At 39.7% G+C, this 144,179-nt stretch overlaps 8 protein-coding genes and 1 long non-coding RNA gene across 13 annotated transcripts in view; 5 read left to right on the top strand and 4 right to left on the bottom strand.

Moving 5' to 3' along the window:
- ssbp2a (single stranded DNA binding protein 2a) overlaps window positions 1-45,072 on the bottom strand; it is a 54,771-nt gene extending 9,699 nt beyond the window's left edge. Inside the window, exons 1-4 of one of the 2 annotated variants that reach the window (XM_044197740.1) lie at window positions 44,923-45,072; window positions 22,385-22,457; window positions 18,525-18,586; window positions 18,094-18,178 (exon numbers count right to left, since the gene is read on the bottom strand). In XM_044197740.1, the coding sequence (XP_044053675.1) occupies window positions 18,094-18,178; window positions 18,525-18,586; window positions 22,385-22,457; window positions 44,923-44,978 (276 nt within the window). In that variant the 5' untranslated portion in view covers window positions 44,979-45,072. Of the gene's footprint in view, window positions 1-18,093; window positions 18,179-18,524; window positions 18,587-22,384; window positions 22,458-23,122; window positions 23,209-44,922 lie in introns of those variants that run through there. The other variant, XM_044197739.1, reaches the window with a different exon arrangement.
- A 16,103-nt stretch (window positions 45,073-61,175) lies between these two features.
- Window positions 61,176-62,220, bottom strand: LOC122876878. The gene is made up of 2 exons (XR_006378145.1): window positions 62,082-62,220; window positions 61,176-61,550 (listed from the first exon to the last, which is right to left on the bottom strand). It is a non-coding gene; the product is annotated as an uncharacterized LOC122876878 (long non-coding RNA).
- LOC122876875 (arrestin domain-containing protein 3-like) lies at window positions 62,201-67,487 on the top strand. 2 transcript variants are annotated; one of them, XM_044197744.1, is made up of 7 exons: window positions 62,201-62,390; window positions 62,490-62,643; window positions 62,728-62,797; window positions 63,185-63,332; window positions 63,872-63,974; window positions 64,081-64,346; window positions 64,552-67,487. In XM_044197744.1, exons 1-7 carry the CDS (start codon window positions 62,376-62,378, stop codon window positions 64,648-64,650), a joined length of 855 nt encoding a protein of 284 aa, XP_044053679.1. In that variant the 5' UTR covers window positions 62,201-62,375; the 3' UTR covers window positions 64,651-67,487. The 2 variants fall into 2 exon arrangements, with proteins under 2 accessions (XP_044053679.1, XP_044053678.1); XM_044197743.1 differs by having other exon boundaries at window positions 62,201-62,643.
- Window positions 67,488-68,068: 581 nt separating this feature from the next.
- Window positions 68,069-71,917, top strand: LOC122876874 (arrestin domain-containing protein 3-like). Of its 2 annotated transcripts, XM_044197741.1 has the most exons (6): window positions 68,069-68,399; window positions 68,878-68,938; window positions 69,208-69,358; window positions 69,470-69,566; window positions 70,664-70,920; window positions 71,021-71,917. In XM_044197741.1, exons 1-6 carry the CDS (start codon window positions 68,144-68,146, stop codon window positions 71,276-71,278), a joined length of 1,080 nt encoding a protein of 359 aa, XP_044053676.1. In that variant the 5' UTR covers window positions 68,069-68,143; the 3' UTR covers window positions 71,279-71,917. The 2 variants fall into 2 exon arrangements, with proteins under 2 accessions (XP_044053676.1, XP_044053677.1); XM_044197742.1 differs by lacking the exon at window positions 68,069-68,399 and having other exon boundaries at window positions 68,890-68,938; window positions 69,174-69,358.
- A 5,817-nt stretch (window positions 71,918-77,734) lies between these two features.
- LOC122876371 (arrestin domain-containing protein 3-like) lies at window positions 77,735-83,389 on the top strand. Its single transcript, XM_044196627.1, has 6 exons — window positions 77,735-78,075; window positions 78,183-78,243; window positions 78,324-78,471; window positions 78,583-78,679; window positions 80,252-80,508; window positions 81,259-83,389. The coding sequence occupies exons 1-6, from the start codon at window positions 77,817-77,819 to the stop codon at window positions 81,508-81,510; spliced, it is 1,074 nt and encodes a 357-aa protein (XP_044052562.1). The 5' UTR covers window positions 77,735-77,816; the 3' UTR covers window positions 81,511-83,389.
- On the top strand, window positions 82,783-87,627 carry LOC122876372 (arrestin domain-containing protein 3-like). The gene is made up of 7 exons (XM_044196628.1): window positions 82,783-82,914; window positions 83,602-84,065; window positions 84,202-84,262; window positions 84,368-84,539; window positions 84,714-84,801; window positions 84,888-85,144; window positions 85,842-87,627. The coding sequence occupies exons 2-7, from the start codon at window positions 83,804-83,806 to the stop codon at window positions 85,968-85,970; spliced, it is 969 nt and encodes a 322-aa protein (XP_044052563.1). The 5' UTR covers window positions 82,783-82,914; window positions 83,602-83,803; the 3' UTR covers window positions 85,971-87,627.
- Window positions 87,628-89,334: 1,707 nt separating this feature from the next.
- LOC122876203 (piggyBac transposable element-derived protein 4-like) lies at window positions 89,335-91,356 on the bottom strand. Its single transcript, XM_044196233.1, has one exon. It carries the CDS (start codon window positions 91,354-91,356, stop codon window positions 89,335-89,337), a length of 2,022 nt encoding a protein of 673 aa, XP_044052168.1.
- An 18,332-nt stretch (window positions 91,357-109,688) lies between these two features.
- On the bottom strand, window positions 109,689-114,108 carry tmem167a (transmembrane protein 167A). Its single transcript, XM_044196397.1, has 4 exons — window positions 113,987-114,108; window positions 112,374-112,483; window positions 110,591-110,625; window positions 109,689-110,477 (listed from the first exon to the last, which is right to left on the bottom strand). Exons 1-4 carry the CDS (start codon window positions 114,071-114,073, stop codon window positions 110,407-110,409), a joined length of 303 nt encoding a protein of 100 aa, XP_044052332.1. The 5' UTR covers window positions 114,074-114,108; the 3' UTR covers window positions 109,689-110,406.
- Window positions 114,109-114,111: 3 nt separating this feature from the next.
- LOC122876286 (DNA repair protein XRCC4-like) lies at window positions 114,112-137,478 on the top strand. 2 transcript variants are annotated; one of them, XM_044196395.1, is made up of 7 exons: window positions 114,112-114,235; window positions 118,574-118,715; window positions 119,495-119,697; window positions 128,082-128,248; window positions 128,813-128,977; window positions 130,819-130,907; window positions 134,048-137,478. In XM_044196395.1, the coding sequence occupies exons 1-7, from the start codon at window positions 114,194-114,196 to the stop codon at window positions 134,185-134,187; spliced, it is 948 nt and encodes a 315-aa protein (XP_044052330.1). In that variant the 5' UTR covers window positions 114,112-114,193; the 3' UTR covers window positions 134,188-137,478. The 2 variants fall into 2 exon arrangements, with proteins under 2 accessions (XP_044052330.1, XP_044052331.1); XM_044196396.1 differs by lacking the exon at window positions 134,048-137,478 and adding an exon at window positions 132,651-134,039.
- Window positions 137,479-144,179: the final 6,701 nt, after the last annotated feature.

The raw sequence follows: 144,179 nt of genomic DNA, 5'->3' as shown, positions 1-144,179 counted from the left end.
TATTCTGCTGCAAACAGAGCCTGTATTTGTCTCAGCAGATGAATGTACAGATGGACACAGATGGATATTGTATCTCCGTGGTTCAGTGGCGAGAGACTGGATTTGGTTTGTTTGTGTGTACAACATCATGCACAGCATCAAGTGTGTGTTGGGATTTCGTGAGTTCCCCCACCCCCCTTTCTTTCCCTCTTCCTTCTCGCACCCTGGTTTACCCAGAATGCCTTTACTCCCTGGCAGCCTGGAGGTCTGCTGAGTTTGCCTTCATGCACAGAGAGAGAGAGAGGGAGGGCAAGAGGAGAAAAGAGGACAAAGCAGAGATTATGAGTGTGCATGTGTGTGTGTGTGGCAGTGAGTGTTTGTTTGTGTGGGAAAAGTAAAACTGGGGGAGGAAAAAAAACATCTACCTGACCTGCTGACAATGCAGCATTTTCCAAAAACAGCAAAAAATAAAAAATAAAAAAATAAAAAAATTACAACCTGCCAGGATATATCCCTGGCCCAAAACCAGCAACCCCCCCATCTACAGAAAACAAAAACAACACTGGCAACAACACTAACTCCACTGGTACTGACAGTCTCTCTTGATTATGACAAATCAGATTGACTCAAATGACATTAGAAAATCAGAATGAATCACACTGAGAAGGATTCACAAAGCCTCTTTAGAAGAGAGGTTGTGAATCTCTTTTCTAGTTTGTTCTTCAGACAGCACTATGCTGGAGGAGTCTCGTGGTTTGCATAGTGATGCTTGTGTAAAATTTGTGCTGCGGCATGTATAGTACTAGTCTGAGATCTGATTTGCCATTATTTAAAGGAATAGTTAGAAATTTTGTGAAATAAGATTATTTGCTGTCTTGCCAAGAGTTAGATGAGAATATTGAGACTACTCACATGTCTGTAAGTTTAATATGAAGCTACCGCCAGCAGTCAGTTAGCTTAGCACAAAGAGACGGGAAACAGAGGGAAACAGCTAGCCTGGCTCTTTCCAAAAGTAACAAAATCTGCCTATCAGCAACTCTAAAACTCACTATTTCACACATTATGTCTGGTTTGTTTAATCCATGCAAAAAATTAAGTGTAAGAATGACACCTTACGGTTTTACAGGCGTTTATTTGCCAGATTATTTCTTGGCCCGGCACAATAACTTCTTGGAATCTCAAAACTTAGAGGTGAGGGTAGGCAAATTTAGTTACTTTATGGGCAGAGCCTGGTTAGCTGTTTCAGCGTTCTCATCGAGCTCCCGGCAAGAAAGACAATAAGCATATTTTCCAAAATGTCAAACTATTCCTTTAAGTCTGCATTTTTTCAATTATCAACAGTCAATTTTGGCATTAACATTCATAGTAGCTATCTGTATATAATAGAAGTAATACTGTATGTAATGCTAATATCTAAAAGGTAAAATGTAATGGTAGAAATCTGATTTTTAGGGTGCATTTTAACATCTGAGAACAAAGAATGGCTAACTCTGGCCCATTTAGCTTTTTTTCTGTTAATCAACAGGCATTGTCTGCAAAATAAACAAATAAATGGAATGAAAATTAAAGCATGTTATAAGGCTAGTATAAGTGCAACAATACTCCATTGGATTATAAAAAATTAGAGCTAGAGCAATAAATCTGCCAGGCTAATATATCGCCCGACATTAGCTCATTGCAGATATATCAGTATCTGCATGTTGGTCGATAAGTAATTATAAACAAGAAATTGCAGTGCAAAAATGCCAAAAATCACTTTGTCATTTAGAAACATTATTGCAGTTACATAGTTTGTCCACCAGAGAGAACCGGCTAATTTATTCTTCAACTGTTTAGTCCAGTGCGGTAACTACACATCGAGATCACAATTCTATAAAAAACTAAATTCAGGGATTCTGAAAAACGTTTGTCCATGTTATATGTTTATGTAAAAATTTACTACCAGCCCATATATTATTATCTGATTTTTTACATCTAAAATATAATATTGGTATCGCCCCAAAAAATGCAGAATCAGTTGGGATATGACCAAAATCGCTGTACAAGCTGAACTACACACTAAAACATAGGGCCTGAAAGCAGAGTTACAGTGCTCAAGCACTGAAAAAAAGACTCTATTAAGTCAGTTCACTTGGACTGAGGGGTATGATAACAATATCAGCGCTCATTCAAAGTGTCCGTGGTAAACAGTCAATAAAGCTTAAGGGTTTGTAGACTCATAAGACCTGGTATCTGTACAGACTGGGAAGAGTGATAGAGAATTATTTGAGCAACATTTAATATTCATTCCATTGGTAACGACTTAGTATTACTCAGATAACAGTCAATAAAAGTAAATTAAACATGCTGATGTGCTAAGACCTTTACTGTATATACTGCCCCATTCAAAAACTATGCAGTTGCTCATGGCTGTTGATAATTGTGCTGACAGTGAGATTGCAGGGCTTCACCTGATGTAATGTGACCACATCAATATGGTGCAATTAGCTCAAATTAACTACAACAGCGTAGTGACCAGGAAGTTAATGTTTACTATTGGCTGTCGTTCTTACACTACTGTAAATTACTCTGAATTAGACTCAATGAATTCCTGTGAGCCAGTTCTGTTTGAAAACTGATTCACAGCCAAGCTCAACATATTCCAGCACTTAACCTTTGTAAACATCAAAAGCACACAGATTGTTACACATTGTTAATGAGTCCATAATTTACACTTCTCACACATCAGTGTTTACGCTTTGCTGATGATGCCGAGAGAGAGGAACAATGACATATTGAGCTGATTGTATCATAATATACTTTAATGTGTGGAATGTAACTGTCAACAATGAGTCTTTGTACATTTCTGACAGAGCTTAAACACAGTACCACTGATAATATTCATTGCGCTTGACCTAATGGAGTTGATTGTTGATTCAATTTGTGAATGAATTGCAAGACCCATTTTAAGACCCAGATTATCTCACAAATGATTCACAAATCCTCAACTGGTAAATGAAACTTTAAGTTGTTGTTATACTGTATTACTTTTAATAAAATAAAGTCATTTTAAAGAAGGTTAAGGAACAAGACCTCTCTTTTGCATCCCATCCAAGCCCCTACCAAATTATCCAACCGCTCTCTTTATACCAGCTCAAATCTCTTCTGCTTGTCTGTTTCAGAGTTTTGCTCCCTCTCCCTTCTCTGTCTCTGCTGTCTGTCCTTTTGTTTTTACAGAGATTCCAGAGAGACTTGATTCAGTCTTAAGAATCTGAAACAAGACTGTCTGTCCACTCAGCAACCCCCATTACATTAAGCCTTTTGATTTCATGAGTCATCAAATTGTTCAATGATTTGCTCTTTGTGGCTTGTTGTATACTATGATCCCTACATTCGCAGGTACTGGCGTTGTAACCAAAAGGTGTTTGTGATGAAACCCGAGGCAGTGGAACAAATGTCTTCAGATGAACACCTGCATCTCCTGGCAAACTCATTTGTTGCATAAATTATTCAAACCACCACCCTCCAGGAGATTGCTACAGTATACCAGACATACACAACAAGACATACAGTACAGTGCACTACAACATCACTGCACGTGCACTAAAGTACAATGCCCTCCACAGAGACAAAATGTCCAAAAAGAGGGTAAAATGAGATCAGTGCCTGTAAAAAGCATGTGCACAAATAGATTCTGATGTTCAGGATAAAAAAAATGGTCAAGACAAGCAACTCTTTTTTCCATGTAGACTGCACAGTCATGGTTTTGTGTATGTTGTGTGTTTTCTGACAAAGATAACATACACCAACAAAAAACATACAAAGAAAGCCAAAATTTGTGATAAATGTATCATATGTCAACATCAAAAGGACTTTGCTTGAGTGTGAGGTCAAGTTGTCCAAGCACAGTTTCAGATGTGTGTGAGGACTAAAACAAAGAGTAGGAAGACCTCAGCCACCTCTCTGCCATCACAGTGCTACACACATTGCGGCAATGTGTACCATTTTGCCATTTGAAATGATGCACTTCACTTATATACGACCACATTGCTTTATTTTTATCAAACATCCTTTCCCTTCCTTCCATTCCAGGACTGTGCAATGAGTGCTGAAACGTTGAATCATTATGGACAAAACAAAAAAAACATGTAGATTTCAGATTGAAAACATTTTGTGTAAAGTGATCAACATGCGGTGCTTTCCTGTAGAAAATACAAAAACTGTTGATGGAACTGTAGACACTGAAATGTAGTGCAATTACACTACAGTTTACTACTTTCCAAGCTAATCAGACTTTCTCCGTACTACATTCACAGTACACTAATCCCATCAGACTAAAGGGCTCAGTAATACTTAATGAGATAACTCTTTCATCCCTATATGTTTACCGATTATGTTCCTCGCTAATGTGTGTGCGTAATGCATGCATACTTTGTGTGTGTGTGTGTTTGAGTGTATGTGTGAAGGTGGGGTGTCATTTTCATTCAATACTTCAGAGACTGAGAGACACTCAGATTCGTGAGTGGAATCTCAAAAGGCTGTCTGTGTCTGTCTTCTCTCTCTCTCTCACTGTCTCATCCAGCACCGACCGTTGTCTGCTTTCTCCACCTCTCTATCTCTCACAGGCACACTTTGCTTCTCACACAAATCTGCGCTGTCTAATTTTTTTTTGTATTCATATACCACCCCATGACAATACATTTCTATCACACATCTGAAAGTAGACTTAAAGGACAGGTGGTGGTATTCTATATTTTTCTTATTGTCATTAAATCCCAGTGTTGCCAGTGTAGCCAAAGCCTCCTCCTTGTAGTTTATTTTGAATCACTCCTACATACACTGTCCTACTGCAGTAAATAATCAAATGTGTATTTATATAGATATAGATATTATATAGGTATTTATATAATAGTCCCCAACAAATGCACAATGTACTCCTGTTTGAGTAGCATTTGTGGAAACTATGGCTGTTTGATAATTCCGTAGCCTTTTTAAAAAATGAAACAAGTGATGATACAATTGTGAACAATTTCAAAGATTTATGTCTTTAGTACATATGGGCTTTAGTACATATGGAAAGAATGGGCTTGGGATTGAGAACCATAAACAGGATAGCAAAGTCTAAAAGTATTGGGAGACAGAATAATGCATTGGTTTTGGTTATTTAATGGGATTTGCTAAGAAAAATATACAGTAGCCTAACACCACCCTAATCCTTTAAACTACTTCTCTGTCAGATTATTTAATAGAGCTGCAACTAATGATTATTTTCATTGCTGTTAATTGTCTATATTTTCTCTATTAAGCGATTCATTGTTTGCTCTATAAAATGTCAAAAAATAGTAAAAAATGCTTGTCACAATTTCCTAAAGCCTAAGGTGATGCCTTAAAATGGCTTGTTTTGTAGAAATCAACAGTCTAAAACCAAGATAAAACAAATTTATTTAGTTTAATATGATATAAAACACAGAGAAGCTGGAGCCAGAGAATGTTTGGCATTTTTGCTTTAAAGAATGACTTAAACAATTAATCCATTATCTAAAAGGTTGCTGATTACTTTTCTGTCGATAAACTAATCAATTAATTGTTTCAATTCACATTTTTAACACTAAGTTAATGGTGGAAATATTACTAGTGACTAGGGTGACGATATTTTCTTGGGGAATTCGATTACAGTGAAAAATGACAGGGAGAAAGCAGTGAGAGTGTAAGAAGTCAGAAAAGTCCCTCATTCTGTAGCTTTTGGGTGGGGGTGGGGGGTTACCACTGTGTCTCAAGGCCACATGCAGCACAACAGGATCTACAAATGACACACCACACAGGAAGGAACTCCGTCCCTCCTCCCTCTTTCCCGCTCCCTCCATCCTCTCAAATGCCATTAGTCCACTTCCTGAATAAGGGAGGGGGGGAAATGGAAAGAAGAGATGCTACCAGCCTGCATGACACACAACCACATACACACACACACACACACACACACACACACACACACACACACACACACACACACAGTCACAAACTGAACACATTCACATATGCACATTAAATTGTGAGAGCGGAAGCACAATAAGAAGATTGATTTCTGCATTAGTGTAAATGCACAGAATATAACTGTCAGTCACTGTCAAAAGCATAACTACTGTAGAGTATATCTATATCTATAACTAAGAGTTTTAACTAAGAAAACACAGTCAGGCAGCACAGAAGTAAGAAAGACAGAGGGAGAGTGTGAAAGTGTGTTTAGCAGCGTAGAGATGAGAATGCGGGTGCTCTGCTTTTAACCATGTATTATTCACAGTCTCCCATGGCGACCAGAGACAGATCAACACGCTTCACTGTCCGATCCCGAGCCAAACTCACTTTTCAATTCCAAGGCAGATAGGCTTAAAATCACCCTCTGGCATTCAGAGCTCCCTTTCTTAACCAAAACATGCCATATGTCACAACAGTAAAACACAGAAGCGAGTGGAAACAATTGTTCTATCTGTGCACTTCACCCCAGATCTCTGCTGTTTAGCAACAATATCTGGCTGAGTTCAATCTGCCAAGAGAAAAAAAAACAATTATGTGTTTGAGTGTGTTATGTTAACATGAAGCAAATCCAGGTTGCTTTGGCTGATATTCCAATTTCATACAACCTGGGTCTTCTTTTTGTAGTTTTGACATCATCATCATCATCATCATTTCTTTTGGTCATTTTAACATTGTACTCATCAAGTTAAATGATACATTTGGTGAAAATGTGTGTCTTATTGTCAACAAATCCCATGTAAAACCCCAAATCAAGAATTAATTGATCCTTCTAACAAGTATTGTCTGTATAGCAGCTAAACCTAAACTTAAGGGAAATATTTTATTTCTACCGATAGTTCTTCTTATGAAACTGCTAATTTCTGGAAAGAGACATTGCTATTGAGCTTTAAAATGTATTTTTTGCCGCTTTGAGCACCACAAGCCGACTGCTATATAGTTCCATTATATTCGAGAAAGACAGACATCTCTACGACCGATATCTGCAAAACTCTGCAACTCACACCAAAACAATCTAGATGGATAAATAGCACTACAGGTAAGAGGAAAAATATGCATTTTTGATTTTGGGATGAACTGTCCCTTCACAGCATACCATGTGTACAAACATTCCTTCTTCTGGCTTTATGTGGTATATTTATTTATATTTATTGGTATATTATTATTGGCATATTTTATTATAGGATCTTCAATTGCTCATGCATGAATCCATAAAAACAGTCCATATGTTTCTCCATAAAGCCATTATTTTCACCACTTCCTCACAATTCCATTTACCTCACGTGACGGTCAAAAACAGTCTTGTCCGTCTAGCAACACCTGACACCTCATTAAAATTTCCTACCTAGTATATTGACCACAACCTGTGTACAAATTGATGAACTACATTACATGGACCTTTTTTTTTTTAGGAAAGTCTGTGTAGCCTGATATACCTTATGCATCTGTACCATAGACCTCTAGAACATGGACATTTGGACACTAGAGCGTTAAAAATGTATACGCCCCGGTGGCTCACCTGGTGGAATGTGAGCACCATGTGCGGGGCTGGGTCATTTGCTGCGTGTCGTCCCCTCTCTCTCTCTCTCTCCCATATTTCCTGTCTCTCTACAGCTGTTCGATCAAATCAAGGCAAAAGCCCCCAAACAATCTTTAAAAAAAAAAAGTTTATACATTCACGGCTGAAAATAGTCCCCAACAAATGCATTATTTACCCCTGTTTGAGTAATGTTTGCTAAAAACTAAATTGCCCAGTTGTTTAAGGTAATCACTGAGCTTTAAAAAAAAAAAAGTAAGTAGAAATTCGTGAGCCATGTTTAAAGGTTTGTCTTTAGTAGGAACCAGTGGTCTGTATTGAGAGATGGATTAACACATTATTGGTTTTTGTCTTTTCATTTGTTGGGACTCCACAGATGAATTCATTTGTGTGATTTTAACTGAACTTTTGTTAGGAGAGCATTTGAACTCAGCATTCCAAAATCCCGAAAGCATTGAATGCAGCATTCCAGCCACTATTGGTGTCAACAGTGAACAGTGTACTTGGCTAAGCACAGGACTGTGTTACTGTGTGCATGTATATGTATTGATTTGGTTCATTGAATTTTATTGTTGTGATGTGTTTTCACTGTTAATTTGGTAGCTATATGCTAAGTTGATGTTAGTGTTCACACAGACACATGGTCTTGCATGCAACTAACTATTCTCATTCTGTCCTGGCACACTCTTTGTTCTGTAGTTTAGTGCATTTAGAGTTAGTCTTCATATTGTGTGTTTTTGCTTTTATTATCTTTTAATAAATGCTTGCGTATAATTATGCTGGTTTCTTTAATGTTGCACAAGAGTGAACAATTTGCCAGCCTCTTCTATGTTGAACTCCAAATCCTTTAACCTACTAGCTATTGGTGGTAATTTTGGTTATAGTTATTAATTTAATTATTAATCTGAGTTCCAAATTAGATAGTTTAGTATATTATATGACAATCAATTGATTGGCTATCATTTCTTTTCTTTAAGAAGAGTGGTGGCCCCAAGGACTTTATTAATTAGTTATTATTTATGATTATATTTGATAATTTTGATAGCCAAATTTAATTGATTGATCCTACACAATTTGGTGCCCCTTTAACCATTGTAAATCCCAACACATTGCATTTGCTGTCAATAAGAAAAATATAGAAAAATGCCTGCCTTATCTTTTAATTGCCAAAAAGAGGTAAGATGGAGCAAAAAACGCAAGTTATCAGACAATCCCACATCTCAGACATTACTATGGTGTTATTAGAACCAATAGAAATGATGGCCAAAACAATGAGAATAGAGCCAAGATGTAATAAACCTGGATTTTCCTTTAATAAAGAGTTGGATAGAAATGGAGGAGGGACCTCTTCCTATTTCAACCTGCACAACATCTTTGCTTCTCAATGTTCACCCTCTCCGTCTTTCTACATCTTTTAAGTCTTTATCACCTTTAGCAGCACATTATCCTGCACAACAGAATTCCCACCAGAACCCAGGCACTCTCTAGTGTAATATTACAGGTGATTACCAGGTAAAATGGCAGCACAACGCTAATCTACTTGGTCTCCCTGGGTCATTACAGGTAGGGTGATATCAGCTGCACAGGGGGTGACAGTGAAGGGGCGGGGGCGGGGGCACTGGCTGTGTTTCCTTTATCACTGATGTCATTATCGACCCCTGTAAACATCTCTAAAGCTGTGAGGAGCTATATAATATGTGAGGTGGAGCTGCGGGCTGATACACTGTCAGATACACATACAGAGCTGAAAATGATAGTCACTTTGGTGCTGGGGAGCCACACTTCTCCCACCACTATCTCACTTGGTTCAACGACACTGGGGCAGATAAGGAAGATGGACTGAACACAGAGGAGAGGAAAGGGTAGAGAGATACAGAGGAAGATTTAAAAGCCACGGCTTGAGATGAAGAGGAGGCTATGTCATGGTCTTTTCTATTTGTCAGATCGATGCAAACACAGAATATTGATCACCTGACATCCACAGATTTTGTGACCTTTAACACTGAATCTATCCAGTTCTTTCAAAATATATCATAGTGCAATTGCAGAGACTGAAAAGTGGATTGGAATTAGAAAACTGGCAGAATTGTTGATACAAAGACTCATCAATCAGAGGAAGAACTAGTGAGAAGTCACTTTCTGTGTCTCATCTTGCAGTCCTTACAGTGCTAGAAGGCCAGACATAAGAGGAGCATGAGATAAGGATATGGGTGTCTACAACTGCAAAAAACCCCCACTGGAGTTAGTTGGGGTCAAAGAGATAACGCGCCGGTCTGATCATGTCAGCATTCTAGCTTTGCCCTCCTGCTCTCCCTCCGTAGTCCTGCCGCAACTTCTACAGCTCAATCTCTGGATAATTCACTATAATCCCTTTCACACACACAACCTGTAAGGTTGTTGCTGTGTAAACTTTTGCAGCACTTCTATAGCTTTTCTCCCAAATGGGCCAAGGAAGACTGGATGTTAAACTACGCAGTGTCCAATGTGCAAAACATTTGCTCACTTTGACTGATTCTTGACTGACATCTTTCATCCCAGTCTTTTGTGATTAAAGATTTTAGAAAATATCAACTTAGATTCCAGTGAGAATTAAACAGAAACATTCTTGAAGCTTGCTGGGTAAAGCTGCATGCGTGAAAGCTCAGATAGCACTGTATCACCTCTCCTTAGACTGCTGCAGACACACAACATATACTCCTGACTAAGCCCCTTATTTTCATAATCAATAATAATAACTGCAGTCAAACTTGAAACTACTCTTCCATATTCCACAGCTCTGTTAGAGCCTGTTCTCATTCTTACACCTTCTTGTTTTCCGCAGCCCTCAGTTAACCTTTCCCCCTCCACTCTGTGCCATGCCCTCGTCTTTGCCCCTGCCCGCTGCAGGGCAGCAAGGCGTGCATATGTCAACATCATATTAACACTCCACCTCGGCATGTCCAAACACGCATGTGACATGACTCAGCGTAACAGTGGAAAACACACTCCTCTGAGACTGGAGGGCTACGCGCAACAGGCCAGCGAAAGAGGAAGGAAGATGATAAGAGACATAAAGAGGAATGCAGAAGGAAAGAGAACAGGGACAGAGATAGGCAGAGGATATAAAAAAAAGAGGAAAAAAAATGCTGACGTGAAAGAGAGAGGATGAAGCGCAGTGTAGAGAGTGAGGGGGGATAAGCAGGGGAGGGAGAAATGGCAGAAACAGAGCAAGTGATTGTAATGTTTTCCTAAAAAACTGCAGAGAAGTAGCGTATAAGCAGCCCAGCATACAGTTAAGTGTTCAACATTGAAATGCCCCTTGTCTTTTTCAAACTGTTGGGAGATCGTGGCAACCATTTCCATCTCGGCTGAACCCTATGGATATTCCCGTTCTTTTTCTCCCTTCTCTCCCTCTACACTCCCTCTTCATTGCCATGGCAATGATGTTACAGTGAGTCACCTCCACATCTCCCTCCTCCTCAACACCACCAAGAAGGAACATGGGAGCATGTGAGAGAGAGACAGAAGAGGAGAAAGGGCTCTGTTTCCCTGGAAACAGACTGGGGGTCTCCCCAACCCCCATTGGTTGTCAACTGGTTGGAATCAGCTTGTTACCCACAATGCTTGGAGCCAACAGAGTCACTGTTTCTAGGTTGTCTCTGTCTTCTCTGTTTTGCTCAAGCTCTTCATATGCATGCGCACACAAACAAACACACAGGTGGTGGTCAAAATTCAAGTTTGCATTTCATGCCACTGAATTAAGCCGTTTATTCTCAGGTTTGTTTAATCCATAATCAGATAATAAAACATCAGTCCACAACAGGATCTTACCTTGTTTGTAAATAGTGCAGTCAGGAATGACTGGATTTGAAGCTGCTTTTCTGAACAAATGTGATGCAGTTTGCAGCCCTTTTTTGTATTATTTCCTGATAAATTACTAATGTTCAAATTAGTAATGTTCAAAAATTGCAAGCCCACAGGGAAAAAATTGAGATAGTTTAAAGAACTAACTAATAATCAGTTCATAATTTGTTCCAGTAAGAGGGTAAAAGAGAGCGAAATTATCTTCAAACGGTTTAATGCAGCTGGTGGAAATTGAAACAATCTGCAACAAAGGCTCGGAAAAACAAGTTATAGATGGTTCAGCTTAGAATGAAGGTTGGAAAAGTTTTGCTGAGATTTGAACTGGTGGAGCTTGTTGGGAGGCAGCTCTGCCTGAGAAGACGACTTCAGGGTAAAGAAAGTCTTACAGTGTTAAAATTGGAACTGAATTATTGAATTATGTAGATAAAAGCAGTGAATTTTCAAGCATTCTTTCAATTTGATAATTTCTTGTGAAACAGTTTGAAGACAGAAAACATGTTCATTAGACCCATTAGATTATTAGAGTATTAGAGATTATTATAAGTATAACATAATCTTGTGTCCACAATGGACATTTTTGGCCTGTTGGTGGCACAACAGAAAAGCACCTGCGGTGTCAAAAATGAAGAGGGTTTATCCTCTGGGGTGCATGAATGTGCTCAGTGAATTTCATGGTGATCGGACCATTATGTTTGGATATTTCCTGGGTACCAGTGGACATTTTAACCAGAAAAGGTTGACTCATATTGCCATCCTTGCAGTACTAGAGAGAAATTAAACATCAATGATTAATAATTCCTACATTACAGCATTTTCTATTGCAACTTTCTGGAAAGTACTGTATGTTACTGAGTTATTGGTTGCAGAACATTAGTATTTACAAAAAAGTAAATCAGGGGTAAGACCCATTTTATGAGTGAAGCAAAGCTTGTACCAAGAAGACCACAGAAACCAGAAAACATGTCCATGGTCAAGTGTGTGTATGAGTGTCCTTCTGTTTAGTGTAGCAGCACACATCCATACTGTACAGTACATGTTTCTCATTGCAGACAGTAGCTGTTTTCAGTTAAACCACAGGGTCACTGCACCTTCCTGTCCTTCAGCCATACACAGACAGCGCAGCACACTATGTATGTGCTTGTTTTTGCAGAGATATCAAACACAGAATGCATCAGGATGTAAATGAACAAAGCAGCCCTGTGTGTTATTACATATTTACAAATGTGTGTATCCTTTAGCTGTACAATAAAGACAGTGTGTGTCTGTTAAATTGAGCGGTGTGAATACATTTTCATGCATGAGTGAGAGAGTATGAATGTAAGATCTAGCAGCGTGAGTTGGAGCATTTTTATCAAAGGGGGCTGCTCTTGGCACTGCCTCTTGATCTCTTCTTCCTCTCTAACTGCCGTGTGCCTGCTATCTCCCACAGTGATGCCACACAATGACACCAGGCTCTCCTTGCTTTAAATACTTGTAACACTGCTGCCTATCTACTGCACATTTTGTGTCTACTGCTCGCTCTGTAGTTCATCCATGTGTCACCCTCTTTGTTCATTTCAAGTCATTTAGCTTTCTACAGGCAGCCAGCAGGGTGCAATGACACCAGCTTTTATTGCACTTTTACCAATTTACAAATTTTTACCAAGTAGCAACATCTTAAAACAGTGGTTCCCAACCTGGGAGTGGGCCCTCCAAGGTCTCCCTAGATAACTCTTAGGGCTCATGAGAGCATTAAAGGGAAAAGAGAGAAAGATATATACTACCGCAACACAACACAACTTTGCTCTAATTCTTTTGCTTTTTTCTTGTTAAATTTTGGACACTTACACCTTTTTATCCCTCCAAAAATACAACAACCTGAGAAGGAAAAATCACTCTTTGCTTGAACTGCTCACAACTTACAGTATGTCTACACAATCGACATAACGTGAAGCATCACAAGTATAGCTGATACGATTTGTTGACCAATCGATTAGTAGATTGACAGACAATTAATCAATAAATATTCTGATAATCGATTATTCACTTTCCACAGCAAAAATGGCCAACATTCCAAAGGTTCAGCTTCTCAGTTGAGGGGGTTTGCTGCTTTTCTTTGTCAAATGTCATGTCGACTGTCAGACACTACTGTGGCCGGGAGAGCTTAATGCATTGCTTAACTTAAGAAAACACATTCATGGTCATTGCTTTTAACTTTTTCTGACATTTTATGAATCTAACAATTAATTAAAAAATAATTGTCAGATTAATCAATAATGAAAATACTTGTTAGTTGCAGCCCTAATTAATCATTTCCTTTTAAGGGGTCACCAGCCAAAAATGTTGGGAACCACAGTTAAAATATGGTTTAAAATGGCCTAATATATACTGATATAAAAACCTGTCTCTTGGCTCTAGAAAGTGCTAAAATGAGCATTAAAAACTTGATTTTCATTGGACTAAATCAAATTGCCTGATCCCACTGGCATATTTTAATTTGTTAGGAAAAAATAAATTTAAAAAAAAATCAGCATAAAGTGAAATAATTTTCCAAAGTGGATATTCTTTTTTTGCATTATGTGTCAGCACATTTCTATGTCACCCTGTGAGGCTGCATGCCCGGCTGATTCCGCATGTGTGGCCTGGTTCCCTAATACTTGTCTACTTGTCTTATGCTTGACTGAATAGCATCTTTTGGGCTTTCCTCTGTGAGAATCCATCACAAATTCACACGTTGATGTCCAGTGTGATAAAGGTAATCGTATATGTTCAGAGCATTACAAAAGACTTTCACAACCACCTACAAATGTCAGTTCACAGCATATTTTCATTCACAATAATCACTTTTTATACAAAAGACATGAGTCATCCAGGAGGATGCTTCAGTTAATAAGCACATTCTTATCTACAGGCTGCACAGCACAACCAGAACAACTGTCGGCCACTGATAATCTCCTGAAATCAGGAGTGAGATATCTTTCTTAGTGGAGGTCTTTTTTTTTTTTCATCAGTTCTCCCAAACTCCCCAAATTTTTCTAACTCGTCAGCCCTTCTACCACCAGTCTGCTTCTCTAACCTCTAGACTGTCTCTTCCACAGCTTGCAAGAATAATCCCATTGAGGAAAATCTGAACATGTATAGTGTAACATATATAATTATTCTGCAAACTCAAACTGCCACACACAAATACATAATCACGCACCAATGCACTTAACACAATTTATATGGAGATGTTTGTATTTCTAATAAATAGGCCATTTTTCAGTACAGCAAACATTTTGAAGGGTCTAAATGTTATATAGTACTAGAAGAAATGTTGCTAATATGCTCAATATTGTTTACCCAAGTCTTACAAGCAATCTCATGCTGGCTTGGTTCTTTCTTGTTCCATTTAATTTGCCCATATTTGATTAAAGATCACAGAAATTAGTTGGGACAAAATCAAAATGGGACAGTAGAGAAACCATTCTATTGTTCCTGCAGAAATCAGTTCAAAACATATGATAACTATCCTATTTCTCTCAATTTATTAATGATCATGAGACATTGCAATATAGCTGTATTATAAATGCATTCATGTTAGTGCATATGCTGTATGAAGATGTTACAGCTATGTGACAGCTGTCTCTTTTCAACTTTCAAACCCACAACACTATCAGGAAAAGCCTGAAATGATCCACATGGATTGATGTCTTATTCTTCAAAGGCGGAAAAGCAACAGCAGAAGACTTTTGTCTCTAATAAGTCCATTTCCGGGCCAAGCAAAAGAATTTAAAAATAACTTGTTTTTATGGCCCCTCGCAAATGGAGACCGCTCATTTAGTATCAAGAACACAATTTACAAAGCACTTAACAGAACTGTAAACGGCATTTCTGATGCCTGAAAAGCCTTGTCTGAGGATAGAAATCAATAACGTTGCATCTCTCTTCACTTCGTTCATCAGTCTTTTGTTTCTTTCCCTTTAAACATTAGATTACTGGATTAATGTCCTAGAAGACCATCCTCACACACATTAAAATCTGGTGATATGATCGACATATACTGTACACAACCACATGCAAAACAGACATTGTTAAGACAGATTTACTCAAAGCCAATTGTATCTATAGTAGGTAGTTCAAACTGGGATAATTGTGAAAATCAAGTCAAAATCCTTGTCACAATCCCATCAATTATCAAAGGATAGGGACCCAAAGATGATGCGAATGAGCTCCTACATCTCCCCAGCATTAATTAGGACTTCACTCAGTAATTAGCTATCTGGAAATAATTACCATCAAAATGTCTGATTAAAATCTCCATCAGTCTCAAAGTCAGGAGACTGAAAGAGAGACACCAGCATCAAATTAAGGCGTTCTACTTTTTCCAAACCTGGCCACCGCAGTCCCCTCATTTTGTTTTAATTGAGCGACAGATATGTGGGTAGTACCTCTGATTGGATCTAAGAAGCAGCGCAGCATTGGTACAGTTGATTGAAAGTGACCTTGGTCTAATTACAATTGGTCTAATTATAATTCTCTGATTACATCCCTGCAGGAAATGTAAGAATAAGATGTTGCTGGTGGCCTCTGCTAATGACGTTAAGATAGATTTTGAATGATTCCTGAATTGAATTGATTCTGATCAGAAAAGAAGAAACAACAAGATACTGTTGTCATCTTGAGAAAAATTTGATTCAATTACTGTAAATGTGTTTGTGTTTAATAAATTAATAAAAAAAGAAAAGAAGTGTCTGTCTGTTTGTCCCTCTTTTTGACTCATTCTGTCTGTTTCCTTGTTCCCCTGTTTTTTTCCACCTCTCCCCTCTCTCCTTTTTGTCTCCCAGGGCTGAGGTCATGCTGCCCTCCAGCTCCCTTCCTCTGAGCCAGGATGACATCATCACATAGCTGCCTCGTCCTTGGGAGTGCCTATTCATCACCCTGATCATCATCGCCAGCATCAGCAGCATCACCTGTGTATGCACACACATATATACACAAGCACATACACCTACTGCAAGAAGATAAAAGAGAAGAGAGCCCCCACCAGTTCTGCAGGATTGCAAGCCTGAAGGAAAGAGGGAGAGGACCACAGAGAGGGGGATAAAGAGAGAAGAGGAGGGACGATTCTGCTGGGGTAGGCAAAAACACCTGACCTGTGCACTTCCAACAATACATCTCAATAAACCACAGTACAGACAAATCTGATGAGTCAGACTTCTGCCTACAGAGGGAAAACAACAACATAAAAAGCAGGAGAGAGAAGACCCCTCCACACTCCCCCCTCCTCCACCTCGCAACTTCCCGCGAGGAGAGACGCACTTCCTCTCTCTTAGTCACCAGCTAATCTAAAACTTCAAGAGCTATGGCACTGCTCACTGTATTCCGGTTACTGGATGGTGCATGACTAAATCAACCCATGCCTTGATGTGCGGGAATTACAGCAGTGAAGTGGAGCCACGCTGAGAAAACACAGCAATAAACAATGTTTCCACCACACGGGCCACTGTCTGCCTGCCCAGTCTGCTCTTCAGCGTAATGTGCTCACATTACTTTAGGCGGATATGTGTGTGTGCAGCATTTTCGAACTGCTATGCTCTGGTAGAATACAAGTAGCAGGTACAACAAACCTTAAGCAGTATATTCTCTAGACTTCTTTATCACACACTTTCAACGTCACAACAAGCATTCAATTAAATGGCACTTCAGATCATAGATTCATAATGAGATAAAACCATTTTACAAGGCTGTAAAGACGAGTTGCAGCCATATGATAACCCAACAGTGTTAAGATATTGTGCTGGGATTAGATGAAGGTTGGTGAATCCCCAGTCTCAACTTTATGGCCTAACCAGTTCTTTTGATGTCAGCTCTAAATCCTCAGCCTCAGTTTTTTTGCGCCTGTAGATGTATTATGGTAATCAAAAACAGGCAGCAGCAAGCCACTCGTAGACATTGCCATCATCCGTATAGCTCTTTGCATGATCTAGAAACCCGTAATATTTCAAAATGTGTAATGTAAAAAAAATAAAACAAGCAATTAGGAAATAGGAAATGGAGACACTGAAGTTAGGTGTTATCTGCATTGCTTTGATGAGAACTGGTCTTGGATTGTCATTTTTGCATTTTAACACCAGTTTGAACACATCTCCTCATCAATATTAATACTACGGAAACCCAAAGTGTTCAATATTAAATAAATAAAAAACCGTTATGAAATACATTTTTGTATTAATATATAGAGACAAAATATATAACCATGGAATTGTGAAATACTCAATTTTTTATAAACTCAGCATAAAAGACTATGATATGGTATAGCATCCTACTTCTTTTCACAACTACAATTTACTGAAAGTAATGTTTTATTTCATTTTAGCAGCAGCTTCTATTTCTGAATGTACGCTTCCAAAGTCTGTTTTTTTTCATAATGCCATTTTTCCCAAATACCATCCTATTTCATACAGCTACAAATTATCAAAGTCTTCATCTGTCAATCAAGACAAACAGGGCAGAGTCAGTTATGTAACTGCTTATTCAGACTGTATTGGGATTATTCACAATTTCATGGTTATATATTTTGTCAATTTGTCAAATGTTTATTCAAATAACTATTTATTTATTTACTTATTTATTTGTTTATTTACTTATATTTTACAATTTGGGTTTCCATATAATACGGCATTTCCCAGCATAGAGTCCTGCGCTAATCGGAGAGTGCCACTGAGCCAGATAGAGCAAGGAAAGCTACATCAGTGCAGACTCACGTAGTCATGGAAGGCCTTGGCCTCACTGGAGTGTTCACATGTGTCTCTTCTCTCTGGAGCCGCACAGTACAGGTCCCAGAAAACACTACAACACAGAGAGGCAGTCAGAGAGACCAATGGTGACAAAAGAGAAACATTAAAGCTTGACAGATAAAAATAATGGTCCATTTTAGAGGCAGGGTAATCCAGCATCGAGGCAATAAGTATGATTCTGTTATCATCATTGGAATAGATGACTTAAGGTGAGTGTTACAATTCGCAAACAGCAACCTGAGGAAGATCTTTTGGGGATAATTAATGAGATGAAGATAAATGAAAACAGGAGAAGGAGGTAGAATGATCATTTTATTGAATTTTGTCAATGATGGAATGAAGAAAAAACAGCATGAAGAGGAAACGTAACTTGAATCATCAGACACAAAAACACTCACCACCACCATGAGTGGAGGAACCCCGGAGGCTCTCCTAATGTGATGTTCTTCTCCCATCGGATCTGGACAGATGGAGAAAGAGAGTGAGGGAGACTGAGAGAAGCATATTAAGTATAAAAACATGTCCAACATCTGAATTATCTGCTTTACAAGGTTGGAAAAGGGTGCAAGGGAATTCTTATAACACATGCCATTATGTAATTATATTATGATTCTCGTGCCATGGATTCATAAGTGGATAAGTGAATATATGTGTGCCTAAAAGCCTGTCTATTCACAAGTACGTGAAAGAGTGTGTGTGCAAATGTGTGTGTGTGTGTTTACTGAGTCAGGGGATGTGATGATTATTTGTCCTTCTGCATCCAGTGTTTCATTCACTCTTTGCTTCTTTCTGGCTTTCCTTAGAACTGCATTCCATCCTGTAATCCTTCTTTCCTATGTTTTTTCTTTACAGTGTTTCTTCCTTTCTTTTCTTTATTTTTTCTTCCTCCATTCCCTCATTCCTTCCTTCCATTCTTCCTAATAGACAGAATCAAGGCTGGGGTATGCGCCAAATTAACCAGTTTGTACGGCGTGTTGTCCAACCACGTCTGAAGGCAAAAGTGTTTCTAGTAGTTCTGAATGGCCACACTCTACAGCCGGACAAGAGCAGGCCGTAATTGAGAGCGACGAGATGAGATAATCATTCAAATGGGCATAACAGGGGTGCCCTGGGAGCTCACCTGGTAGAATGCACACCACATGTACAACACTGAGTCCTTACAGCAGCGGCCTTTGCTGCAAGTCATTCTCTCTCTCTCTTCCATATTTCATGGCTCTCTTCAGCTGTTCTTATCAAATGGAGGCAAAAAGCCCCCCCTAAAAAAAATGGGCACAACAGTGCAATCATTTCTTAAAGGGTTTCATGGTGTTGTACTTCTTTTTGTACATACGAAAACTGACAGAACTAATTGTGTGGAGAATAAAAAAGTCTGAGTTGCTGAGTTGATCCTGGATGCTATCAGAGTTTAGGGTAACATTAGCTGCTCTGTCTTGCTATAATGGATTTGGTTTAAACCCCAGCAACCCCAACCAAACTCTTTATTTGAGATATTGGTTCTCATACAAAAAATTTTTTCGCATAGGGACACAAAAAATGACCAATAAAGCATAAATCTAACCTCTGTCTTGCTCTTGTACTGTATGTAAGCTAAGCAGCTAAACAGGGAATCGAGAACAAACTGACCACCTCGTGAAGCTAACCTTAGCTTAGTGAGCTAACTAGACATCGCTGATATAATCTGCTAGTGTTAGTTGTCATTTCAGCCAGCAAAATGAATTAATTGCTGGCTAGAAATGAGAGGCTACTTTTGTCTTCCAGACACACACAGCAAACAAAAAAGTCAGGAACCATTGTCACTACCACAGTTAAATAAGTAAGCCATGGTTCCAAAATAAGGTCGGGATAAGGAAGAAATCTGGTTACTGACCTGCTTCATGTATACGCAGATTTACAATCACCAGGTTACTACAGTGCATGTAAATGCACTCTCCGATTAACCGTGTAATCAGGTTACTCAGAGAAACCTGCTTACTTAAGTGCATGTTAAAGCACTGATTGTCTGACATCAAGTACCCACTGCGTCAAAAATGACTATGAATTTCGAGTTGTAAATCTGCCACCGTTATTGTAAACTGCGTAAACTAAATGTGCTGTGTGAGAGAACAGAAAGATTGACAGATGTAGCAACAGTTACTAAGGGGGGCGGGGCTTAGCAAATAGTCACTTCCAACTTTGAGTTCAAACAAAAGATTGGGGGGGGGCATTTCAGACAACGTCTGAGAAACACTTCAGTTGAAGCATTTTGACGCCTTAACACCTCAGTCAAGGTTCGTGACTAACATGAGTGCTGACATCACCCACAGTAGGTACAATTTATGTTACCACACAGTGTCAACTGATGTGCAGATACATACAAAGACACAGACACACACACACGCATCTAACAGTCTGAGCAGCAGCTGTCGGCAGCAGTAAGGCTTCTCCTATGAGACTATGACGCTATTGTTTAGTCTGCCTCTCCTCTCTATAAACAGACTTAGATCACTCTTTCTCTCTGACTTTTCAAGTGATCTCATGATAATTTTTTTTAATTTCCTTCACTGAAATGTTTCATATGGGTAAAAGAGTAGTGTGAACAAGAGCTAAAATAACAGGAAGAGCTGAATCGCTGCACTTTCAATCAGACCGTCCTGACCTCAGCTGCAGATCAGACACAGTGACTTTTAGAAGGAATGCCTGGCTTTGAAGTTTTTTTGAGGTGGGGGGGGGTGTCAGGAACTGCCTCTCTGTGTTTATTCCACATGCTTTCAGTCGAAGTTAGCAATTCTAGTAAAAGACATCGGTTAACTTGAAACATTATAGGCAGCCAGAAATTTCAATATACACCATGACAAAGAAGGATTTACTCCCTCATAATTGCTCAAATGGTACAAAAGATGCAGAATGGGCATGACATCCCTCATTTCTCACATTTAATTGGCTGTATCTCAGTCCAAACATGACTGCAGAGAGTTCAAGTCAGGGAACTTTTTAGCATGTTCTTTTATTCCCCCTTCATCTGGAAAGCTCAGAAGAAAACAGCACTGACTGTGCCCGCATATCCTGTCTTCTTGTGGTCTGCACTCCCGGGAGGTTCATTCATTTACCTTCACCATGCTACAGTGAGATCCCTTTAGCATGATTACTGGCAGATGTAGGCTGTGTGCTGTGTACCTTTAGAATTTAGTTTGAGAGGGTTGCATGGTTTCTTGTTGCCTGTTCTTCTGAGATGTCTGTCTGTGATTTGATATTTACGTTAAGGTATTCGGGTCTGATTCGTGACTCATCTTTCGGGGCTCTTGTATCTTGAGCCTGAGGATACACAGATGTGGATGATAAAAAGTGGATAACAAGCCTTTAAATCCATATTTTACTCCACCCCACTATTCCAGCATAAGCTACATTATGGCGTAATGTTTACCCAGTGTGTGTGCGCGTGCTCATGCATGCACGCCAATGTGTATTGTATACAAATGGCTGTGTTTATACTTGTTGCATGCTTAGCTAATGCGTTCTCACACTTGAATATGACACCGCCTATCCTTTTAATCTCCCACATCTGCGGAAGAGAGAGCAAGTGATATGGCAGAGAGGAAAGGGTGTCAGAGAGACAGAGAGGTGTGTGTATGCACATGTGCACGAACACACACTAAGTCAGAGTGATGAGAATTGGTGCCAGCTGATGATGTAACCTTTTCCATCCCCCTCTCTTTGTTCTCCTCTTCCTCTGGCCGATGTACAACAAGCCTCCAGTCACTGTCTTCTACATTGTAATTTACCGTCATTTACAGTGAAGCACCAGAATCAACTGACCTCATTTTCACCCCGTCACCTTTTTACCTCTGCAGAATCAAAGTGAGGACAAGCTTGCTTCTCAGGAAGAGTAGTGGAGAGATAGATCAAGAAGAGAGCGGAAAGATGAGAGACAGTAGGGGACTCAGAGAGGACATGAATGAGATTGAAAGAGATGGACTGAGACGGAGCTGCTGAGCAGATCAAAGAACGATGCCAGTTGAAGACGTCAGTTCCAGGCTGAGTGTTGTAACTATCCCTGTGCTCCAGCTCCAGTCCCACTAAATGCAACACTAATGTTAAAAAGCCCGTCTGCTGCTACCGACCTGTTGGCTCAGCACTGTAAGGCCTGCCTAATTCAATTAGCTGCTACACTTACTGGACACATTGTACGAGAGTCAGACCACCCTTCAGAGTGGACATGTGAAGTACTTGGGCTGCACTCTCTGACACACAAACAAACACACACAGCATGTTTGTGACTTACCTCTGAGAGAAAGGTCTGTGCTGACTTCTGTGCTCCTACATGCAGCAGGTACTCGTACACATACAGAGCTAACCTGCACATAAAAATAAAGAACACAGTGGGAGGAAATGGGTCAGTTTGTTCATCAAGATCCAAACAGTCACCAATAGATGTTAGGTGAGTAAAAAACAGGTTAAAAAAATATGAGAAAATGGGACATTATAGAGAGTGGAGGCAGATGTACAGTAAGAGAGAGACAGTTAAGAGTGAGAAAAATTTAAAGTCTTGGTTTTACAAGCAGACAAAAATTCAAGCAAAAATTAAGCATCTGAAATCCCCCAAAGAGTCACCTTACGTATCCCCAAGTCTGAACTTTTTTGAGTTTCAAGTCTTTCTCATTAATGTTTCCCGACCATCTCTGTCGAACTTTGGGGCCAGAAAACAACTGCTTTGGGACACAAGACAATTATACTTCCTACTCCATATTTAAGAAAAATCCATATTTAAGAGGGAGTTTCTCGCAGGATCACCTAAAAATAAAGATGAAGGAGCCTACGCATGGGTAGGAATTGCCAAGCAGCTCCAAGATGCAATGTGCAGGGACGTGTGAGGGCGTCACAGTCCGTTACAAATCTCATGAGAAACAGAAAGACACACACCAGCTTAGGAGCACTAATCATCTCCCGAACGCAAAACAGGCAGGGCAACCTTTTAAGACATTTGAAATTCACGCAACATTATGCTAAATCTAAAACCCACCTGTTTGAAGAACAAACAGCATAGTGATAAGAGTAGGCTTGGTGGGACCGCACTGTAATGCACCTCCCCATCGTGCCTCAGGCTCTCCACAGTCTTCCTTCCATGGCTTTGATCACAGTAAGAATTAATTACAGGCTTGATTTGTTAATCAATTCTCCTCCCAGTGTGTCTGTGCTGGTACTAACAGCAACTTAGAGAGGGGGTGTGGGGGTGGGGGTGGGTCTATAAATACATGATAAACATTGATTCACAGGTGATCAATAGCAGATCACACTGACTCCTAACGGCTCCCTGTAGATATGGACCGGGAGTCCATGGACACATATTCAGTGTACATGAATAATGAGAGGTTTGTCATGAATTTGACAAAGAGGCCAATGAGCAGGTACATTTGTGCTAGATCCTCACATTTCAACTAAAATCAATATCAACCAGGTTAGGGGCTGTTTGGTGTGATTTGTGAGGTGCTCGACAAACAAATTCTTTGAAGTGTTTGCATATTCCCGTGATGTACTGTACATAAGTAAGCAAACCTTTATTTGTATAGCACACACACATAAAAAGTGCTTCACACACACACCAAAAATATAAATGAATAATTAAAATAAAGATATATTACAATACAAAACACAGCACAAAACCAAACTGAAACAACCCAAAACATAAGACAGGGATGGAGATCTATAAAAAGGCTTGCCTATAGAGATGTGTTTTTAGAAGCCGCTTAAAGCAGTCCAAAGATTCAGCAAATCTGATAGTTTGTGGAAGATTATTCCAGAGGGTTGGGGTTAAAACAGCAAAGGTGCGATCACCTTTTGTTTTGAGATTGGAGCGAGGGATGGATAAAAGTCCGAGATTTGAGGATCTGCGTGGTCGAGAAGTGGAATGAGGAGATCAGATCAGAAATGTAACCGGGGGCAAGGTCATGCAGAGCCTTATATGTAATCAACAGGATCTTGTAGTTTATTCTGAATTTTACAGGAAGCCAATGGAGGGATGCAAGAACAGGGGTACTGTGGGACCGACGGCTAGTTCTAGTTAGTAGCCTGGCAGCTGCATTTTGAACAAACTGTAAATGATTTAGAGCAGCTTGACTGAGGCACATGTAGAGGGAATTACAATAATCGAGACGGGAGAAAATGAGAGTGTTGATTAATTTATTTAGCCATATTAGAAAATAGTTAGAAGTTGCTGTACAATTTGTGTAAAATTTTGATATATATGGTTTCAACCTACAGTTATTTTTTATTACTGACTAATCTGCCAATTATTTTCTCAATTAATCAATTTATCATTGTCGATAAAATGTCAGAAAACAAATATAGTGGTGGCATAGTGATATTGCATTTGTCAGACCAACAGTCAAGACCCAAGACCCAAAGATACAAAGATTACTATTATATATGCCAAAGAAAAGAATCACATTTGAGAATGTTTGGCATTTATACATGAAAAATGAAAAACATGATTAGTTGATTATCAAAATAGTTGCAGATTCATTTCTGTTAATCGACTAATTGATTGATTGACTAATCGTTTCATCTATACATCTAGATACAATATACAGTAGATGCAGAAAACTTAAATTGAAGCATGACACAGCAAAGCTTTGACCTGGAGCTTGGTGCGTCTGCGTATGTTTGTGTGTACACGTGTATGATTGTGTATTGTCAGGTGTGAAGGATGGTCACATCGGGACAGCAGCTGTCCTAGAACCCCCACCGAAAGGTGCTACCAGCCTGCAGTAGCTGATCCAGACTCCTCTTATATCGAGGTAAAAATAAACTCCCCAGACAGCCCTGTCTGCCTGTCTGAAGATGATGGACTGCACACCTTTCTGCTCTGCACACAGGTACTCTGCCCCCTCCTTCATTTCCATCACTCTCACTCTCCTCAGTCTCCGCTCTTCCTCCTCTCTCTCCTTTTCTGTCTTGGTGGCGCTGCTTTCTTTTGTGCACTCTTTTTGGTAAGAGGCCATGTTTGTTTAATGATGAAAAGTATGAAGGGAAGCAGCAGCAGATCCTCTTCCTCTCTATCCTTCCCTCTCTCTGTTCCCCCCATGGCCTGGCAGTAATGTTTAACCAAAGAGATAGAGACAGAACGTTTCACAGGGACAAGGTTAACGGAACAGTGAGAGGCTTGACAAAACTCTTGACACCTCGACAACTGAACATGAATAAAAGATGCACCCATTTTTTTTTAAGGCACTGCACAACTCTGAACATTTCTAGGAACAAACTCGTTTGGTTGCTCTGTTCTGCATTGTTTTCCTGTCAACCTGTCTAAATCTGTCACTCTACTCTGTGAACCCTAACATCAGCTACAGCAGCAGCAGTATAGATCTATATATTAATCTTGAAAGATCTCATGTATCTGCAATGAATACAGTCACAGCGACGATGACAAGTCTGATGGACTGCATGAATGAATGCACTGTGTAAATTAAGAAGTGAAAGCTTGTTCTTAGTATGCATTGGCCTGTATCCAGTCAGCTATCTATTTCCACACAAAAACATAGCCTCAATCAGTAGCTGTCTGTGAGTCAGACTGAAAGGTTTGACCTGTGATTGATTTCACAGGAGCTGTAAAATGTGACCTTTGGCCCTGATATAGAGAAAGGGTCGAGGAAAGGGAGGAAACACAGGAAAGGTGGAAGGATGAGAGGGCAGCAGTGGGCAGAAAGGTGATTCAATGAAAGAATGAGGTATCAGAGGTAAGCAGGCTAATGCAAGTTTTGGAGTAAATGTGAAAGGAAAGGAAAAACAAAGGAGGTCCTAACAACGGTTTAAATGCACTGACACTTGCAAAAATACACATAAATCAGACTTAAACCACTCCTCTCTCTCTCCCTCCTATCTCTTCTTTATTTAACATGCACCAACAGAAGGCAGAGTTGAAACAGGACTGATAAGCAGACAGCAAAGCAGCAGAAGGCACTTTGTTAGCATCCAATATCTATTGAACTTAAACTCAAAACTACTAATTTCCTCAAAGACGAGTGATAGGCTTTGAAAACACAAAACCCTCTCATGCCGCTCTGTCATTGTTCAGTTACCACTTGTTCAGTTGAGCCTCCCGCTGATAAAAAAACAAAAAAACAAAAGCACCCAACTATGTGGAACTCAACTGACTGACAGAGTCAAAATACTGAGCGGAGATAAGGTTTGAGGATTAGAGGACTGGGGACTGTTCAAGGTTAAGAATCCTCTAAATTTCACACAATAAAGTGAAAGCATTACAAAGTCTCTCTTGTCATTAAATAAACTGTCACTTTAAATAATCTCTGCATTAGGATTTGAGGTAAAAGTGCTTAAACTGAGGAATCCACTGCATTTATAATAGTTTTTGACTCCATATTAGTCCCTTCACATTAAAGCTCTTTTGATGTTTGGACATACACCACAAAATTGAAGACATTTTTTATTTCCTACCTGTCTACCCTGGTAATTTGTGTTGTAAATAAGAACCACTTTACATTAATCACAACTGCAACCAGGATGATTGAAGAGATCAGGTGCCTCCCACTTTGCTTCCTCTTCCTATGTGCTAAACTGTGTGTGGGTGTACAAATGCACATGTGTGTGTTTCATGTGAGGTAGTGGTGGTGAGTGGGTACAAGTAGAGAAGGTGGGGCAAAGGGGGGGGGACTGTAAGACCCACACCTGACCCTTTCTCCTTCAAATTCAAGTGGTTTTGTCTTCTGTGAGTCACATTTAATTAAATTCATATTTGCAAGCGACCCCCATCCTGACTGCTCCTGTAAATCTGCACAAGACCAGAGAGCTGGCGAGCTTGAACAGTCAGAGACAGAGCTTAGCTTAATGAAGGCAGCAGGCAGAAACAGTGACCAGCTTCTGTGTTGCCTTGTTACTGAGCCGTACAGAGAGGAGAGCAGGGAGATGAAAGTAGCTTGGAACTCAACCACAACCTCGTCTTAAGGCAAAGACATGAACCAATTTTCCAAGATCAGCATTTAGGAGAGACCAGTAGATCACTGCTAATCAATTTACTGCCATGGCAGTCTAGCAGACCTTCAAGTCACAACAGACAATGGCTTCAGTGATTGGATTTGCCTGTTATAGATTAGCTCCAGAGTATTTCACCCTTGTTAAAGATGAAATGGAAAAGTGATTATACTTCTGATCTGAATCGGCATGTTAATTGACATATTCACAGGACTTGCTATTATGCTGACATAGCCTATTAACACATATTTGACCAGGAAAATTGAATTAAATGTTAAGTATTTGAAGAGAAAAGTAATAAAATCCTAAATAAATTATTGCCTGTAAACATGCTATCCCCATCAGTGATGCACAAGTCACCTCTTCAGTAAATGTATAAAAATGACATTAAACCAACAATACAATACCTCCCACAGTATGTTAGTTGTATATAGCATTTCCTTATACTGCATTATTGGTAAAGCTGTCTGGTGCAAGTCACATTTTTTCTTTTATAGCTGCACATATTTTTCTGTTAAAGCTGCAGCTGGAGATATTTTTTCTGTAAAAATACACTGTCTCATCTGCCACAAAGTAGAAATAAAATTCTGGTGTTGGGTGTGGGCAGTGGAAGGAAATCGTCTCTACCCACAGGAAGTGATGAATACAAACTGTCTCCTAAGCAGCAGTTAGAGATGGTCAGAAAAAGATGTACAAGAGCACGCTCAGTGCTGTTTATTGATGTCATAGATTAACATTAGCATTCACTCAGAGTCTTGTTTCTGGCCATCTGATGAATGTAACTTCTTTTAGCTCTGTTTTGCTCTCCACCAACTCCTGATCTGGCTCTTTAGCTGCTAAATGCTCCATTTTCTTCACCAGGTAGTCGCTGACTTTGGCTGCCTGTCGTTTGGTGCTGGGCAGGTAGTGTATATTGGGTTTTTAGAGCTTTTATGCAAAAAAAAAAGCCTGGAAATGACACTCATAAGAGCAGTAAAACAGTTAAGTTGCAGGCCGGAAGACTAAAACAAGAGTTAAAATACGGTAAAACACTGTGTAGAGCTGAGGGAAACGGCTGAGTTGGATTTTAATTCTCTGTGGGTTCACTACGAGTGACCTCTTTCATATTACATATAGTCATTTTATCCATTGCCAATACAAAAATATTCATTATAGCAGTTTTAAGTCCAATTTTAGAACAGTTACCTGCTGCTGCTAATAACCAACCTCCAAAGTGAAGCTTATGATATGCTATGACTATCAAGATACTGTATGTATATAGGTATGAGTTTGTGACTTTACTTGAGTACTCGATCAGTATGATTTATCAAATATGGAAATTAATTGATTAAAATAAGACCAGTGCTGTCTGAAGCATAACAACTGAAATGCGTTGTAAATATAGTGCCAACACATCAGCAAGGCCATTCTTCTAGGTTTTAAAACTGGAGCAATATTGCTTTCTAAACTTTCCCTCTTAGGCCTTTATTATAGTCTTTCAGTGACACGTGTTACACTGACATTGGCAGCAGTCAATGTGAATGGCACAACATGTCATCAGACCTGGCTTCGCGACCTCGGTTGAATATTGGTCAAACGCTATGTTACTCTGGTGAACTGGTATTTGCACTAGGGATGGGAGCATTGTTAAATGTTATTAATAATGACGTGAAATGCATGTAACTGAATACCTGAGTGGTCTAAAAAATAGAGTGAGAATAAGAGAGAAACAAAATGTAATTATGTGCAGTAGTTTTGCAGTTATATTTATGGAACAAGAGTTGCAGACTAGAGTCTCTGGATGGTGTCAACCAGGGATCAAACTGCCATTTCTTATATGAATGGGACAAAAACAGGTTGAACACATGTTCAGTAGAGTGAGTTATACACAGATTTCCTGTATTAAACAATAGTGTAAGATTTTAGTCTCCTATTTTTGGGAGAATTTGACAAGTGATTTCTGGATAGACAAATGAATGAAGGAAAAATAAGAACAAACAGCCAGAGAGTGAAACATCCCCCCCCCCATTCCACCACGGAAGAAAATTACAGAAAGAGAGAGAAAATGAGGGAAAGAGAGTGATGGGGTGACAGGAGCGTAGCAGAGAGAGATGAAAGGTTCTGGTGAAGAGAAGAGAGTGAAGAGGGGGGGATTAGAGAGACAGAAAAAAAAGGCAGATGAGGAGGATGGAGGTGATGGGTGCGAGCGGATGAGCCCCAAGATGAATACTCATGAGATCTGTAAACTTTCATATTCTAATGTTGAGGATTCTCACTGAGCGTTGTCTCAGTTAGCCAAGCACCCTGCTGTGACCTCCTTCTGCAAATTAACACAAAACCCCACAACGAAAACAGCCAAGCTAAACTAGACCCGATTCCTACCATTCACTATGAGAAAAAGCAAATGACTACATGAAAACATAACATACAGTAGGACAGAATGAAAGATACATTGGCATACTATGCCTTGGAGTATGCACTGAATTTCATTATATTTTTATAGATGAATTTCAGTGGGTTCTGTGTGAGAGGTAATAACAATGGCGAAGTAATCCTAGATTGAACTAAGTCACAGTCAGGAAGTTGAAATACTGTAATTATCTCCTGGATATGCTTACCTACTATAAAAGACTAAATTGCTGCTTTAAATCTCTGCTGTGTGTGTTCAAAGCAAAGAATAATGTTAGTAAAAGTGACACTGTGAAGTATCTGAGACCAATATTGTCTTTAAAGCACTTTGCTTTCAAGCAAATGGAACACTTCACCGAGTAATAAAGCAATAAGGAGAAATAAAGTGACTCCTTCAAATTTTCCATGGACAAAATAGTAGTAACACCTTACAATAAATTAGACCTGCAGTAAACTCCAGTTTGGTAAAGCTCATAAAGTTTAGTTATAGCATAATTTTCAATGCTGTACCTGTATTTTGTGTCTGTTGATAATAAAATATCTCATCATGTGCCTTTCATTCTGATATATATATTTGGGAATTTAAAAAATCCAATAAAGATATACGGCTAATAGTTTTTAACTTAAATACATAATGCAAATGAACAATATTGATATCCCTAGATTTGTTTACAAAAAGACATTTTACAGTGTAAAAATCTACTTTCAGTGCTCTCTGATGGACAAACTATGTAATGGTGACACTTTTTCTAATAAAACCTAGTTTGGTATTTCTGCACTGCAATTTCTTGTTACTTATTGGCCGACACATACACCGATAGCGATATATCTGCTATAAGCTAATATCGGCTGCTATATCTATTGCTTTCAGCTTAACATAGACTGATTGACTGGCTCTCTTGCATGAGGCAGTGGTAAAGACCTGTTATTTACAGTGGTTTACTCCTTTTTGTTTGTGTCCTTGCCCACTGACAACACTGTCCTCTCATGATATGACACTGCAGGCCACAGGACACTTGTCTTTGACAGACGTAGGATCATCAACATTATCATCATCATGCCCGTTATAGAGCGACGCCAAGCAGGCTTTCATTCTGCAATCAAGCTTCCAAAAGCCCAAACAGACGCCACCTGTGGATGAGGAGAGCGTTGGCAGCTCTGCCTCCAGACAACTCTGGCGAGAATAGAGAGGGACCCCGCCATAAAAGAGAGTGCAGCGATCAAGCTGCTGCCCCTGCTGAGGACAGCCCTGTGTGTGACAGCCAAATACTTTCCCTGATTAATCAAGCCTAGCAGCGGGGCTTTACGTGCCATTAAGAGCCCTGCTAAATGACTTCACTTCATTCATTAAAGTGGAGCATCCTCTGCGGGTAGAGTGGGCTCTGCTTGCCAGACAGACAGACAGACAGACAGACAGACAGACAGACAAGTGAAAGCTGGGAGAGAGATGGTGGTAGGGCAGCGATGAGGGTGGCGGGGGCACTGAGGCAAGATAAACAACGACAAATATAGACCCATTACAATGCTGAATAATTCATCTTATATGCAGGGCTTCAGGAAAACAACAGAGAAAAAAAAAACAACAGCCCAAACAACCATGGGGATTATGGAACCTTTATACAGTGAAGAGCGTCTTCAAAACAGGGCTATTTATGCACACACCTTGTCTGGGAAAGGTACAGCTTACACCGTGTGTGCTTACACTCGTCTGCAAGCACACAATACATGCACAAATGAGGATACGTACAGTAAAAATCACACACACACAGTTTGAAAGAGGCAAAGAGAAAAAGCCAGAAAAGAGGAAGATTATGGAATTCAAAGGCAATGATACACACTGATAGTATCGAGGGAAGGACAAGGATAGGTAATTTTCCAGTCAACAGCGAGATAAAGATGTAGCGATGGAGAGAAAGATAAAGAGATAAAGATTAGCAGCAACAAGAGGACTAGAGGGTAGAGAGGAAGAGAAAGAGCAAGAAGAGTGAGAGAGAGACAGACAGAGAGAAGGAAGAGAGTAAATGATTAATGAAAGGAGCTGGGAAGCGCAGTGAGGGGAGGTCAGGACAGAGCAGAATAGGAGTGATGCTGCAGCCTGTAAGCAAAACTGAAAAGGACAATATTAAGAACATGCCTGCTGCTGTCACACCTTTATCAGACAGGATCTCTGAGAGAGACTGAGCTGGTATTAGGCTGACGCATCCCTTTAACACTAGATTTACACAAGCGGAACTGAACCCAACGTGCAAACACTGTGAGAACAGGAGGCTGAATTGCAGTCTGTGAAAGAAACAATTTCTCCCCTTTTAATTTATAAAGACAAAACCTAGTTGGTTGCTATGCCTTTGAGAGGTTTTGTGTTGATATTTACCCAATAGAGTGTGATTATAGCATAATACAGCTAATGCAAGGGCATCAAATAACATCAAAACCTACATGTAGATCAAGTTTATATCATCATGTAGAAGAAAACAGCCATCAACATTGAGATGATTTATTATTTAAGCGTGACAAGACTGTACAGAGACTTCCATTAGACTCCTTCAACTTCTGGCGATATCTCAGTCAAATACATGCCTTCAATTAATCCCCAACTGGCAGTGTGCTGTTGCTCTATCACTGGCTGCTCGCTGATGCATTTCTAATTGGTATTTTTGCTGATGGTCACAAGTTAAATCTATATTCTCCATTACCCTTCCACAGCATCCCTTGGGGTCTCTCTAATGGCTCCTGCTAAAGGCAGAGCACTTGCATTGAGATATTCATATAAGTGTATTCTCTCTGACGCTGACTGGCTTCTGCGTGGACTTCAGCTACAGGTTAGGTGCATAGTCGAGAGCTGGGAGGAGCAGTTAAAAGTTCACTCCAGCTTTGAAGATTAACAAAACACGTGTCATAATCCCGCATGGAAACAGCCTGAGGAGAGACACTCATACTCAAATAAACTGTGCTTTATCTGCTCATGTTCCCTGTTTTGTCTCCACTGAGATGGTCTCACACGCTGCTTTGCTGAGCAAATGTTTGTGGTAGCCTTTATCCCTCTCACTTCCACAACACATAGTAAAGCCCTTAGTGGAGCATTGGCTGGGTGACAGGCCTGAATGCTCCAGCTTGGCAAAAATCAGTGTAGCTACGCTGGCTGACAACGGTCGGGGTGAACAGAGCTGGCTGACTTCAGAACTGTGTGAGAGGTTGACCAGCCACACAAATAAAATCTCTATGACATTACACAGGTGGCTGATAAAAGTTGTCACATTAGTTAACTGCCCTCGAGGGATAATGTTGTTGACATGCAGCATTATACTGTATGCCCTGCAATCAGCTGATAAATACATTAAGAAGAAATGTTTTTCATAGTTCATCACATAATAAAGACGCAAAATCATACATGCGGCTGTGAACAGTGAAGTAGCTATCAGGGAAATGTTTCTCCTGCAAAGTGAGGAATTTGCCAGTAGAAAGGTGAAATGTCATGCGTAGTACAAGTCACAAGAATGAAGCTCATATCCTGACAGAGGGGAAGACTTCTGCGTTCTTTGGCTTACCTCAGTGTAGACCTTGTGTTTACCTTTCATTAACTAGAGATCTCAGAATCCTTTCCTCCCCCTCCCTACCCTTGGGACAGTCCAATGCAAGGTGAACATAAATGCTGTAAAACAGCCACTTGAAAGACAAAGACTTGAAACAACAAAGATTATAATGTTTGAGTTATAAATTGTTTAAAAGATGCGCAAGAACAATGTGCAGTTTTTGTTTATTTATATTAACATATTTGCTTGACTTATATTTTTTTGGCCACTCAATGGCAAATACTCACCAGAGCCCCTATGCAACATAACTTTTTTTGAATTCTGCTGATCAACTAATCAATCAATCAACTACAATGTTGCAATAAACAGTCACCGAATATGCTTTTTGGATCCTTTATGAGAGAGAAGAAGAATGTACACAAGATGAATAATGTGAGTTCATGCAATAACCCAAGCTACATGGTGAACAGGACGGAGACTGATAACAGCAACTTATCAAGATATTCTGACCACAAGTCCAACTGTAGTTGCAATCCTCCACCCTGTGTTGTAAGGACAGCGCAGTGTTTGTCTCCAAAAGACTACACCCAAACCTGGTTATCATCGAATATCTTGGGCATAAAAAATAGAAGACAGATAGAACACAAAGTCTAACCGAGAGAACAGAAAGTAAACTAAATGTAAGCTAATGTGTAAACCACATTCTCTAATTGAGATAAACTGTTGAAATGTCTTTGCAGGGGCAGTTTAATTAAATAATTGTTACATAACTTGAAATGAAAAGTATAATGTAATGTAAAATATAGACAAGAAACAGTCTTTTACTTAAAATAAGGACTGAGCTGATGCTATAATCCAGAATAATTATAAAATAGCAGAGAAGTTCAGTGTCACACAGTTATTGTCATGACTGAACCTGTGAACATTAGATATAGTTTCTTAGTCACAGTCATAAAATTACAGTATAACAAATGTATAACGCTTCTAGAGCAATATAATTAAAAGTGTTGGTGTATGAATGTCTCGACTAATAATAAAGAAATGATGTGCAGTTACAGCCTCATGTTACGTTAGATATAAAAAAATTACTTCTAGAAAAATGGCCGCATGTATTGGATCAGTACAGTTTAGGTACCGAAATCAATATTGTGAGAAAAAAAGTGGGATCTCTAAGCAGGTATTGGTATGACTTCACTACATGCAGTTATTAATCTGCTATTTTAGGGCTGCAACTAACAATTATTTCATGTCATTGATTAATCTGTCGATTATTTAAGGTAATGTCATATTGCTTGTTTTATCAGACTAACACTCCAAAATGTAAAGATATTCTGTTTACTATAACACAAAGGAAAGCAGGGCATTGCTAGAACTAGGTAATGTGTGGTATTTTTGATTGAAAAATGACAAACTTAATCTTTTCATTGTTTTCATTCACAGTTCTAGTTGACAAGATCCATTAAAATAAGTGTACTTTTTTCTGTTTTTTGTTTATGCTCCTGCTTCATGTCACTAGAATGGCTGCAGTCAAATAAGTGTATGCCTTGATGATGGCATAAGAATATTGACAAATTCATCATTTTGCTTTGTGTATCAGTGAAAACACCGGCTGTGAGTTCAGTGGGTGGTGTGTACCAGACTACAGAGACTGACTGGTGGCAGCTCTGGCAGGATACACTCCCCCACTCGCATTTCAAAAACAGCAAATTAGTGCAGCTGCAATTAAGACTTGAACAGACAATACAATAAAAAGGAAGCCTGACACAGGCACAATCAGACAAAGTGAAACAGTTCTTGTTCTGTCAGCAGTGCAGAGACTCTACTGTCTCACAGAGCAGACAACAATGCCTAAGGCTGAGATAACAGGAAATGCCAGCTTATCAGAGAGAGGGAGAAACAGAGAGAGGTGGTGAGAGAGCGTGATGGGTAGCTCACTGTTTACCAACAGACTAATTGAGCAAAAATCCACTTGTGTCCTTTATATAACAATCGGTCGTTTGCACATTGGTTTCAGCCAGTAACATATTTTCTACAAGTGAAATTTGTTTGCAGAACATGTAAAGTAGATAAATCAAATAAAAGCGGAGGCAAATCCATCACTTTCTTAATTTGAGTTCCATTTCATTGGCTTTGATTTGTTTAGATTGAGTCACCTCTTGTGGGGAGTTTGTTTAATTTCACAGCTGAAAGAACACCAATGATTTTTAGGAGTGTTTTCCTTGTTCAACTTTCTCTACAAGCTATTACAGTAAATCTTTAATGCAATACAGCCATAAAGCCCAGAATATTTAACTGCTGTTTACAGAGAGAACTTAAGAGTTTGATGACAACACTTAGTGATCATATGAGGTTAATTACTGTATTCTTCTAGGTCTATTTTCAGAGTTTCACAGGAATAGGGGAGTTTAATGGATTGTAGGTGTAGAGGCTACACTGAGCAGTTCTACATGTAACAAAAAATCCCCAGCTCTGTATACAAAAATATTAGAAACACGTGTCAGTATAACACAAAGCAATACAACAGAATTGCAAGAGCCCACAGTGATGTCCTCAAATTGCTTGTTTTGTCCAAACAACAGTCCAAAACCCGAAGATATTCAATTTACTATTACGTAGAGAAAAGCAGCAAATCTTCACATTTGAGAGGCTTGAACCAGCAAAGGTTTTTGATCGATAAATAACTTAACAAATTAGTTGATTATCAAAATATGATGAATTGTCGATTGACTAATTGATTAATCAACTGGTCATTTCATGCATATAAAAAAGGACAAGTAATTGTAGAACAGATCTAAAAAAATGACCATAAGCTGAATCGACACCTCTCTGAAACAAAAAAAACACGAACACTAACTTTCATGAAGGATACCTCGCAGGACTGTGGTATTAGACGACGTTAGCTTTAGCTAGGTGTAACTAATAAACTGGCGACTGAGTGTGTGAGTTCTATAAAAAACAAACACACACAATTGCCTTCATTTAGTCGCTTTTGCTACGCCAGTCAATCTTCCCATTCTAGCAGAGTGCATATAGGGTTTACAATAACGCTGGCAGATTTACCACTGGAATTCCTGCTGAAAGATTTGATCAGTTGTAGCTAGCTAGCTAATTAAGCTAACGTTAGCTTCAAGAGTTGGTTGAAACATGTCTGCCTGACTCTTTAATGTTTCAAGCCGACTCGTATTAAAACAAGAACCCTTTAAAAGAGTTCTTAAATATGCACTTGGTGGCTACATACATGATATTGTGCTGAAAGCTGCATATCCCAGGCAAAAAGTCAGCATCCTCACCTGTTGATGATCCATAAAACACAGAAATAAAGGAACAGCATCGTTCTTGTATAGCAGTGTAATCACAGTACAGTACATAGTCAGTCATAGTATTTTAAGTATGAAAAGGAAAAATATATCAGACTGTTATTTTGTTGGACGATCAGTGTCTGGGGGAGGGGTTTAGCAAACGGTCAGTTGTGCTATATACCTCATTCTCTTTTACACACTTACACATATGTAACGCACGCACACACACACACACACACACACACACACACACACACACACACACACACACACACACACACACAGTGGGGCTGAGGTGTTTCCTTGTTGTCATCCTCTAACTGAGCCTGGCCGATGCCTCCCTGTCGTACAGTAGTATGCAGGACCTGGAATGTCACTCTTCTCTCCCGCCTGCTCTGCAGACCATCCAGTTACACACTGTCATTGTTCAGCTCACACAATGCAACATTCCACAATCAGCAGTAACTCCAACAAAACCAGAGGGAGAAGGAGACGACTGGGAGGACGTCACTGCTCTAATCTTATAGGATTAGAATTCCTTTCTACGGGATCTAATAGGCCTCTATTCCTTTGAACAACAAAGCTTCGAGATGAGATAAAAAAAACAACTGATACAGATGAAGGCAATCTAGAGCAATTTAGGGAAGAATGTGAGGCTATTAAGGCCTGCACAGAGGCTCTAGAGGAAGTATAAATAAATGACTAACCATTGAGAGAAATACATCTTGCTGCAACATGAGGTTGTATAAATTAGCAGTAACATTTATGCACCAATATGTCTGTAAATGAATAATACCATTTAAAAACAAGACAAAACACACACAAACATGTGCTAGTTGTCCTTATTCCCAGTTAGTTAACTTCCATTGCTGGAGCTATCCTGATGAACAGCCCCACTGTTGCCCTGCTCTGCACCTTGTGTCACTCATTTATCCTTCCTGCTTCTCTGTGGTTGAGAAATGGCATTTAGTGGAGAAAAGGCAAGAACTCAATGTCAAAGATTTAAATCCTCAGCAAGAGGATATACTGCCTTGCATTCAGAGGGGGGAAAATGTCATGGAGGACTTTATACGGCTCAGTGGACAGACATCCTGTATGTGGTCATGTAAGGACGGTACATTTATAGAGAATTAAAGTGAAGAACTCTGTGGCTTAACTTCACAAAACAGACAAGGGACAATTGAGGCCAAGTCATAGAAGAACTGAGGGCTATGCAGACAGAAGGCATAGTAAGAGAATATGTGTGTTTGTGTGTGAGTAGGAGAGAGAGGGATACAGAGAGAGAGAGTGTCTGAAGCAGTTCCTAAGCCTGGCCGTCACGCATGCTTAACCTTGCGCTAGCGCCTGTGCGATGCAGCTTGCATATCAATGATGGAGGAATATCAGCAGAGGCCTCCAACCAACCTCCACTATACTCGGCAGGCAAGGGAGGCACAGCATCCGCACTTACACTATGGCACTTACAATAGAAATGGAAGATAAAACACACTGGTGAGCACAAGAGCAGTTGTCATGCAAGTAAAAGTGAGTGTGACACAGTTGACTTATGTTGATAAAAAAAAATAGGGGGGAAATGCCTATTATACATTACTGGTAAAGTAAATAAATGAAGATGCTAAAATAATTTATGTTTCTGACAGAAATGTTGGACTGCAAATCAGAAAAATAAAAAGGAGGCAGTAAGGCTTTTCTGAGCGGAGCCTATAGACAGTAAGTGTTGTTTCCACCAACAGCATTCAGTTTTGGCTGGAACTGTCAGGTTACAGGAAGAGCTTTGAGGAAGCGTCCCTACTGTACTGTGGTTTGGAGCAAAGCTGTGCATATTTGGTGTCACCAGGGGCAACAAAAAACTTCCTGACAAAACCACAAATGCTACCACTAACAACATGAACAAAGCCTGACAGCATGGATTGCAGTTCCCAGTCATGGTCAACAAAGCATACTATGAAATGCCCCTGCTCCCTGCTTCATGTCTCACACTCATCCACAGTGCACTGATCTGAATCCTCCACTCCCCAAATGTCAGTATCTCAATCCCAAAGATAAACCTGATACACTAACTATTGCAGAGAGGAGGAGCGGGTTCCTTGAAGAAATGCGAAGAGAAGACAAGAGAAGGCAAAGGAAAGATATGATGTGATGGTGTGTTTCTAATTAAAACAGAAGCATTCAGGGACACCCATGGGGTCCTGAGGGACCAGCACCGGGTGATAAACTCACTCATCCGTACCCTCCTTTTTTTGGGGGGGGGGTGATAAAAGACTTTCAGGATGCTGTTCCCTCTCCTCCTCTCTTCCCCTTCTTTGCCACATGCTATCTGATGCAGACGGAGGCCTTTTGTCATGTCGATCCTTCCCAAGGACCCCAAGGCGTCCTGTAAGGGTGCCTTCTACAGGGTCCTCTCTGTTGATTGACACGTCACCCGTTTTTTTCCTCTGTGTCGATCAGAGGCTGTCTCCCCCCGCCACACACAGCTCAATAAGAGGCCGCTGCTTTGATAGCAGTTCTGTGGCAAGTTACATCTCTGGCAGCAGGGATAAGAGAGAGACTAGGAGGGATGCCAACAGATAAAAGAGGACTTTTAACAGCCTGTATGTGTTCAGCAGGTTAAAAAGTGTTTCCTATCAGGGCCTTGTCAAACTGTCATCATCACTTTCATTTGAAGACAGCTCTGTATACCCAAGAAAAAAAAAACATATTAGAGCTCCATTTCTTCTCTGGTTTTCTTGTAATCCCAGATTGATGCTAATCTAAAACGCTGTGAGGATTAAATACATTGGCAGCAGTTTTAAGTCGATATCTTTCACTGACCGACAGTGTTGGTGAAAGACAACAATAGAGAGCGGTGACAGTTCCCTGTGTTCTCGCAGTTGTTCACAAGCATCCCATGAGAACTGGAGAGGCAATTAGCTGTGTAATGATCACTGGATGTTGTAGTTCACATTCACATTCACACAGGCAGTGTGACAGACAGATGGAGGTTGATTTTGAGGGATGAAACATATGGGGAAAGTGCTGTAAGCAAGCAGCTCAGATGGGCTTACAGCCTTACACACTCAGCTCTCTATTGACCCAAAACAGCAAAGAGCAGATACAGATACACAGGCATGTTATCACACACTTTTATATTATACTCCATCAACTTAAACAGGGAGGAGCAGAGCTTAGCTAAAGCCAAGACCCACCATGTGGCTCTTATGTACGGGGTGAGGGGTTTATCACTGGGGCTTTTTATTCCGTCACTGGACTTAAGCCAACAGAACCAGGTGTGGCTACTTACCAGTGTAAGTGATCCACAGAGAGAGTGAGATGTGTGTAGAGTGCAGAGGTCTGACACACAGCCATTATGGAGCATTAGAGCATGAGGTCCTGCAGGATATCACTTGACCTGGTCTGACCTGGACACAAAAACTCTCTTTCCCTTTTGATCTTGATTTCATTCAGTTCTGCTTTTTCGTTTTTTTAAACCTCTCAACTGTTGAACTTTTGTCGAATTTTAAATCTGTTTTCCATCATTCAAGTTTGATGCTCATTTTCCATACTCAGCCTCTCATTTTACCCGCCAAGTTGACCAGCAACGTGTTTATCCTCTGACATGCTCTAACAAATGATCTTCCTCTCTCTTTCCTCCAACGAGAATGCCTCTGTCATTTCTCAAGGACACTGAGATGTAGTAAACAAACAAAAAACTCATCAATTACATTCATCAGGTGGCAGCTGGCACAGACAAAATCAGATTCCCTGCACAGTCGATGCAAGGCATTGTGAGCATACAGTATGTGTGAGTGTGAGACGCTGCTCTATTTTTATTGTAGTTCTCCTGTAATGCGACTCACTGTCAGAGCCAGAGTGGCAGCCTGAATTGCTTCTGTCGGATAAACACTCCCAGCATGCACTGCTTTGCCTCAGTCTGCGCAATGCTGCATTGGCAGCCTCCTGGCAGGATTCTGAGGTGTCTCGGTTCAGAAGTAGCTGTGTGTGTGTGTGTGTGTGTGTGTGTGTGTGTGTGTGTGTATGTGTGCAGAATGATGATCCACAGCTCCTGAAATGCTTAAGTCTGCACAAGATTTATGGTTGGCAGCTGAACTACAGACTGAACAACAATGGCACTTATGATAGTTGGACTGTGAGTTTACAGTTTGTGCTTATTAATCTGATGAGCAAAAAAAACTTTCTAGGAAAAAGTCCACAAAACCAGAAAAGTGCTGTATGTCTGTGAGACCAAGAGAAATGGAGAGAAGCGAGAAGCATGTGTGTGTGTGTGTGTGTGTGTGTGTGTTTTAATCAGTGTTTGTTCCATGATTCATTACACACACAAAAAAGGGAAAAAAAGGAATGTGTATAAGTGCTGCAATGCAACTCACTCAGGACCACAATCCCAGAACTATGTGGAATGTCTCCACTAACTGCCAGTGACTGAAACCTACACTCGTTGAACAACTGCAGTACACAGCCAGTGGTCGTGTACTGTCACTCCGAATCAAAATCAAGTGCAGACCGAAACACAGGTACAGCCAGAGAGAGAGAGAGAGAGAGAGAGAGAGAGAGAGAGAGAGAGAGAGAGAGAGAGAGAGAGAGAGAGAGAGAGAGAGAGAGAGAGAGAGAGAGAGAGCTGAACAGTGTTGCTGTCTGAGAACCAGAGAGTGTTCACTACAGGCACATAGGTGTAGAGACTGCTTCATATTGCCTCTCACCCCGCGAGCGCGCACACGCACACACGCACGCCCGCACGCGCACACACACACACACACACACACGGCGCGTAAGAATAAGGAAGACATATTCAAAAATAATCCATAGACCTTTCTGCCAACTGTTTGTGACTGGAACTACTTTCTACTGACGAAAATCAAAACTATTGATGGCTAGGTCAGGGACATTGTTTCTGCACAGACATGTTTATGTTGAGTTTTCAAATGTCATTTTTTAGATCTTTAAAAAACACAAACAAAATTCACCATTCACCTTTACTGAACAGGTGCACTGCTGCACTATTTTCAGAAGCAGATATCTCACAACTGTGGCACATCTAACCTGCATTCATGGCGTGATATCATTAGGGTTATGGAAGACAATATGTGTTTGTTTATTTATGTATTTTTTTGATTTGGGTACACCGATTCTTTAAAACATCCTTTTCTTACTCATCTGCTTCTCTTTATCTGCATATCCTCCTCTGTAAAGGGGACAGATTAAATAAAGGAATTTAATAAGTGATAACAGCTTCAGTGTACTTCGTGAAATGCGTGTCATATTGTGTAATATTCTGTGCAGTCAGGGTTTTCTTACCACATACTTTATGCAGCAAAGGATATACAATCTAGAGCAATGGCAGGTACATGGGCTTAACTATAATGACTTGAGCTTTCATATGTTACAATGATTCTTTAAGCTGAATACCTTAGATGTCAGAAAGTTTTTCATATGAACAAAGAGGTTAACTGATATGCAAAACAATAAGTGGTAATCAAAGAGGGTGGACACAGAGACTATAAATTTCCACAACCAATTTCTTAAGAGAGAGGAAATGAAGCTTCCTTTATTTTGTTTGGTAATCTCTAGCAGATTCTGCATACAGTAAATCGGCACCTTTATACAGTATTTAATGTGCTACATTTTTGTGATTCTCCCGAAGCAAGATTTTTTTTATCACACTTTATTACTTTTTATCTCCAAGTATGCAAACTGCAAAACCACCAGATTAACATTTGGAAATCTGCGATATATTAACCTTGTGGGGCAAAAAAGTATATTCCCAGAAATGCATCTGTAGCAAGGACTCAGCACACAAATCAGATGCTTATCTTGCTCACACACACACACACACACACACACACACACACACACACACAGTGAACAGAGTTGCATAGAGGTCAGTTGCATTTAGAGCTCCTCTACATCTACATGGGTGAGATGCCAGAGCCCTGTGTCTGCGGGGGTCCATTCTGAGGTCAATACTACAACACTGTAAACTAATGATCCAGCAAATTCCCTCAGTCCTGCTCTCTCCCCTCCTTCTCCTTTCCCTCAATCTGTTGTTACCCTCTGTCTCTCCCACTCTCTGATCCCCCGCTGCGCTGCAGAAATGAGAAACAACTGAAGACTCGGCAGCACTTGGCCTGTTCTGCTTCTCTGATACACACCACTGATAAACAAGGCTGCTTGTTAAGAGACAAATGAAACTCTGCCTTGCCTGACTTTTGCCTTTCACTGCATTTTCATCTGGTGTTTTCTTGTCACCCGGTCCTTTATTTTGTCGTGGCCTTGACATTAACGCCCTGTTAATGGAACATCACTCTTGCCTCAAAATGTAAACACAGATAACGAAATGATCTGCAACAACATGGAAGTCTAAATGAAATATGATAACAGTAAGATATAAAAGTAAGAAGTTTAGTGTCTGCAGGAAAGATCTTGCCTGTTTTGATTTCAGAGACACCTCAATCTAGATCAGCACACAAGGACAGTGTAGCATCTCTGGGATCATGTATAAACATCTTTACCAAAACCCTCTATGGAATAGAAATGGCATGTATGTGGTTAGCTGTTAATTTTAACAAAAAGAAAGACTAATCTCCAATATAATCAGAAGATACCGCTGTAGATAGTTCATTTACAATAAATAAACATACTGTATTTGTGGCTGAAATGTTAAGACTCATGCTCAATAACACAAAAGTATTATTTCAATGTTAAACATCGCAAGCAGCTCCAAAAGTGTGGGTCTTTCCCTATGAAAGCTCATGTCTGTCACATCTATGTACAAAGTTTAGGTAGATGTCTCTTCAATATAGGTGAGCTGAGCTGCTCTGCAAACTGTCAGGGGATTTCTGAATAACACTTCTACAGAATAAGTAAGTATCTGCTGTGTTTGACCAACAGAAAAGTTCATCACATACATGCTTACATGTGTTTTTCCTTCTCTGCCTCTGTCAGTGCGTGCAATAAGGCAGCGATAGAGACACACTGTTTAGTCCTATCCTTTTCCTATCGATTGGAGATAAAGAATGGGGCTCAAGGGATGCAGCTGAACACTCAATCACACTGTGGACAAACATGAGGGAACTGGATTCAAAAGACACAATAAATAAGTAGCAGTAGCTGGGAGTAGAGGTGAGACGATTAATCTAGTCTTTTATGGACATACTACCAGGACAAATAACCTTAAAGGACTCTCATAGGTGGCAACAAAGGAAAAATACAAGTTAAATGCAATGGGTCTCTGTCATAAACTCTCTCCTTCTCAGTTGTGGAGGTCCTAACCAGAGAGGCAAACCGACCATAAATGTTTTTGTCTGTTCACAGTCAAAGGCATATCATCAATAAATACATGCTCCTCGTTCCCAGAAGGTGCTGATCCCTGCTCACTGCTCACTGACCATCTGACCCGCAGCAACCAAACAGTACTGAGCAGTCATGCCTGGTTGAATGCAACTGAATGGGGGCTTCAACCTTAAAGCACTCTTACACAGCATCTGTTATTCCCTGTGCATCTAGTTTTGGAACATCTGAATTTAGTGTTAGTTTTCACTTATCATGCATTACAGCAAATAAGCAGTAGTGTTGAAAAGTAGCACAAACAGATGGTGTGCCAAATTGCATCTATAGACTGCATATTTTAACAAGTTTAGGTATTTGGAACAACCTGAGTGGACACGATAATTGTATTAAAACTATATTTTATTGTCACTGACCTGTCAACCTACCAAAACTGTCATAACTGTAAAATGTAAAAGCTCTATCTGATAAGGAAAAAGCCTAATTAGTTCCACACTTGGGTCAAACTCTGTCTGTGGGCAGAAACCGCAGCACAGCCATGACAAGCATTTCTATTAAAACCCGCGTATCTTTGCTTTGCCTGATGCAAACAGAAATTGCTGTACATCCTCTTCCATATGAGCAACTATTTTACAAAAAGTCGGATCGGCTGTCCCTGTCTTGTCAAATGTGGAGACAGATGACTGTCTGCTGTCACACATCTCTCTGTGCTGTAGCGGTGACTGGACTCACGGAGCATTCATGGCATGACAGTCTCTTTGAAAAGCGACATCTCAAAACACACCGCGGCTTGTGAACGGTCAAATGCGTGGACTTTGTTGCCGCTTCTCACTGCCGACAGACGACCGTGAAGATCTAGTTTCTCTCGGCATGTTTACAAAACTGCTACACTGTTAGCCTACTTAGTCTGAACAGTTAAATGCATAACACGCGTAAAACAATGCTAAATTACAAATGAACGTTTAAAATCAAATAGCTCGGAATGAAATGAAATAGACAACAAGCGCAGAAACGCCAACACATCACAGGAGAAGGATGTTGCTGGATTCGAAATAAAAACGTCTTGAACCTGAAATTAACCGGTGAAGCAGAAACTGCGTGTTAAATTCTAACCTACTTTGTCTAATTACAGTAAAACCCCGCCGACAAAATGTCTATCTTTCTTCAAATAATTGAAGCAATCAACTTTCCAAGCCTTGCAGAGCGCTGAGCAGAGAGCCCCATGCCGCTGAGTGTAGCGCCGTGTGCCCTCCCCTACCGCAGCTCCGTGTGTGACTGCCCCCGGCCGCTCATGAACTTCCCTCACAGCCACTGTTTCCTCCCCCATAAATAAAACTTACTTTTCTCTGGCTTGGCTGTCGGACGGCACGTTGCTACTCTTGCCTTTGGCGTACATGCTTGCAGAGAGCTCCGATTGTCACGCACCTGTCAACCCATCACAACCTCCCTGGGCACAGCCCCGTCACCATGGTGACACAAGCAGCGTCGTCTCCCATTGGATGTCCCGCTGTTCAGGACCGCCCGCTCGCCATGGCAACCGCCAGTGAGTGACAGCTGCGTAACCCCGCCCCTGCCAGAAAAAGCTCCACCCCCGTCTCTCTCTCTCTCTCTCCCTGCTTCACTCTGTCTTTCCCTCTGCTTTCCCAGTCTGTCTGTCTGTCAGAGTCTCTCCCATCCCTAACCTGATTGGAAAGGCTCTCCTGACATGCAGACAGACTGACATACACGCACACACACACATCCGCACTCCCTCTCTCTATTCTCCTCTCTCTGTGCAAGGGGGGGATTTGAAACCGTCCAACTAGGATTTTAAACAACTAGCTTTGGCTGTTCCTTTTATAGACAATCACACCCTCTACCGACGCACACACAGCGCACTGCGCAAACAACTCTCGCAAATATGAACAGCATTTGCATTGGTGTTTATTTACAAAGGTGTTAAGACATCCAAATGTGTAGAGCAAAGCATGTTGGAAACAGGCAAGCACTACGGAGGGCCTGTAAACAACACACCCAGCATGCACATAGGGTGCACTGTGGGAAGATGTGGCCACATTAGAAGCCTTCCTGTACATACATGCTTGAAGCACTGCTGCCGTGCAGCTGCTCCACCACCAAGAGGAAATGTCCAGGATATCCTGTGTACTTCAGTCTTGGATAAATGCAGTGTGGAAAGTGTAAATGATGACCTGTTGGAGTAACCGACACAAATGTGAGTTTGATCAACAGCTGAAGTCCTCTGAAGGTCTCACACTGTATGAAGTGATATGAAGTGCTGATGATCATGGAAATGACGCAAGTTTGGTACATTTACAGTCCTGCTTTACAAAAACTAGAGGTCATGATGACTGTAGAAACACATTGTTTTCTTCACAGATCACTGTGTGTGTGTGTGTGTGTGTGTGGTTTTGGATATGAGGCAGAGAAGAAGTGCTATGTCATGCTGCTGTCCAGTCTGGCAGCTAACAGAGAGGAGGGTTCACTCCACTGTCATGATGTACTTATTGCAAATCTATTGAGAGAGAGAGAGAGAGCACAAGAGAAAAGATATGGACCACAGCTTGGTGCCATTCAGGATCTGAAAAACATTACAGACTGTCATACAAAACGGCTGATTCCCAGACAGTAGTAAGCTCTGGAAAGACTGTGTGCATATGTGTGTGTGTGCGCACACTAAGGGCATAGCACAGGGGCAGCAGTGTTTATGCTTACGCAATGCTCCCGTGATGTGACCCAGTTGGAATGGATGCACACTGCCTCATTCTCTCTTGCTCTCTCTCTCTCTCTCTCTCTCTCTCTCTCTCCACTGTCCTCACTCTCTCATCTCTCTCTTTGACTGAACCCCCCCCCCCGCCGCCTCCCCATGTGCCAAATGAACCCCCTTCCCCCTGGAGAGAGGCGGAGGTTCTATTTCAGACAAGCAGAACTTTTGGTTTTGGGATGAGTCCCTCGGGGTCGATCACCATGACAACCACTAGCAGGCGATAACCATGTGTTCCAGAGGATGGCGGAGGAGGAGGAGGAGGAGGAGGACAGAGGCAAGAAAGAATGAAGAAGAGATAGAGATAGAGAGAAGAGCTAGACAGTAAGGTTAACAGGTCATGTTATGTAAATAAGTCAAATCAGATCAAATGTGATCTGACTGGGTCAACAGTTTGTTGTTTTGTTCAGGTAATATATGGTTCAATATCATCATATTCATATGTGCCTGGATTCAGTGATCTGTCATGATCCTTATTGCCACCAGATAGATAGATAGATAGATAGATAGATAGATAGATAGATAGATAGATAGATAGATAGATAGATAGATAGATAGATAGATAGATAGATAGATAGATAGATAGATAGATAGATAGATAGATAACACAGAGGTAATGAACAGTTAGCCTCTACTGAGTTTGTAGATTAACTTCCCTTCCCCCTTTGTTTCTGCATCGTTCTTCCCCCTTTCCCTTCACTCACTCCCCCCTGCTTTTCTGCTACCTCCTGTCTGCAAATATGTATTTAAAAACAAATGTTATTATGCTGCCTTGGCATGACAAGACAGAGACCTGCTCTCAATGTCAGTTATTCAGATTAAATAACATTACAAGTTGGCAAGAGAAATTGAGAAATAATCAAAAATCCACGAACATCACTAAAGTTGAAATAATTAGTCGATAAATAGCTTAGTTTGACTGAAAAGCACAACTGCAGTCAGGAGAGCAAATGATCTGATCCAGAGAGAGAGAGACAGAGAAAAGTGAGGATCAGACAAAAGAGACAGATCCTCTTATTCATAATTCCACATCTTATTTCAGATTTGCCACCAAACTTTTTTTTCAGAATTAGTTCTGTGTATACTATTATACTATTTTTCTACTGTTTTTCTCTCATGAGCCTTGATTCCTTGAAAGGAAACAGACTGGAGAACCAAGTGAAACAGCAGGAAGAGGAAACAGAGTGAAACAGATTGGTTATTGCAGCTCTATTTATCAGTAAAAATACTGCCATATCCAGTGGTGGGAGAAGTACTGAAATCCTTCACCAAAGTAAAAGTACTACACTGTAAAAATCTAAGTGCAGTATTATCAGCAAAATATAGAAGTATCAAAAGTAAAAGTGCTCCTTCTGCAGAAAATATATTACATTATTACATTGTTAATATTGTTACATCAGCAGTGTGTAAACAGCATTTTACTGTTGTAGCGGGTCGAGATGAAGCTCTTTTTTAACTACTTTACATACAGTCAGGTAGTTAAGTCCAGTGGTTTCCAACCTAGGGGTCGGCCCCCCTCCAAAGGATCACAAGATACATCTGAGAGGTTGAGAGATGCTTAATGGGAGTGAGAAGAACAAAAAAAAGTTTTGACAAATTTCTATTCTTTAATTTTTGGACTATTCACTAATTTTAGCTTTTTATGTGAAATGGTTGGGACATTATACCTCTTTTGGCCTAGAACAGTTATTTAAATGAAACCATCTGAGTTTAGAGATGAAATTACTCTTTGGTGGAACTGCTAACAACTCATTGACATATGAAACGTAACTAGACAACTAGACTTTTTTGTAAGGGGTCACATGCCAAAAAGGATTGGGAACCACTGGTTTAATATTTTAAAATGCACTGTATTTTAAAAGATAATCATGTTTTTTTAATGTAAAATCTTAATCTGAAAAGTAATCATTGTCTATAACTGACAAATAAATGTAGTGGAGTAAAAAGTAAAATATTTTCCTCTGAAATGTAGTAGAATAAAGTGGCATTAAAATGGAAATACTCAAGTAAAGTACAAGTACCGCAAAAGTATACTTGAATACAATACTTGAGTAAATGTGCTTAGTTACTTTCCATCACTGGCCATAAAACAACATACCTACATCAGTCAGATAACATCATTCCTCTCCTCCATCTCCTTTTCTTTCTCTCTCCTTGTTCTCTCTGTCTGTCTCAGTCCACCCACCAGGTCCTTACTCTCAGTTTTGCAGCACCAAGCCATCTGTCTGAGGTCATCTATTCCAGGCTGTCTAGACCATGGACTCTCAGCACTGTGACTTACAAACAAACCAACATGTTCATGTGAATCTGGTTAACATGCAATCACTGTGAGGTACAGAGTGAAATCAAAATGTATCCAACAATCACAGTCTTTCTTTGTTTTCCTCCCATTCTCTCTTGAGTCTCTCTTTCTGTGTTTTCTTCTGTCACTCATTCACACACACACGCACACAAACAAATGATAGATTTTCCCCTCTCCAGCTTTACAACAACTGCTTTGGCATTTTGGCAAACAGCCTTTGTTTACTTAGCCTGTAGATGGGCTATGTAATCGTATATTTCCACTGAGAGTGTCTGTTAGCAAGGACGCTAATTAGCAAACGATTAAGCTCTCACACAAAAGAGGTTCTTGAGATTAATTGACGCTGAAGTTTACAAAAGCTTGTGACTCAGTAAATAATTTAGCATGAACAATAGTACACCTTGTCACACTGTGTTTTTGTTTTTAGATGAGTAACTGACTAAGGATATATCACTGTTTAACAATGGCTCTCTTAAGTGGACAGTGGAGTACTATACATGATGACAGCATGTGTCCACTTTCATTTTATTCTATGTATTTCATTTTGAAACCATAAAACCTGATTAAACCGTAAACCGGGATTGTCCTTGAGCTGCACGCAGGGTAAAATATAGTAAATGCTCCTCTGTTATTCTTGTTCACACAGCCCATGTAGCTACAGTATCCTCTGCGCCTGCGAGATCTTTACACCACCTCACCATCCGTACCACCTCGTCCTGCGGTGAAATGAACCATGTCTGTTCCCCTTGCGGAAAATGCTCTCCCTTGAAAAAACTGGAAGAAGCTGCTTTACAGTCTTGTCAGACCAGTGCCAGACACATACTGTATGCACACACACACACACACACACACACACACACACACACACACACACACACACACACAATGCAGACACAGACACATCACATGCGTGTGCAATACAAACAGTCAAGGAGGAATCGCATCTACAAATGTGTGCATGCAGGCTCACACATGTAAACACAAACACATACATAGTACACAGGAGAAAAGACATAAGACTCTTTGGTCCCAGTCTCCTCTGGTCCAGGGGCGTCTTGAAACTGCCTGCTCCAAACAACATTTGCTGTTCCCTCCTCCCCCTCCTTTCTGCTGATGAAGAGGGTGTCCCAACCAGGGGTTTTGTTAACGTTGGAAAAAGTTACATATCCCACTCTACGACTGGCTAAAAAAACTTAGAAATTGCTTTCATAAGCACAATGGCACTTCCAATATACAAACAACTTGCCTCGGCGTAATTTGCTCAGCAGTGTACAGTAAACAGAGGCAACTTAAAAACTGGTTACACAGTTTATCTAACAGGAATCAACATGGAAATGCTGCAGCCTCAAGATCATCCAGGCTAGGCTGTGAAATAAACTTGGCATTCAAAGAAAAAATGTTTGCTTTCGACAGCTGATGCAACAGGAAAGCAAGAGATGAAAACATCCTAATAAGCTTGTCTAGAAACACTCTACGTCTCACTGATTTAACAGACATCTAAGGTTAAGCGGTCCTGAAAATGTAGGACCTGCTGTGCCTACTCTTCAGTCCTGATTCTAGTTGACTCAAAGGATTAATGCCTGTTTGCAAAATAGCCTGTCAGTTCTTTGCAGGGAACCAACCAACCAATATGTGTTTAACTTGAACTGCGATTCAAGAAGCCATTTATTATAGATGCAGTGATGTGTACTGTTTGTGTTTTTTCTGTGTATGTGTCCAATGCTAGCCTATTGTTCACCTTTTAAAGGAGTTTTTGACCATCAAAACATATTTAATGACACAGTAGCAGTGTCTTTTGTAGTGTTGAAAGTTCATAGAAGGAAGGGTTGGACATTTTGGCAAGAAAGAATATCCTCTGAGCATGCAGCTCTGATACAATCACATCTGTTTCTAATTTGGCCAAAAGATGCAGCTTCTTGGACATACAGTATAAAGACTGTTCGCATGAAGGCTTTCAGTCACTCTAATAGACAGAGACATAAGAAATTAAACTTACTGCATAAGAGAGAGGAGCATACCCTGTGTTTGTTAGACCATTTTTACAGGCTATGATTCTGATTCATACTGCAATTAGGCAGCTGTTAAATGGTTTATTACTGAGAGGGCCTCTGGCATTTCTACTCAACAGATGTTCAGAAATCATACAGATGATATCACTTTATTTTGATGACTGAGTTATATGCAGTGATGCCACTAAAAATAAAATGAGATATGGTGTTAATGGTTATGATGTATATGTAAATATAAACTCAAAAGCCCTATAGCCATTGTAATCACCACTAAATAGGCATTATTTGCCATGATGATTAAAATATATACCTAAAGGGCAAAAAACCCAGCCATCCTGATTTGAACATGTAAAATAGACTTTTCTTATGTATTGTTGATTTCATTCGGTTAATTACACTGGTGAGATGAAACAGCATTTCATCCTGGGACTAAGCAGAGAAAAAGAGCAGTTGAGCCGAGGTTGAAAACTCCATCACAATTAAATGTATGCACAGCCTTTTTCTGAATTCTGAGCAGGTTTTCCATCGGTGAAAGTCCTGATGATCTGAGCTGGGTTGAGCGTGCGCTGGGTGCTGATGTGACTAACAGAACACTCCAGCAGCGAAGCGCCGGTTGGGCTGCAGCCGAGGACTCTGGGTAATAAGGCTGCAGATGAGTGCTACCCAAAAAGCAAAATGAGGGAGTGGGGATTGGATGAGTGTGTGTGTGTGGGGGGAAGAAACAGCACTTCTTATGCCGCCAGCCAGAAGCACACTCTCTGATCTGTAATACTGAGATGACCCAAAGCCAGACTTCTCCAAACAGTACATGCGTAAGTGAAAGAACAGACAGTACTGTACACACACACACACACACACACACACACACACACACAAGAACCAGGCAAAATTAATAATGTGTGTCAAGTGTTGTTTTTATTGTATGAGTCTTTGGATGAAAACAAAGTGACAAAACATTCTGTACTTTCTATAGCATGTATTATTGCCTGCATTTACACTTAAAAGGTCAGAGCATTACTGGAGATGTAGCAATTTCCTGGATTTCCTTTTCACTGTAGATTTGCTTTTATCATGCAAGATATTGTCTCTTTTCCTAACATCTTGGTAATATTTGTGGGTAAATATTTCATTTAATTAATATAATATAATAAATAGAGATTAAAGCTGCTATAATCAATAATTTTATACTAACAGATCAAATGACTGCTTGTATGTAAAAGGGGTCACACATAGTGATGAAGCCACAGAGAATTATCACCAACTTTGCAGTCCCCCTCAGCTCTATGGAGCTTTTCTACATCTTTCAGTTCATTGTTTTGTTTTTTTTCCGGCCCACAACAGAACAGAACACCGTTCTGGTTCACTCTCACCACTCTTATCAGTGTCGTTTCCAGACACGGCAGGCAGCCGTTTTCAATGAAAAAGCTCTAAACACTAAATGTCGTGCACCAAACAGAAGACGGACAAAGTTAGTGAGTAGCTAGTTCGCTACTAACAAGCCAGTTAATTCCAATGAGTTGGTAGAGATCAAAAACAGAGCTAAAAGAGAGTGAATATTGGACTTACATCCATCAGGTGGCCAGAAACACAACTCCAAATAAATGCTAATGTTGCTCTGTATCTGCTGGATCTTTGAATAGGCAATTGTTTGCTAACAAGTTTGCAATTATCAAGTGATAATATGTCAATGTGGCCTAAAAGTGGCCAAAAATCAATTCATGTAGGTTTACATTTTACAGTGTAAGGAGGAGCTAGCTTGAGCATTACATTTTAGTTTTTCTGTTGGGTTGATTGTATTGTGATGGACAAGGGATAGATTATCATGTTATCATAAAGAACACTATGCATCGGTTAACAATAAAGTTTTAAAGAGGACAACCAGAAAGGCAGAAAGTGGATGTAAGACATCCACATCTGTCTTGTCCCAGCTCTCAGTTGTCCATATGTGTAAAATTTTCATTTGATCATAGCGTTTTTCAAATTAATCTGATGATGTAGTTATTGTTTGTAGAAAACTTAGACATTTCAGGTATAAATTGATCTGTGTTGCTTTCAGCCTTTTTATCATCAGTGGTGGAAGTGTTTGTTGCTGTCTGCTACTGTGTCTTTTTCTGTACTACCACTGGTGGCACTAAAGTCACAAATCTTCAAATCCTACACACTTTACTTTAATATGATTCTGTAAAAGTAACATTTATAGCATTAAGTGTATTGATAGTTTTGGACTGATGCATTTTTGCTGACCATGTGTCAGCGTGTCAAGTTGTTTTCAAATCTAAGTCTGAGATGTTTGAATAACCTGATTAGAAAATACTGTATCTTTAATTTTGTCATACGCATGTAAATCTGTCACAATTGCAATTAACAGCATATAACTGAGAAAACCTAAAATTATACTTGTGTTTTAAATATGCTAATGTATTTTACATGTTAATATTTTTAATGTTATTATATGATAACAATCATGTTCCAGTATAGTACAAGGCACAACACAGAATAGTGCCTTTTCTTGCACTCATTCTCCTCACACTCCACTCGCCTCAGAAAAGTCAGGACAGAGGCTGTCTACTGGCTAGGACGTAGAGGCTCTAACCTGGGTTAAAGTGTCCTCCATCTGGATACGCCTCTCAACCTCATCCCTTCTCTAAGCCTAGATGATGGATGGTCCTGCATCAAGGTCAGGACAGAGGTTGTGTGTCCATATTAACTACCCTCTTCCACTGATAGACTGTCAGACCCTTTGCATCTGGAAGCCTCCTGGCCCTGATGTAAACAACAGCAGCAACAGTGGCTGTGTGGTGAGAGACAGGAAGAGAGAGCGGTCCCAAACATACATCATGTGGACAAAAATATATATCACAGGCAGTTTCCTGGAAAACGGGTATTTAAATTTTTTATCACAACCTGTCATTTATGGTGTTTTAGTGTCTCATAATACGATCTAGTTGTATTGCGCTTAAACAGGAAATGAGTACAAGTTGAGTAAGAGTCGGGACTACAGTGGAATTGACCGATGGCGTCTCTTTCTTCACTGAGTCATAAAGTGGAGTGGGAGATCAACTGGATTTGATTTCAAGGATCTCCGTCATAGGCTGGAAGATTTGTTTTGAAACAGCCGGACAGCTCAAGTCAATTCTGCAGCAGCAATGCTTCAAGCTGTGATGATGATGTGAGTTTAGAGGGTGGTGGGCTTATTTTTTGTACCTGCATTTTTGTGTGTGTAGGGAAACACACACAAGCAAAGATTCGTGTAGCCATTCAGTGCAGTCTAGGAAGCTTTGCTGCCACGGGTCATGAAAAAAAATCAAATAAATTTCTAACATCTCACATTGACTGTCATTGGTGAATAATGCACAGAATCACACTTTCACACATCTATAGGGTAAAATGGGCTCGAGAGAAATTATAGTATCTGGGAAAAAATGTATTTTTAGCCATGCTAGTGTCATGGCTCTATGAAAGGCACTGTTGGTCTGTCAGTTGGTCCATCACTTTCGTCCGGACTAAAATATTTCAACAACTACTGGATGAATGACCATGAAATTTTGTAAAGACATTCATGGTTCCCAGAGGAAGAATCCTAATGACGTTGGTAATCCCCTGGCTGTTCCTCCAGGGCCACCAACAAGTTGCAGTTTTTTGATTTTAAGTGACATGTATTTACATCTATTAAATGGATTGCCATGACATTTGGTACAGATATTTATGGTACCAACATAAATCCTAATGACTTTACCTCTAGCACCACCGTGAGGTTGACTTTTGTAGTTTTGAGTGAAATGTTGAATGGATTGCCATGAAATGTGGTACAAACATTCATGTTCCTCTCAGGATGAATTGTAATCACTTTGGTGATCCCATAACTGTTCATCTAGCACCACCATCATTTGATAATTTCAGTTTGTCAGCTCACATGACATTGATTTGAAAGATCCATCTTTCATGGGTGAAGCACTGGGCATCATACACAGACTCACACCTCTATACATCTAGGCTAAAATTGGCAATTATAATATCTGGGGGAAATAATGTGACAGTGAAAGTGACAGTTACTGTTGCTACCTACATATGCTATGGCAATGGTTGTGCATGTAGATGCAGCGGCTAGTAGCTGCTTCAAGCTTGATACATTTTTGCTTTAAATTGTTATTCGGCTTTATTGTTGAAACATTGTTGAATGATGTCTGATTGGACTTAATTTAAAGTGCTAAGCCAAAATTGTTCAAATCAACTGGATCAGGAGATTTGGCAACAGCTGCACATGTAGATTCTGCGGCCTGTAGGCTAGCTCCTTCAAACTCCGCTATATTTTTGTTTTTATCTGTTATCTTTTTTTTTTTTATTGCTGAAAAATGTATTACCTATGACATGAAATACATCATCGTCATCAGTGGAAAAGGGAGCCAGGATTTGAATTAAAGAGCAGCGGACCTTGAGACAATCCAGCCAGCCAGATCAACCGGACCAGACACCACGCGGGTGCTGTGTGATTGCCCCGGGAGGAGAGGACGAGCCGGGATAGGAGCCATGCTGGCCCAGTTTGGATTTAAGATTGCTCTAGGCCAATGTCCGGTCTAGACGAAATGGGACTCAATCTGGCCAAGCAGCAGGAATCAGAGACTGTTGTGCCCACATCTTTGCAGAGACCTGCTCCACCAACACCCCGGATCAAGCACTCAACAGGCAGACCGTATTCCAAGCTGAAGGAGCTCAAGACTCCGGTGGGATGAGTGGAGACGGACTTTGTGTTTACATCAATGGTGCTTTGTGCTCAAGCGCAGTCAAAGTGGATGGACACTGTTTCCAGATGTCGAACATTTTATGTGAAGACAGTAACCATATTATTATTTTCACTATCTTCTTGCTGTCTTACATTACCCCAGACGCAAATTCAAAAAATGCACTGAATTATTTCCTGAGTGTATGTGTATGTATTTATGTAAATAACTGTATGATATATACATATATACTGAATTTCGTTGTACAACCTTGTGTTGTATAATGATAAATAAATTACCCTGTACCTTAAGAGTTACACAAAGCCTAAAGAATTTACTCATAAAAAACCCTCAAATTATTCCAATATGTCTGTCTGTGCATCAAAATCTCTCTGCTTTCATGTCATACCATTTATTACTTTACACTTATTACTTTAGCTTTATTTTAAATGCTAAACAATCATAGTCAAATACCGACTTATCATACTCACTCATAATATCAATTATTTTTCACAAAAATCAAAATCTGACACCAAATAGGCTCTACATAGACAAAAAAAAACACTGCAGACACTAACAGAAGAGCAGAATCATTACATTTTGTTCAAAGCTTACAGTATAGCCAGCTGAAAAGGAAGAGTGATCGGGCATTGCCTGTTGAGCGCCTGTGTCTTCATGCTCCACTGCCTGCTTTAAAAGAAAGAGTGTTGCTCTGTTCCTTGCCGAGGTCTTTGGAAGGTGAACGGTAATTGCTGAGGGAGGATTTAGCCTGACGATGGAACAAAGCACATCTTTTGTTTTACTGAGGTAACTCCTATACTCTGAGATGGAGCACTACTTTAGACATAAACTTTAGACATTAATATAACATGTGGGTTGGCGGTTCCATAGTGTTACTGTGTCAGGGTGTTTGTGTGTTAACCACAGGGAGAGAGACAGACTGACTGACAGATAGAGATGGATTTGTACATGCAGACTTCATTACAAGACTCCATACTGTTCCTGACTCATTAGCTGTAGTATTGGCCCTGTGGTAATGACATCATGGTAGCAGTATTAGCTTAAAGTCTGACCACAGAGTGAGCGAACTGTGATGCTCTTTTAAAAAAGAATTCTTTCACTCTGACTTCATCATGTGGTAAACTTTTCAGGAAACCCCAAACAGGTCCTCTCCTATTGTTTGACTCGTATATAACAGTTATTTGATGGACAGACTGAATTAACATACAAACAAGACATGGATTCAGACAGACAAACATACTCTCTTTCTCTCACACACACAACAAATGATAGAGGAAAGAAAGAGGAAAATTAGAGTTCTTATAAGATGCTGGACATCTGTGCAACTGTGCTTTTGAAAGAGAAACAGCAAAAACATTTTACATGTAAGATACTATAAGCAAAAAGGAAAGACGCGGAGAAAGAAAAGAAACAATGGAGGAACTGAAACATTGGGAGGCATGAATGTTTAGAAGTAGCTAAAAATGATCTTTTCCTGGCACTACATGAACATGTGTGAGTGTTGATCAGTCATAGGGTGACAAAGAGCTTGGCTCTGCCTGGTTGTCGGGTCTTTCATCACCTCTCCAGAGCCTCCTCAACTTTGCATTGTTTGTGGAGAAGAAAGCTATCAGAGGATCTGCACAAGATTAGGGTTGCCAACTGTTCCCTCTGCGCCTTCCTGTTTGGCCGCAGGAATTCTTTTAGCGGGTGCAAAAAAAAAGCACATAACTGCACAACTGCACAAATCTGACCCGGTTAACCCTTTCCTCTCAACATACTCCTTATTGGAAGACTCAAATATCAAACACAAAATTTATAGTATTTTAGTTTGGGTAGCACCCAAAAAATGCTTTATTCTGAAACTCACATCAGTGATATGAGACATCAAGGTTCCTGCATATCTTGGTCAAAGGAATAGTTCAGTATTTTGGGAAACGGTCTTTAGCCTATTTGTTTTCTTGAAATCGACACCATTCTCATGTGTGTACAGTAAATACACACTGCAGCCAGTTAGAATAGCCTAGCATAAAGGCTGGCTCTGTATGAAGGTAACAAAATCCACCTCAGCACCTCTAAAACTCACTAATGAGCATGTTATTTCTCGTTTGTTTAATGAAAAATCTGAAGTGTAAAAATTTGCCTTTTTACGGGGGGGGTTATGTGCAGGACTATATCCTGAAGTCTTGATGTCACCAAGTCACTGCTCCCAGCCAAGAAATAGTCTGGCACATAACCCATGTGAAACAGTGAATTGTTGTTTTTACACTTTAGTTTTTGTATGGATTAAACAAACAAGATATAACGTGTTATTAGTGAAGTTAAGAGGTGCTGGTAGCAAGATTTTTTCCCCCATTTGGACAGAGCCAGGCTAGCTGTTTCCCCCTGTTTCCAGTCATTCTGCCAAGCTAAGCTAACAGGCTACTGGTGGTAACTTCAAGCAAATAAGCATATTTCACAAAATGTCAAACCATTCCTTTATGTATTAAGCAAAAGTTGCCATATGTATTGATTATGGGTATTTATTGTGAGACATGACATAATCCAATCAGCAGTCTCTCACTAAAATTCTAACTTTCTGTCATTGAAATCCACCTACTCTGTTTTCTATCTCTGCCTTCCCAAAACCATTTTCCTGCAGCGCACCCATGCTCTTGCTGTCCCTCTTCCGTCTTTTCCTTTTATCCATCATCGCTTTTACTGCCTTTCCCTGTCACTGTTTTCCGCCCTCCAGTTTCCCTTCTCCTTCACTTTCCCTCCTCGTTTTCACCCTCATGGACTTCCTCCTCTCCTCCTTTCCCTCTATCTAAATTGCAAATGGCAGCAGTGCCGACTGCCAGAGGAGCTCCTCAATGTCATTAGAGCTGACCCTGTGGATTAACTAGAAGAGAGAGGCGGTGTGTAGAAACTACAGATCAATAACGCGGCTTATCCTCTGGGTTCTTTTACTTCACTTTGGATTTAGATCTGATAAGCTGAAATGTCTACTCTATTCCGGTACAACAAACAATAGAGTTATAATTGGGTGACATAGTAAAAATATAAATTGTTACGCAAAGATTGAAGAGTGATCAAGGGGTGAAATAATGACAGGAAAACAGAGCAATTGCTTGTTTGAGCTCACATGAAAAATGTCAAAACAACATAAGCTTAAAAAATAAATAAACCAAGACAAACAAAAATAGAGTTTTCATCTAGATGTAACTCCACCAGTAGTGGACATGGCTAGATCAAAATACCAGCCGCTGTCGTCTGGATGAGCCAATTAACAACGTGATATCTATGAGATAAAGAGATGGATGGAGAGATAGGTGTGTGTATATGTGTGTGTGCAGCCGTCATACTGTGTGTGTGGTTGGTTTACTGAGTTGGCACGCAAAGTCAAGTCACCGTGAGCTCAACTAAACCTGATAGGTGCCCTTATCAGAGACAGCTAAAGCCAAAGCCTATTATAAATGGTCGTGTGTGTGAGTGCACTCGACCAAAGATACACACACACACATTAATGTCCAACATGTAGATCCAAAAGATCATGTTGCTAAGACTCTTTTACTTGATCGCAGAATGTGCCAAACAAACAAACAACAAACAAGCTCATCTACATCAGACTTCTACATATTACACACTACGTATTACCTTTCAGAAGCCAGTGTTCTCACAGCACAGAAAAGATTCACTACAGGACTCTTGGCTCATGTCGCACTATAACACAAAGCTCAGGATCTGTTATTTAACAGAAAATCAACTATAGAGGCAAAAAGGCAACAGGATTATAATCCCACAATGCATTCTTTCAATTTGTTAATTGTTTCTTATTCCCCTTACTCTTACTTACTTTTGATGGATAAAAGTGAATAAAAGCTAGTGAAGTAAGGGCTGCCTGTGCTTTATGTGACAGCTTATCAATGAGCTAAACTTATGAATCATCCTTAACAACGTCAGAGTGGCCCTGCTGCAAAACAGCTGGGATGTTGATTTGATGTGAATGCCGCTTTGCACGAGTCACTCTCTGAGTCTCCCAGTACCACTGCAACAATAAATTCTTTCCACTGTTTATAAGCCTGAATGTTAAGTCTTTGAGAAGCTAATGGACAGTTAGATTGAATAACAGATGATGATGATTAAAGTTTGTTGATTGAAGCAGCCTCTGCCTTTGAGCTCTTCCTGTTTCAAAATGTTACATCAAGATTCTGATCACACACTTGTCTTGTCAAACATTTAACTTGATAAAGTCCCACATATAAACACACAGCAAAGAACCTGAACCATAAAACAAGTGGTGGAGGTTTTACAAACTTTGTACTTTAAGTTTGGTGTAATGGAAATAGTTTTGAAATAACTTCCCAAAATTCTTAAGCTGAATTCCTGCTAAAAACGTGTACTACTGACAGTGCTCTTAATCTATTGGCAGTGGATATTGTAAGCTGTCTGTGTGGTTTAGTGTTTACCAAAACCCCATCCTGTGACAGCTGTCTGTGAGTTAAATATGTTTTGACATACAGTAGGTACACACAGCCAAAAGGACAAGTCTGGTATAGTAAGCAATGCGTGGCTACCATACATCTCTACACAATCTCTGACAAGTCATTTGTACAATATGTTGTGCCTCACTACACTCCAAAGAAAATCTCATACTTTAGAGAAAACTGCTGGCAGGTCTATTTCCTTCTCAAATAGAGCAAGACAGCAGGTATGAATAGATATGTGGCCAAGTTAACTTGTGCCAGGAGCTTTTATATGCCTTGTGCTGTCAGTTTTAATGGGTTGTTATCTGCATTTTATGGCTGCATTGTGTACCATAAACCTATCAAAGGGCAGTTAAACCACTTGTTATTAAAGCATTACAAAACATTATGTTTAAAATGCGCTGTGGAGCTTATTCCAAGAGTACTTTTGAAAGAAATATGACATTTGGGTTTGAAATGACTAGTTATGTTTTCAGCAAGTTCTCTATAGTCATGGTTTATACTGTATGATACATAGTGAGCATCAGACTAAAGTATTTAGGGCCATCTAGTGGTTAAACAATTACAGGGTCAGTTCACCCAAATTAGAAAAAGACATATTTTCTCACTTACCCCTAGTGATACCAAGGATATAGCTTTTGTTTTCATCCCTGGGATGCCAATACGATGTAAATGAATGGAATTTGTTTGTGGTAATGGTATGTCCCCATTCCTCGGGATAATTCTCAGACTTCACTGGACACAGTTCAGGAACTACTTTCTACAAGAGAGCCCCTATGGAAATGCTAGATAGGGTGTTATGTGGATTATTCACAATAACAGGGACATTATTTTGGAAAGAGACATATCTGTTTTTTTCATACTGTTCACCTCCATTGTATTGGGGTGGTGGCACAAATCTCGAGACGGATATCTCAAAACCTGGGCAAATAAAACCAAAACCCTTGAGACAAACAAACAAAATCAACACGCCATTTTTAAACTACAATAACACAATTTAGGACCGTTGTCCTGGCTCATTGCAGGGCAAAGCAGAAAGAAAGAAACCTTTTCAGTGTTGAATTCAGCAACACTGGATACACAGAATCCTGTTTCTTTTACAGCAGTAATAGGTTTTAAGTGGTTGTTTCACTGTTTCAGTGAGCCTACAGCATGAGGTGCTTTGGGAGTTCATCCACCAGCATCTAGACTTTCATTTCCAAGACCTAAATTTTGATCATTTACAGCCATTCCATCCGCATGGGTACTTCTGAAATATGAAATTGTGCCACCAAAGTCTTATATGTTAGTATGTTTTACACATTTTCTGTCTTCTCATGAGAATGATTATGAACAGATTATGTTTTAGAAATGTTTATTGGGTAAAAACAACCCATTGAAAAGAGCATATAGTTTGTGATATTCCAAATCTACCACAGAGTTTTCAAAGAAAAACATATTAGCGTTGAGATAAAATGATTCAGAAATTTAGAAACTCACTAGGCACTACCCTCAGGCCAGAACAGGAGGATTCATTTTTTATCACAGATGCAGAAAGGAAGCAAGAAACAAATCATGTTCATTCATGTCATCAGATAAATACCCTGCAGAACAGATCCCACATATTATACAGTACAGTCGTTGAGCTGATTGCCTTCAATCTCTGCCACCAAGTTGTTACATACTCTTCTAGAAAATACCAGTCACCAGTTTGTCATCAGAATACCATCTATCTAGAAACACACAAGACAACATAACATACATTTCCATATAATTCTTGTCAAAGGAAATAAGATTTGTAACGTCACTAATTTCTGAATCTGTGATTTGTCCATTTACATGTAAAACCTTTATTCAGATTAGGCTTTGAAAAATATGCCAACAGTATTCACAATATATATTATTCTTGAAATAATACAGTAAATACAGTAATACAATAGCATATACAGTAATACAATAGCATATACAGTAATACAATAAACTCCTATACATTGCAAAGAGCTTGATGTTTACATGTCACTATATGTGTTTTGTAATTAAATAATAACTGAATTGCTTTTCAATGCATTTTTTACTATTACAACTATTTCTTGATTTTGCAGCTAATATCATAGAGAAAAGTAGACTAGCACTAGCCTACGGAGTGAGTTGCTATGAAGTATGTAGCCTAATATCAGACAACTTAAATCGTTTTAATAGATTTTGGAATGTGACAGAAATGACAGTGAAATGTGCAGAATATATTTCACATATCATTCACTTACTTGTCACTTCGTCAGTCTTGTGCGGCGCGCTGATTCTCCCCCTTGCTGGGCATAGGGCCCTGGCTCCGCCTGAAATCAGGGTTGGGCATCTTCCGGCGCTGTTCTGCGCCTGCGCCATCAGTTAAATGCACTGTTTGTTGCTACTGTTTGGGGCACCGTTTTTATTTTTTTTAACCATCTAATACCTAAATGGGTGACTGCTTGTCCGTTAGCATTAACCAAGGAAACTTTTTCTAAAACTAGAATATCTTGTTTTCAGAAGATTTTTTTTTAATCTTAACTTGGGTCTCAACGATGTTACAGCAGACGGTAAAGAATTTCAACATCAATTTCAACGTCTTAAATAATAGGAATACTTTCTCCAGTGGCGACCCAATGACAGGACACATTTCCTTCGAACTCACAAAGGAGACGAAGATCACTTCGATAACGATGGCACTGACAGGAAAGGCGAAAGTCCACTGGTCCACCGGTGGAGGAGGGAGAGAGAGGAGGCGAAGACACTACTCGGCAAAACTGGACTTCTTTAACTTAAAAAGCGTTATCGTGCAAGGAAACAGTGGTATGCACCGTTTAGATACATTGCAGCACTGCAAACAATCAGTCATTGTTCAGTAGAGACACTCAGTTTATCTTTCCCTTGCAGCTACTGGTGGGACAGCAACATTTCAGCCTGGCACGCATGTGTATCCATTTACATGTCAGCTCCCACAGGGGTGTGTATGAGCAGTTTCCATATCGGGAAGGATTTTGTGTCTTTGTTTTTCTTGTTTCTGTTACAGAGATCCCTGAGGGTCACATGGTACTACTTTAGATAAAGATATATTGATGTGCACTGATCATCATAAACTTTAAGGAGATAAAAACTATATTTATTTAGAAGCAAGACTGATAACTAAATCCAGGGTACACCAATATTGTTTTCTACCATGTGATCACCAGGTCATTGGATACTTTAAGTATAGTTAGTTATTACTTTAGTTATAGTTTTCTCTTTGAGCTTGTTGAACCTTTTTAATCTTTTGCTGTTGTCTGTCTTGTCTCCAGGTTGCATCAGCATCTTATTATTACCACTTTAAAACAAATCTTTTTTATCAATGCAGAGACTTCCCATCTGCCTTCCGTGGGGTTCATGGACAAATAGCGTACACCTTGACAGTGGGCATCAACAGACCCTGGCATATGTCCAAGGACTTTGTGACAGAATTGAACTTCGTGAACCACACTGATACCAACCAGCCAGAGCTGCGGGTAAGTGATCCATGACCATGTTAACCTGCCAGGGGGCCCGAGGGCAAAAAAAAAAAGAGCTGCTGGGTCCTTATTAACCCCCATGTTCTTCCCATTCTCTGGGTGGTGTGAGCAGTCTCTCTATACTGGAGTTCTACTTGGCCCCAGGTTTGCTGTATAATCTGATTGAATACAATAATTCAGGAAACATGTAAGCATACCACTGAAACAATTAAAGTCTGAAAACTAGATTTTGACACAAACCTTTTTCAAGACAAGGTCTCGTTGCGTGTGTTGTTGATGAGGACACTATTGTCCCACAATGCAATGCACAAAGGAAATGTAATATATATATACTGTATACATTTAGTATGTAGTATGGATTTGGAACAAAGCAGCAGTAAGCCTGGAGCTCTCTGGGCTCCTGGAGATCTTGAGTCCTGGGGCGGTTACCTGCATTGCCCAGACAAGACTTGCTTTAATAGCTATTTTATGAGATAAGAAATAAACTGATTAAATTTAAACTGCTGCGCCACTGTCTCGGTGTTGTTTTTCTGCAGGCTCCTCTCTCAGGCTCCAACAACATGACACTGTGCTGCCTGTGGTGTGCCTCGGGTCCCATCACAATGACAGTCAGTGTAGAGAAGAAAGCCTTCATCCCTGGTACTGTATCCATCCACCCACCCATCTGTAAAATGAAATTATCATCAAGCTTGAAAATTTGTATTAAAATAACCACATCCAAACACTGTGTGTGTGCTTCCTCCAGGAGAAACTGTGAAAATCATTTGCTACTTTAGGAACGCTTCATCTCAAAGAGCTACTCCGAAGGTGAGACTGCAACAGAAACAGGTTTTCTACACCCACAACAAGGCCCACAAGAGGATGATTTTCAAAAGCTTTGCGTCAGTGACTGGCCAGCTCGTCAGTGCTCACACCTCTGACGTGCACACAGTGATCATGCTCACTATTCCCTTGTCTGCATCGCTCAGCATCTCTAACTGCAGCATCATGGACGTTGAGTACTTTATTGAGGTTGGTACCAACGACAGACTCTGATAGTGCGGAAGCTATAAGATGCTGGAAGAAACCATTCACTTGTTCAGAGAGCTTTAACTTGCTACTTTAAATGCATCTAAACCTGATGTTAGTTTAGAATTTGGATTATCAACCAGTTCTTTAATACAGCCTCATGATGAATTTCAAGTCTGTGTATCTTGTTTTCTTGTGTCTCCCATAGGTGAGCCTTAGTGTAACAGCTTCCCCTGACCTTACGGTGCTGTTTCCCATCATCCTGTGTGACACCCCTGTAAACACTCATCCCCCTCCTTATTTGTGAGTAAATGCGTGAACATCTTGAATTGTTTCAGATGTATCTAATATTACATGATGGTGGGATGCTTTTCAGTTTGACAGCATATTGTAATTTCTCAGTCTGACTTGTTACTGGGAGAGCCTTATTTCTCAGGGTTTTTGTATCAGGCTCACCTGCCCTCTACCACTGAGCATTAAATTTTTACAGCTCAACACACATTGAAACATCACTATTGTATGTTTAATTACACTTTTAAAGATGTCTCTTCATCTCTTTTGCTCATTTTAGTACTCTTCAGTTCAGCTAATTCTAGTCTTCCCACAGTCAAACTCTATCTCTATCTATTTTATTGTGTACTACTTGATCTTTTCCATATCTCCGCGTGTTTTAATATTTACCACTGCAGGCATTATGCTTTCTTGCCTTGCTTTATTTTATTATTGTACCCTCAACAGTGTAAATTAATTCCATATTTACTGTTACAAAGCAAATAACAGTAACTCAGAACTGTAACTGCAAACTGTCACTCTCTTTAAACATGGTCCCCCCGTATTGTCACTTGGTTTTGTCAGCTTTTTAATACCTGTATTATGTTGTCAGTGAAAAGTTTAAATTTCAATAATGTAGAAAGTCTTCCTTAAACAAGAAATTGCATCTATGTCAGCATATCAACGTAATGGAGAAAACTTAAAAATGTCATGTCAGATTTATAAGTATATAAGCTATTTTGTTTTTGTTTTTTTTACAGCAAATTACTCTTTAATATATTAAATATAAATCAAAGACGCAAAGCTTGCTTTGTGGAAACTGCCTTATAGCATCATACTGCCACTGACAAGCTGTCATTCAATTTTCTGATTGTGTGTTTTATCTATGCAGTATTCAATATGGATTATTGTAGACATCTATAGGAAATCTAGTTTGTTTCAGTGTACGATTGAGTAGATTGAAGCATGGGGGAAAAGATGTGTTACAGTTTGAAGTTTATTACCGCTTACATCATACCAAAGATATTATTATCGACATTCCATTGTACACTGTTAACATTCAGATAAGATTTTCCTGTTCTTGCCTAAATGGAAAATATGTTACTTTATGTAAAATCACAGCTTCAAGGGGTTGTCTCAGATAGTCCTAAAAAATATAATATCAAGAACCTTCCTTGACCTATTGTAAATTAAATGAAAAAAGTCATTTGGAATGTATTATTGTATATGATTGTATAAGTTTATGTTTTTATTTTTTCATGTCTTTTTAACATATTAATTGTTGTCATGTACATACTGTTTTGTAAGTAAACGATTTAGAGAAGTATTTTACTCTATAAATTAGAAGTTTGGGCACAGTAAGGGTAAATGTGCTCTAAATGATGATGATGATGATGATGATGATGATGATGATGACGACAAAGACCTACCATGCAAACAGCTGAATGCTCGGCTGAACTGATTCAGTACCTTGCACCAAATTACTTTTTTGCTCTCTTCAGCAGAGAAAACGCTGCAACCGTGTAAACTAAATTCCCTCTTTTAAGCCTAATTATGTGTCATTGAGAACACCATCAGCTTAATTTCCTGGAGGAAAGCCGTCTATTCAGCTGGCACTCACTCTTAAGGGAGCCAGTATGTTAATATTCACTAACTTCAGGTCACTGGCTGTTTTTTGGTTTCTAATAGTTGAGAGTAGCTCTGTACATCTAACCCATTTACAGACTTTTGACTTTACAGAAGTTTCATTATTTGATTCAAATGTAGGTTCACATCATCTCAGGCTGCTTCTTTCATATTGCTGCAATGTGAAAATGCTAATTTTGTATGTGTTTGTTTAATATATGAAACAAATTTCCAGTATTGGAATTTAGCTCTTATGCTTACTATAGCCATATTTGGTGAGCATACGGACTAGCTTTAGCTGTTGCCAGGCTTTAACCTCAGTGCCTCTTTTTTTCGGACAGTCTCTCTCACCTCTGGGCCCTCTTCCTGTCACCAACTGAACTGGGTGTCAATAATTTTATGCTACATTTAAAGTAAATGTACGTAAACCCTTCACTGTCTCACCGTCATATTTGTGCCATGTGTTGTAGCCAAAACAGTGGGTCCATCAGAGCTGAAGGTGTTTTGACTGCATCAGCTATTTACTGTTGTCTGTGTGCCTGAAAAGCTGGTTTATGTCAGTTGGAAATGCCACTATTTAAAGTGAACATGTCCCAACTCTCCAGAAAAACCCTGCTTTTGCTGCCTTCCCTCTGATCTCTCAGGTCTTGGGTGTGTCATATTATTGTGTCACAATGCACTGAGACTCATTGTCTTTCTGTAAGATGGACTTTTAAGTATTCACCTTTGTCTTAGCATTGCAGTAGGATAAACATGTAATCTCTAGATGAAGTGAAATTAAATTTTGTTTTGCATCAAGATGTTTTTTTTCTTAACGTTTTTTTGTCCAAGGGTTACCAGATTAAAAAAAAACAACTTTTTATTTTTGCCCTTTTTACAACTGTCTTGGTTGCAAATATGGTGCAGTCCATCTGGTTTGCTATAGGGGGCAGCAACGCACAGGGTTACAGTGTGAGGAGCTACCTTAGTTGGAGGCTTTGCTCATCATGCTTCACTCTCTGTACCTTCCTCCCCCCCTTTTTGACAAAATGCCACAAACCTGTCAAATGAGAGCTGAAAGCTGACTACCACTATCACACATATTTCACAATTGATGATAAAATTGCTATCACGTGTGTAAGGTGACAGGCTGTGGACTATCACATTAAATTATTTATTGTACTATACTCAGCTGTAATATAATAAACCAAGTCATGATTTAGGGCACTGACACAAATGGCAATAAAATGTGTTTGTTGTAATTATTTATTTATTTGTAATTTTTTGTAACTATGAAGTATTTAGTAATCCTGGTTTTGAAAGGTCAAATATAAATAATGTCTTACTCTTCCTAAGAACTGCTTACCAGAATAACATTTAAAGATGGTAAGGGATTCTTACACACATTTCTGTAAAAATATAGATTCACATCAACATTCGGGTGCTTTCAAGGATGTTTATCCTCACACCTGTAGACACAACCCAGGCGTACTGATGCACTTTTCCCAGATTCCACATACTCATTATTTCCAGTGCAATGTTTAGCTCACATGATCCCTGCTTGTGATGTATTTGACAGGTGTTAGACAAACCCACAATGCTGCCAGCACTAACACACAGAATGAGCTCATTCGTTAAATGGTGTTATTTAACCACAGCATTGATTTATGCAAGAAATAATATTCAATTTACCCCCAAAGTAACATTTTATATTCTTAGAGCCAATAATTCTTCGTTTAGCATCTACCACCCTGGTTCTAACCAGTAAGCAAGATTTATTGAAGTATTGTGGTTTAATTATTACCAAAACCAAAGTGTCTATCTGCATGTAGACACACACCGCACAACAAAAATCTCTGTCCCCACTATCTCACCTGGCACTTGCCTTGTACTCACAGCTTTGCTTAGCGGTCACACAGTATATCATGTCAAATAATATTAAGAGCTTTTCAGTGGGATATTTTCCCATAAACAAAAACAATATTTTCACCAGTGGTGATTGTCTTACAGGACAAATTACATTAGAACTAGCAAAAGACTGCAACATAGATTCAATCTGTGTGACGATGAAGGGAAAAGCAGAAGTCACATGGACTGAACATTATGGAAAAACAGTCGTAACATACCATAACAAAGAGAAGTACTTCACCATCAAGCAATTTATCATTCTGGAGGGCCAGGGTAAGTGAGCTGAAACATTTTTTCATTTTTTGTCTTTTGTTTTAAAAATCACCGCTAAAAGCTTTTTATCCTGCATTAAGCGTATTTGCACATACAACATGACACACACCATCCTTTTGTGGTTATTTTCACTAGTGAGATTTGAGGATATACAAGAGGTTAAATAAATCCCACAATTTGCATTTAAATATACTGTACATACTGCAGGATTTAGAAAAATCAAAACCCTCAGGTTTGATGAGATATTTGTGTGTTTCTGACCCATTCACACTGATAGCAAACACAGGTTATAATAGGAAGTTTGTTCTTAAATTTTCTCCCACTTTTGTCTTCCTGCTTCAACACTTTTACCATTACAAGTGGGCAATTTCTAGTCTAAGAGTTAGAAATGTATTCATTTGTGGTCTGATTAACAAACCTTGCTATAATCAGTGATGGAAGCCACATTACATACAGTTATAACTATATTTCCTTTCAGGCAATAATATTGTTGGCCAGGGCTGCCATGTCTACCCATTCACCTTTCAGATCCCAGCACAGTGAGTTTACTCTAAACAAATATTATAATTTTACCAATGTCTTTAAAAATAAACATATTTGAGTTTGTTCTTTATTTTTTATTATAAACAAGCATCTATCATAATATAACCTTTATTTCCACATGACATGGGTAGCTATAAAATGTAGTTCCTCTTGATTCTTTGTGGATATCAACCTTAGACAATCTAAATACTGTATAATGCTACTGAAAGAGTATTACTGTCACTTGTGCAGTCTGTTTTGCACATTGTGTTGTCACATCTTGCAGAGACCTGCCGTCCTCCTTCAAAGGATCATGGGGAAAGATCGTATACAAACTGGAGGCAAATCTGAGCAGGTCAATGAGAGTAGACAGCAAAGCTAAGGCGCAGTTTACCCTCATCCACAAAGGAAACCTAAACAGTGATCCGTTACTGATGGTACACACACACACACACACACACGTTCAATGTGTTTCCTGTTTAACTTTGACACTGCTGCAGTTATGAGAAGTTACACTATCTCTAATTAATTTGTCATTTTCCTGTCAGACTCCACAGCACGGTAGCACTGATAAGAAAATGAAGCTCTTTACATCAGGAACAGTAGGCATGGATGTAAACATTGAGCGTAAAGGCTTCCACCAAGGTAATTTTAGATCATGTGTGATCTAAAATTGTTCAAATATACATTGACTCCACAGATTATCTTAACAGTGGGTTACAGTAAAAAAAACAAAACTCCTTGCAGTTGAACCATGTGTAGCTCAAAGTCCCTTTGCTCTTGGAACTTTTTTATGGTCTAAAGATAAGACAAGAACAAATGAGACGTGGCAATAGTAATGGAAGAGAGATAACGAAAGAGTTTACCCTCGGCGATCAATAAAGTATTTCTGATTCTGATTCTGATAATCCAAATATGTTGTGTAGGTTAGAGGGACTGCTCCTTCACACCAAACAATGTCCAAAATGTAATTTGAAAATAATTGGGTGGGTTTAAATTTAAAGCTAGACAATATACATTTTGAAAGAAGAAATAGTACGTTAATTGTCTTACAAATGAAACGTTGAATTCATAAGCATTAAAACGCACCTTTGCTCCATTCAGGCGTTTTGCTGCTACAGCTTTAAATGATCTGGTATGACCAGTATCTTATGGTGGCTAATGTAAGCAAATGTTAGCAAAGTTAAGATAGATGTTGAAGATTGTTGTATAACAGACATTACCGAGTCAGTATGCAGACTTTGTAACCTTTGTCTACTGCATTTGTCATTATTCCATATTACTACTAGTAGCTGAAGAGGCTGCTGTTCAGCAAAAGTTATATAGACTAACTTTAAAGTGATTATTACTGTATTGAAATTTTGGATAAAATTTAAAATCTTTAAAATTCAGGTTTCTAATTTGGGATTTAGTTCCAGAGACTGATAAAGTAACAGAATAAGAGACATGAGTTGAATACTGTAACAATATGAGAGACAATTCGAGTACATTGCATGTACCTTCATGCTGTAAAGTCAAATAATAAAGTGGCTTTAATTTTTCATGTGCTACAACTTATGCAGGTGTAAAGAGCAGACTTTACTTTTGTAATATCGTTATGCTCAGCAAATTACATATATTATATGCAGTCTTAGATTATTGCTGTCTATCCCTCACGTGTAGGTATCAACCTACCTAATTCTATTTTAGAGTATGTTTTGCGATTACAACCATCATATATTAAGTGCTGCTCTGCTTTGCAGGGGAAGGCTTAAAGATTGTGGCCTCCATTCAGAACAAATCATCTCGTGATATTAAGCCCAAGTACTGTTTGTATAAGAAGTACAGTTACTTTGCAAAGGGGAAGAGGAGAGTCGAAACCAAAGACATCCTGAAAGAGGTGGGCGACATCATCCCACCTTCTGCAGGCCAGACTGTCACCAGGACCATCACCATCCCTCCCACCACGTGTGTGTCCATCTTAAACTGCAACATCATCAAAGCAGAGTACAGGCTCAGGGTGTGTATCTCTCTTCCCAAAACACGCGTGTAGGTATTTACTGTATGTCAACAGGGCTGCATGATCATTATGATAAGTGCTGACTATTTCTCCGCCACAGGTCTATCTGGATGTCAAGTATGCTTCAGACCCCGAGATCAAGTTCCCCATAGTCATCCTGCCCGCTTCACAGGGGTCTGATTGGGAGCATCCGCCTGCTTATTCTTCCTATGGATTTGAAGCATTTGCAAACTCAGACATGCCAGGAGGGACTGGCTTCCAACAAAACCCAACAGCCTCGGGACCTTCTGCTCCACCTCTACCCTATGGGACATATGGGATGTATCCCTCCTTGACTGATTTCCATGGAAAATCCTAGAAGCTCAAATATAGATTTGGAAGGCACAGGGCACACTCTTTTGTAATTCACAGTATGGCACATGACTGTAACTTAGGAACTACCACTAAAAAGTATTAAACTAGTGTTTAACTGAGCAGACTTGTCTGTTCTAAAATATTTAGGATAATTATAAGAATCTTAAGAGTAGGAATGAAGGGAGTTGATTGTTTTAGGGGCTAAAAAGCAGAAAACTGTACCTTGAATACTCCATGAGTCACTAACAGGGATGATAAACTACTCTAACAAGCATTTCAGCAGCAAGTCAAGTATTACAGTTATCTACATTACCTTACAGTGTTACAGTAATGTTTGTAGGACTGGATCTTGTGTAGTTTTTAAATAGAAATCAATACTAGAGAATGGGTTGAAGCTTGTTAGTCCTCTCAATGATTACTCCTTGTAGTACCCCTTGTATCACTGATTTGATTTCCAGTACCTGTAAATGAATTTGATCTCATGGTGTTGTGTTTAATGATGAATAATGAAATGTTGTAAATTATGTCATAAAGAATATGGCTTTGGCTATGCTTGCTTCTTTTAAATAAACAATAAATACAAATAAGCATGATCTATAGGCCCTTAATAAAATACCTTATTCAAGAGACCACATAGAGAAAATGTAGTTTTCATTCTTTCCATGTCCATTTCCTCTATCTGTCTGACAAAAGAAGACTAACATGACCAATGTGTACTTTGAAAACAATGATAACTTTGTAACAGATGGATTTCTAAATGTGGAATCTAATCTCTTGGCCACCTGCTATATGTAAATCAATACCATAGAAAAAGAAAGAGAATCTGACTAACAGGAGTTCAAAGATGAAAGGGAATGAATGAAAATGAAAAGGAAGTACTAAAAGAGCAAAAGAGCTGCATAGCATACTTTTTAATCCCACAATCATATAATGTACAATACAATATCTCATTGTAGAAATGGATTTATGGTAAAAATCACAAATGGAATAATAACAAATGCACATTATGCTGGGGAGCTAAGGCACCCCTGTGGATCCACAAACTACTCTCATTTACAATCGTTCATAAATATTGTACGTACATTAACAACAACAGTATGAATCATCCAAACCAAGAGATAAATCTTCAGGGACAAGATGTTGCCAAACTATTGTTATCAATGAGCCTGAATATTTGACGTATATATTTTCTTTCCACTGGAAAATATAACCTGAATGAATCCCATGCTGGTTGTGATCATAGTTCATAGGAGAGTAAGCTAATATAAGTTTCACTGACCTTAATGTTCAAGAGAGAGCTGGTGAAGGGTGTCTTTTACTTTCCTCATTGAATTTCAAAATGCAGTGCAATCAGAACAACTCAGAGCTCAATGCTCTTAAGACAGTGGAGATGGTTGTGGAAAGAGCCCAGCCCCACCCGCCCCCATCATCCTGTGTGACTCTACTGCCGACACTGTGGAGTCCTTCGGCTTCCTGGTCACCATCATCACCCAGGCCCTCAAGTGAACATCAGCTCCCTCACCAAGAAAGCCCAACAGAGGATGTACTTCCTGCGGCAATTGAAGAAATTCAACCTGCCAAAGACAATGATGGTGCACTTCTACACCACCATCATCGAGTCCATCCTCACCTCCTCCATCACCATCTGGTACGCTGCCACCGCTGTCAAGGACAAAGGCAGACTGCAGCGTATCATTTACTCGGCAGAGAAGGTGATTTGCTGCAGTCTACCTTCCCTCCAGGACCTGTACACATCCAGGACTCTGAGGCGAGCAGGAAAGATTGTGGCTGACCCCTCCCATCCTGGACACAAACTGTTTCACACACTCCCGTCCAGCAGGAGGCTGCGGTCCATCAGGACTAAAACCTCATGCCACAAAAACTGTTTCTTTCCATCTGTAGCTGGCCTCATCAACAAGGCCCGGGACCCCCACTGACACTGACTCTCATACAGTAGTTGGTGTAGTGTAGTAATTTGGTGGTGTTCTATTGGATTGGAGAACTAGGATGAAATATGTTTTTTATGAAAAGCCATGTGTGTGCAGTAGATGGTAAAGATGGTAAAGATTTTAATTACAGTTAGTTGAAATCATTAATTTGATTTGATTAGAACTGAAATGATTAGTCGATTAAAGGGACAATTCACTCCCAAATTAAAAAGGAAGGAACTATTTTCTTTCTACCTATAGTTCCTACATAAAACTGCTCACAACAAGGTCTGTGGATTATCTTGAGTAACCGGGTTATGATTTCTGGAAAGAGACAATGCTGTTGAGTTTTTCAAATGTATTTTTTTCCACTTTGAGCACCACAAGCCGACTGCCATATAGTTCCATTATATTCAAAAAACATCTCTACGGCCAATATCTCCAAAACTCTGCAACTCACACCAAAACAATCTAGATGGATAAATAGCACTACAGGTAAGAGAAAAAGTATGTTTTTTTTTTTTGCTTTTTACACCAAATGTTTAATAGCTCAAGTAACAAATGTTAATTGATGTTAATTTGGCGTGTTGATTTTTTCCTTCAGAAGCTGACAACCAAACACTCCTGACAAACCAGAATGGAGAAACATGTAAGTATTTCATAATTCTGTCTCAGCCTGTGGTGAGCCTTAGTTGTGTTTTTATTATGCAGTTTCAAAAAGAGGCTTCGTTATTGGCTTTGATTCAGTCAAGAATAGCTTGATACAGGTTTCGAATGCAGCAACTGTATTTTTTTCAGCTTTTGATTGCTTGTCTACTTGATTAGATTATCATTAACAACTTGAGTGAGCTGGGGCCAAGACCTTAATGTCAACTCACTCTGTTGTCCAATCACAAACCATAAACACACAGCCCCCCAAACCATAGCGAAGTGTCTTTGCTGTCTACCAAGATTGTGGAAAAGTTATTAGAATCTTGACAGAGAAGTTTGTGGCGCTTCCAGCTCCTGTCTCTTTACTCTGTCATTACAGCTGACCTAATGCTGCGGGTGTGGGCAGCATGGTACTGTAGAACAGCTGTGATTCAGATAAGAAACTACATCGTACCACCACACCAAACCTCTCTACATCCAAAGGGCTAGTTCAAACTTGAAAACGTGAAAGGGTTGTAAAATAAACAGATGTTTGAACATGTTCTTTACCAATAGCTGTACAATTTCTTGTTGCATTTCAGAAAGCAATGTTGTTGCCCCAGGATGCCATGTTTACCCATTCACCTTTCAGATCCCTTTCCAATAAGTAATCATTCTTTTAATGGTTCCATACATGAGTTGGAGCAGACAGCCCCTTATCCTCTCCAGACATAGTTTTTTAAACAATGAAATTATGGTACTTGCATATTATCTTCTGAAAACATCTTAATAGATCAACCTGTGGTTTTGCAACTGTAGTTTATTGGAATGGGTTTAAGTTAAATGTTGTATTAATTTATAGACCTACTGTATATTCTGTATATTCATTTGATTGCTTGCTTTCTTGTATGTGCAATGCATAGAAAATGTACAGTCAATTTCTCACGTTCTTCTGGCCTTCTGCTCTTGTGCTTTAGGAATATGACCTCATCCTTCAGCAGTTCTGTTGGTAAAATTGTATACTCGCTGGAAGCCAAACTGAGCAGATCAATGAGGATTGACAAAAAAGATTAAACTAAGATCAACTTTGTAACAAATGCAGACCTGAACAGTGACCCTGAGCTAATGGTATGTGCTGAGATACATCTTCATTCCTGTCATTCCAACAGGGAAAACAATCTGCATGGGTTGGTGATACCAGTTGAATGATCAAAATCCAGCCCTTCTTTAGTACCTGCAAGAAGGTGTATTGAGCAATGTGCTTAAACCCCCAACTGCCTCGAGGAGTGGATATATTTATCAAGCCAATATTCCTATATAGTCCAAAATCACAAATTTGCCTGAAAGTGCTTTACAATCTGTGCAGTATCCAACACCTTCTACACTCAATTCGGAAAAGAAAAAACTCCCAAAACTTCAACGCTATTGAGAGGATTGGTAATCTAATTCATCACATCAATAAAAATGATACTTGGTAATAAATTATTGACCAAATGGCATCAGAAACATTTATTCTCTGAATTATGTAGCAGCAAAATTGAAAATAGAAAGTGAAGGGATATTGGTTATCGTCTGCTTATCTAAATTAGTGTCTCATAGCTCTCTGCTTCCTGAACACAGGCTTAGCAGCACAGTACTTTTAAAGCTGCGTCAGTGATGGGCCATTTACATGCATCATGACTTTTGTCTAAAATCCTACGGTTGAACCAGTAGACTTCTGAACCGATCCTTCTATCATTGTTCAAGGAGTGGTTTTTGCACACAGGATGTTAATAATTGTGACTATATGTCATACTGCATGATAATTCTGGTGACATAAAGAAGAAAAAACAAAATCCAACAATACAACATCAACAATGTTCTACACAGGTCTACCTCGATGTCAAATATGCTTCAGACCCAGAGATCAAATTTCCCATAGTCATCCTGCCGGCCTCTCAGGTTGCTGCTGGCACAACCACCAGCAGCACCCCAACCTTTGGATCCCCCACCTCCCTGTGGAGCATATGGAATGTACCCTCCTTTGACCAATTTTTGCAATAAATATTAGTGATGGGACTGTAAAGATACATGGAAATTAAGGAAACTAAATAAAGAGAAAATGAAATTACAGTTTCTTGTTTTTCTGAAATTGTCAACCTACAGTATATCACTTTCATTAATGTTACATTTTGTTTGTTTGTTTGTTTTCTTAAAGTGAGAATTTTATGTTATGTATTGAACAATAGTGGTAAAATGTGTCGCATCATTTACAAATTAACCTGTAAAACAAATAGTGGCGAAGAGGAGATCCTTGCAGAATCTCAGACACCTCTGGCTCCATCCCTTCTAAACTGCCCTGTGTGTAATTCTGTGAGGCTTACAGTAACTCATGGAGAGAAAAGGCCTCACTTAAGTATGTTTTCATTGGTGTATAATCACCTGAAAATAAGAATAATTGTGTTTTCATTACCTTAGAATAAGCTGTTTATATCTACATAGGTAGTGGGTCCCCTTCCACGGAGGTCGCCATGTTGCACTGCTATTTTTCTACAGTAGCCCAGAACGGACAAACCAAACACTGGCTCTAGAAAGGGCCTTTCGTAGTTTCTCCTACACGATTGGAAAGGGAGTGTGAGGCAAGCAGTATTCAAATGGTTGCATACTGCAATTTCACCGCTAGATGCCACTAAATCCTACACACTGCTCCTTTAAAGGTGGGGTATGTGATTCTTGAGAAATCCAATACCATGACAAGTACCAAGATATAAAGCGAACAATGACACAGCAAGTAATATGACTAATGTTAGATTGTGGGTTAGCAAACTGACCCTACAGTTGCTGCTGCTGCGAAGCTAACATGCAGAGAGGATGAGACGGTTTCCCAGAGTCAGCACACCAGCTCCAAACAGCGATACTCACAACTCTCCTGCTACTATAGCTAACATCACAACAATAGCGTATCTTGGCAAATGTAAGCTGAATGTCCGTGGGCAAGTCATTTAATGTTACCTGACACACAAATCATGGCTGGAATGGCTGAAATGGCTGAAATAGTGTTGTGTGGCTCAGAGCCAGGGCTGTGCACAAACACATTTGTTTTGTTTTCAGCGCACACACTGAACGGACAGGTAGAGGACCGTGAGGAGATATTGGATTAGACCCCACCTTTAAAGTATACCTCAAACCCTGCACAACATGTTTTAAATGTAAATAAGCCGAGAAAAATAACAACAGTGACTCAGTTAAGCAATGCTGGTTAAACCGGTTTATTATAGTTCATCATGACAAGATGTTGAAAGAAATGGTTGTTCAAATAAGTAAAAGTCTCTCTCACATTTTCCATTCACTGGTTACCACCAGTTCACTAATGTGGTTATTAAGCAATACATGAATGTAACAGAAAGCTTCTACTTTGATATTTCTTTTCATTTGTGTTAACAATGATTTTAAAAAATGAACAGGGCACAAACCTATTTATTATTTCCATCATTCCCATACTGTAACTATTCCAGGTCATTCAACTCTTTGGACTAAAATGCCATTATGTCAAACAGCACATGCAATATATATGCATATGTAAAGTAAATGGAAATTTGTTTGACGTGATTGGAAAATATGTCATGTGACACAGTGAGAATGTGTAGCATGTTATAGTCATTAACCCAGGTTAAAAATGCAGGTATTATCTCTGCCCACTGAGGCGGTTGTTAGAGAGCATGCTCATTCTTGATAACAATGGGATGAATTGCTTTGACTATGACCATCCAGTTGCAATTTAAGCTATTGTTTTTAATTTTTTAGTAAACTGTGGTGAGTTTGCTGAATGCTTTTTTACTGTGTGTGCATCTCTCTCCTGTGGGCACAGGTAAGAAAAACTGGCTTAACAAGATTTGCATACCTGAGATGAGATATAAACAATGCCGAGCAGGCTTTACAAGGCTTTAGTTTCTTCTTGGTTTTACAGGAGATTTTGATTTTCCACTGTGTATTTCTCTGTGGAAAATGACCATCAAAAATTTCTCAATTGAATATGATGCCATCAACAGTAAAAACAACTTCACAAATGGAGATATCGTTAATGGAAGAATCAACGTGGAGGTTTCTAAGGAAACTAGAATCCAATCGCTTCTTTTTATAGCAAAAGGAAAAGCTCAGGTTTGCTGGACTGAATATTACAGTCAATATCACCATGATGTGTACTGGGCTGATGAGAAATATTATGATGTCAAACATCATATCTTGAGAGAGGCAAGACAAGGTGGTAAGTATTAAATTAATGATATGTGATACGCTGTAGCAACTGTGACTTTTAGATAATCGCCCATTATTAATTTACCGTTTAAAGACTTATAAGTAATTCTTTTCCAGGCAATGAAGTCATTGGTAAAGGAAGACATGTATTTCCTTTTTCCTTCAAGATACCTGACAGGTGCCTATTCTTTACTTGATCTTTATTTTAGATTGATGTTTTACTTCTTTTAAATCAATTTCTATTTTTGTACTTCACAGAAAAATCCCATCATCTTTCAAAACCTCCATAGGCAAAGTTGTTCATAAGTTGAAGGCAGAGCTTAAACAAGCAATGAAGCTGACAAAAACGGTGAAAACCCACTTCACATTTGTGTCCAAAGCAGACATGAATATTCCCGGACTTATGGTAAGAAATCATTCATCTTTTAAAATGCAACCATTTATTAATGAATGTTGTCTAAGTAGAAGAGACAATTATCTAACTGCGTTAATCTAAGGTGAGGGTCTGCTCTTTTAGGAACCTCAGTATGGTTGCAAGGATAAATCTGTCAAACTTTTTGGCTCTGGAAACGTTTCCATGGATGTTCACACCAAGCAGATGGGATACAAGCAAGGTATAATCTAGTCTGATAGAGTTAATCCTACACCTGAAGGATTTTGATTCACCTCCTTTCTTTGTTCAGTAACTGGACATACCTCTCAATTTCATCAAATTTATCAAACTCTTCTTTGGTAACACTTTGAAACCTGTGTATCTAATCCACTGAGTGCCATGTAGAAATGGTTTTGTTAGTTCTACCAGAGACCACCCTCTGGACTGGGTCATGAGAATGACTTGGTGCTGGCAGAAGAGAACCTCATGCCTCGATGCTGCAGCAGGTCCTTACTTCAAAATGCAAGCTAATTTTCCTGTGCCGCTCTCTCCATCTTAACACTATTGATTAGTGTATGTGTAAGGTGTGGGGGAGGGTAAATACAGGTAGAACAACAAATTGTTGCCTTAGTGCACTCCAACCGGTTAATCCAATCGTGGCCCAGAGAGGGACTGTGGCTGTTTTCACTAGTCCCAGTTTTCAGTTTCTGTGTGATCACTATTAAAGCCCCCTATTAGAGGGCAAAACCTGTTTGATATAGGTAATTACAGATTGAGTGGCGTCATACAAGACTGTATATTTTTGGTTTTAATGAATTTTTAGAGTATTCTTACCAGTTTTAGGAGATTTTATTAGAGTGTATTAATTTTTTTGTTATATATTTACCACAGCCCAACCGATATTGGATTTTTGAGGCTGATATCCCAATATCCTTATTTGGGAGTCCAGTAACGATATAATCAGCCGGCAGTAATTTTTCTAACATAAATACATCACATAAACAAACAATTTTGATATGGATCCCTTACATTTTTTTTATTGTGACCAAAATACAGACTGAGCATTTTACAATTGAAAATCCACTTGTCACTCTCTAGTGGACAAGCTATAGTAATGGTGACATTGTTTCTAAATGTTTCTTAAACCTCAAAGCTAGTTTGGCATTTCTGCACAGTAATTTATTGTTACTTAAAGGCCAACATACACACTGATACCATTATATCCGCAATAAGCTAATATTGGCTGATATATTGGACCGGTCGATTTATCGGTCTAGCTCTAATGCTAGCTTACTACAGGATGATGTTGATTTGCATGTTTGTATAATATTCAGGTTAACTTTGGACTGGGTCTACATATGAGTGCTCACTTTAGATCATGGCAGATAGTAACATATCCTGTCTATGGACTAGTAGTAGTTTCACAAGGAATGCCTCTCATTGAGTTCAGTATTTTGTGATTGATCTTGTTTTCATTAAAGAGAAGATGCATGTTCATTAAGAACTTAATGGCTGCTAAAAAATTTGTTGCTGGCCAACCATACCCAGCAGTGATGTCGGGTGTGGTCAGAAGTGCAACAGACTAGAAAGAGAGTCAAACAGTGCTTTTTCAGCCTGGCATTAAGTTACTCTTTAATGCTTAATAATGTCTTTGGTAACAATATGACTCTTTTTTTCTGTTACTTCGGCCACTGGTCAACCTAATGTGTTTCATACAGAAACTAACTGCATACACATGATCCTATTACAGAACGATAACTGCTATAAACGACTGATTGGGTTTAGAAATTTCTTTCTTTTCTCCATTTTACAGGTGAGGATCTCAAAGTCACAGTTGAAATCAGTAACCACTCAACTCGTTCAGTAAAGCCCAAATTCATACTGTATGAGAAGAGGAGTTTCTTCGCCCAGGGTCACAGGAGAGTTTGCACAAATGAGATCCTTAAGGAGAAGGTTGAGGCTGTTGCATCATCTAGCAAAGCGTCTGTGACCAGGGTGATCACCATCCCCAGGGAACTACCTCCCTCCATCTTGAACTGCTCCATCATCAAGCTGGAGTACAGGCTGAAGGTAAACTGCACTATATTATGGTCAAAAGAGAGCTTGCAGAAGGTCATCCTGCATTTCCTCATTCTGAGCCATTCTTTTGTTCATGTGCTTGATTAATGTTTTGTTAAAACAGCTACTGATGGGAAGCTTGTGGGGCTTTTCTGTTTTTGTGATTTCATTGTTTAAAATGTCTTATTTGTACTTTTAGTTAGTGAATGAAGTTTCATTTTTCTGTTACGGGTGATGTAAAAATCAAATTCTGATATTATAAATAAAGGGAAAGGCTGAGCACTTCTGCTATGCCATGATATAAAATATACAAAAGTGCAAAAGAAATGATTTTCTTCACTTACTGTATAAAATAAAATAACCAAACAAAACCTAAAAGTAACTGAAGTAGCCTAAAAAGGCAGAGCACACACACATAATCAACACAGGAAACTCCAAACACTCAACTCAACAAATTCAAGAGAGAGCAAACCTTTAATAAACCAGAGGAGACCTCTAGTGACAAAACAAAGGGATAAGAATCGTAAGAAAGCCCAACAGACTTGAACTAGATTGATACAAAGACTTTCCAATTATGAAAATCAACATTTATCTGAACACCTTGAACCCATCCCCCTTTCATGGTTCATGGTGTTTGCAAAAGGATTTTTAAGCACAGGATGTACATAATTGTGACTCTATGTAATACTGTATGATAATTTGGTTGATATAAAGAAGAAAAAATAAAATCCAACAATATAACATCAACAATGTTTTTCACAGATCCATCTGAATATCAAATGTGCTTCAGACCCAGAGATCAAACTCCCTATAGTCGTCCTTCCTGCCTCTGAGGTTCCTGCTATGAAACAACCACCACCTTCTGCTGGCTTTGGATTTGAAGCATTTGGGAACCCAAACCAAACACCCTGGAGCACGGCACCACAACAACAAGCAGCACCCCAAGCTGTGGATCCCCCACCTCCCTATGCAGCATATGCATCATACCCCTCCTTTGCTGATTCTAGTAAATAAGGGGACTGCACTGTAAATACCTGCCATAAAAGAATATGTCACTGATTTAGCATTGCACTCCTATAACATTGTCAGACTCATGATGGACAGAAGTATCAAAATCGATGCAGAAAAAACAGATATATAAAGAAACTTGCTGCCTATATGACCGGACAGTTTGGTTGGAGATTCAGGTGTGTTTATGCTAGTAGCGGCTAATGTAGCCTTGAGCCGCTACAGAGATGAAGAGTGAGCTACAGAGTTCTACTACACTCATTTCTTCAACTCCACACCCTCAGATTTTTTTCAGTTTCAAACTTGTAGTCTTCAGCCTCAACCAACACTGCCTCAAGTGACATCACATGAGGCCACAAAAGGCTTTATAGTTTGCTATCCTTTGCTATAGCAGGCTTGGAGTACTCCCCAAGACCTGTGAACAAACTCTGATGTGTGAAATCAGTGGTGTTCCCCTTTCAATCCACACATTCCCCTTACTGTCTTAAGACCTCTCAGCTGCATCCTGGCAGCAAGGAATACAAGGCTGAGCTTAACATTTGCGGAAGCAAACTATTATATACGTATTGTATGTATTTAATGTCCATGTAAAATAGTACATAAAGTACTGTATATTGTAGTTTATAAAGTAGTTGTGGTGATTGTAAAAGATAACTGGACACACTTCTTATTGAGAACCAAATTGTTCAATGTTAAATAATTATGAAATACATCTACACATGATTAAATTGCGCCAAAATATATAAATGAACCTGAAATTGTAAAATAATTTAAGAAATATTTTGAAATGTTATTTTATCATTCTTATTTTAATAGCCTATTATCTTTGATTTGAGTAAATTCTTATCATAAGCATTTATATTTCAAAATGTTTTCATGTTTCATGCTGTTTCATGTTATATTTTATTTCATGTCACTTTGTAATGTCACTTTTTCTGTCATGATGTATTTTCATGACAGTGGAGTTAACTGATTCTAATAAGGTTAACGATGTTACAAAGTGGGCTACAGAGGTCTGGTAAGCTCACTTCTTTCTAACTACACCCCCAGATTTTTCAAGATTTTTAAAAATACAGTAACACTGCAAAGGTTCTCAACATCTTAGTATTTCATAGGCAGTATGTCAGTAGAATGTCATTTTAAGGTTTCTTCTTTGTATTTTCAGGGAGACATTTTTCAGTCAATGGATGGAATAGAGATATTTTGTAAAGTTATACATTATTTATCAAATAAGTGATGATCAAAGTGATGTGGCTGCATGTTTATACCTGCATACATTTGCATTTGAATAGTAAATATCCAGCGGCATCTCATAGCGAACAGACTGTGGCCAAGGTGATCACCATCCCTAGAGAACAACTGCTCTCCATCTTGTACTGCTCTATCATCAAGCTAGAGTACAAGCTGAAGGTAAACAGTGCAATGTTATGGTCAATGAAAAGGTTGCAGAACGTGTACTGACTCTGAATCTGTTAGCACAGCCCTCCCTTAGGGCAGATGCAATTTCATTTTACTTAATTTGACCAAATTGTTCTCAATGTTTCTTTGATCAAAATGCCTGAAGTACAACTACCTGCTGTTATTCTCTTATGCATGCTGAACCATCTTCTGGGAAATATTCTCTAAATGCTCCTGTGCATTTCCTTAATGTGTATACATTAAGGATGCGAAGAAATCCTGCCAATTGAAAGTTCTGTATTAATAATTTACATTAACGATATATTATGTTATCTGAGTCAGTAGCAATATTGACCTCATGTTTTTTCCACTCTGTCTTATAATGTATGTTGTATAACTGACATATAATACTGTCAGTGAACAAAGAATCAGAAGGAATGCCATAATTTTGTAAACATAATGTTATTGATAAAGTACATACATTAGGCAGTGCTGTCCTGTGGTTTTGATATTGTTTTCAATAGTATTCACTGAAGAATGCCTTTGAATTTGCACACTGTTATAATCATTTGTTTTAGTGCATCTATAATGTCAATCTCAATTTATTTGGCCTTATTTAGCCTGCAAGGTTGCTGGCTAGAATTACCTATGTGAACGTGACACCTGCAGTTCTTGATCACGTGATCATGTGTGACACAGATACAGGTTCTGGAGAAGTCCACTGCAACAGTGCATATGCCAGCCTTGCCTGATCATCGTTCCTCAACGAAAGGCTCCACTTCAAGACTGACGTGGATCTATTCAAACCTGCTTTCGGTAAATTTAAAGGATTCATTTTGCACAAAAGGTGGATCTTCTTCGTGCTTTCACTAATCTACCTTTGTTAGATGATGGTTATTTGATGATCATGACTGTAAAGCATCTCTCGGTGGAGTACAACAAGGTGAATGAACGAGGCACCTTCTCTCCTGGGGACATCCTCTCAGGAAGGGTGATGGTGGTGACCAGCAAGGTAACCAAAGTGCAGTGTTTTTTGGTCAAAGCCAAAGGAAAAGCAAAGGTGACATGGTATGAGCAAGGAGAAGCCACAGGGGTTCACAGCAACAAGAAGAAATACTTTTATTTTGAACATATTATTCTTCAGGATAAAAACAAAGGAGACGGTTAGTATTGTCTCTCTCTCTCGTGCCAAAAAAGAAAGAAAAAAATAGCTTGAAGCTTTTGAATGAATTTATATTTTATAGTCTGTAAACAAATTGATGAATATACATTTAACAAATTTTTTTTTCTTTTTACAAGGTTCTGAAATCATCAACCCTGGGAGAAATGTGTATCCATTCACCTTTGTGATTCCAAATATGTGCGTTTGCTCATCTTATATCAAATTTGTATTAATCATAAACACTTCTTACAAGCTGGTAAATTGAAATAATTTCCCTTATTTATTTGAATTATTTCCTTACAGAGATATGCCTTCATCTTATAAAGGGAAATGGGGCAAAGTTACATATAGTTTGAGAGCACAGCTGACTCAGTCATTCTGGCTTGTCCACAAAACCAAGACTGAGTTCCCTTTTCTGACCAAGTCTGAGTTCCCCTTTGCCTCCAAATCAGAGATGATAATCATGGGACTTAAGGTATGGAATTGATTTTCCTTTATACTTGAATCAGGTTTTCTTTTAGTTTTCTCTTGTATGTCCTGTTAAGTGTGTAATAGCTTAGCTCAGTCAACGGTATCAAACATTAAAATAATCAGCTATGCAGCTAATGCCAGATTTGGCTTTCTGACAGCTCATGTCTTTATTTGGTAGGAGCAACAATATGCGACCAGGATTTCATTTTATGGCTCTGAAAAGGTCACTATGAATGTTACCTCAGAAAAAATTGGAGTAAAACAAGGTAAACAGATTTCACTAAGAATATCTTTTCTGAATGGCCGTAACTGTAGCTATTAATGATGCTTTCTTTCTCCTTAATATAAACAGGTGAGGCAGTGGGAGTTTCTGTAGAAGTACTCAATGACTCAGCACGCACAGTAACACCCAAATTCTGCCTGTGCGAGAAGCAGACCTTTGCTGCTCAGTCAAAGAGGATAGTACACACAGATGACATCGTGTTTGGGACAGGAGACTCTGTTCCAGCTGAGACCAGTCGGATTATAACCAAAGTTCTGAGTATCCCTCCACAGCTCCCTCCTACCTTCTTCAACTGCTGCATGATGAAGCTCGAGTACAGACTCAAGGTATTTATATTGTGTTCACAAATACAGCATAACGAGATTAATTCATTGTTGATACTGTCTCACAACCAACTCCATTATTGAATCATATCTTAATGTAATATGAAGAGTCGATGCAAAGTGAGAAACTCCTTTTGACTTCAGGGTAATTTTAAGATGTCATTGATGATTGACTTTTAGAAAAAATACACTTGGCTTGGCCATAGGGTGGCTGCAAAAACACACCTGTGTAAGACTTTTTGTCAGGCTGAAAATGAGTATGCATGATGACAACAGCACCACACAGTGGTTGTATGATGTGGAGAGCCAGAGAGAGAAGGCGGGGTTGAAGGGGACAGCCCTCACGGCTTGTCTGCACACTAGTGAGGGTACATGTTGGAAAAAGTGTCACATTACAGCCCAACCTGTTCTGTCCTGCCATCAGATCGAACAGGTTTAGGTCAGTATTTTCAGTAAACACTGGTGTAGTGGCAGAGAGCCAGAGCAAAGAAATCAAACTGTACAATGAAAAGTGGGGAAGATTTCAATGAGATGTCTTTCTTTTAAATGTAGGATCAACATTAGTATGCGTTTTACATAATTATTATGGAGTTTATGTAACTTAATCATTAAAATTAGTATATTTAGATTAGATTTTTCACCTGTATTTGGTATACATGAGTTAAAAACAGGATTAAAAGTTGCGTTTCTTCGGTTACAGGTCACTCTTGATGTCCCTCTGGCAAGAGACCCAGAGATCAAACTCCCTCTGGTCATTCTGTTGGGTTCGCCACAACCACATCAACAAAAACCAAAGAGATCCATCTGGTTTAGAAAGCTTCCTAGTTAAAAGGATGCATTAGATCAAGAGCCAGTGTTCATTGTAGCTACTTTTGAATAAGTGGATGTTTCTTGGGGAAGTTCAAACTACCTCAAGAGTTTTGCTCATTGTATGTTCTCTTGTCCACTAGATGGAGATGTGTGTCACTAAGGAGTCCATCAGTAACCGTGTATTCATTTGAGTGTATTGAGTGTATGTACTTAAATCCAAATATTCAGATCCCTTACTCCATTACAAATAAGTGTACTGCATTTAAAATCTTACCTAAGGAAAAGTACAGAAGTATTATCAACTGAATGCACTTAAAGTATCAAAAGTACTCATTCTTGAAAAATAGCCCCTGTGACTGATATATTATCATCTATTACATTATTAGATTGTTAATACTGATGCATCAAGGCATATAGCCTTTTACTGCCGTAGCTGGTTGTGGTGGAGCTAGTTTAAACTACTTTATACACAGTTTAGTCCGGTGGGTAAGGGTCACAAGATAAAGCTAAGGAGTCATGAGACGATTAATGGGGCAGGAAAAAAGAACAAAGTTCTGCTACACTAATCTGTTTTCATTTTTGGGAATATTTTCTAATATTCTTCTCTATGAGACACTAATTAATTTTAAGATATTAACAGTTTACATTTAAGTCATTCATCGTCTCCTCGCAATCGTGGCTGTTGGGAATGAACATTCATACTTCGCAGCGGAGAGACAAACAATGAATCAGTAAGAGCTGAGGATTAGATGTTTGGGGATTCTCACGCTCATCCTTGTCCATGGACTCATTTTGCAACAGAGGAAAGAATTGAACAAAGGCACATTCATGATTCTAACAGTACATGTGTTACCCAACCAGCGGTTCTTAAGTGAAACCAGGCCCATGTTCTTGACAGAGACTCAGAGATCTCTCCCTGCCCAGGAGGGGAAACATGTGAGCTGAGCATTTTATGGTTGGGATCCATCCTGGAAACATTAGATCTGGCTATTGTGACACCACATACAGCACACCCACATATCCAGCCAGAGAGAGAGAGAGAGAGAGAGAGAGAGAGAGAGAGAGAGAAAGAGCAGCGTTTGGTTCTGATGCACAAATAGGGCCTCACGATTTCACGTTCAGCCCACAAAACAGAAGAAAATTGACAATGTTGTCAACATTAATAATACAAGAGTACAAGAGTGACCAACACAGGCTTCAGATTCCATTGTTCTGGAGTACATGTCCTCTGTGCTGGTATTGTGGGAATTGAAAAATTAAACTCATATTTCAGCTGCTGCAATTGACTTGTCATCATGTGTCACTTGATCCTGTTAGAAAATGTATTAATATTTGAGTGGAAACACATAACATGTAATTCAATTAATATGTTGAAAATGCCTGAAAACAACGTTTAATGTATAAATTATTGTAAGTAACTGTAATAACTGTTATAGTATAATGACTATGTGGGTAGAGGAAGGCTGACAGCCATTGACATAACTCAGCAAGTGTTGGAGAAATGGAAAATACAGGGTCTAAATACTGTGTGATTGAATAGAATTTTGCAGTGAGGTTTTATGTAGCACAGTACATACTGCATATTTAGCTAATTCTGCCTCCTACACCTGCATGAAGATATCTGCAAAGCAGCAGTGTAGTTCATGGTCTTCAATAAAATAGAATGGAAACTTTCACTATGGTTTGGTATGATGAACACAGTGTGACACATTCCTCTAATCCCTGAATCCTACACCTGCATGAAGACGTCTCCAGAGCAGCAGTTTCATGTCATTCAGTTCATTTTTGGCAGCAGTCGTGGTCTTGGCTGTGCTGTAGCAAAGCCTGCCTGGTAACCAGTCTGGCTCTGTATACAGTGTGCAGGCTGTCAACCAGCCAGCTCCCTGCACACACACACACACACACACACACACACACCACAGCCTTGCTTGGTTTTGGAGAAGGGGTATGGAGGTGTGGCCTCTGGCACCTCCCACCTCCATAGCCAGAGCAAGTACCATGACAACCATGCGGGCCTGCTGGCGACTCCCTGTCTTCATCGGCCACGGTTGCCATGGTAACTCCCCAAAGGGGCTCGCAGATCAGCGGGATGGCCGTCCAGTTGACTAACCCTCTCCCAGCTGGGGAACGGCTGAGGGAGAGCAAGAGAGCAGAGTGAAGGGGAAGGGAGGGTGTGTTTAATATGTGTGCGTGTGTGTGTCTCTGTGAATGTGTAGGATGGCACGGCAGAGCCTGAGGGAGAGAGAGATAGACAGTGTGCTAAAGAGGGAGAGGGAGGAAGGAGAGCCCTCAGAAGGAGACACAGGAGACGACTAGTCTGACCTGCTGAAGCGGCCTATCTCTGCCTACATACAGCCTTGAGCTTGCTAGCCTGATAACAGAGTGGACAGAAAAGCTTTGACAAAAATACACAACATTATGTTTAACACTAGTCCCAAATATTTCTTATCTCAATTGTCCTCCTCTCTTGGGCTTGCATGAACAGCCTTGATCCAGCACACCCTCATTTAGGTGATTGTGTACATGCTGATTTACACGATTCAAATGAATGTCCTCGCTCTTTCGTCTTACTCTAAACAAATCAGACATGAAGATTTTTCTCCCAAAAAGTGTGTTTCTGCCATCTTTCTTCTGTTTTCCAATCGTGTCAGTAACAAGTACCACTTTCTGGGTTTGGACCCAGTGTAATAGAGCCACAGATGGCTCTGTGTCTGTAATGCGGTTGGAGAAAGAAATGGCATCACTAGGTCCATTGGCTGGAGAGCACTGAGGGGCTTTTTCTACTCTCTAATTGCTCCAAGCTGTGTCACAGAGACACACAGATTTTCATGTGTGTGAAGGAACTGGAGCCACTAAACCAGTGTAGATTCATTTCATGCTCAGATTTCATTAACATTGTTTTTCTTCTTTAATATTAACTATGTTGTCCATGCTTTAATACCACATAAAGAAACAGGTGATTCAAGTACATCATAATGAAGTTTTTATTTTGGAAAAGGAGAGAGATAAACTTCCCATAGTAAACATTTTCTGATCTATTGTAAGTGCAGAAAAGTTTGATTTCTTCTTTTTCATATAAAATCCTTCTCATTATTTTAAACGTATAAAAAAGTGACACAAGGCAATTCTGTCAGTGTTACAGAAGGCAAGTTGCCAAAAAATTCTATACTAATTCAAATAACCTACAGTTTCTCAGTTTATTTTCTCTATTATACGTGCAATAATACTTCTATCCTAAAACTAGCTCTACATAAAGTGTGTGACTATATTGTGCACTTGTAGTGGTAACCTTTGGAATTACAAATAGTTTTACTGTTTAAAAAATCCCTTGACACAAGTTGTTTGATTACACAAAGGATATAAAAACAAAAATCAGTAAAATTTTATTTATGAAACTCAGAGAAGCATCCTCCCCTGCATAGGTGGACATTGCATATCTTGCAGCCGAACACACTTTCATGTCGCAGTCCCTTGTTGGTGCAGTTCCTGCAGCGACGAGAGCGCTCTGACATGCGCTCCAGGCGGTGTCCGTACTCTATGGGTGAATCTGCGTGTCTCTTGCGTGCTGCCCGCTCCATGCCCCTTGCCCCTTGGTAGTCTCCAATCAGCTGCTGCGCCAGGCGCACCCGGAAGTGGCGCTGGGTGAACTGCTTGCCGTTGAAGCCCGCCGGTGGCGTTCCCCCTCGGCTCTCCCTCAGGATGATGTAGGCGTTGACGATGCACAGATTGACGTAGAACCACAGGAAGTAGCGCCACCATTTCTTACATGGCCTGCCAACCTGGTAGCATTCCCTCAGCTGGTCACACAGGTCAACACCCCTCATGTTCTCCTGGTACAACAGCAAGGGCAGAGGTCGAGGTACACCGAAAGACAAACCTGAGCTCTCCATGCTGTCACTCTCACCCTCGCCGTCTGTCTCACGCTGCTGCCGGCCTGGACTGATACCCACAATCCCTGGAGCAGAGTTGGTGGAGAGGCAGCTAACTACCTTGACATCCCGTGTCACTGTAGCAACCAAGTTGCCACGCTGGCACTGGTAGAACTCACCCTGGGACAGCTTTCCGACATTACGGGGGCGGAGGACCTCGGGGTAACCTTTGCGCCCTGGCTGGGTGGGCCCGCAGGCATATAGTCCATCCCTCAGCAGCCGCTGGAGGAGGGGCACTGAGGTGAAGAAGCTGTCCATGAAGAGATGGTGGTATTGACCCTCCAGGCCACGCACTAGGGAGGTCACCACCCTGTAGCCCAGGGAGGCCGCTGCCTCATCTTCCCTGGGCTTGCCTACATAGATCTTGGCCCGGTGGCAGTAGCCCGAGCGCGAGTCACACAGCATCCACACTGTCAGCCCCTTCCTCAGGGGCTTGGAGGGCATGTACTGGGTGGGGGAGAAACGTCCCTTCATGACAATGGCACACTTGTCTATGGTCAAACAGCGATTGGGCGTGTATGCATCCCACATGGTGTTTTCTACCACATCAAGGAGAGGCCTGACTTTGAAGAGGCCATCATACCCACGCTCTCCACGCACAGGCTCAGACTCACGGTCACACAGCTGGAGATACTGGGTGAGTTTTTCAAAGCGCCGGGCTGTCATAGTTTTTTTAAAGCCTGCATTGCCTATGAAAATGTCACTGGCCCAGTACATGCCAGTGTCTGGAAGCTGATTGATGCCCATAAGAATGTTCAGACCTACATAAGCTTTCATTTCTCTGACATCAGTGGGGTGCCAGTGGGGGTCTGATTTTCCACTCCTCCTTTGCCGGTAGAGGGCGTATTTGTTTGTTTGTTCTACCATGTGTTCAAAAAAAGAATCTGGGAAGAGTATCCGGAAATAGTCACGGGTGTCAGCATCGTCCCCCAGCGAGTGCTGAGGGCCGCTGACAGCGGAGAATGGTTCGATTGAAATTACCTGGTCAGGTTCACCCCAGAAGTCGGGAGAAGTGCAGTCCTCGTCCAAGTCATCTTCAAAGCTGAAAAAACTCCTGCGCTCCTCCTCCTCCAGATCAGAGAAATCAATATCCGAATCGTTTGAGGTGGTATCAGAGCAGTTAGTGGAGGTAGAATAATAACAGTCCTCTGCGTACTCCTCCTCGTCGTGCTCGATCCCATTACTACCAGTGACTAAAATTATGTTGCAGCCTCCTCCTGCGATGAAGCTGGCCGCGTCTGCAGTCTCTGCCGCGGCTGCTGTGCTCGTGAATCCATTCTCCCCCTCGCCTTCCTCCTCCTCCCGCACTTCGTCTTCCTCGTCCGAGTCTGGCTTTCTGTAAGGAATTTCAAACCACTTCACATCGGCTGAAAGATTAAGCGGAGAGTCTTGACTGTCGCACACCGTGGTACTTTCTGTGTCCGCGCTAGTTTCCAAAATAGTAAAAAGCTCTCTCCCTTTTCTTGCCGTCGCCATGTCGGGGTATTAAAGTGCCCCTGCATGAGTCTTTTTATATATATATTTTTTCAACGTGGGAAAATAATCGCACAAACCGGTCATCCGAAATGAACTGATGTGCACTTAACGGCAGCCTCTTCTCAAAAACTTGCTGGTCGTGGACCTATGCGGCGTCTATAAGCTTGATTCTCATTGTTTCCGCTCCTGGTTTTTCTGGGCTTTGTAGCGCAGTGTGGCCGCAGACGTCAGAAGCTGCATGCATGTCCTGCTTTGTAGGGCGTTTTGCGACTGCAGCTGGTGGGGTTGCTAGTTCGCTAGGCTGGCAGATGGCCGCTTGCTGTTCTAATGCCCGCTGGCATTCACCACTATCAATAAGCCGGATACCCATCTCTGAGGCCGCGGAGATACAGAAACCACTGCGTAAAATCCAAACATCAAAATCATATAGGCCTACTGTCAATCAACTATCAGTTGCACAGTTGGGGATGTGGAAAGTTTCTAATAACCACTGTACACGGATCACAAACTGTCAATGGTCTCGTTTCGCCCAACTCTCTGTTTTAAAGTTTATTAAGGCTTTTATGTATGCATTCATAATAAAGGAAATGCGTAAAACACACATGATTAAAATGCAATGATGGATGTTTCCACATCACACAGGGCACCTTATTCATCCGTTTGCTAAACAGACTGAACTCGGGCAGAGAAGCAGCTTGTTCATTCATAAACATGCTTCTTTCCTCTGACAGGTTCCTACATGAATCTGAAGCCCTATAGGCTATTGTGGAATTAGGGACCTCCCTCTATTTTCTGAATGTGGGCAGATACTCTGTGTTTTACTCCAGGACTGAGGATGAAGAGTTTTCCCTCATGAGATTGATTGATCCTCTGCGAGTTGTGCCTGCAGTTATTTTCTGTTACAGCCTGATGATTTTAATTATTATGTTCTGTGTAAATATTTGCAAAAACAAGTCCATTGCATTGCCAGACTCTTTTAAGTAACATGCCTGTAACATTCCCCACTGTAGCCATGTTTATCATCATTAATTCCATTATGCACATTTCAATATAACAATTTAGTTCTGCTTATGACCTGTAGTCCTATCTGTGTTTATTAATTAATGGCAGAATAAACAAGCCACCTATTATTCCCCTGCCTTTATTATGCAGCGTTCTCCCTCAGGTGTAGCACCCCTGTGATAAGCAGAGGGAGCTCTAAATAGTCTTTGTTATATGTGATGTGAGTGGATTGTCCTCTTCAAATATGATCCAAAATGTCTTTGATATTTTCCTACCATCACAATGTTATTGCAAATGAAATACAATGTAGTATACTTTGTCTATTGTTTGATACAGTGTTGTTAACGACACAAACAGCATGTTCAGTCAATTTCAGTTCAGACAACAGAAGCCAGAAAATCTGAAACAAGACCTTTGGGTTTGACTTAAAAAACAGCAAAACTCTGGTCATGGATTCCATGCTCATTTGGGAGGAGACTAGTTAAGTCATGTCTTCTCGTATGGGGGGGATGGGCTGCAGGAAGGGTCCTTTCCAAATTCTTTTAGCTGTGGCCTGAGTCTACATGGCTGGCTGAGCACTGGGTTGCTGCCCCAGGGCCCTGCAGAGGAGGCACAATTTATGCGTCCTTCCTCACTAGCTTATTGCACAGATTCTTGTTGTCTCAGTGGTATCATATTGCCTCTCTGAGCTACAGGCCTTATTGCTGTTTGTATCTGCAGAGAAGGCATTGGGGCTGTACAAGCACTGTACACTGGGAACCAGTATGTTGGAAAACAGTGGAAAATGAGGGAGGCTGTGCCCAGCCCAAAAATAGAAGTAAGGAGAAAAAAATGGCTCACTCCAGCGTTTCCAGGCCCCTGGAGCAGAGTACTGCAGCAGACCCCTCAGAGACTCCCGTGGTGGGGTGGAGAGACGCCGACCAATGGGGGCTCAGGCGTTCAGTGTGTGTGTATCTGTGTGTGTGTGTCTGTGCGGCTAACTCAGCTCCTCCACAGCTCAGATCCTTTTCTCATGGATGAGTTCAGAGATGGTTTCTGTGTGTGTGTGTGTGTGTGTGTGTGTGTGTGCATCTGCCAGCATGTGAGCAAATGGTGCAACCACTGCAGCCCCTGCTGAAGACAGACCAACCCTTCTCTCTGTCATTCCCTGACAGTGTATGCTGTGTGTGTGTGTGTGTGTGTGTGGTGAGAGGCTTATTAATAGTGATGTCTTCTTCCACTGCCAACGGCATCCTTATTCTTAGCTGATGTGATTGGAATTGAGAAAGCAAATCATAAGCAGTGTGATTTGTTAGTAACTCATCAACTCATTTAAGCACAAGAGTAATTACAATCTCTCACATAATAGGTCAAACTGACTTCTGTTGTCTAAGTACACTAATGTGCATTTTCAGGACAACTGTGACATGAATTGGTCTTGTACTCTCTTGCTGTACATTTAGAGAACCCTATTACCCGACCAAATAATCAATGTGATGTGTAATACTGACCTTGAAAAACCCTCACCTTGTTGCCCCCTCCCTTTAAGCAACAGTGAAACACTGTCCTCTTGTGGTGATTGGAGGGAAGTAACTACTCATCAGCACCTCGGCAAAGTGGACCAAAAAAGGACAGTGTTTCATGGTCTGTATTTTATTCTCATTGTCAAAGTATAAGTCTGATACTTACTGGTATACTGGTATATTTAATGATAAGCATAGATGCCATATGTTGCTGTAAATGTAGTGAGAGGCCAGAGGCCAGCAATCCACTCACCAGCGGATTGTTTGTTAATGTTAATTATACTAATAACTAAATGACTAAGGTAATGACAATGAACATTTATTAAATGATAACAGAGAACAAACTGATATATAACAGTTCTCTTTGTTTATTCAAAAGCAGTCAGGCAATCTCCAGTGTTTATCTGACTTGACTGTTACTAATACTACTTAAGCTACAAAAGCAAACAACCAAATGATATCTATATCCTCTTTTAGAGATGAAGAACTACATAGTTGTAGGCAACAGGTTACAGCCACAGAGCAAAAAAAAAGCTGTCCATGGAACTTTATTTACTGTTAACCACTAGATGGAGACAGAATACAGAGGGAGGAAGAAAGTCTACATTGTACTAAACATCATGTTTTATACTTTTTACGAGTACAAATGTCACTTAGTGGATTAAAAGACATTTTAATGAGAGTATGTCTCTGTGTCTCTGCCTCTCACACACCGACCTGAGATCTGACTTGGCTCTTGGTTGTCAGACCATGTGTTCCTCATTACGCCGGTAGTGCTGGACCAGGACTGACAGACCTGGTCAGTGAGACCTTGGCTCTGGTCTTAGCACACTTTCAGGATCTCTGCTGGTTCTGGTCTAAGTCAAATTCAATATTTGACGTATCCAAATGATTACAGCAATTCATTGCTTTTAGTCACAAAATTCTGTCTTTTTAAATCATCCTTATTTTCAGGTTTCATGTTGGCTGCCATTTGAAGGCACTAAGTGGAACTTGAGAAAGGGAAGGTAAGGGGGGTGAGTTTATTATTGTGAAGAATGTACTTATACAAGATAACGAAGTTAAATATCCCAGAATCTTTAACTATCCTGTGTTGAATATGAGACCCCAGTTTCTGCATGAGTCTGGATCCTGCTCTTTGTCACCACGTTTCATGACTCCAGCATGTACAACAGAATTCCCATTATCACTGTTAACACATCTCTGTTTGATTCAGATGGCTATATGCCACTTTGGAAGCAACTACTCATCCTTTTTATTTTCCCTGGAGAAAAATGAAGCTGCAAACAGCTGGCGATGAGGGAGAGAGAGACAGAGAGAGAGAGAGAGCATGGATGATATAGGCCAATTTAATGTGCATTACACAAAGTATTCAACTCCTAAATCAAAGTGGCTCCAGGTTGTTTTTTCATGTGATCACAGGTAACTCTTACAGTAGGTCTCCAATTTTATACTCTGGTCATCATTTCTGCTCGCAAATATTGTTTAAACTGCTCGTGCTCAGAGAAGGAACATAACGTACAGATACATGTGAAGATTTTAATGCATTTTAATGTCTTTATCCTCAAAGCAGCCTGTCATGAATTATTGTCCCATGTGAAATGATTCCCAATGCAGGGAACATTTTAAATGTTTTTAATGTTTCTAAGTTTCAAGAAGTGTTGTGTTAGAGAGTCCCATTTTGCCATCTATCTCTAGCACAGCATATGGGTGTTGTTGTTGTTATCATGTGACAGATTCCCACAATGACGCATCAAAGACCACAAAATATGGCACATTTGGGGATTGTGCAAAAGCTTTTTGTCTGCTACATACTGATATTGGCCGGAAACCTTTTCAGACGATAATAAACAAATACAACAATTGTTTCGAAGAATGTGTCGCTAATCCTCTAACATGAGTCAGTGTTTCACACCCTTTGTACGCATTCATGGGAAACTGAACACTGCAATTGGTTGGAAACGTAATTAATGTTCTGTATGGGGGGGGCAGTGCTGATCATTGGCTTATCCTCTCCAGTGATGCGCTGCTGTGATTTTATTATTAACAATAAATCATCTGTTTGCGTCGGAGTCTCCCAGATTACAAGAACTGTTTACATGTTGCCTTTAATTATATCCAAATGGCCTGGATGCGAAAAAATATCAGAAAATGAATTGTGGGTGTTGTGCACGATTATTTATCAGTGTTCTAAGTAACAAACAATGCATTCATTTTGCTGGCAGATGTTCGCGACTCACGTGGAAGATCCACAGTGTGTTATACTAACTTGGCATCCAAGGATCATTCACAGTAGTTATTTACCAACAACTCTAAACAACACAAAGGCAATTAGTAAAGTGTCTGTAAACCCATAGCAGCTGCCTGTTTCTTTATAGAGTTATTGCATTTTTTTAACATTAATGTTTCCCTCCTGTTGGTCCTGTATTTCAGCATCATGTGTGGACACATGCAGTATTTAATGAACTATGACTATGAGTGATCATCCTATCTAACTATCTAATCGATCTATCTATCTCCCAAATCTAACTGACAACCTGATATCTGGGATATTTCGGAAAACACATTTCCCTCGAACTTCAAAGGTAGCACAGTCACCCCTATGACAAATTCATTTCTCAGCACTGGGCCTATATGACGCAACCACTTTCCTACGTGAGCCTTTGTTTCAAATCTTTTTTTAAAGGAGCATTCATTAATTTCTTTGCTATTTGCCTCAAGCCAAAATCAGACTTGTGGGAGCTTGATTGCTCTCAAATATGATTCTACATCAAGCTTAGGCACTGTACTGCCAGGAAAAAGTTGATCCACAACTATGCAAAATATTGTAAATTCAGCATCTTGAAAAGGTCATGAAATCCTACAGCAATGTGCCTATGTTTGGCAATTCTTCCTGTTATCACATTGTCTAATTGTCCTCTCTCTTGAAAACCATTAAAATCCCAGTTGCATCTTTGTGGATTATCTTTGTTTTGCTCAGTTAGTTTTACAGACTTGATTTGGGATCGGCTTCACCAAATGCCAATGACCAATTCGATGATCTATGATGGGAAGCAAAAAGCTTCCAGGTCTGCTGCTTCATGCACATCCCAATGTCAAAGAAAGTTATTGTGCAAGGAACCTTGTAAGTCTCTCTTTCTCTCTTTGTGTCTTTCTTCTTCCTCTGGAGAGTAAATCAATGGATTCTGTGGTCCTGTTAATACTGCCCCCTCACGTTAGGGCAGTAGAGGGAGGAAGTGACCACATATGGACCTTATTACCATCCCTTGATGCACACTTCAGGTCACAGAACAAGGGGGTGCGTGGGGTGATGCATGTGTGTGTGAGAGAGGGACACTCTACAAATGTCTGTAATCCTGGTGCACAATTACTACCACTCTTCTTAAGTCATATCTCTAGGTACTTACCGCTGTAATTGTTACCTCCCATTGGTAAGTACCTAGTGTGACCACAGCTTCTATATTTGATGTTCAAAATAAAACAGCCTTATGTATTTTTTTAAAATTGTGCTGTACTTGTGCTGTTCATGCAGCCTAAATTGGATGGCTGTGAAGGATGAGTTTGAACAGGAAGGGTAGATTGTGAAAGATACATGTAAGGGATCAACCTTAAATGAAAAGGTTTGTATTCAGCCAATCTTTAAAAGATGGGTACCTTGAGATGAAGAAGACCCTGCCCTTTAAATGTGAAATGGCTAATGGATAGACTTGTGAATCTGAACCTAAACATTCTCACTACTTCATCAAACAAAAAAGAAAAGGAAAATATTTATTTAAGTGAGGAAACTAACATCCCTTTGCAAGTGTTTGGGTTGAACACAAACTGTTTCCCGAGCTCTATGTAAACCATAGGTATTCTTTCACCAGTTATCATGAGTGCAAAGTTTTAAGGAAGTGAATAATACATCTGCATGTGCACTGTTTGTTTCAAACTGTCAAGCAACACCTCCATAAGAGACAAATGACAATATGGGGTGTATTTCACGTGTGTTCGTCAAATGTGGCTTTTCAAGTTCTTTCCAGAAAGTTACATTGTGAGATCATGAACTAAGGGTTACCAGTGTGGTTGTTTCGTATATTTGCTATCAATTTATTTGTATCTTTTAGCAATTTGATGCTTTTTTCTACAACAGCACTACAAAGAGTCAAAGAGGCTCACCTACATACAAGTGCAGAGAAGTTGGTATGTACATCTACAGACAAAGAGGTGAGAGGTGTTAGTCTATCAATGACTGACTAAAGTAACAGATTTGTTCACTTACTGTTGCTGTTGTGACGTCATAGCAAAGAGCAGGGAAGCTTGTTACTACGAGACCTCATCTCCCTCTCTCAGCCTGAGTCATGTCTGCGAGACCAGGAGGGGACAGAGGAGCCTTTGTAGCACTCTCAGTTCTCACATCTGAAAAACTTGTCTCATCTGGGCAAAAATATTTCTCTCTTCACTTGAGCACATGCAGTATTAGCTGAATGACACTCCTAAATAATAAGTGTGGGCTTTGTAGACACAAAAGGTGAAGGATTTTCTGTCAACTGACATCTTAAATATGTGAATTTTCCACATGTAGAGGCCAGCAACATAAAAGACCGCTGTGACACGTCGTGATCAACCATTTTGCTGTGGATTTTCCTCCTCACTCAGCAATTTGAACCTCTTTTTCATCATTACATCGCATACCAGTCACACCCATGCACAGAAAAAAAATTATAGTGGTTAGGAGATTCAACTGAGCAACTGGAATAATAGACATAAACAAATGAAGTTGTTAACTGAGTGGAAGTGAACTAATCTGTGTACACCGTCAGAGGGCTTGAACATGTATTGGATCATAACCAGAAACTGCTTTAACTGAGATCCCACAGTAACACTGGACAACCTAAATTTGCCTCAATATAGCTTATCTTGTGGGGCCTACGTAATGTGTATGACAGCTCGAATCGAAGCTTTATTTCAGTCTTCACTAGTGTTTCCTTGTACGTACAACACAGGAAGCCTTTGTGAAGATTTTTTTTTTCAGTGCTATTATCTTGCTTTGTTTGCACAAAGATTTAAGACTGCAGGCATCTCCTCAACATTGGATTTTCCACACAAGCCACTTATTCATACCTCTTCCACTCTGCTACATTTCAGAGGCAAAATTTGTACTTTTTACTCCACTACATTTATCTGTGTAGTTCTGGTTACTTTTTAGATTCAAATTTGACATACAAAACATACACTTATATTCAACACAATGTTAAATATTAAACCAGTAGCTCCCAACCTTTTTGGCCTGCGGCCTCTTACAAAAACAGCATCTATTTGGCCCCCTGTCACGTTTCAGATAAGTTTTTAGCATTCCCCTAAGGAAACTAGATATTTCCCCTTTACATTTCTCATGTTGCTTCATTTAAATGACCAAAAAGACCAAAGAGGTAAAATTAGCCAATATTTCACAAAAAACCCCAAAGATTAAAGAACAGAATTGTGTATCAGAGCTTTGTTTTTTCTTCTTTCCTATCTCATTAATCATCAAAGGCCAAATTGGGAACCACTGGACTAAACTACCTGACTGTATCTAAAATGGTTAAAACTAGCGCCACCTTGACCCACTACAACAGTAAAATGCTGCTTACATATTGATGCATCAGAATTAACATTTAATGTATATATACACATGATAATATATCAGTCACAGGATACATTTTACTGCACAACCAGTACTTTTACTTTTGATGCTCTAAGTACATTTTGCTGATAATACTTCTGTGTTTATACTTAAGTAGGTTTTTGAATGCATTATGAATGCAGCACTTTACTTGTAATGTATTTTTACACTGTTGTATTGGTACTTAAGTAAAGGATCAGAGTATGTCTTCTACTACTGCTCTTTTAAGTGAAAGTGAAAGCATCAGTTCCCAGAGGAATACTGTGCAAATGTGTTTTTGTGAACCTGATAGGCTTCAATAATCATAGTTTAATATTGCCTCATATACTTATGCCTAAAAATATTTTATTGTTTTAACACTTACTGTCACATTTACTGCCTCTAAAGATGTGTATGAATAGGGCACCCCATTATTCTTTTTGTGAACCACTATTTCTCCAAGCAGCTGCACATCACTGCTCCATTTCTTTTCCATCTCCCTCAGTATGAACATGTTCCAGCATTCACAACTGAAACAGAGGATGTGGTGGCGTTTATTAACACATTGGGCTTCAGCTCAAGGCAGATACTTAACAATGACTGCCATGACCCCAGGGATGCTGGAAGTCAGTCAGAGTTGGTGGTCCTGAGGGAAACTCAGACTATTTAATGACATATATATATATATATGCATATAAATCCCTGTAAAAAAGGAGAAAGTCATTACAAGTTTAACTGATGGTTTTTATTACGCCTGATAGTGCTGCAGCCCCCTCAGCACCCCTACTTGCCACGTTCATGTCTGACCGCCGTATCTGTGATTGATTTGATCTTTGCTTAAGCTGTACAGTCACTGAGTTAGTTTGGACAATTACGTTAAGAAAATAAATAAATAAAAATCAAATACAGTTTACGTTTTGGCTGACAACTCATTGTCTTGCTTGTGTGACCTCACAGGCACATGTTGAAAGATCATGTGGACAAGAATCATTTTGTAGATAATTTGTTCTGCATAGATAAACAGTTTGAGGAAATGATGTTGTCAGAGTGTGAGTGATATTTGGAAACCCCTTTGGGTGCATGGATTAGAGCCTTAGTATTGAGGGTCCACTCATCAAATAGGCTATACAGTATTGTAATGTTCTGATTAGGAATGAGAAGAACTAAATAATGTTGTGCAGTCGCACTGTGAGTGAAAGGGTCCATATTCAGCTGCGGTCAAAGGAGAAAAATGGGGAGACCAAAAAACAAACACAGAAAAACTAGCAGAATCTGGTAACATTATGCAAGATAGCTACAGTGAGAAGAAAAAGTTGTTACTACTTAAAATAATGAAAGATATTAAAGTTATTCAGGACAGAGGTACTGTGTTTCGGTATTTAGTGGTTCACAAGAAGGTTATGGAGGACCAGAATTTGATGTGTTTTGATGATTATTCTCTGGTGAGTGAATTTTTTTTTTGGTTGGTTTTCTTTTAAAGGGTCTATATTTTTCCATTTAGCCAATCTAATTGAAATGTGTGAAAGGTGTATTTTGTTTAATTTATTTTGGAATGAATTTATTTATGAATAATAGATTATAGATTATAATGAATCTATTTTCACGAAGCAGAATTTGTGTCTTTCTTATCATCCTCCTTACAGGGCATAGACTTAAGATACTGGTGTATAGCTATTTAATTGGCTTTTAACCTATTTCACTATAACAAGTAGTTACATTAGTATGACTTAATGGCACTGTCGTCATTGAAGAATCATAGTGCACAGATATTTAGTTTTTTATTGTTGGATCAAAGTTCTCCTTTTTTTTAAATTGTTGGAACAATAATAGTTAAGAGTAAGTGACTTTAGTCCTCAGACACTGAGAGCAACAAAAATATGAAGAAAGAAAAACAGTATAAGCCAGAGATGGAGTATAGTTTCCAAGTGGCACACTGCCTTTCTTTTCTGGATGTATAAAAATCACAGCCAATATGTTACAGCAAATCTGTGCTCTCTGCATTCAAGCCACAACACTTCCACAGTTTCTGCCCAATACTTTAATTACTCAAACCTGGAGCTCTTTTTTCATTTCACTAATTCAAGAAACATGTTAAGTTGAGCAGAGAAACATAATGTTGAAGTCTTGTGATTTTCATCTCCTTCCAGCGCCATCCAGTGACTCTCAGGTGGTGAATCAATGAGTCGACTCATTGTCTGCACCACCCCACATTTCCAGATATGACAACCCCCCCACGTTAAAATTCGCAGAAGTACTCTTATGACTCAAGTTATCATTGGTGACAAAACTCAGACTTATATTTGAACAACTACCTAGACATAAGTGATATCATAGAAGCCCTGTATAGGAAGGCTTTATTTGTTGAGGAGGCTCAAGTCCTTCAGTGTTTGCAGGAGACTCATATTGGCCCTTTTCAACCAATAACTCCCAGGAACTATACTCAGGATCTTTTTCACATTCCATATTGTATTTCCATCGCTGATCTTTCATCAGTAGTACCAGTGCAACCGACACATTCAGGCTGCACTTATCAAGAAGGCATTCCGATGTTAGTTCAGCCCTAAAGTAAGTGGAAGAGTTGGACTCATTGGCTCATATATGAACATGCTGATTGCACTAACCTTGGTATACAGTAAATAAATGATCGAGTATGACGAGTACCACCCACTGCATGTTATTCAAACCTTTTTCACAGTTCTTCTACAGAAAACAATCAGCCTCAGCTACACAGGACTATTACTCAACAGAGAGGAGTGTTATTTTCATTGCAAAGCACCAAATCCTGTGGTAAGCGGAGTGTGAAAATGGTCTTTTTGTGGCCATGTGCAATGTCACTGTTTTGTTGCATCACTGCTGTTTCCATAATTTACTGTAAATTCAACTAATGTGGCGGGCCAATGAATAAAAACAAACGATACACTTGTAGACTAATTAGAAACATTTCTTTTGTGTTTAAGTTTTCATCTGTCTTATGAAGACGTTTATACTCTAAATTCCTGCAGACCCGCTGCATTGTGTGCAGTCTCTGATATAACTGATTTTTTATGATATTATTTCTCCATTTGAGGTTACACCCATGAGTGTGACTCTAAGATGGGCATCTGACAGAATTTTCAAACTAATGATTTCAAGCTAGTTGGCATGCTTACATTGGCCAGATGTGCCTCGCCACAGCTCTGTGGGTAGCACTGCTGTCATATGTGTTATTGTGCCAGGACGCATCTGGTGATGTCTACCACTGTGGGTACGCTGTGCATTACTCCAACATTAGGACAACAGTCCAACACCAACTATAATATTGTACTGCCTCTGCTTTTATGGAGACCAGTAAAACAGATGAAACATCACAAGTCATTTAAAGTTAGAGCACTAGAAGACTGAGAGAGATGTGTCCCTGCAGGGAGGATCGTAGACAAATAGAGTTATGGTTATGTGGGAGAATCATGATAAATCAAAGATGTTTACAGAGAGTCTTCTTGTGTGACAAGTAAAGCTAATTGTACTGTACATATGATATTGAACTGTCTTCCACATTGCACTGTGAACTCTAATCTCCAAAACTTACTGACTGTGAGAATCCCATTAGTGATGGTTAGAGGATTTCTGTAGGGCATGGGCCAGGATTTATTAAGTGTCTTAAATGATTATTAAACTAATTAATCTATTTCCACTTGACTCAGGCCTAGATTGCCACTCAATTGTACACAGCCTGTCGACTGAAAATGTTTTGCAATTTAACAGTGATTAACAGAGGATACAGTCACATGACTGTGACCCAGGACTGTGACATGACATCTTGCCAACTATCAAATAGAGGCAAAATGCTATAAAGGAAAAACAACAACAGATCAGATGTATTGACTACCATAAATGTCTCTTGCAGAAATGGGGGAGAAAGCCTGCGATGGGGTGTTTAAGACTCCGTTGGTGCTTGGCCATCTAATGTTTGGCAGACTCACATCTTCTGAAAGAGACTTTTCTTTTCAAACCAGACCACTCTCTATTCATATCTGACAGAGCTTATATGATTTCATCCTACAAAAAAGGTTCTGCATGATCAATCAGGTGGATTCAGGCACAATTCAAATGCATGTGTAACCTGCTGTTGTACAATAAACCTCAGTTTCAGTGCCTACAATATGCATCTTTTTCACTATTGTTTAATGGACAATATGTGTCCATTTGTGCTTTGGAAAAATGAGTATTGTTGGTTTCCTTGAGGTGAAGCCTGGACTGAAGGCTTGATGAAGCAGTCTGGAAGAGAAACTCTTGGCTGGAGAGAGAGGGGCCATGAAGTGTCATTCACAAAAAAACTGTGTTGTCGTATTTGATCATGCGTGTGGGTGTGCAAATGGGAGTCTGGATGTTTGTGCTGACCACATACCTGTATATGTGTACGTGTCTGTGAATTGCGTAAGTGAGCTCCAGTTTAGCAACAGGATCCCAACATGCTCACTATCGAAGTCTGATATTACTCTTCAGCATCAGCAGGCTTCACTCAGCTGTACAAGTGCAAGCTGTTACAGTATGTGTGTTGTTCCATCAACTGCACGGTTACTATGGCAGCTCTGAGAGATGAAGTAGAGGAGTGCACGTCCCAGCTCATGTCTGGAAACCTGCCTGCTGGGCTCGGGTGGCTGTCTGTGTGTCTGAAGTGGAAACAGTCCTTCGTCTTCCTGGAAGTGATAGAGGAACTTAAGACTCAGAGACACTTCCCACTACAGACTCACACATGGATGCTGAATTGTAGAATCTTTAAACGCTAATGCAGTTTAGAATAGTTTGGTGAATGATACACAAAATAATCCTGTCACAAAGGACTCCTACGAGGCCCCAAATGTATGAGGCTCGTAGTCATATTAAGGAGTGCTCAGATTAAAAGCAAAGGAATTTTTACCTTCATTTATTCACACAAATCTTACAGCTGGAGTGTTTTTGCAGTCTGTGTTTATTAACCACAAACACACCGTCTGTTTTGTTTTCCAGAAACAACCATACAGACGTTAGCTGTAGCAACATATCCACCGACGGTGTGTGTCTGTGTTTGTGTGACAGCTCAGACATAGACTAATCTCAAGAATTTAAGTTATTTTTGTTCTTTATCTTCAGAGCTCTCTCCTTTTTTCCTTCTGTGTACGTTCATAAAGTGGAGTCATAACTTTGGGTAAGGGCACTTTCACTCAAATGTACGTTTGTCCTAATTTGCATATTTGTGAAGACTAGGACTTACACAGAGGTCAAAACTGGTTTTGTGGTTTAGAATTCTCCTTCATTGCAAAATTGACACACACAAGATTGCCACACTTTCACATGGATTTACTTGCCAAATGTAGGTGTGTTTAACAGTTAACAGGAAACTGTGACGGTGTTCACAGACAAGTACAGAACCTGTACAAACCCAGTGTGGCACTCAATGACATTGAGTGGCTACTTAACCCATCACTGATAACATCTGATAACCAGAAGACGTCAGAACACCTGAGGCTAAATCAGCTTTTCCTGTCATCTGGGTTTTTCCCTAGAGAATTTGAAAGCTGCAACTATATGAGTTTATTAATTCTTCATGTTTGTATTGGAGACTGTAAAAAGATGAATGCTAGAAACACATTGTGACTTCTGCATTTTAATGGAGGTCAAATTATGTCATTTGACTCAAATATGCAAATGGATTTGTTACATCTGGTGTGTGTTTCTTACCTGCCTTCTTACACCAAATTATTTTGTTAACACATTAAATAAATGGAAATTTAAAAGGTACTTATTTAATGACCGACTTGTCATAGCAGGAAAAACATTCATGATGGCTCTGTTCCAGGTGTGCCAGTAAGCCATGAAAATGAGCCAGTATGCACACTAACTGGGCTATTGCACTTTCACACCTTAATGCAATGCAGTTGTTATTAACTGATGTTATCAGTTACACCTGTGTTTGACAAATGAAAAGTCAGTTACTATTTTGTGACTGACCTGCATGTCTCTTCCGTTGTCTTGATAACTGCAGCCCGACCACTGTCATCAAAAAATGTGGACACAATTTGTCATATCAGGTCTATAAAACTTTGACCCCCCATTGTGTCTAAGTATGAAGTCAAATTTCAAAGTGTCAAAATTTTTCCTCAGCACCATCATTAATTCATATCACAGTAACTTCATATTTCTTCATACTTTCTATTTCTACCACTTACAAATCCCCACTGGCAAAGACCTTGGGCTTTCCAGCTTTGTGGAACTGCCTTGTTACAAAGAGACAACTCATGCCTCAGGCTAAAGAGTGTGGAGTGAGATGTCCTCTGAACAAACTGCGAATGCCACCTTCAAAGGAGACATGCAGTGCCCCAGTTTTTGTGGCCACAGGGAGCTGTCTGAGAGGACTAAGTTGAAAATGTTCTCATTACTATAAAATTTCTGGTAAAAGATTACATGTGGAAGGAGTTAGTGACCTAGAAGGTCTGGGTCTCAGGGTGAGTTTATGTAAGCTGTGCTATGTGCATGTTTAAACTATCCAGTGTCTATTATAAAGTCATTGTCACCAGGCTTGCTGACCCAGACTTGCCCTACATGGAGGATATTGGTGTCTTTCAGCTGGCAACATTATTCTTGTTGTTTGTTCCCTTGAAGGCTGAAAACAAAGGTTGCACGTTCCTAATGAGGAAGTGAGGACAGACGAAAGGCTTTACAGTATGTATGTGATGTCAAGCAGTTTTAATCTATCATACTGTGGCCTTTGTAATCCTCTATGTCTAAAGAGGAGTTTGGGTTTGTGGCTGAAACCGCAAGAAGCCACAAGAGAGAACTTGCCCTCCTAGGTATCAGTAAACTAAGAAGCCAAAAGCTTTTAAATAAATAAATAAACAAGGAGAAAAATATGGGGTCATTGGGGGGTTGATCATGGCGATACACCAGTGGTATAATAAGGACTAATCAACTCTATTCATGTATTTTTCCCTCCTCTTTTTCTGTCTCCCTCTCATTATCTATCTCACATTCTCACTATCCAGGCATCTCTTTTGCAGTTTTCTTTCCCTGCATTTATCTTTCATTCCTTCCAACTGCAGCAGTCACTGTAGTGATTCAAACAGGCTCCACTGATCATTTAAAGGGCCATGGTCTGCTTAGACACTAATGATCTACTCAGCAGGACATGGCAGAGACTTTATTAGCCTGATTACCTTTGAAGTCCTCAAAACGACTGCAAGAAACTTTCCTGCCTGATCAAAGGAGGAAAGACACAAAGAAATTACAGTAATGTGCTTTGGGTAGGCTACTCTTCTGCTGGAGCGTTATAGATGATGATGTATAAGACATAAATACTTTGGAAATGAGTTATTGTAGATATTCTTATATCTTACAATGTAGAGTTGCACAAGGAACAACAAATTGCCAGTTATCTGCTGAGGGTAAATCTGCAAATGCAGTGAACAATTCAGGAGCATTTGTAAATGTCCTTATCGCTCATCTGAGCATAATTTTCCACCATCGCTGGAGGAAAAAATAAAAAATCTAGAAATGAAACTGAATGAACTCAGTATTGTACCAATCAGTGAGGTCAACATGACTCCTGATGATCTGCATCAATCATATGCACCTCTTTACGACACAGCTGACATTTGCCATAATTACTCATGTAAATTAATGATGCATGAAACAGCACACTGTATTAAATGAGGTGTTTTGGATTAGATGTCTAAATTTCATGCCACCTTATGCTGTCACATCTTTGGCTGCTCCCTGTGAAATAAAAGGTAAGAGGGTTCATAGAGAAAGGCTGGTGGTGAGTGTCAATTGGACCTCATTTATGAAAGATGATAAACATTTTGCATAGGATATGCATTAAAAATAACAAGGCCGTGGCCAGGAGTCCTAACCACAGAAATCTTTGAACAAAAACCAAAAAAAAGTATCTAAAATTTGAATTATTTTGGGTTTTCATATTTATTTATTCAGTTAACTGTACTTTTTTCCCCCCTAAATGCTGTTTCAAACCCTTCTTCACACTCCTGGGTATGCTGATTCTGATGGGTGGAATATTGATTTACTTATATGTTGGCATAAAAGTAGTTAAGTGTAAATATATCAAGTCTATAAAATATCAACAGTGTTATTTTTTAATCGTAGAGTGTGAAATAATCACAAATTAAACAAAGACATATTTGACATCTACAGTAAACATCACACTTTGAATTAATTTGCCCTGGTTTTCATCGTAAAACACCATTTCAAAACCTGTGGGGCTGGCTAGCTTTATTTTGGTAATTAAAATTAATATATCAAAAGGTGTGGGAAACCAGCACTTGACATAATTTAATAATGCATTGTAGTTTAATCATTTGGGTCACCTTAAACTTGAAGGTAATTTATATGCCACAGTAACATCAAGTGTTAGATACAGTTTTACTTTAAGAAAGAAACAAAAACTTTGAGGCTGAAGGTAATGACACTCAACAGATGACATGTAAAGCAGAATTCTGACACGCTGAAAAGAAAAAGGTCTATTTTCCTATGTCCTTAGCCATTTGGCATCCACTTGGGCAAATTTTCATCAGCCAACTCAAACACAGAAACCAGGACATGCATTAAGTCACTTTAAAAACAACAGTAACAGTTGTTTTAGGCATCCAATCACTGAGTCACTGCTAGATATTCTTCTCTGTCATTGCAACTGTGCCCACAGTTTAAGGGAGATTAAGAGTAATTATTTTGATTCAAAAAGTTAAACTTTTTTTTTTTTTTTTTTTTACTTTGTCACCAGATGGCCCTTAAACCAGGCCCAGGAATGTGCAGTTTCCAACCATCTGGTTACTTTCTTATTTTGTAGGATTGACTCAATAATCTTCTAATTTGTTTGTTAATTTTGTTTGAATAACCAAAATAGGACTGATGATAACAGCTGCTATCATCAGCTGGAGTAAGTGACTTCAGGTCTTCCATATCGTTTTCCTTTCATCATCAGCCCAGACATAAGCTTGGTTCATTGACCCAGAGATGTCCCTCCAGCCCACCAGTATCTCTGCTTCCCAAGATAGTAGCAGATGACTGAGAGCCTCCTGCTCCTCCGTGTCTCCTTTATCTGCGTCACTGCCTGATAACCACGGCTTTACCGGCAGGCTTCACTCGAGTGTCAAAACGGATGCACACCAATATGTAGATGCACATTCCCGAACAAGGGACTGTGTGTGGGGGGTGTTGGGATCTGGACACTCATCAATGATCAGAGTATCAAAGATGAGTGTGTCAACAAGTCTCCTCCATTATTTAAAACCTCTGTGGGATTGTTTTACCCACTGGGATTTTGATTTAGCCCTTTCTTTAAAACCAATGATGCAACTGTACTATTTAAGATTTATAGGATAAAGAAATTGGTCAAATTTTGTGGCTGACAATATAAATTAAGTCAGACACTATGTTCTGAAGTTAAAACTTGTTGCAACTCTTTCATAGGAATCATATAATTTAATCTTATTACATGCAGTATTTGGGATAATGTCACATTAAATGTAATTCTGCTTCTATGCTGCCACGGTTGTCCAGTTAAAAAATGAAACTGAGAGGATTTGTCATATAAATTGGCAATTACACATGGTGGTAACTTTTCCAAAACATTCTGGATATCCTCCACAGTCCCCTGAATCTTGTCCAGTACTTCAAGGCACACCTTCAAGGCATCACTTTAAAGGTTTTCTTGGTATGAGTAAACCCTGCTTTCAATTCTAATGCAGCTTACACTACTACATATCTGGAGACAGATATCTAGCGATGTCATGTTGTGTGGCACAATCAGCTGACAGCTCTTTGCAGTAAACCCTGTGAAGATGAGTGTTGACTGCAAGGTTATAGGAGAGGTTATCGCAAACTCTTCACTGTCCATCTCACTTCATGAAGACTCCTGAGCACTACACTTCAGATGTGACCTAATGCAGCAGTACCTAAGGTCCTAGTTTCCTCTTAACCTAAAACTAATCAAGAAACTTTTTGTCTAACTCTGCAGTTAGACAGTCTTACATGCACAGTATGTGTAATCAAGTCCTTAAAGAGAGAAGATTGACAAAAAGGTTTACAAGTTATTGTCAACATATATAAGTCATAAGTCATTATTGATGACACTTCATCCTACAGTGTGGCATTATCACAACAGACATAAACAGGTGTCAACAGCAAACACTAATCAAAATGGAGTTTAAATGACAAATCAGCCTTCTCAAACCAGATTTCCAAAAAGGTTCTTTAATAAATAGCTGCAAACTGATTGGCTTTAAAAACATCAGTAGCTCTCGGAGGCAAATATGCAGGACAATTAGACACTTGTCATTTTGTTTTCTGTGTTGTGGAATATGATCACCATTTCTAGATACAACAAACACAGGCACAGGTTACAAAGAGGGTGACGAGATGATTCAAAGTCACACTTCGTTATATCCCAGATTACAAATATAAGCCTCCATGTGAATCGCATCAGTTATGAACATTTATGAAGGTCCTTTTTGTGGAGAATGTCATACAAGTCGATTGTGACAAAGTCAAAGGGAAGAAAATGTTTGTGAAATGTTTGGACAAACAATTTTATCATCTGATCCCACAAATGATGCCAGAATGCAAATTCTTTGCTTTAAACTAAATGGCATTTAACAGAAAGCATTGGCCCCCCTCACACATACATCTGGAGTAAACATTCCACATAAGCAAACACATGGACAGACCTGGAAGTCTGTGGAGGGATCTTGACAAACTCTGGGGCTATCAGCTCACCCCTCCCCCTAAACAGACACACTTTCTCTCTCCGTGGCTACGGTGAGTGACGGGTCTACGTATTTACATTATCTAAGTGACAACCACTGGAGGTCCTGTTGTGCTTCTAGGATCGTATTGTCCATGCCTTGTTGTTTGTTTATTTCACCAATGTTTCCATTTGAGGTTTTCTTTGGACTGCTACTGTAGAAACAGTATACTAAAAGCCATGATGACACAGCAGCAAGCCACCCAGGGACTCTTCCGCTCACCTACAGTAAAGAAATAATGTAAAGTTCCAGGCTACATCGTTTAGCAACATTTCATTGATATTATTAGAAAATATATGACTTAATATAAAAAAATGGGGCAATTGTTGGCTTACCTATTCTGGCACACTTCCAGAAAATTCCTAGAAGCCTAAAAGATAAAATAATTATAAAAAATTACAAGCAGGAACATTTTTTTGTCTCTATTTCACTGGTTTGTAAAAGTTAGTTGTCATTTTACTGCAACAAAACCACAAAAAGGCATAAATGACTGTTGTGATATTAACGGGTAAAAAAAAAGAGGCTGGGTGCTGTGTTGTCAAAGTAGTAGATACAGTAACTGCTAGTCAGACCTCTGTCACAACTTTACATGAGGACTGTGATCACCTTTCTACAAAACCCAGGCAGCCACCAGATGTCCATTTCCATGTAAGGAGTATGCACAGTGGAAGAGAGGGGGGCAGCAGGCACGTTGTATTATCTCGAGTGACAGCTGAGGCAAATGTGGCATTCCAGGCCTTCACTTTTCTGATGTCTCTGTCAGCCTTTGTTAGCTTAAAAAGCCAACTTTCGTCAACTTTCAAACTAACCAGATGGTGTCAGCATCCCATTATGAAATTCATTGACTTAGAACAGGCCTGGTTTAAAAGTTAAATTTTCTGCAATTTAGGCAAACACATTTTTGTTAAGTAATGTTCACATTTTTCTGTACAAAACACAATTTCTTAGAATTTGCCTGGAGATGGTATTCCCCTCATATTCTTCAGAATTATTTGCATAATATGTGGCACCGAATGAACACAAATAACAGCTCATGCCTCAGTCAACGAATCAATCAAGAGGGAAAACTATTAAATCATCCCATCTGTCACTCTCAGTCTCATGTGTTTGTCTAAAGAAGATGTCCCTCCCTGCTCCAATGGTGTGTGTGTGTGTGTGTGTGTGTGTGTGAGCATGTGTGTGGCTGTTCCTGGACTGTGCCAGACTTATTAGAAGTGAATCATGGAGTTTGTACATCCAAGAATAATAATGATCCAGTAATGATAAAAATGTAGGCCTTCTGCTACTTTACTTGCTTTAATGAGGAGTTTCTTATTAGTTGAAAAAATAAGCAACTGTCCTTACTAGCTACAGTTAGTTACAGCGGGATGGATAATTGTAGGGCTTATATACATACACTCCATTATTACATAGAGCAGAATCAGCTTTATCACAGACCATTTTTGTTGGTAAATATGAGATTTTCTACCACAGAAAGAAAACAAAGGGCTCTAACAGAAGTAACACTTACATGAAATACAAATCATCTATGTGTCTTATAATTGTCAGTCAGTGCTATAGGGGCCATAAGATTAGGACGTGATCTTTTTCAGTGTCCTTATTCCAACCTGAAGCTTAGACTTACTACTTTGTTCCGAGGCCATCTTTTCATTTCAACTGCTTCTATGTATGTATGTATGTATGTATGTATGTATGTATGTATGTATGTTTTTCTCCTTCTATGGTGGAAATGGTGACATTAAACTGCAGGCCAAAACACACTGTTAAATTCTGACTTTGCTCATTTGGCAAGAACACTATATATACCTTACGGAAAAATGCACTTGACATACATTATATGAACAAATACTAATAATGAGATAAAAAAAATGAGTGAACAAGTTTTTCTATAAATCATTGAAATGATTGATGATTGTATGTTGAAGTGCTGATGGAAGCAACACGGCATGTTGCTGATGATGAGTGTATTAACATTCTAATGATTTGGTTATGCAGTTTGATATGCTACTGTGTCCCATTCAAAGAGACAAAAACAGGTATTTGAGGGGTCAATTAATCAATAGGAAGACTTAAATGGCAGCTTCATTGTTAAGTATTTCGAATAGTATCTGATCATACCCGGTCTTGTTCTTGTCTAGCAGGCTTGGAGCCATCGCTCTGATGTAGGCACAGGTACAGATCAGGAGGAGAATCACTGTTAGCAGTGACTGGAAGTTGAAAATGGCTGACTGCAAGATGAAAGAGAATGATATATTTAGTACAGACATGATCTAGAGCAGCTTAGGAACAATAAGTCATAAACATTAGACCCACTGAATTCACTGTAGTTACTTTTCTGTAACACTGATGTTATGCCACTTGTAGCGAGGAATGTTGTTGTACCAGCTGTTCATTCTGGACTCAATGCCAGATTGGGGGACAGATAGATGTTTTTCCACTGACATTTAGACTGTCAGTCAAAATGATTGCATGTAAATATACTATTAATAATAATAATAATAATAATAATAATTTCTAGTTCACCAAATACATTGGCTAAGTTAGCCCTTCTCTGTTTGGGTATTAATTCGTGGATCTGTAATTCAATTGTCATGTCATGGAAAGTTAGGAAATGTGGTTAAACTAAACATCTACACTGGAGTGTAGCTTAGCTGGCCAACAATAGTGGACATCTCACAGACAAAGACAAGGATGCTCATAGTTTTTAGCTGCTTGTGTAGTTAATTACTGTCTTGCTCTTAACTCTTGAACAAGTATGGCACTCAAAAGCTACCAAGAAAGATTTTTTTCAGTGAAACCCCTTTCAGACTTCTGTTCATGTAGTATCATTCTGGGATGATCTCATATGCACACTTAACTAAAAAACTAAAAAAAAAGACAAAAGAAAAATCAGCAAGGGCATTAAAGTGTATACTTAAGATCATCATCATCATAATTATTTTTGCCTTGTGCCTACATGGCACTACTTCCACTCTTGCGACAGCAAATTGGTACTATAATATTATCATGACCGTATTGTTGGCAAAATGAATACATTATAACCATTTTGAATTTTAAATGTATGTACTTTGTTCATTTTGTACATCTTCCCTGGCTGTGTTTGTTGATGCTACATGTTTTGTTCAAGATGACAACAAAACTTATAATAAATTGTCTGCTTGTCCTTAAGATTTCAGTTAAATGAGGTTTCCGGGAAATAATTAACTTATGTTACTTACCATCTCATTTATACACTTTAGTTTCAAATATTTCCATTACTGCAAGCTTATAAACAACAACAGCGTAATGTCAAAATATGTAGATGAACAACTTATACGAATGCAGGCTCCCTGAACTATGGTGCAGCTACGTGGCACACACCTCAAAACACTGCGATGCTCACATTCATCGTATTCATTAATTAGCGATAACTTTAGCCGCCGTTATCAAACGGCTCGCGTTGACACACGACCGCAATTTAGGTGATGATATAAATCTATAATATAATGATATTTAAGAACAGAAACATTCTGTGATTACTAGATTGGCTAAACTTTAGGTGCATCTTCCCTAGCCTATGCTAGCTAGGTAGTTTAGCATTTACTATACGTCATGCTTTACACAGAATGGTAGCATAAGGTGTTGTCACAGTGTACTGCCGACACAGATTAGACGTAGGATGTGTGCTATAGATAATGCTTAAAAGACGCTGTAAAAGAACAGAAGCATTTGCTTAATAAAAACAAGCTTACCATTTTTTGTTGTAAGTCAAAGCCACATAACACTTCCTGCTCTCTGGAGCTTACGTAACGTAACCAAAGAGGTTTACGTAACGTCATTACGCGTGCGCCGCAAAATCTTGTTTGCTGATTGGCTGAGAACACAAGAGTTGAAAGTTGAAACTTCAGTCAAAAACTGTCAACAGAGAGAGCGGCAATGATTTCAATTTCATACAAAAAATGCTTCGTTTGGACATCGCAGTAGTTAGCCCATACAATACCGTAAGTCTTTTGAGGAAAATTTGTACTTGAAGAGTTTTACCCACACCAAAATTACAGTAAATTCAGTCCGACTGTTAGAGAAAACCACTGTAATATTCAAGCACCGCGGATCCACTGCAGCACGTTAAATACTCGACGCCTTGCCGTTAAAGGAGTATTATCTGCACCGATAATATTACCATACTTTGTCCCACCATGGTTGGCTAGTGAAGGTTGTAGTAAGCTAGTTAGACAGCACTTGCAGAATTCGGAAGTTGTTATAATATTATATTGGTGTAATTAGGCTGTGTATAAAAATAAAATCTGAGGTATTATGGGAAAGAGAGGGAACATCTGTATCATAAAGCAAATATAGTGTTCAGAGACTACTTAAATAGTCGTTCACCGGAAAATTGATTGATTATGTCGTCATGTATACAAATTTGATGTCCACAGCTTCTAAAATGTAAGCATTTGCTTGAATTTGTCTATTTCACAAAAATGTATTCTTTTGGCCTTTTCAGGGTTGGTCAGACAGCAATTTCAACATCACTTTGGCCACTGGTAATTTGAGACATGTTGTAGACTTCACAATAAAGCAATTATAAAAAGAATCCTTAGTTTGAATCCTGTAGAGAAATTTGATTATTATTTATTTATAGGTTGATAGCCTAATAGAATCTATTCTCTCTGGATGACGTAGGACAGACATTTTTGTGGTCAACTCTCTCAGAGTTTTCACAACAAAGTCCCCTCCCTCCAACCAGCCACGACAGCATCTTGACTGCATTTAAACCATGTTTCGTAAATCCCACTCAACCCTTCCTTCCCAGACACTCCTCGAGAGCTCTTCATGTAAGAAGAAATCTGTCAGATTGTAAACCACACATAAATAATGTTTTGCATATTTTACTACAATAGTGCAGATGAAAACTTGGTGTAAAAAGAGTCTTTTCAAGTCTTCGAAAGGAGAGTCTGGTTTCTAAGAGCAAGAGATGAGCAAGTGTAAGCTTTAAACAGACTCACATTCCTCTTTATGTGATTAAGTTTTGTAGTTTACAGTGCACTGACCAATTTAGGCTACAGAACAGTACATGCATGCCTGATTACTGCAGTCAAATCAAGGCTTGATGTAGACTCAGTATGTGTAATCTTTTACTGGAAGTACTGCAGTGACAATGGTCTATGCAGTTTTGACCCTCAATCTTCCCAGTGGATGGGAATGAAAGTTAGGCTAATTACACCACCAGTATTTTGCTGTCACAGGTTGTATTGGTCCAACACTATACTTTTACACAACCATAATCTTAACTGAGGACTGCCTTACATTTGTGACTGAGCATGGCTTAGGTTTTCACAAATGTAACTTATTCCTATGTAAATATTGGAGATGTGAAAATGACCTGTTATTGTGCAGCTGAATCCAGGGTTAGCAAGATGTTGTATACAACATTATAGGTAAGAGTTGAGGTCTGGAGGACAACGCTTGCAGGGTAGCAATGTATGTTTGTTTGAAAGGGTTGCCCTCTTGTTGAAATTAGTCATCTCTTCAATGATTTGAATGCAGAGCTGAAGCTGGTGTGATCGCTGTTCGGCTGTGGCTCACTCCTCTTTGTTCCAGCAGATTACTTTTTCTTTGCAAACAACCAGCAGCACAGTTTCTATTCTGAAATGTGTTATTGACTGAAGTAATATTTATTCCTTGTGTGATTTCACTGGAATTCAAATGATGTAAATTTATTATTTATCGCTTATGCTATCTAGTATACATTTTCTGTGAACAAGGACTCCATTAGTTTGGCTTGCAGGACCATATAACTATGCTGCCAGCAGTAGCGCTTTCGTTGCTCAGCTTCCGTCCTCATTTAATTTGTCACCCAGTGGTTTAAAAGTGTCATCACAGCTAGCAGTAGAGTTATAATTATTATTCTAGATTGTGTGAAGGCAGTATGTTCACTTGGAGGAGTAAAGAGACAAATGCATTGTAGTAGGTAACACATAATAATAATAATATGAATAATAAGAAGACACATTGCCAATGATGTTTGATATATGTGTGAAACTTGTCACCAATCTCAAATGCTTTTGCTACCTTATGATGACAAGAAATCATTTAATTTTTAAGGTGTTGAGAATGTGAGCGAAGGCACATCTTGTCATATGAGATGGAGCATAACCATGACCCATTACCACTACATCACAGTCACCTCTGCAAGTACCAAAAGTGTCTATAATTAAATTACAGTGTTTTTTCAAACCTTGTCTTTATGTTGAGCCATGCATCAATCAAGTTATGGTGACACTTTACTAATTCTGCCTCTGACATGATCATGGTATAAGCCAGTTCAGACAGATTTGTAGACATATGTTTTAACTTTTAAGCCTTGATGTATTGTAGTACTTGTTATATTTGTTAACACTGTTTCTATTTGTCAAGTGGCTTAAGATAGCCAGTACCTGGAAAGAATATTGAAAGAAAGGCTATGGCACAGTCTGCTGCTGGTTAGGGCAGCACTGCCTTAATCCCTGACTGATCATGATAACAGTGGACCAGCCAAAGAGTTCTCCTTTTCTTCTTGAAACCATTGCATTGGAGAAAGCATGAGGGGAAAGTCCAGTGAAAGGACAGTGACTGGCCTAATTGTCAGGGCCAATTAAATTTTCTACTCTGTATGATCTCCTCATTTAAGACACAATATGTATAATTAGAGGCTCTCTTTGTGACTCATTTGCCTAGTACTTCCTGCACACTGTTGTCTTGCAGTTTTCATATGAGGCAATGCTGAAGAAGTGACAATGAAAAGCTTGATCAAAAAATGACAGAGGGTGGACAAAAAGAGGATAAAGGCTGTGTGTCAAAGCTGTAGGGGAGCTTTGGTTGATGATTTAAGCATTCCAGTGATTGTGGCTGCCAATCAAGTAACTGAACAGGAAGACTTCAGGATTGACTTTGAAGGTTTCGTGGAGCTCTCCATTCCTGACAGACAGTGCTGTTTATTTAATTGGACTGTCCTTCTGTCATCGTCCCTGCACAACAGATGTTACACTAACTAATGAGTAGCTGGGCTCACTTTATGAGGTTAAAGTTGAATCCTTCAACTCCCTTATCTTGTTCATCCCCTTCTTGAAGCACAAAGGGTCAACTTTAATCTGTTGCAAGGTTCTTTATGCATCTGCACATGTGCACGCGTGTGTGTGCTTGTGTGTGTGGAGAGGGCATGTTTATGTCTGTCAGATCTCTGCTGTATGTCTCATTTTGAATAACCTTGACCACCTGCTCTGTCACCGTATATGGTGGGAGATGCAGAGAAAGAATACAAAAAAAACGTGTTGTCACGTCCTAACTTATAGCACAGTGTCCAAAGGCGCTCATTTTCATTTTTTCAAACATGTCCAGCTTGGCTAACTGCCAATTTAGCTGTCCTTTTCCCCCCATCTCCACACACTTTGCCCTGTAGTTAAGCAGGGACGATGTCCAACTCACCTCTCGCTTCACGTGGAAGCGGTAATCATATGTTCTGGCCTGGACATCCGCAATCAAGTAAAAGTTTCTCAAGCCCTTTGAGAAGACAAACGATGTGTAGCCAGTAAACCAAAAGGACATTTCATGTAAGGGATTGCTTACATGTGATTAAACGCAGGGCTGTTATTGGCTCTTCTGGAAATGTCCTATTTCTCCCAAACTATCTGCGTGAGAAATAGTCAGTTTCATTGCAGAATCATGATTAATTTTTTATCTAGAGTGTAACATGTAGTTTTAGTGGTTGTTACAAAGCTTTGTGAGTTTAAAGAGCTTAATCAAGTTTAATCCATTCTCGAGTGGATGTTTCCAGACTTAAATCTCATTGTGGAAAGTCATGAGATGCAGTTTGTGGTTTAGTGTGAGGTTTGGATATTCAGACTCCCTTTAAGAAATATATGTATTGTAGATCTTTGGACAAATGTACACACTGAATAAAATCAGACAACAACTTTGTTTTTTTGGTAATATTCCTCTATTTATCTTTAGCAGCATGCAATTACCTTCCTGGGGCTCAGGGAGCCCACTCTCCCACACAAAAACCTGTTAAACTCCATGTGGCTCCACTGACTCAGAGAGACCCCCATTGAAGACACACAGAGGGACAATTATTACCAAATCCAAGTAGTAAAACAATGAGGCGCATTGGTGCAACTGGAAGATTAGCACAACCTTACAACATCAACATGGATTGATTAGAGGGCTGTCTTTGAAGGAGGCCCTAAGACCAAATACTATGAAATATCCTGAAAACAATGCAATGGGCTTGTTGCTGGAAAAGTGAGCCATAATGGCACCTTGTTAAGAGTTTCTTAATTCCTATCTTTGATTTTCTGCAGGTCATGAGTGGTACAGTCCGAGAGATCACTGTAACTACTGATCCAGGAACCCCCTACTTCCTGCGAGTAGACTGGGCCATAGACCTGGGTGCTGGGTTCACACTAGCCCTCACTGATGGCAACTCAGCATGGATCGGAGAAGGTAAAGATTTCAGTTTTGCAAACAGTACAAAAACACATGAAGATTCGAGGACCACTCAAATTATTCACAACACAACAGTCTCAAGCCACGTTTCTCGTGATTGAACCCACAATTTTAGGCTTATGTGTGCACCTTTTGACCATTGACTAGATTGGGTTGCCAACAGGCCTACCATTCATCAGGCTATCCAAACTATGTAGACACCTGGCTGAACCCCATCTCATAATATTGTAATTGTTGGTCCTTTACCCAGAGGGACAGCAGTGACCTTGTTTCATCATCCCTCTTCACTCCTATGCTGCAGCTTACAGGTGTATAAAGTAGATTAAACTCTACAAGGCTTGTCTTTGTATGTGCAAATCAGTGTTCAGTGTGTGTGTGTGTGCTTCCATATGCACGAGTACATTTTCTCTGGAAGGACACCTGGAACATAACTGCTCCCTAGTTTTCTATTGCTGTCCATCTGCAGAGTTGACAGGCAGAGATGGGGTTGTGACAGCTATGTGCGGGCTTCTGGGTCGTCAGTGTTTCAGTGTTTGATGTGTTAATTGGGACCCTCAACCCCGTGTGAGCAGCTGTGCAACAGCTGATGACATTCCCCTTGGTTTCTCTGCTTGCTTCCTTTTAAATCTGTCCATGCATTTCTACATAATTAATGTTTATACTTTGGCTCTGCAGTCTGCTATCACCTCCTTGCCCTCTGTCCGGTTTCTCTCAACGTACGAATGTACGACTTTAAAATTATGCAAAAATGAGAAAAATGCCTTTGTTGTGTACAGTTTCAGAAGATGAGGTGACAAGAGAAGCCAAAGATATGGGAGTTAGGAGGGAAAGATATGTTGAGGATCTTCTTCAAGCACTAACAGGAGGTGAAAGAGGACGAGGAGGAGGAAGGAGACGAGGCGACGAGGAGGTGTATTCTTTCCACCTTACTCCAGATCACTGTCATCTCTCATATCAGAAGATCTGTAATGACATCTTGGTGAGCAAAAGCTTTGGGTACATTTTTATTATTCTCTGAGTGTTGTGAAATCTTAAATAAACTTTAAACAGACACACAATCAGCAGCTTTAAGGCTGCGTCCGTCCAGACAACAGACAGACACATAAAAACATTCAGCCCCCTCATTTATTTCAGTGGGACTGCTGCATTGACACAGTGGAAATGCCAACACAGAGAAAGATGCAGGGTTTCAAAAAAAGTTGAACCCCGCTCAACTTTTGCTGCAATGCAATGTCATCCGACATGTTGTCCAAGTAAATACGTGCAAGTGCACATTTCATTTGGTAGATGAATGCCATGTTTCTACTGTTTACCTCGCGATCGTTGTGACGAAAGATTTATGTATGTATGTATTTCACTGTGATAACTTTTCGGTGTCTGACAAACCTTCAAACTCAACAGTACCTGGAACAACGTGCCTCCACCAACGCCACCAACACTGCCTGGAGGTGGCACAAGTCTCAAAATTGCAGCAGGTATTAACCTTGCCTGTGTTAAACTGCTTACCTCTCTTGCCGACATAGGGCAAAAGGATGGACTGGAACTGCAGCAGCTCTAAAACTGGTGGCACTGTAGCTCTGTAGTTGGATATGATATTTGCTGGAACTGGTTTTGGGTGCTTTGCATCATTGGTCAGGGACACATCATACATGTAGTAATGAACCATCTAAAAGAGGTATGGAAAACTCATTAACTGAAGTGGGTAGTTCGAAACTCAAGTGTTGAGGAATCTGCTGTTAAAGATCAATTTTAGAAAGGTGTCATTCTTAATTATGTAGATCTATCAGTAGTTCACCCTTGAATTCCACAACATCATGCACTTCCCTTTTGTCACTGTTCCCTGAGGATAACTGCATCTAACGACATACAACAACATAGAAAGGAAGTCTTATTTTTTATAGGGGGCTGTTAAAAAGATAAGGTTTATAGTCTCCTCATATTGTAGCAGAATTAGAAAGGCTTGCCTTCAGGCCACTGTGGAAAATGCCACAGATAGGAATCATTCCGTTTGTTACCAGTCATCCACTAGCAACAGTATAAGGTAGTTGTCAAATGGCCATAGCTCGTAAACGTTTAGGGAAAAAGGTTTGCTGATTGAAAGTAAGGTGGAGCTAGCTTACGTTAATGTAACCAACACCCCCACATTAAAGCACATCTCTTTTTAAATTAGTGCAACAGTCACTGACAAAAAACGAAAACATTCGGACAGAGACATGTATTACATTCTGTGCTAAGGCGATTCTTACATAGCTCACAGTGAGTGACATGTTTGATGGAGTACCGGTCATGGTGCTTTCAGTAGATTTTGGTGTTATTCCTACAGACTTTGAGATGATGCTGTTGCCCCCAGGGAGCAGGTCACTTGGGGTTCTGGGACTGCTGTGCAGGTAGAGGAGACCAGAGGGAGAAGGCCAGGGGGTTAGGAACACTGTAGAGGCCATAAAACCCTGATTTATGGACGGGGCCGTCCCTATCTAACAATGTTAAACAACAGTTGATTAGAGCCTTTTTCTCTTCTTTCTCAAATGCCCCCTGGCTTTCTTTGTCTCTATGAGTGCAGGCCGTGTATACAAGTGTGCCTATGCGTGCATGTGTGCATGTGTCCGTGTCCAGATATGTGCGGACATACTGTTGGGTTAAGAAGACTAACAGCCTTTGGGTGCCATACTTGACAAAACGGTTATTTCCACTGTATGTGACTTTATCTCATGTAACCACATCCCATATTTCAATAATGAAATTATGATAGTAGTATACAAGTATACAAAAAATGGATATTTTAAACAACACATTTTTTTTGTTTTCTTTTTGTGGATGCTCCCTCTTTCAGACTCAGAAACACATGAACACAAGATTTCCCAAAATGTAGCTTAGCTCAGTTTAACTGCAAAATAAAATGAACAATGATTGACTAGTGTTACTACTAGGGATGTAATAGGGATACTACTGGGGACATCCCTAGTGGTAACATTAGTTAATCAAGGGTTTTTAAAATAATAGATAGATTGTGTCAAAAAAAGAGTACAAAATCAGTGCACTCAAATCACTGAAACTTTTTCTAAATGCATGTCATCACCAGCAAGTGAAATGCAAGAGAGACAAATAAACAGCAGCCCATTTGTATTTGTTTGTATTCCCAAATTAATGGTTTTGACATGCCATGAATGAACTCTCTCATTTGTGTAGGTGGTGGTGGGTTTTTTTGTTTTGTTTTTTGCACAGGGAGAAGTTGTTGCCAAAAGGAGCAACTTAGACCACACAAAATAATTGACAGTGGCCCAAATCTGTCCAGCCCCAAGTGTGCTTTTTACAAATTTAATCCATGCTCACATTGTTGCTGACAGTAATCATCACTGTGTGCAGTATGTGTGTGGTAGACACAAATCTAAGAATCCTGAGGGACTATTTGCATTAAGTGCAAACTACCACTCTTGTCTAACACCTGCTTCTTTTCTTCTTTTTTTCCCTTTGCTCTCCCTCATTTGCCTTTTTTTTTAACACGTCAGAGGTTATAAAGTGGAACATAGTTTCTCAGCCAGATAATTTCAGGGTGCAGAAATGACCAAACATGAGGCAAGTTTCCTTTGAGAATAAAATAAAGGAGGTTAGAGACAGAACAGGTGGTGAACTTAACCTGACATTAATATTTTATGAATATGACCCCCAGAACTTGTAATGATGAATGTAATTTGGGTGTTTGTTGTTAAACTACTACTAAGCAGGTGTTTTACATGGCTAAGTCAGACATGGCTAAGGATACATTATCTCCTCCTTAATGTCTGTTTAAGTACCAATCTGTCATTGGTGGGAAAATAAATATTCCAGGACTGACACTTGCCAATGCAAACACTTCATGTCCTTGCAGATTAAGGACTTTGGAGCATTTAAGGAGAATTACCAGATCTGTACATCTGTTTAGGCCTACCTCAATTTGGCTCCCAAATATGACACAAACAACTTGAACTATATATTTTTTAAGTTTAGCGTTTTTTTTTTTATGTAGGCCTAATTGTAACTTCACTGACATAAGTTGATTACACAGTTGTGCTATGATTCTTTAATGTGGCTTACTTTATTTTACATCAATCAGTTATTACCTTCGTTGCCTCTCTATTTGTTTTGTAAAACGTACAGACTTTTTTGATTTTATAAAAATGTATTTGAGTAGTGTGGTAATTGAAGTCTGGGTGGATGAATGTGGCACTGACGGTTCCATGTTTTATGTTTGTCAAATAGAACTTGTGTTATAGTTCACTGGGGATTCCAGCTGCGCGGTACGACGCAAGCCACAAAGTTCACAGGAATATTCCAGGTTTTCTTATTGTAATTGAAACATCCCAAATTCTGAAGTGTGAAATCATGCAAAATGTACTTGTGAGTGGGTTTACACATTTGCGGCCTTTGTCAACATTATTTACAAACATTAATAATGGGCATTGATCATTTTTAAGTGTGGGGTGTTCCATCAAATTAGTAATAAAGACTAATCTACCGAATGAGAAAGGAATTGATATAATGGGCCAAAAGCAAAAACATTACAGATAAAATGATGACAATACACGAATAGGTGACCTATTTAGCTACTTTTATTGTGGTTTCAGAAAAAAAAAAAAATCTGCAGTCATTCAAACATCAAAAGCAAAAAGGAGAAATTGGTTACATGTTTGCCTTTCATAAACAGTAGTCAAGGTTTTGTTCTGCTTTTAGTGTCTGGGAAACTGTGGTACAACTGGAAGCCAGATTTGAATCCTGACCGCATTGAAGAGTCTGATTCACCGATGCATCTCTCCTGCTGTCATCACCAGCAAGTTCCACCTCACAGTAGTTTTTCACTTAGTTGTGGTTTGTCTCTGCGGTTGATGTTTACAGTATTAATGTGAGTAAACCTTAATAATGTATCCCTGCTTTGCTACAAACATCTCTGAACCCAGTATTTTAGGCAGATACCGAAGTTAAATTAAGTATTTAAACTATTTTCCCCCATTATCTGCTCTCTTGTTGGTACTGAGTCGTAGCATGCCCTGTGTTTATGGGAACATTCATGTTATCAGGGATGGACTGAGTGCTGTCGCTCCTCACTTCCTGCTCTTTATCTGGCCTCTTGCCTCTGCATGGCGGACAAGGGAGCTGATGGGACAAGCTGATCTCTACTCAGTGCCCACACTTCCCATACTGAACACCCTTGCCTGTCCTTGAACACTGTCTCTTTGTCATCATGCACATAGTGCTTACCAACTCACTTCCCTATTCCCTTAATTTTCTTTAAATAGAAAAGGGACAGAAATAGGGGATTGGACCACTGACATGTTGGATTGGACCACTATATTTTTTCCCTCATATGAAACAAGATACTAATATAAACATTGTGAAAAAGTATTATTATGAGCTAGAGTTTTTGTTTGCAAGTGAGATAGATGAACATGCTAGCTCCAGCTCTAGCTGGAGATTTCAATGATGCCACCTTACCTTAACATTACTGATTACTGGTTATTGATTAATGGGAGTTTTTGTCCTCTAATCCATGGGAATAAATGGTGGGTTTGGTCTCCAGCAATGTGTTGGACCATGAGATAAAGAAAGCTTTGTGTCCTCTGTGCCCACAGTGTGACATCATTTTCACTGGGACTGTGTTCTTTTGGCTTTGTCCTCCACACCTACGTCCCCCCTTCTCCACGGGTGTGACCTTATGGTCTGGCTAGCTGTCGGGAGACACACACACAAACAAGCAGTTAGACCACACACACATCGGACCACGTTGTAATGTCGGACAAATTTATCCTGAAATCCACATATTTTGCTAAATCTCAGATCTCGGTGTGTTTTGTCTCTTTAGATAGATAGTTATATACAGTATGCTTCATCCCAGGAAGTTTTTCAGGGTTTTCAAGGCCATGACACAGAGACGTATGAAGCATCTCATCTCACTTTAGAGGTTTTTTCCTCTTCTGTCTTGTCCTGTCATGTTAGCGGCATTGATCTTTTAATTGAAAGTCATATGTCAAATGCTGTTAGAGGCTGAAACAACAGCTATGAGCGCTTTACTTATTGTTGTTTTAGTCAAGTAACACAGTAGAAAAATGTGGCAGTGGGTCAAGGATCACAGACAAACAGTCTGACCTCCCACACATTGGCAGAGGCTGGCAACAGTGTGCAGACTGACCTTTAACTTTATCTCTGTGTCTCAGGAGAGAAGCAGAAGCTCAAGAAAATAAAGAGAGCTTTTTAGCCTTTTTTTCCCCAAGGAACAAGGAACTTAAATCAGTAAAAAAAAACAAACATTCATCACTATCTATCACTGAATGCTGCTTGTCTACATTTTCAGATTTATATCTTGTTTAGTGCATCCTTCCTCTTTCCATGCTGCCCACATTAAGCTTAAGGTAAACTTTTGGTGATCTGGAATTCACATGTTTACTGCAGTAGGTCATCTCAGAAACCCTGAAAGTAAAGACAGTGAAACACACAACCTTTGGTATTTAAAAGTAGGAGCGGAATAAATAAACAGCAGCTGAGTGTCTTTTCCAATGTTAATCCAGTAAATAAGGGTTGTGCTTCCAGCAGTTTAGATATCTATATCTGGTGTCTTAAACTGGTAATACCATGTTAACATGCTGGTCAGGAAGATTTATGGTCTTAAACGGTGTCAGTGGGTAAAACTGATGACAAAGTTTGACAAAGTCCCAGTCATTATGATGGAGTGAGACTTGTACAGTAAATGTAGGACATTACAACTTCTTAAAAGTGTGGTAATATTAGTGTACTCAGCATGTCAGAGTCCAAAGCCTTCACATTATCCTTTCTCACACAGCTGATTTATTGCCAAATGACCTTCCTCTGGAAGTACAGAGGAGCTGTAGGCACAGGTAGCAAGAGGTAGAGGAGGGGTTTGAGGAGAAGACGGAAGGGAGGTTTGAGGTAAGATCAAATCTTCTACATTTATCACACCTCAAAATTGTGCAGCTCTGCATTTGTGCATATAGATAGTAATGTGTAGCCTACTGTGCAAGTTGGTGTATCTTTGAAGTGGACGTGGTGACTTGCACACTATTCAAATTCACAATCTTAACCAAGCCAAACATCAGCCATTCTTGCTGGGCCTCTTCCTACACTAGTCTCACTGTTTTTTATTAATGGTGGACCATCTTGCACAAACACTGAATTACGACTATGTCAACTTGTCAATGACTTATGAAGCTCAGTGTCACACAAATTCCCTCTAAATCCCTTATAGGGGCCTGCACTGGATCACTGTGACATCCTGATGTTGCTCTAGACTTTTATGAGTTCTTGGGAACCTTATCCTCCTTAGATCCTGGGTGGTCTCCCCTGTGTCCCGATCCTATTAAGTTGACATTTGTTAAATCACCGATTTCCTTGTTGTGATCACGCTGGGTATTATTGGCAGCACTGGCACTAAATAAGCATGTGATTATGCAAAGAGACTTTTACAGAATTATCTCTTAATCTACATTCATTTTTATTGTGGAATGATAATAAATGGAGTCTTTATCTTTGAGCAGTCAGTAAGCTATAAATTCACAGAGCAGGGTTTTTGACCACTAGCAATTTTTTGATGAGCGACCCCTGTTTTCTTACCTCATGCTCAAAACGCACGTGAGGATGCACATGAGCCCTTGTGCTCATGGTGTGCATTTTGCTTATTGCGGAGGGTGGTAATGCATCGAAGCTTGGTGGCGTTCAAGCCCCTCAAAAACACAAGAAGATCACATGTAAACAAGACTAAGAGTCTAAAGGCACACTAGCGGCTCTGTGAGACTGTAGTTAGGGACAGCTATCATGGCTAAAATAATGCAGAAAGGATTTGGCAGGAGATACACAGTAATAGAGTTAATATTGCTAATTGTTAATATGTTAGTATTTCATGTACAAAACATTACAGAAAAGTTTGTATTTTGAGAGGTGACAAAGTGAGAGGGAGGAGGAGAAAGAAGAGAGACAACAAAATTTGACATTGAGAGAAAGAGACTGCCAAAGAACAGAGGATCGATTGAGACAGGCAGGCGAAGGTAATGAAGCTGTGGGAGCGATGTGAAGTGAATGTCCACTCATTGAAACATGTTCAGGTTCACTAGTGGAAGGGAAAACAGCTGTATGGCCTGCCAGGACAGCATCGGCCCGGGACAAAAATGACAAGAATTTTATGAGAGCTTTTGAAGATGGCGGCTTTATTACAGTGGGTCTGCGACCTCAACGCAGCTCAGTAAAGATTTAGTACCTCATCACCTTCTGGTTTCCCATTGCATCATGAGTAGTACCTCTATGTGTGTCTGTGTGTGTGTGTGTGTGTGCATGGGAGAATCTCCGAGGCATCAAGCAAACAGAGATTGTGCATCTATTTGAAAATATGTTTGGTGTGGCAGCTTTGATGAGCAGACTTGGGGTATTCTGTATTTAATTATAGCTGTTTGCTGTAGATTTAGTCCTATTTTATTTAAAATTGGAGGGCTACGATGGAATTTAGAAAATTTAACACATCAACTAAATGTTAGAACATTTGTCTGTCGCCTGTTGCAATGCCTCAGCCCTGCTCTGTGACGTGGTGCCAAAATACAAACCAAATGAGGAATGTTTTATTACATCTGAAGCCTGCCTGTGATTCCAAAGAGTCACCGACAAGAAGCAACAGATAGGAAACTGTGTGCTCACTTGCATAGTTTACCAGTGACCAATGAATTCATCCTGTATTTTTCCCAGACAGAGGAAAACACCTCATCATCTTAAAAAGTCTCCAGCTTCAAAGAAAATGTGATGTAATGGTTTGTTGCACCTGTATATTGCAGAGCTTCTTGGGATGACATTAAGGTGCAAATTCTTACTCATTTTTCACTGTAAGCAGGTTTTGGAAGCTTTAGTTGTGAGCATATGGTTATTGCCTTAAATCCATTAAACTATGCTTCAGTTTTCTAGCCCCTTACTTATGCCATGGTTGTGGTGCCAGATGTGCTTTCCCCAGGTAACTTCCTCCAGCTTCTCCTAGAGGATCCCCAGGTACTCCAGGGGCAGCTGGGGAGATGTAGTCTTAAATCTGTCCTGTTGTCTCCTCCCAGTCGGCATGCTCAAAGGGAGGCACCCAGAGGTTATGCTTACCATGTGTCATGAATGACCTTAACTGTCACCTGTCAATGCAGAGGAAATACGGTTGAGTACTGAGGTCCTCCCACATTGCTGACCTCCTCAACTGGTCATGAATAATGAAGCCAGCCAACCTGCAGAGAAAACTTTATTGCCTTAAATATGAACTGATGCTCATGCAATTTGTAACGTAATACTCCAGTCTTATTTGATCTTGCTCTCTCATTTTCCTTCTCCTTTTTCTGCTCATTCTTTCCTTCCTTTCTTAAGGTGCACTTGGGTTCTGTGGAGCTCCAGCCAGCTCCAGACCCTCTAGAGCTGAACCGGGAGATGATTGTCCAGTCCCTAAAGCGCAGTATGGATCTGGGATCAGAAAACTGCCAGCTGTTGGAGGAGAACCGTAGACTGAAACAGGAGCACCAGAGAATACTCAGAGAGTAAGGATGAGGAGGAAAGCAGCCCTGTGTTTTGTGCTGATGGATTAAAATGCGTGTTTGTGACAGAATATGTGCTGGAGGGCAAATGTCAAGTTCAAATGGAAAATACCCTGACAGAATGAAGATGTTCAGCGCTGGTATTTGTTTGTCGAATGTCTTGTTTGCATGCAAGCTCTCTTTGCTTTTTAAGTCACGCTGCCTGCTGTTTATATCCACAGCAGTCACCCAGCATGACATCATCACTCGTCGCCCATTTGACAGCATTGAGGGTTCCACCCATCCAGCCAGTTACAAACTGGGACTAACAAGTGATTCACTTGTATGTCTTTCATTTTGTATATTCCTGGTGCTTGACGTCTTTTCAAATAGCATTTTTTGTGTAATTGTTTAGCTGCTTGTTCATTCCTTGGCCAATGAATGGAGCTGTGCCATAGACGGCGGATAAGGGTGACTTATGTCTGCACAGGGTGGAGGCAAACAAACATGATGTGTACAAGTGGGAGTCCATTTGCTTGCATGTATGTTTTTGCACATACATTGGTGTCTGCGTGTTTTTCTCACCAGGCTGGAGAAGCAGGTTCAGGATAAGGAGATGTTGGAGAGTGAGCTGTACTCACGCTTTGTCATGGTGCTGAACGAGAAGAAGGCCAAGATCAGAGAGCTGCAGAATGCTGTCCACCAGCTCCAACAGACCGATGACCAGCAGAGAGATGAGGAGGGGAGACAAAGGTCAGCAGACAGATTTTACATGGCTTCCTCTAATTCTGGCTAACTTTTCTGCTTTAAAATGCAGATGAACCAGTGAAATATGTATTGTTCTGTGTTTCTCACATTTTTTAATTTTTTTATACACAGGGTCTATAAATATATGTGGTCATTACAAGAACTTCTGGGTCTGATGAAATGCTAGCTACCAGGTGTTACCTTGAAGTACATACATACAGTAAAGATTTGTCAATTGCATTGGGGGATTCAAAATGTTCACAAGGCACAGAGTATTTGACTAATTTACATTTCAACTGATATGATTTTTGATTACGAAGCATCCAAAATAACAATTTTCCTAAAGCAAGTCTTACCTGAAAAGAAAAGCAAAAACAAAGCAACAAAGTCAGTGGGGAAGGCTGCAAATAATGATTATTGTCACTATTGATTAATCTGCCAATTATTTTCTTGACTCATTATTTGGTCTATAAAACATCAGAAAACACAAATGCCCATCACAACTTCCTAGAGCCCAAGGTGATATCGTCAGATGTCTTGTTTTGTTGACCATCAGCTTAAAACCCCAAAGTATTCAATTTACTATAATGTAAGACAAGGAAAAGCAGCTAATTCTCACTTTTAAGAAGCTCGGACCATCAAATGTTTGACTTTTTTTTTTTGGAAAAGTGACATAAGCGATTAATTAATTATCAGCAAAGGTGCCGAATAATTTCCTGTCCATTGATTAATTGTTGCAGCTCTAGTCTTGTTTTCTTGCGAGTACATGCTAGACTGCCTGTTTAATCTTAAATAAGAAACACTTTATAGTGTGGCAATTCATTTAGCTAATTTACTGTGTAGCACAGAGAATTTTGAGTAAAGAGTAAATCAACATATTTAGGTCATTGCTTTAGTTGCACACTTGCATGTTTTGTTTCCAAGCAGGTTAGCACATTGCTGTCAGATCTGCGTATATGTTTGCCACACCTTTGGCTATCGCAGAACACAGACGGTGGCTAATAAAGCCTGTGTTTGTCGTATGTACGATCTTCGAACCCACAAAAATGCAGAACCACAAGGTAGCTTAGTCACTTGATTCACACTTTATTATAACAAGCATGGATATTGGACCGGGGTGTAGCAGTGGAGAACAGGCAAGGTGGAGATGGCTGAAGAGGCAGGCAGACAGGAATCCAGAGAACAGGAGCTGATCACCAGCACAGGATAATCCTTTGGGCAGAGCAGAAGACAGGATCAAAAACACGAGGAAACAAAATATACTTGCAAAGTAGTTAGCTGTGTATTTCTTAGCAGAGCCTTGACGTAGTGGTCGTACAGTGTACGGGGACGATCTGGCGTCGGTGTAGTGGAAGAGTCTGGCATATAAGCTGTGGAGACTGATGAGTAGATAGAGGACAGGTGTGCTGGTGATCAGCAGCAGGTGAGGATTCATGGAGCCGGTGACACACACACACACACACACCTACAGACAAGTAGGGGACACACAGGAAACACCAGGAAGGGGAAACAACAGAGAACACAGGGCTGAAGAGGCAACAGTGGCAGACTACCACAGTGTTATATCTTCCATCATTGCAGGCCACAGTGTATGGATGGAAGATTTTACTCATAATCGCTGCTTATGTGTCTGGCTTTGCCACCGTCCCTTGAGGTCAATAATATAAAATATTGAAAGATGATTACCCCAAGGTTTTGCCAGCATAGTAAAATGAGATGCTGTATTTTTTGAAGCATATTCATGTGTCAATTCAGTTTCCCTTTTTTGTCTTTCCACACTCTCCCTTACAGACTGATTTTTCTACATAAAAAAAACTCTTCTCTCAAACTTGTGTCATTTCCTTTAGTGACATTGGTGAAGATGGCAGTCAGGACAGAAGAGAGGAGACAGTTCAGAGCATCCATCCATCTCAGGAGTCAACTATCCTCATCACAGGTGTGTGTGTGTAGTGTAGTGTTAAGAGTGCAGTTTTTTTGTTTTTTTTTTTTTTACTTATCAGAGGAAAAACTGCTCCTAAGCCCATTATATAAACCATTCTCTGCCAACCCAGAATGAATAATTGTGTATTACAAATGAATAATATTCAAAAGAAAAATAAAGTGATTTCATATTTTCCTGCGTTAAAATATCTTGCAACAGCAATATCAATGACTCTGAATAACCAGATTGAAACATCTGCTTGCCCTCTAATTACTCAGAATAATAAATAACAAAGGCTTTTTCTCAAGGGGTAAGGCAGAACCTAACCAATGCAGTTCATAACATGATGAGAATTGGCAGTTAGCTGTGTGTTTCTGACTTAAAACGCACAAAATGTGTGTGAGTTTGATCGCAGAGCAAGCCTAAGTATCATTTTGGTTCAGGGGACAGGATTATGATTTTAGTGCATAAACACAAACCTACCAGATAACACATGTATCAGTTAGAGAGGGTTGAAGTTGGGGCCAAATAAGCTAAATGCTGAACACTTTAGGATGTGGCAGTTTCAGAAAGTAATTTAAAATGTAAAGTCTTCAGAGGCTTCCTCTTTTGATATAACTCATTTAGGACTTTCTCATAGGTCTCCGTTGTAGAAATTTACTGCTACACACCATCAACACATTGTGCTCCAGTGTTCCACTTATTTACACATGCACCATGTTTTGGTGGAGCAGGGTGTGCAAATATTGAACATAACATTTTCGCCCATTCCCAGTACTCCTTGTGATGCCATAGGTCACAATGTGACTCAATATTGGTGCAGACTCTCAGTGAAACTCTTGAGTTTTAGCTTCTTCCTCCAACTGATTTTGCAGTCCAATAAACCTGACAGCTGAATGTAATTGATTAAGTAAGCAGGGGTTTTTTGCGTAAACTTAAAAGCACACACAAGCAGAGAGTATACCCTCGGGTAGCCGGGTTCTGGGAAACACTTGTCAGTGAGTCATATACCCACCCAGCGAAGTCTGCTGTGATTGCTCTGTTGTGATCAACACGGCCGGCCATGAGGTGGTCTTCCCTTTCCTGCATCATGCAGAGCAGGTGTGATGTCACATCTGCTGAGTCATACCGCCCTGCACTACAGAGCTGGGTTCTGCTGGGATAACCCACTGCTCGCTCTCTCAATGGCCGTGTTTGTGTTCAGAGCCAAACTCAAGCCCCCCCGAGAGGATAATATAGTTGCAAAACACATTGATGTTGTAGTGACTTCAGCAGGCTCTGTTGTTTGGCTCTCATTTTCTGCACTTTCTCTCACTCACACACGTACACACACTCTCCCCTTCATGCTCTCTCACCCATCCTGGCTTCAGTGAAGATGGATGGAGGTTGTAGATTGTACGGTATGGGTCTTGGCTCACACACTTTGTCGTTTGCAGTCCAGAAGGGTTTTACAATGCTTTCTTGTGTTTTCATCTTGTCGGTGAAAATCACTCGGCACCAGCACTTATCTCGTATCTTCGTGCCTTAATGAACTTTGTCCGCTTCTTCTCTACATATTCTGAGCTTTTTAACATTATGGGTCTGCTTTCCAAAATCGTTGTGGTATTTACACAAACTCAGCTGTCCAACAAATCAGTCTCTGGGCGTTTCTCTCTTGGCCAAATGCACCGTGGTGGAAACAAGCCATATTTTCATGTCAATGGCTATTACAATATGCTAATGGGTTCCTAATGCATTGTTACTCCTTCTTGTTTACAGAATATTGTGCAGCTTTATACTGGCAACCCCAGCAACCAACTAATTCATAGCCATCTTCACAATGAGCTGAGGACATGGAACATACAGTATGAGCCACGACAATCTTTTGTGTTTACAAATTCTGTAAACACATATGTTAAATAAGTTAAGTAAACTTTGATAAATCTGTTCAATTTGACTCCCCGCCCATTTGGCTATTGCAGAGTTTAACCCAGATCAGAAACTGTGTGCACAATAGCAAATTGATGTTTTATTTGCATTTAGAAATCTACCCAAACTTTACCAACATAGTGGGCTACACAATTCCCTTTTGACATGCTTGGCCCCAGTTAACCCTCGTGCCTTGGGGTGTGTTTTCATATTGCCGAGGCCTGATAAGAGAGAGTAATGACAGAGCAGAATTGGAGACAAAAGAAGACACTCTCTCTCTGACTTGTTCCCTCCAGGTTTAGCATCTGATTGTGACAAAATAGGAAGCATATCACTCACAATAGGGTGACCGAAGATAAAAGAGATAGAGATGGAGGATGGAGAATGAAAGGAGAGGAGAGAGGCAGTGTGATTTAAGGCATCAGAGAGTATCTGAGAGGGTTGCAGTGCTAAGAGGGGGAAGAAAGAAATGGATACAAATTACGGAAATGGCCTCAGTCAGATGGACTGTTATGCCAGACTCGATTCGCTCTTCATTCATTTAATTTACCGTGAATATCAACAGTAGCATTAATTTCACCATCTTTATTAAAAGTTTTATCTCCTAATCAGACAGCATATCGAGCCTTCTAAGTATTTCTTTTTATCTAACACAACTGCGCAATCTGTCGATCTTTAAATTCGAATAGGCTAGCAGCAGTGTTAAAGGGCAAACAGGTGTGCTTGTATGTCTGTCCGTATATAAATAATTGTATCCGAGTGTGACCAGGCTTGTGTGGAATGCCAGATCTCTATTCCCGATAAAGGTCACAGGACTTTAGGTGTGGAGTTATCCAGGGTTAACAAAGGTTATCTGAGGCAATATGCCCTGCAACTGCCACAAATGTGCCACAAATGACACTGATGGAGAATCGGTTTTAAGCTATGAAGATGGAGAATTTGGGCTTTGGTAATGAAACCACCTAAGTAATCCCAAAAATTTGGAACAAGACAAGACATCAGCATGCAGGCATTTAGAGGCATTTGTTGAGAGGCATTTGAGGAACTTGCAGTCCAACAGTCAGAGGTCATTGTGAATAAAAGTAATATGATTGATTTTTCAAAATAACTGCTCTGATAGTCCAGGTATATTAGTGACATCATTAATTAAAGTAGCAACTGCAAAGTAATAATGTACTACTAACCACAGTATCAGGTGGTTTTCTCAACAGTTCTGTCTGTGTGTGTATTGTATATATTGTATGCAGGTCGTAATCTGGTGTGCCTGGGCATCTCTGTGGACCAGACTTTTTCTGATGAAGATGATGAAGATGATGAAGATGAACAACCGAGACGGAAGCGGAGGTTGCTTCATACCCCGAGCCCAGAGCCTTCTGAGCAGGATTAGTCAGATAAACTAATGCAACCAATGTATCATCATATTTGGGATCATAGTTGTTCTTGCCACTGCTTCCCCTTGATTACTTACATTTTTTAGTTCATGAAGCTGTTTTGTGAAGCCTCTTTTCACATACAGTAGCAGCAGTTCGGATGGGAACATTTAAGAGAAAACAAGATTACATATTGCAGTTTTCAGGTAGATCATATTAAGGCAACAACATGACACACAGTCGCTCCAGTCTTTTTGCAGTTTAAGAATAAGCTGTTCCATGTGGCTCCTAACCAGAGTTTAACAACAATGCAAGAAAATAATTTCAAGTTTAGTTTAATGGCCCTGTGAAACATTTTTCTCTTTTCCCTCAAATTTCAGTCATGACTTCTTTTCAGTTTCTGCAAAGTTCTGAAAAACCACCACAGTAACAGATGTGGGGCCCCCTACTGAATTTTCTGCCCTGCACATTTCTGTGTAATTATTCAACTGGTTGTCTTCATTTTACATCTTAGAGTATTGATTGCATTACTCATTAAGGACATAAAGTACTCCTCCTGCTGCCTCTGACCACAACACTGGTCTTAGATGTGGAACTGGTCTCCAGATGCTGACGAATAGATGCTATCTCCTCCTAATAAATAGAATGAGTTAAATGCAAGGGACATATTTGGGTTTTTTAAACATTTTCTTAGCAATAAACAAACTGAATGTTTTTTCATATTCTATCTATGGCATTTGACTTTTGATACTGTTCTGTTTTTCCCTTGGGATCATGAGTAGACTTGAAAATAAATTTCTATGGGTGTGAACATCTTAACAGCAGGACTTTATAAAGATGGACTCACTGGTGGGTCTGACAGAGTTTGACATTAATCAGCTTCTGTTAATGTTTGGATTTTCAGGGGTGTCTCCTGAACATCCGGCTCAAACATACAATGTTGTGAGGTCTGTCCACATTCAGCAGCTGCATGTTTTCTCATACTGTACTGATTGACTGCAATAGAATGACCAGAGGCTCTTGGACTGCTTCCTTTTGGGACTACACATGGGCTCAGACTAACATTGCATCTTGCTTCTACTGCTGCAAAAAAAGATTCTGAAAAGCAGCATTTACAACTTATGCACTATATCTGTAGTCAGAAAATACACAAATAAGTATTTTTAACACAAAAGTCACAGTAACATCTCCAGATTACGTGGTTGCATTGGGAAAGTAGGTATGGTATAATTGGTAAGTCACCTCTCCTACATTTGTTATAGTGACACTTCTTTTAAATCTAAAAACCTCATAACATCCTCCCTCAGCTTACAGTTGGCTAGCAAATAAGCAAACTAACCTGCGACTAACCAATTAAAGCAATAGCTTTTGAGTTCCAGTAAAAACATGCACTTATTCTCTCATTTGCACCCTCGCCTTTGCAGATTTCATTTGTTGCACACATCTTTTTCCTCTCTAAGCAACTAACAACTAACATCAACTTCTTGGGTAGGATACATGGTAATATAATTCAGCCTTGGTTCATATCAATATGTTGAACTATATTTCCCAAGTACATCTCCATATTGAGGGATAAAATATGACATTTAAAATGTTGTGTGTTTTATTACTACAAATTATATATTACCTCTAACTTTTTCCTTCTCTCTGATCTCTATTCCTTTCTGTCTTGTTTCCACCCTCCTCAATGAATAGATGACATCCAGGACTCATGAACATTATTAAAGCCCTAAATCTAAGGCTGTTATGATGAACAGGTTTTCTTGACCCCTATCCAGCAATGTGGCAAGCTACTTTCAGCTAGTCAACCCTCACCTCGATACACACAACCAAAAATCAGGCAACAGTGTCCTGGAGGTGTCACCAGATTTGATGCCAGATTTCGTCCCTGATTGTGAAAGCCAGAGCATGTTACTGCCATCTGGTTTGCTTTAACTGTGACAATTACCTGCCACAGCTCTCATGAGAGCTCTCATCTTCAATAAATCAAAAGACGAACAATTAATGGCACTATCTTTTCCTAAAGACTCCAGACCGCATGCTCTGTTTGGTGCTGCCGTCAAGACTTTGCCCAAATGCGTTAGTGCACATGTGATAGCAGGCACTTAACGCCCTCCAGTGCTTCCTCAGGAACTGATGGTGTTGCTGCTAATGATTTGGAGAACATGGCAGAGAATCTGGACCAGGACTATGGAAGACTTTGACTTCGCCCTGAGCTCGAATTTGGCTGCCAAGCCCCTCTGTCTTGGCTCTCTGTGAGACCGGAGAAAGAGTAACAACTACTGAGGGACAACAGGCTACACCCAGAAAACAGGGTGTCACCACCAAAGAACCGAAGCTGCTTTGTTGCTGCTTATTCATCATGTCTTGCTTATGTTTTTGTCCCTCTTTTCATTATGAAAATAAACTATATGCCATCTCTTTCATTTCCCCTTTGTAAACTAGCACTTTGCGAACAATAATTTGACCTACTCCTTTTTTTCATTTTCATCTGCCCTTTTATTCTGTAGAGGTTCTGTGGCCCAAACTACCTGATGGGTGTTTTGCAGAAGGTTAATAGGGTTATGTTGTCTCTCACTATCTTCACCTCCTCAACTCTTCCTTTACCTCTGCTACCAGCTCTAGGTCCTGAGGTCATCACAGTGTGTCTTCACACTGACAGTAAAGAAACTATTCAGGGTCTTTATCTGACCATTCTACCTTTGACTTCTGGACCTCCCTGCTGTCTTTTATGATTCTGATGATACCTACATGTCTGCTGAGGACCACAGGTGGCTGCCAGGATAATCCCACAACACGTGCTTGCTGGTTTAATAATCTCCACAGGAATGTCACACTGTCCTCTATACATCCCATTAATCAGTTTCTGAGGGTAATTTACAGATGAGTGCATGACAATGTGTGATGGAGCATGAGACAAAGTGTGAAAGATAAGGAGACTGCTGTATATTTCAGTCAGTGGTTTCATTCAGAATATTACGATAGCATGCTGATAAATGCAGAATATTCTAAAACATGCCTATTTGTGTTGTTTCATAATTTTGAATAGAACCTGGTGATAATATTTTTCTAAATGTTTCCATTTTTAACCAGTAGATTCAAGAATACATTTTTTAAAATTTGAAATATAACAAATGTTCCCCTGGAAATGCATTAAAAATACATGAAAGAGAAAGTAATATTTTAATAAATTAAATATGTATATTGAATGTTTTTCAAAAGTTTTTTGGGGAAAATATCTATTGTGAAATGTCTCACAAGATGTTAATTTCAACCTTACTGAAATAAACATTTCACTTTGCAATGTTTTTGCCTTTTCAGCATTTTCTAAATCATACATCATTGAATAAGAGTAAGTCACTGCAAGTGACACGTTGTGTAAATCGACACTGTGAAGATGTTTTTAATATAGTGGTGTACACTGACTAAGCCTATATTGTTGGCAAGAAGTTAACCTGAAGAATATTGACTCCTAATAAGAATGTAATAATGTAAGAATTATTATTAAGAAAGTATTCCATTCTAAAATGAGATGTCCATTTGCTGACTTTCTATTCATTGATACAAAAGTAAAGCTAAGAAAAGTAATTGTTTAAAAACAAAAAAACTTAATTATCTTGCACGAGCTGTAGCAGCGGTACATGGTGGCCTGCGTGGACACATTTGTATAACTAAAAAATATATATAATAGAAACCTCATACCACAGGTTCACCCAGCAGAGCCAACAATCTGATTAAATGTTTGAGTACTAAACTGCATACATTTACATGTAAGCAGAAAAAAATTTGTAGTGTGACAGCGCTAAACACCATAAGTAAAGAAAAATACATTCATACAGTAGTAGTACAAAGTCAGTTTGATTACCACTGGTTCCAATTTGAGCAGATGATCTAATTATTCTTTAAAGCACCCACTTAATTTGCATATTAATTTGGAAAAGTGACAGACTATCAAGCAGCACAAGTTCTTGTTGTGTTGGAGCCATAAAATCATTTCCAATAGTATAAGGCTTGGATGGATTTCCAGGGATGAACTTGCTTTGTGTTGGCTTGTTATCAGAATCAGAAACAGGTTTATTGCTGTTTACTGTTACTGTTTTCACATATAAGGCGTGGCGATATTAATGGGATGTGTACTGTCCATGGGGTGGGATAAGAGTGTGTCAGTGGGGGTCCCAGGCCTTGTTGATGGGGCCAGCTGCAGTCAGCAAGAAATACTATTACTACTACTGCTACTACTAGAAATACTACTAGACATACAGCACGTACATACTAACATACTAGCTTCAATTATATTTTGACCAACAACAATCAACAATTATATTTAAAAATTGGTAAATGTTTAACTTTTTGGCTATTGTCGCTTGCACTAAACACACCTGGGTGAATTCCTTTTAGTCTATTATACTTTGTGTACATTTGCATTCAGGAAAAAAACCCTGAAGTTACGACCACATGCCTTCTAGCATGGGCACTCTAGATCAACGGGCTACTCTGTAGCCCATGCAGCTGAAAGGGTTAACGCTGTTTGTGAGGGAGCGATGATGGCTGTGCCAGGCTGAAATTAAACATTCAGTCACTTTCTTATCATCGTCATTCACTTACTGCGTGCACCTGTAGGAATCCCATCATCTAGGGAAATGACAGGAGTCTTCCTGCTTTCCCGCCACAGAGCTGCAGTGAGACAGAGTGGTCTTTGTCTGTTGTTAGGCTGTGCTCTCACTGGTCACCGCCTTACACTGTAATGTCTAAAACAACTTGGCCTTACACAAACAATGTTTGAAAACGGAAGATGACAGCTTATATGGGAAAATATCATCAAATACTCTGTTATGAGTAACAGTTTACTCACCCTTCAGACATATTGCACCGATTGGTGTATGCTTCGACTTTTGATTATTGCACTACGGCCCTCTTGCTGTGTGATTCAACCAAGTTTTGTGATTCAGTAAAACGGCACTGAATTATGATCAGTAGAGCAATACATTTATAAAGACTACTGCTGTTCATTTGTTTTTTCTAACTCTAGAAATGTAATCAGTTTTATTGGGCCACTCATGTCAGACTACATTACCTGTTACTCCTTTTGCTCACAGTGGGAATCACTGCTACACATATGGGAGTAAAGCAGTGGGCAGGCTGTTTAAAACTGAGGGAATATATTTCAGGGCAATACAAAACCAGCAGTGAACCTCCCCTGCTCGACCAAGCTTCTGCTCTGTGTGTAAACTGTATGTGTGAGACCAAAGAGCTGGTCTATACATGTACAGTATATACCCATACATACATTTGACTCCTAGCATAGCCTCTATCTTCTAGTACAGCACAAAGACCAATCTAGTCATCATATACAACAACTTTCAGATGTTGAATATCCATTGATGATGTGGAAAAAGAATACAGTGTTACGTGCATTGTACATTTGGTGCCCACAGAGATATCATTGCTTCCGTACATACTGTAAAAGCCACATATATTGCAGCCATATACTGTATGTTACAGGTAAAACTTTATACTAATTATATTAATCTACACTGCATATTTAATGCTGACTTGTCTTGCAGTCATGGAGTCTTTTCTGCAGTGGTCTACAAGTTCTGCCAGTGGAAAAGAGTATCCGCTTTGTTTCAACCCAGTCATTTAAACAGCCTTTTGAGAATTACAGATAACGAGTGGTTTCTCTTTGAGATGCTGGTGTGAACTGATTGGCCTCATTATTTGAATTAAACCAAATGTTCTGCAGGTTTTAAGAGGATGGTAGTTGGACATTAAGTGTGTGATAATGACAACCTGCTGCAGAGTGTGCTCGAGGGAGACTTTCTCTTTTTTCACATTGTGAAGCTTTTATTAACTTTGTTAAGAAAGGTTCTACAGAAATATATATTTTCTTATTTTCTTTTATTGGAGTGAGCCTTAACGATAACATTTATGACCCTGTATGTATGAGAAGGTTGAGATCTGACTCACATTTTTGTTAAGATGTATTGCGAGTGCAAGTGTGTCACCATCGCATTTTTTCATGTTTTTACATGAGTGGTTGCTACTTGTAGAAGTAATGTACAGTAATGTAGAGTATAACCACTAAGCAATTTTAAATGTGTATGCCACCCAAGCATTTTAATGGATGACCAAAACTGATTTTTATTGCAGTTTTACCAAAGCATCCTTTAAAATGGTAATTGGAACCAAAGAAACCAAAATGACTTTCTACAGTTGACTTGATTTTCTCTCATGGCTGGGAATGCATTATGTTATTATCTCGACTTCCTCTTGGTCAGAGACCAAAGGATTGACGAGCTGTCCACATTGCCTTCTCTCGTGTAGGCCTAATTGCTGACTGGCTTAATAAGTGACTGTCTCACACACCCATTTTTTCTGTGGTTGAAGTACAGTGAGAAGCATGACTCCTTTGGGAATTCCACCATAGGGACTCATTGAATTTTCACATAATCTGCGCAAATATCGCCAGATCAAACTTTTCAAAATACCTTGGTGCTTTGTTGTCAGATATGACACTTACCCAATCTTTATTTGAAATGATGTAGAGTCCCCAGAGGTCATGTATAGGCTGATTACAGCAGAAGGGACGAGGTTAGAGAATTAAAAGTTCCCACAATACTGCATTATGTTTACTGCAATTGGCAAAGATCTGTGACGTGGGAATGGTCTGTTTCTGGTTATCAAGCCATTTTCTCTGCCCCCACCCTCTCTCTCCCTCTCTCTCTCTCTCACTCACTCACTCACTTCCTCTGTCTTTGTTCCTTTGCCATCCTTTCAGATAAAAGTGGTTTGCTAGAAGGTGGCAGATGCAGTGATTCATAAAGTTTCTGTTTCATAAAGTCTGCTGGGCCTCTCAAACAATCACCATTAGAACTTGATCCTTTCACAAGGGCTTTGACACTGAGGTTGGGTGGTTGAATCACAATCTGATGAAATCTTATAATCAATGGGAACACATTTGCCAGTTTCACAGATAAATGTGTTTACGTTTATGAAATTTAGGATTACAGACAAGCCTTATTGTCTTAGTGATTCAGCCTCCCCACAGCACCATGAGTTGTGGTTTTACCTGTCACATCTCAGGTGATGATTTATGTAGTTTAAAAAGATCTGCGTAACATTTTACCCGTGCTTACCTGTGCATACTGAATTGACATGGAGAGACAGAGGGAGACTCTTGTCAGCCTGCAAGCTGATCCCCACTGGGATCCAACATACTGTATCTTTAGTATAGAGCTGCAGTAGGAAAGACATTCCCTTTATAAAATGGAGCCTTAATCTGGTATTGTAGCATTTGGAGTTTTCTAACACCACATTACTGAAGTTACTAATTTGTTTTTTAAAAAGACAGAAGTGTGGAGAAAAAAATCAAGCATCAGATGAATAAAGAAATAAAAGGTAGAGCAGGTTGATTGCTCTCACTAGAGGCACCAATTAGTGGACAGCAGGACAAACGTATCTCTGTAACACCCCTCAGACTGACTGACAGTCCACCAGCTGTCACCACCATGACTGACTCCTGCTTGTTGATTGACACCTGGTACTGAGGACTCCAGACAGTCGTGCCACTTGTGCAGTCGTCTTCGCAATGGCCATGTGCAGCTTTTTCTTTTTTCTTTTCTTTCCTTTTTCCTTTCAATTATTTTTATGTTGTTCGGAAGTCAAAGAAACGAGCGGGTGTGGTTGGGTGTATTTGTGTTTTAATATGCGATTATTGGTTTACTGTTAAAAAATGTACACCTGTCTTACTGCTAATGTCATGTTTATTAGTAAAGTTTGTTGTTAAACTGTAAAACATCCTTCCTCACTACATGTCTTTGTCACAATTCTATAATAACCAAATTTGAGGGCTCAATGCCAGAAATGTTGCCAGAAATGAATATCAGATGATATATTGTTATTTGTGTTTTTTTTCTAATACCGATATCAGTGTCAGTCTCAAAAATCCCAATATTAGTCAGACTCTAGCCTGTATGCACAATTACTTTTTTTAATCAAGTTTCCCTTGTAGTACTTTTTCCTTAGACATTATCACTAAATATGGTTTTAATAAAACAAGCAAAACATACATTGACCTGATTTTGGTCTTGAAGAAAAATTATTAACATCAGTTCCTGTGCTGTCGTTTACCTCTCTTGGCGTCTCACTAAAGCTGAAGGGATCAGCCTCGGTGGTCTGGGCCTCCACACTTGGCTCCAAAGGATCACAGTTCCCGTCTGTCCAGAGGCAACTTAATTTTCCCACATTTTCTGCTCTAAACAGGGGGTTCACTCACAAAACAAACAGACCACAAGCTTGTTTTCCTGTACCTTGGGAAATCACAACAAGCTGTTTTTTCTCTCCATGTGTCACAGGTTTGGCTTTTCTTTGACACTTAATTTGTACAGCTTGTTTGACACCATTATTTATTAATATATTTTTCTTCTAGCAATGTCCAGAAGAGTTATTTTGTAATCTTGATGTGTACCAGTTGTTGGATGTTCTTGTTTAGTTTATTTATACAAGAGCAAACATATTGTCAAACATATTAGGTGATTCCAGATTTTCACTACTCAGCTTATAGCTTATACTTGTAGATACTGTACTGTATGTAATCGATAAAACACATTAAAATCAGAGCAGCTTTGGCCTTCAAAATTGTGAGTTTCAGCAGGAGAGATCCCTTGGGGTCGGAGAAATTTAACGCCCCTTTTATGCTGTCTGAGGTGGCATGGGGCCGGAGGTAGACCACCTTTATAGGTCATGTGATATGTGGGTCATCTTGGGGCCCGCACAGCGGATCACCAGGTTCAAACACTCTTTGATTGGTTCTTTGACTCATTGATTTGTGGGTACTGAAAGGCAACTGGACTTCCATGGTTACACATACAGTAGAGACCTTTTACATGGCAGTAAGTGACTTGCAACTTTTAACTTAACGATGACTCAGTTAAGAAGTTAAAGCAGTAAAATGATTAAATGTGTCCCGTAACTCTAAAACTGAGTAGTTGTTAACTATGCTGGGGTCATGTGGCAAATTCCATCCAGAATCAGGTCAGTTTGAGCTCTTTGTCAAGTTGTTTAGTTAAATTATGAAACCTGTTTCCTGGAGCTTTGACATCAGACTGCGATCTATCTTTGTCAGAGTCTATTATTGATTGTGATATGTGCACCTTTGTTTCCTCTGCATGCTCAGAGTTCAAACATGTCTCACACCGCTAATGATGTGTTTAAGTGTTATTTTCTGATTTTGTCTATTTTAATTGTCTAATAGAGACTGAATGCCACCATAAGTGGCAGGTTGTACATGTGAGATAGGAAATAAGTTCAAATTGACAACCTGTTAACTCCAGCCTTCCCTTTCTATCTCACCCAGTGCTTCCCTCGTCTCCTCTCTTTCTCAGAGTCCGGCTGTCCAGACCAGTCCAGCCTTGCAGAGGAAAGATGTACTGTGGGTAACTGGTGCTGAGCCCTGAGATGATTACAATGCACGCAGGTATGGAAAAGGCACCTACGACTTTTTACAAGGGGCCTTGGGCTTCAAGGGCAATCGTCTCTGTCAGAGGCTTATCACCTCTGCTCCCGCTCTCAGCTGGAGTGAGTGTCTTCAGAAGGCAACACCATGATTTTGAGCAATTAGTCCGCCCCACTTGAGTCAGCAACCAGACCTACCCGTTAGTTTTGATTCACGTGAAGAAGCCTATATGTCTTTCAGAAGCTGTCATTAAGGAACACTATAAACATTATACCATTGTGCAACCTGAACTGTTAAAATACAAAAGGCTCCTATGTATGTTGGTGGAAAAAAATATTTTTCTTCACTCTTAAAAATAACTAAGCTAAAATCAATATTAGTTTATGCACTGACAAACGGATAAAGAGTCATTAATGCTCACCTTGATAAGTTGCAGGTGCCTTTTGCAATGCAGTCTCAATTTCAATGCTACACAATTTCTCTGTATTGTGTAATTGTAAAGGAAAATGATAGCAAAACTGCACACAGCTTCTTCACTTGCACTTCTTACCGAGA

The sequence above is a fragment of the Siniperca chuatsi genome, linkage group LG5 (genome assembly GCF_020085105.1).
Source record: "Siniperca chuatsi isolate FFG_IHB_CAS linkage group LG5, ASM2008510v1, whole genome shotgun sequence".
NCBI classification, from domain to species: Eukaryota; Metazoa; Chordata; class Actinopteri; order Centrarchiformes; family Sinipercidae; genus Siniperca; species Siniperca chuatsi.
This window is presented reverse-complemented; position numbering and strand designations above follow the sequence as displayed.

What these genes read in the sequence shown, in the direction of transcription:
- LOC122876286 (XM_044196395.1), top strand. Translation starts at nt 114,194, where the DNA reads ATGCTTCGTTTGGACATCGCAGTAGTTAGCCCATACAATACC. An exon ending in TAGTTAGCCCATACAATACC is followed by an intron (nt 114,236 to 118,573) that starts GTAAGTCTTTTG and finishes GATTTTCTGCAG; the next exon opens with GTCATGAGTGGTACAGTCCG. An exon ending in AGATCTGTAATGACATCTTG is followed by an intron (nt 119,698 to 128,081) that starts GTGAGCAAAAGC and finishes TCCTTTCTTAAG; the next exon opens with GTGCACTTGGGTTCTGTGGA.
- LOC122876203 (XM_044196233.1), bottom strand. Translation starts at nt 91,356, where the DNA reads ATGGCGACGGCAAGAAAAGGGAGAGAGCTTTTTACTATTTTGGAAACT.
- LOC122876371 (XM_044196627.1), top strand. Translation starts at nt 77,817, where the DNA reads ATGACCATCAAAAATTTCTCAATTGAATATGATGCCATCAACAGTAAA. An exon ending in GCAGATGGGATACAAGCAAG is followed by an intron (nt 78,680 to 80,251) that starts GTATAATCTAGT and finishes TCCATTTTACAG; the next exon opens with GTGAGGATCTCAAAGTCACA. An exon ending in AGCTGGAGTACAGGCTGAAG is followed by an intron (nt 80,509 to 81,258) that starts GTAAACTGCACT and finishes TGTTTTTCACAG; the next exon opens with ATCCATCTGAATATCAAATG.
- LOC122876875 (XM_044197743.1), top strand. Translation starts at nt 62,376, where the DNA reads ATGTTACAGCAGACGGTAAAGAATTTCAACATCAATTTCAACGTCTTA. An exon ending in ACATGTCAGCTCCCACAGGG is followed by an intron (nt 62,798 to 63,184) that starts GTGTGTATGAGC and finishes TTATCAATGCAG; the next exon opens with AGACTTCCCATCTGCCTTCC. An exon ending in GAAGAAAGCCTTCATCCCTG is followed by an intron (nt 63,975 to 64,080) that starts GTACTGTATCCA and finishes TGCTTCCTCCAG; the next exon opens with GAGAAACTGTGAAAATCATT.
- tmem167a (XM_044196397.1), bottom strand. Translation starts at nt 114,073, where the DNA reads ATGACGTTACGTAAACCTCTTTGGTTACGTTACGTAAGCTCCAGAGAG. An exon ending in CTAGACAAGAACAAGACCGG is followed by an intron (nt 110,626 to 112,373) that starts GTATGATCAGAT and finishes TTTATCTTTTAG; the next exon opens with GCTTCTAGGAATTTTCTGGA. An exon ending in CTGGAAGTGTGCCAGAATAG is followed by an intron (nt 110,478 to 110,590) that starts GTAAGCCAACAA and finishes TCTTTACTGTAG; the next exon opens with GTGAGCGGAAGAGTCCCTGG.
- LOC122876874 (XM_044197741.1), top strand. Translation starts at nt 68,144, where the DNA reads ATGTCAAATAATATTAAGAGCTTTTCAGTGGGATATTTTCCCATAAAC. An exon ending in TATCATTCTGGAGGGCCAGG is followed by an intron (nt 68,400 to 68,877) that starts GTAAGTGAGCTG and finishes ATTTCCTTTCAG; the next exon opens with GCAATAATATTGTTGGCCAG. An exon ending in GCGTAAAGGCTTCCACCAAG is followed by an intron (nt 69,567 to 70,663) that starts GTAATTTTAGAT and finishes TCTGCTTTGCAG; the next exon opens with GGGAAGGCTTAAAGATTGTG.
- LOC122876372 (XM_044196628.1), top strand. Translation starts at nt 83,804, where the DNA reads ATGATCATGACTGTAAAGCATCTCTCGGTGGAGTACAACAAGGTGAAT. An exon ending in AAAAATTGGAGTAAAACAAG is followed by an intron (nt 84,802 to 84,887) that starts GTAAACAGATTT and finishes TAATATAAACAG; the next exon opens with GTGAGGCAGTGGGAGTTTCT. An exon ending in AGCTCGAGTACAGACTCAAG is followed by an intron (nt 85,145 to 85,841) that starts GTATTTATATTG and finishes CTTCGGTTACAG; the next exon opens with GTCACTCTTGATGTCCCTCT.